This window comes from Tachysurus vachellii, chromosome 9, assembly GCF_030014155.1.
Source record: "Tachysurus vachellii isolate PV-2020 chromosome 9, HZAU_Pvac_v1, whole genome shotgun sequence".
NCBI classification, from domain to species: Eukaryota; Metazoa; Chordata; class Actinopteri; order Siluriformes; family Bagridae; genus Tachysurus; species Tachysurus vachellii.
The window spans coordinates 20,530,364-20,672,938 of record NC_083468.1 but is presented as its reverse complement, the minus strand read 5'-3'; the positions used below and the strand labels follow the sequence as shown (position 1 = coordinate 20,672,938).

Below are 142,575 nucleotides of genomic sequence, written 5' to 3'. Positions count from 1 at the left end.
CGTCTGCAATGTTTGTAATTTAAGAGCATTTGTTTTAAGCATTAAACTTCTGAACTTGTGCTCTTTCAAGTGATGCAATTATATTTTTTCCTATAACGGTTGTTTTCCATTTCGTGCATGTGTGTGTGTGCATGTGTGTGTGTGCATGTGTGTGTGTGCATGTGTGTGTGTGCATGTGTGTGTGTGCATGTGTGTGTGTGCATGTGTGTGTGTGCATGTGTGTGTGTGCATGTGTGTGTGTGCATGTGTGCGTGTGCGCGTGTGTATGTGCGTGTGTGTGTGTGTTGCTACATCTAACAAAATGTAGCATTCTGCTTAAACATCCTTTCATCCATCTCCGTTTCCACCAGATGCAGTAAAAAAAACAAAACCAAATAAAGTTTGTGCCCTTTAAAGCTTTTTCTTGGTAATTGCTGTCTTCTTTTGAAACTGATCTCACTGAAAGATATGAAAGACATGACTCACCGTTTTCCTCAGGCACAGCGAACCTACATGATATTTGCGTAATGCCAACATACACACTTTCTGTCAGCCTTTCTTGAAAAAGACTTGAAAGCTTTTCCTCCTGAGGTGCTCGCCTGAAGCCGTTCTGTCACGGACGGAAGAGTTTTCAGAAGGATCCGATCAGAATGTAACATTAAATGCAGAAAAATGCCACAGTAAAGGGAAGAGACTGATATTAAACTTGCCACTTGCATTGCCACAGACATCAACTGTAATCAACAATCTGAAAACTCAGCTGCCCAAAAATGTCCTTTAATCAGTACACACAAACACACACACAAACACACACACAAACACACACACAAACAAACAAACACACACATTTATATACGTCTTGTTGTCCAAAACTCGTACAGCATCTTGGTAATAATCCAAATATGTGTTCTGGTTGAGACAGAGGAGATGAAGCGACCCTTTTGTTCAGCACAGATCCATTAGGAGGACATTCTCAAACACTGGCACACATCCATGTGAACTGTTTTTTATATTCCCACTTTGGCCTACGTTAGCTTTTGTTAGGGTTTGTTTTTTTTTTTTTTTTTGGCCACGGTTAGCTGACACGACCGGAAAGCTTTCAATTCACTATATTTTTTACTTTCCAATGAAGTACATTTTGTCTGTTTTCTGCTCCTCGTCCATAACGAAGCTGAATTTCTCATTGAACATAATGTATGAGTGACATTTCTGTTATGGGATTAATTGTGGTCAAAACATCACATTAAAATCGCATTTGTTTCACGGCGCCGTTGGGTTTGTTAACTGATCTGCAGAATAAATCAGTAAACCTTACAGGATGCAAAGTTTTCTCATCCCCCTCCCTCGTATTCACTGCGAGCACCGAGCGTAGCCGTAGCACCACATGACCGTGAACACGCACCTGAAGCACTGCGTGTACAGAAGAAAAAGACGCACCGTGACATTGAAAATCTGCAAGTGAACAAATTCCACACCCAAAACCACATCAGATAATACGATGAAGTGAATGCCATTTTAGTAGAGCGAAAAAAAATCTTTTGCAAAAGGAAAAAAAGATGAGACGCAATTTTGCAAAATCAAGCTACTCTGTGATGTTTTGGAGAAGGAGCTTGCGATTTATTTTTTTTTCTAAAATCGCAGCAGATTTTATTCAGACCAGGTTCAAGACGTGTCGTGTGACATCATCAAAACACCTATTCAGCCAAAGATCACATCGGTTCAACTGCATCAAACCTGCGTCAAACAAGAGTACGGCTATTATAATAACTAATAACTTATCCGTTACCCGTAAAGACGCATAAAAAGAAGAATCTTGTGCTGGAAATTTCATTTATTTAAGTAGCTTTCCACAAGAAAAAAGCACAAAACTCAGGAAGTTGCACCGCAAAAAAAAATTTGCAGCAGAATTAGACATTTTTTTTAGCTTCATCAATAATAATAATAAAAAGAAATCTGAAATGTGCAGGGACTGAATAAAGCTCATAATCACATGTGGTTTGAATTCATTTCATTTCTCTGCAGTAGACGGACAAAAGTGTATAAACTTAAAACCATTTAATTAGAACTACATTTTGGTTTGTCCACACCGTGATCTCTAAACCCATACGTTCAGTCTGTGGTGTGCAGTTGGTCTGGAACAGAAAGCAAAAGCATTAATAAAGAAGACTCAGCTGATCATGTGGCACATGGACTACCTCAGCTTCCTCACGCTCCATCATATGAGAGCAGCTGGAATTCCTTTCACAGCAGGAGGAGTTGTGTTTTTTTATTGTTCAACACTAATTTTAACTGTTTTTTTTTTTTTTTTCCCAGAAAGTGTATAACGACAATATGTGTATAAACACAATATCAGAGTTATACGGTCACGTCACCCAGCCTGAGTGTCCACGCCATCAGATTAGCATCTCCAGGGGATCAACAACACACACATTCATAGAAAAAAATGAAAATATCCCTTTTTTTTTTTTTTTAACATTTATTTTTCTTCTTCCCCTCTTTTCTTTTTCCCAGCGGAGCACCAAATGTTTGTCCACCAAATATATTCGGGCAGAAATTTCGATATTTAATATGGTGTTTATTGATATTAGAAGCGTTTGATATTGGAGCAACCGTAAGATGTGGCTTTAAGAGTGGCCATAGTGTTGAAACAGCGCTTTGTGACCTTTTTTTTTTTTTTTTTCATTTTAGAGTTTCATGTCACCTAAACGTTTTGCAGTGGTTCAGTACTTATGGCTTGAGTTTTCAGCTCTGCATTTCCTGAAATGTTGCTTTTAGTTAATCACTGTACATAAGAGCATAGTAAGTACATAAGAAGTTACAATAGATGTCAATAATTCTACACAAGACCTTTGTTTGTGGAGTTAATAACGATTTATACTCCGAATGTGGGACAATCGTTAGTTTCAGAGTAACGAGGGTTGAGTTATCATTACTCACTGTTAACCAGTTGCCATATACTTGTGTCAAAGCCCAGGCGTTTCTCACGGACTGCTGACGGACGTTCGGTTATCTTCAATTACTTTGTAAACTGACTATTAGGACGTGAGCGTTTAGTGAAAGTGGAGTGAATTTGAGTGAACTGTTAGAACTGGATTTTTCATCTGTTTTATGTAGTGTCTGAATTTACAAATTTGCTTAATATTATAAAAATAAAATTGATTAGTGTGTGTATATGTGTGTGTCTGTATATGTCTGTATATGTGTTTGTATATGTGAGTGTGTGTATATGTGATGTGTGTGTCTGTGTATATGTGTATGTATGTGTATATGTGTTTGTGTGTGTATGTGTGTGTATATGTGTTTGTGTGTGGGTGTGTGCTTGTGTGTGTGTGTGTGTGTGTGTGTGTCTGTTCCAGTATCTCATGACGTTTAGCTCATTGCGCCTCCTCAGTAATTCACATAATTACAGGACTTGGAAACAGAATAGTTTGTATTTTCTTCTTTTGCAGGCTTTACTTTTTCTCCTCAGAATTTTGCTTACATTTGGGGAGAAACATAATTACAGGAATCATGTGTATGGATCTGTTTAATTCGTAGATTTAGTTTAAGTTCTAGTCAACCACATTAAGGCTAGTTATCCATCTAGATGGAACATCAGCACATTAATCCATTAACCAGACCGTAATGCATCACGCTGTACACGATCTGTGTTACGATGCACAGCTTTGCTAACACTTTTAACATCTACACACGTTATTTAACCCTGAAACTATTAAGTAATCGTGGAAAAATTGTACAATTTGAAACCATCCATAAATAAGTTTTAACATTGGTTTCTAACTGTTAATAAACGTTATTGTGATACGGTGATATTTCTTTATAAAGGTGACGTTTCTCTGTGTTGTTCCTGATTGTATGAGGACGAGTCATGTGAATTTAACGTGGTGATTTTCTCCTGACGCTCAAACCGTGTTGTTGATGTTTTTCTCGTCATTAGAGTGAGTACTTTGTAACTCTATAGCTGACATTAGTTTGCCATCACTTTCTTTCTTTCTTTCTTTCTTTCTTTCTGCGACTGCTGTGTTTGAGGATGTAATTAAGGATCTTAATGGAAATATCTGACATAGTGTTATAAAGTAAAATTGTCACATTTATGTCAAAAGTAGTCTTGAGTCTTGTTTTGTTCGAGGTGTCTGTGTGTAAAACGAATTGTCATTATACCGCCTTTATCGTGGTAAATCTGTAATATTTGATTGATTTGATGTCATTCAGAATCATTAAAATCACTCTAGCTGCTGTAAGAAGTCTGTTGACTAGCAATAAACTAGCCAAAACCCACAAATATGTATATAGCATGTGTTTCAGTTTACAGTTTATATATCTGAGGTGACAGTCTGCTCCAGTCTGTTATTTAGCAGTGTATTGAATGCAGGTAAACGTGTGCTAGCCGTCTCTGTCCGTCACCGCTGGAAGCTCCGCCCTTTTCCTCTTACCGCACATTAGTATTTGTTCATTTTCAGAAATATCGTCCTGTCTTGATGCTCTTGCTTGAATAATAAGGCTTTGTATGTTGGCATGCATGGAGAATGTTTTGTTTATAATCGGGAAATAAAATCTGACACTGTTTAACTTCCCTGATGTTACATAAGTTATATAAATATTATAATGCAGGTTTGGTAAAATAATAATAATAATAATAATGATAAAGGCACATTTAATCTTATTCTGTCAATCTTTTGTGATTTTTTTTTTTCTCTTCCAAATACTGATTCGGTAATAAATTGTAACATAATACGATAAATAATTATAAATCATTGGCGATTTTAACGTCAGTAAGCGGAAGAAACTGGTTTAAAATGCTGGTGCAAGTGGAAGTGCACGACTTTTGTAAAGAACAGCGCATGTCTGCGATTTCTCTGCACACCCTCTTAGAAATTGCATTACGCAAGACTTTTATTTTCTACAACAGGAAGAAGGAAATCGTGCATGTGCATTTGCTAACACAGACGAGCAGCAGCTTCCCCTCACCTCGTGTCGGACGATCAGCCTAAAACCCCCACAGACTTTTGTTCTCTACAGTTTTGTACCTTAGACACATGATCTGTGAAAGGTCTGGACCGAAACCGTGCCTCTTCTGATCCATGCCGAGATTACACATTAGTCCTGTTCAGGGTTTGCAGGATTGCACGCTGTGATGAACATGTGAGAAGTTACACACAGTAACAAAACGTTTGTGATAAACTGGGGAAAATCTGTGTGAATTTAATACACAGTTGGTCTTGATAACCATTTCAGATGTATGATTTTTTGTTGCGTCTGTGTCACGTTATCATGTCTAAACCACGCATTGTGTCCTCGTTTAGAGTTTAGTACGAGGCGAGAACGTTCCCGGGTGGATCTTAGAGAGGCTTAGAGAAGGACGAGAGCAGAAACCTGGAGGCAATAATACACAGTCTGCTGCAAACAAGTTTATTGTTTGCAAAAAAAATTGTGTTGTTACTTTGAAGCTCTTTATTTAGAGGTTATGGGATTCACATATGTGAATTATTTTGATTGAAACATTTGAACCGATCTTTTATCAGTATCTGGATGGAGTTATGTTCCTGAAATGAACAAGACTGCTCATTTCAGCTCATTTTTGAGGAACTGAGGAAGGAAGTCAGTTTTTTTTTTTTTTTTTTTGCTTTAATCAGATTTATACCAGGGTCAAACAGGACAGGATATCTTGACTCCATCAGTAACTATTTCACTTTACTTCTGGACTCCCGTCATGTTTATCACACATAAACACTGCAGACCGTTTTAGAGACTTATTCATCTTCAGGATGGAGGTTAGGGCTGAACACACAAGATGCTTTGTGTCATATTTTGGTCTGTAGGATGGAGTCATTCTGGATTTTTTTTTTTTCATTCCCAGTCCTGATCATTACAGTAGTTTTTTTGATCAGCAAGACATCAGGACACGAGTGCACATAGTGATGTCCATGAATGTTTTCAATTGTTGTATATATTATATTTTCAATCGTCTCAGTCTTTAGTCTCTGCAGCATATTTCCCTCCTGAAGTGCTTTTCCATCTCTGTTTTATCTTTCTTTTAAGTTGTACTCTTCATTTGTCTGTCATTTATTTTCGAGTGAGCGCACAAAGTTTTGCTTCCAATTTGAAATATTTATCCAAAAGCAGAAAATGTGAGATTTGTTTCATACCCACTTCGTTATTCATGTGAAGCACACTGACGATTGTGTACCGAACTTTTCTGTTGTTTCTCACAGTTAAATTAAGATACGCTTGTGGCTCTTAAACCTGTACGGTTCACTAAATGCTAAGACCTGAGCTGTTGCCTAATTTATACTTCAGTTTGCCCTGAAGTGGTTCTGCTTCTAAACAGAGCTGAGCTCAGATCTCAGATCAGTGTTCAGTGCCGATGGATCCGTGTACATGAAGGTGATCAACACTGATGACTCTGTAGCTTACAGCTTTACAGATATACTGTAGGTTTTTTTATTTAGTTATTATCAACAACTATATTTGAATGAAGCAAAAGACCAGGTTTTACTTCAGTGCAAAAAAAGAATAACGTCAAGCGATGAAAGATGTAAAGGAGAAGCTACATTTCCACCGCAGATGAACACGGAACTTCATGTGCTTTGTTTTAAAATGTTATTTATCCCCAGAATTCTGTAGATACATGAGTGGTCAGTGTGTAGATCCGGTCTGATTTGCGTTTCGTCTTACACCGACAACAGAAAGTTCGCACGGCCCCCAAAAATCCAAAACGTGTCGCGCAAATTATGTAGCAGATCCGTATTCGTGAAATAAAGGCCGGATCTCTCGGCCACGTCGTCTGTCGTTTGAACCGCACCAGCCCTCGTACCTCGGTGCATCCATCAAGCATAAATCAAGCTTCCTGTTCAGTGACTGCAACTCTCTCAAATCTGTACGACAAACAAAACAAAGTCCGCTGTGGAATAGAGTTTCATATATATATATTTATATATACACATATACATGATATAAATTCAGTTCTGAGTGAATACAAATTGATTAAGTTTGCTCAGTTAATGACAGAAAAACGTCCAGAAACAAAGGTTTGTACTTACATACAGCACACTTAAAGATTTCATTATATATTTAGTGAAAAACAACTTTTTAAATGCTGGCGTTCTTTTCAGTTTTGTAATGTTAACGTTCGTCCTGCTAGTGTTCAGAAAGAGCTGTGTTTAGTGTGCACTGTGAGGATTAGGCTTTCTAACACCGGCGTTAAGCAAACAGGTCATGTTTGAGATAACACACGGATGGATTTATTCTTTCCGCATTCTATTAAAGTGTTTATGACCTGCTAGCGAAGCTGATTATTAGGTATCGTGAATGTCATGAACGTCTCTGTTCCGTTTCAACTCTTCCATTAACACCGAAATGCATTCGGTGGATTTGGTCGATTTGGAACCTGTAAAAAAAATTGCAGCTAACAGCAGCTAAGATATCAATATTTGATATTATTGTTATTAAGACAACAAATATAAAAACATATTGAAAATAGAATGTAAATAATATATCTTAGATCATCATCTATAGCCTCTGTTATGAATTTACACTGACTACAATTTTTCTTTTTTTTTTTATTTTATTTTTCTTTGTCTCGGCTGCTCATATCTTCGCTCATTTGATGCCCAGGTTTTACCTTTCGCTGCCACCAAGCTTATTTCAGTTGTATTAGATGGAGCTCAAACTATCAAAACAAATTAGATGAAGACCACAAGCAGATGATGGAAGTCAGCACTTCAGTTTTTGTGGTTGGGGTTAAAAAGGAAACGACATAAGCAGAGAGCAAATTCTGACGTCATTCCTATCGAATCTATTTCTACTAGTCTCAAATTGTCCAACGGAAACGAGCAAAAATAAATAAATAAATAAACAAATGCATTTCTGTATTACTCGTGGCACCAGCACCACTGATTGATGTTGCTTTTTAAATCTGCTGGAAAGTGGAAGTTGCACACAAACCACATTGTTAGCCGATTTTACCGTCCGATATATTTACTAACATGCACACGCCATCGCACCGAACAGCGTTTCTGATCCGTGTGTAAAACTGAGCTGCGAGCAAAGTGCTGCTACTAGCATTTCTCCGAAGTTGTTTACATTGCCGGGGAGGCACCTTTTTCAATCGTTACTCAGTCTGATACTCCCACACACTTCTGATCAGACTTTTGTAGCATTGTTGGGTTGTCATTAAGTTGACGTTAACCTTTCACCAGAAGATCGATCTACGGTACTAAGAAGGTTTGTTGCCAGGGGTTTTAAAGGTTACTCGAATGGAATTCTGATGTATAAACGTTTACAAGACTGAAAAGTTGCGATCTAGTACGCTGTATTTGCTTTGACCTGTACCGAAACAAAAACATGCCGTTTTTCAACAACCACAAACATGCAGCTTAAACACTCAGCACCAGCTATGATAAGTTTTATGCACAACTTTTTGCAGGTGGTACATGCATCACATCGAGGCTCATAATGACTCGTCTGCCCTATGTTTCTACTTCTCTTTAAGTGTACAGAGGTTTTTTTTTTTTTTTTAATGGCCCTCAAAGGTTCGCCTGCAACATCAGGTTTTATTGAACCTGCTCGCTCTCACTAGGGCCCCCTCTCACCATTCCTGCTCATTACGGTGTGTACTTTGCCTCCTCTGGCCTCCGCGCTTTACTTTAGGTGTGCATCAGATGCAAGGCGTCAGCTAATCCGAGTAAGTTAATTCAGAGCCCTGTTCAGTGGCTAGACAACCTTTTGACAGCGGTCTCGTATGGCAGTAATTCTGCATTGTCAGATTTGCATTTCATTTGCATTTACATCAAAAGTGTGTTGCGTTGTTGACTCATACTGTTTGGAGCTGCTTGTGTACTTTATCTTTCATCAAGGTCCTGGATGCAGTTCCTAATATATATGAGATGAGAAATTCTTTGGAAACCAGCATAGCTCTTTCATGATATCTGCTCGGGTGCTTCTGCTTACGTATCTTGAACCTGTGGATATTTTCTTATATAAAATAGGAAATTTGCAACAGAAAGCAAATCTAAAGCTGTCCATCATTTCCAGAGAACGGAACCAAATATACCGACGTTCAATCCCTACTCCAACATCTTTTTCCATCTGGATCTCCCTGGTAACAACAACAAAAAAAAAACATATGTCTCTTTTTCATCTTTGTTTCCATGGCAACATGGCAGTGTGACGACAAGAGCTGTTCAGCTCCTCTTTAAGGAAGAATTGCAGCATGAAAACGAGGCTGAATATGATGAACCAGAGGGATACAAGGAGCTTCAGGAGGAGGAGGAGAGTGCAGTAAGAGAGGGAGATGGCCACAGATCGAAGTGAGAGCTAAAGCAGAGTTACCACGGCGAGCTGCCGCTCAGGATACTGTCACTATGACAACCTGGCCAAGAGGTTCAGAGCCATGCTGTACACTCACTCCCATGTTCATGTATTGACGTTTTATTTCCCCTTTTTTTTTCAAAGAACATTCTGCTTCTGCAATTGAATTTTTTTTTTCCCTCTTCTTCTCGGTTCTGTTCTCACACACACGTGTCAGAGGTGCACGTTTAACCCCAGCACAGCGGGAGGAGGCCGGGCAGGAACAACAGCCACTGGCTCGATCATCTAGAAGAAGACTTGTAAATAAAAGACAGTTTATTTCTGTTAGGAAAGGAGAGAAATCGTATATTTGTTCGAAACACACACCGAGCGAGAGAGAGAGAGAGAGAGAGATGCAGAATGAGTCAAAGAAAAGGAACAGCTTGTTTGCTATGTTGAACTGGGTGGCTGACACAAATACAGGAACTGCAGTTTGGTGAGTCTTTAGGGAGGGCAGTGCAAATCAAGTAATAGCCTTGTTTGTTCAACATCAGGGGGAGGCCGTGTTTAATAACGGAAGAGCCTGTAGCCGAGCTATAGAGGTGGGAGGGAGGCTAATAAAGGAAGAGCTCCAGTGTTCTGTTGTAGAGAGATGGAGACCGGGAACAGCCTGTTGACATTTGAAGCCATGTGACCACAAGCACTACAGGCAGGAGCTAGTGAAGCTGAAAAAACGAGATGCAGCGGCCTGGATGATGCAAAACGAGAACAAAAACTTTTTACAGTCATTCTGAGATCAGTCAACGCGCCAGATAAAGTGAAACAAACAAAACACAAAGGAGATGTTTGGAATGGGTGACTGGAGTGTCAGCAATGAAAGATGTTTAAGGTCTAGCAATTAGAGATATTCAGATCTCTTCTGTTTCTGTACACTTCCCCGAAAATCTCTGAAAACCCGTGTGATCACTTTGTGATCGACTCAAGTAGAGATTGCTGGCCAAAGCACAATAGGTCTGAAAACTTCTCATATTATTTGGATTATAACACTGCAGTATAACAAAACTGCACCGTTTGTGAGCTTATTTCATATTTTAGTGTCTTTAGCATTTAAAATGTTCCCTCGGGAAAGGGCTTGTTTATATTTAATTATAAAGGAAGATAAATTTGCTTTAAATGTCATTTGAAGTAAATAATAAAGTGTGTAATAACGTGGTGCATCTGCTTCACTGTGTTGTATGATTTTTGCAGGAGTTTTGAAATGTTTTTTTTTTTTCCCCTCTCCCGCGTCTCTCTAGCCCACAGGTTACATGGAGGCGGCTCTGTCCTACAGCACTATAGAGGACCTGCAGCTGTTGTCTTGGGACAATGCCCCCAAATACTGTGTCCAGCTCAGCATCCCCGGAGGGACCGTCCTCCTGCAGGTACGGCTTTCTCCAGCCAAGAAACTCCTAAGGACTGCGTTTTGTGTTTCACAGCACCTGCATATGTTCTCTGGGTTTTAGTACAGTGTCGAAATATAACCAGAAAAAAAGCTGCGTTTTAGACTTAGTTTTATTCCAGATGTTTCATTTCTTTATTTTTAGTTGGGGGGAAAAAAGAAAGCTGTTTATATTCACATTCTTCTCACTGAGAGACACGCATCTAAACAATTCCATGACACTCACACTCGTATACAAATTGTGTGTGTGTGTGTGTGTGTGTGTGTGTGTGCGTGCGCCAGGCTGCCAACAGCTATCTACGGGACCAGTGGTTTCACTCTCTACAATGGAAGGTAAGGTTACTGATATTAAGTATTTATGCAGGCTTGAAACAAACATCATGCATTAACACTTTGCTTAACATCCCATAAACCTCAGCTTTGTTGTTGGATATTATAGACACAACGTGTGTGCGCTTGGTGTTTTGATGATCGATCCTTAAAATCTATACATAGCAAAATGTTTGAAGAATATTTACAGTTAATGCCAACACATTGTTATACTTTGGCAAGCTTAACTTGAAATATTCTGCACGGAGAGTCATCCAGGCTCAATCCGGCTGTCGTCTCCAGGGATGCCCCGATAAATATCCATATTTGGGGTAAAGCCGTGCTTAAGAAAGCATTTTCAGTTTAAAGAAAAAATACGGAGTTAAAATAACGCTATAAAATTATATTTAGCATCTCTTTTGTTTTGCTCATGAGGGTTTCTAATACTTCTGGAGTTAAGTGTATTTATAAACTTGAAAATGAGTCTACATGAAACTAAATGTTAATATGTGTAAAAGAAAAATAAATAAATAAAAATTCCAACCCCTTTTCATCCCATCAACAGAAAAAGATTTACAAGTACCGCAAGGTGCTGAACAATCCTAGCCGCTGGGACGTCGTCCTGAAGGAGATCCGAGCTCTGGTGGACATGGCGCTTACCTCTCCACTGCAGGACGAATCTATCCATCAAGCCCCGCTTCATATCATCTCCACCCTTCTCGCTGAGGTAACACACTCACACACATACACAAGAAGGTATTTTTGCACAGAACTTAGTCATTTCTTATCGTCGTTTAAGAACACACTTTTAAACACGTTAGCGCATGACTGTGACGTCTGTTAACATCATCTCCAAAATCAAACCTACCAGAAACGATACGTGCTACACAATAAGTCATGCTAGATCTTAAGTGATGGAAGTTAAAATCAGTGAACTGGAATCAAGTTTTAATTTTCAATAAATGCTGCAGTATGTCACGATTTTAATGTCTTTCGGCTTCAGCTTCTTCTTTCTACTTTGTGTTTTTTCTCATATACAGAGTAGTTTGTGTTGCCTTATATTCGATTCTAGACAGAAATAAAAATATAAAGACCAATGCCCTTTAGATTTACAAATAGCTCTAAATAAATCAATCATTTTTTTTTTCTCTCAAAATAATTTATTTTGAGTTTTATTTTTTAATTGTTGTTGTGTGCAACACGTAGCAAACGACCGCATTGCGTTTGTTATTCAAACACCTTCTGTAATGTAAACCTGGTATTGCATAAGCCTATACAACTGGTTGATCATTAATCCTTTCCACATTTCCACAAAACATTTCCACAGATTTTTTTTTTTTTTGGTGCGTTTGATCGCTCACCAAAACATGCACAAGGTTTTTTGTTGTTGTTCTTGTTGTTTTTTTTCTTTCTTCCTGCCTGCTAGGATTTCTCTGTTAGTCATGTTGATACTTATGTGATTTTATTTATTTATTTCTTTTTGTATGTGTTTTGTACATATAATACAATACAATACGAGTGCAGGATATTTAATTTGTTTGGAAACGAGGCTTGTTGAGTGCTCCAAGGCTTTAAGAGGGAAGTGAAAGGCCAGAGGATTCTGAGTAATCTGTTCATGTCACTTCCTTCTCAGAACACCAACCTCAGTGCCCAGGACCATGAGAGCATCATTGTGGTGAGTGGGTTTGCTGAGTTATATTTAGTCTCTGCTCTTAGAACTGGGATGTTTTTGAACTGTAAACGTAGCACGGAGTCGTCTTGGATTGAAATCCAACAGAGGAGTTATTATGTCTTAAACCCACGTGAAATGAGCTTTAAATAAAATATGACTTTAAATGAGCTGTAATGGCATTAAGCACATTCTTTATTAGATGCTGTATAATGGGGTGTGTGTGTGTGTGTGCGCGTGCTCTCAATAATGCTGCTGTTATCTCCCTGTAGGCAATTGCTCCCCTGCTGGAAAATAACCACCCTCCCCCTGACCTGTGTGAATTCTTCTGCAAGGTAACATCCGGGTTCACCGCCACAACCACTAACCAGGGCAGGAAACACTGAAACAGCTGATTGACAGCACACATACTTGGTTCTAAGGAAGTTATTTGGCTAGCTTATGTGTGAAAGTTTCACTCATTGGTGACTACACTGTGAATCACAAGTACAGCATGAGTGTGCAGTGGACGGTTAGTGTCAGCTAAGTGGCTCTCAGCATTCAGTACCGTTTCTTTCCACAGCACTGTCGCGAACGTCCACGCTCCATGGTGGTCATTGAAGTGTTCACTCCAGTGGTCCAAAGAATTCTCAAACACAACATGGTGAGTGCATGTGTGATGGCCAGAGCACTTACATGTGCATGCAGACCGCCGCTGTTTGATTTAGTAACTGTTTTTGTCTCTCTAGGACTTTGGGAAGTGTCCCAGACTGCGTCTCTTTACTCAGGAGTATATTCTGGCTCTGAATGAACTTAACGCAGGCATGGAGGTGGTCAAGAAGTTTATTCACAGGTCAGTATTGTTACTTGTGAATGTCTGCAAAAATGATTGTATTGAATAAACATGCACTATGAATTAATCAGCTTTCTTTCCTCTTACACAATCACTGCCATAACATTTTTTTGTGCTCTGAACATCCAAATGATTTGTATTTCATAACAAACTGCTTAATGGCGATAAAGCATCCTTTAGCATCGCTGTGGGGAAAGCGAAAGAGCTTTCAGCAGAGAAGCTTTGCTAGTTATTAACCTCCACGTTTAAAATATAGATTACAGAAAAATCCCATAATTCCCAATCAGGCATGTTTTGTGTTTATTAAAAGGAATGATGTATCTTCTTCTTACATCTCTATCCATGATGCAATCTTTATGTTTGTAAAGGGTGCCAGTAATTTTGGTCTGTACACATAGAGACTTTCCTATCACATGTATGTTTACACACTCCTGCACACCCTGTTAGGTGTCGTATTGATGGCCGGTTGTGTGCTGGGTGTGGCTGAGTCATGTCCTGGACCTTGCATTTATACTCATGTGTTTTTTTCTTTTTTCAGCATGCATGGCCCCACTGGACAGTGTCCTCACCCTCGGGTTCTCCCCAACCTGGTGGCAGTGTGCCTAGCTGCTATTTACTCTTGCTATGAGGAGTTTATTAACAGGTGAGTCTTGAATGAGCTGAACTCTGAACGTTTCCCTTAAAATGTCCAACTCTTTTTAGGTCTGTGTTTTAAACTGCACTAAAAGCTGGCGGTGTTTAATGCATACAGTCGCTTTTTACGTTTCAGTCCTGTCTATATTTGTGTGTAGATTGTGTGTGTTATTTTCAGTCTTGCCTTTAATAATTACATCATCTCTCTGAGTCCTTGGGCCCTCTTAGGCATGCCTTGTATTATGCTCAGATTTTCCACGGACTATTAGTCACCTTTCCGTCCCGAGGGGAAAAAAGATGTCCCAACTCGCACCTTTGTTGTTCCCTTACCTCCTTTGCCTAATTTGTCTCTTCGAAGAGTTTCCATTTTCTACTGTGTATTTGACGTTCTTTGTTTGTTTTAGATATGTACATGTAGAAGTGTTTATGAAGCCCTAATACATTACTGTTAAAATCAGATTTAAATGTTGCATGCAGTTCTTTATACCAAAGTGCATTTAAAGCAAGGCTCTAGTTTACTCAGCTGAAAGTATGCCTGCAGTTATTGTTACAGGTTGAGACTTTATAAAACTCAATACAGTTTGTTTATTTGTATGTTACGTCATGTAAATTGAGACCATAGTGTCATCTCTGTTATTTTCCGCTTTGTTTTCTCTCCGCCTTCCTCTTAGTCGTGATAACTCTCCTAGTCTAAAGGAGATAAGGAACGGTTGCCAACAACAGACCGAGCGGAAGCCCCCGATGCCCCTACGGTTGATGCGCCCCGATCCTCCGACAGCCCTTTCACCACCTCCACCCTCCATCGTCAACTCCAGCGAGATCCTGGTGGAACTGGAGCGCAACAACAACACTGCCAACACTGCGCTGCGTAAGGCGCCCGCAGGGGGTGACAGTGAACCCAGCCTTATCGAGTGCTTGCTGGTGAGCCCAGCCGTCAGCGCTCTGTCCATTCAGCTCCCAGCCCAGGCTGACCGAGTGCTGGCCTGCTTTGCACTCATCCTGAAGATGCTGTAAGTGTTTGAGCTCTGGCTTATGAATTCTGCGTGTCTGTAAGCGTGTGTGTTGAGCGGAAAGCATGTGAATATGTGTGAAAGAGTGCATTACAAAGTACACTCGTTGTATGGCAGGAATTTAAGCAAGCTGTAAGAAATAGTTTTTCCACACAATTGGACGAGAAACCTGAAGCCTGCGGTTTGGTTAAATAACTGGGCAAAACTGTGGAACATATTATGATCCTGCAGCCTGGCAGTGTTTGAGTCCCAGCACCACTGCTCAGGTTTCGTCTCTTAATTTTTACATCCTGATCCCATAACAAACATAAGACTTTGATTTCCTCCTTTCTTGTTTTTCCTACGTCAAACACTAATCTGGTGCTTCCCCTGGCCTGTTCTCTGCAGCTCAGACTATGACGACTGGAGACCAGCGCTTGCTAGCTTGCTGCAGCCCATCCCATTCCCTAAAGAGTAAGTGCGCTCCCTTTTTTTTCCTTTTCCCTCCTAACCCTCAACCTTCTCTATTTCCTTTATTATCCCTCCACTCTAGATTCATTGAAGTACTAGAGAATATTTCATTTATTTTCAATGCCTGCATCCGGAGATGTGTGTATTGTTGGGTACAGCGGGTCTCATCGGGGTCAAGGAGCCAGGGAGTCTGTGACGTTGCTGAGCCGTAACTGGGCTCTGCAGGGGGACAGTGTGTGCTGGGTCTACGGAGCCCACAGCACCTGAGAGCTCAGTGTAATTGGCCATGTCGTCTGGGGACTCATTATGTGTCTCATACAGAGCCCTGCTGATGACACAAGTGGGGAGCTCACCTGCGCTTACATGTTAATCTGAGCCTTCAGACCTCATTAAGAAAAAGGCAACAACAGGCAGACATCCCAGAGCTCACGGCAAAAACATGAAACGTGCAAGCACACACACACACACACACACGCATGCATGCATGCATGGATATGCTCACAGATTGACTGTTATGTGTTTTTCTTTCTCTCTCTCTCTCTCTCTCTCTCAGGGCCCTTGCTCATGCCAAATTTACAAAGTAAGTGACATCAGTAGTATGTCAGAAATAAAGTGTTATATCAGTAATAAAGCATGTTAGCTTTAATTTCAGGTACGGCCTGGAAGATAAAGTTAAATAATAGTCTTTGTTAAATTGCTCACATAGTTATAATCAACATAATAGACGAGCACATGATTATATATACCGCTGCAGTGCGGGTTAAGAATATTAATAAGGGGCATGTCAATACAAACTGACATTAGTGATCTGTTCTCCTCTCTTTGAGTATAGAGTATAGCAAAGTAAACCTTTTTAACAATTCATATATACACGTATTGTATGATTAGAGATCGTAATGTTACTACTGTTACACATATATACATTCTTTAGTCATTATTTTTGCAAGCGTATGGAGTGATAACTAGTTCATGTCCAAGCTCAAAACACCTGTACAAAACGTTTAATCCGAGTAAACATTACCGGATATTTTGGCAGAGACTAGAAACTGTCTGCATATCAAATTATCCGTGTATCACACAAGCCTAACGTCTTTGCAGAGAGCTGAAATATGTTATTCAGAGGTTTGCCGAGGACCCCAGACAGGAGGTGAGTTTACCGGCCTCCTAAAATGCCTGACACGTCCCGTTTTAATCACATTTAATTGCTGGTGTAATCGTTCCATTATCTATTCTTTTCTGTGAAGAGTATTTTTTTAAAACAGAGGTACAGTTAATCCGGTAGCCCGGCATCTACGATACTAAAGGTCTGTGCGTTTTACAGGTGCACTCCTGTTTACTCAGCGTGCGTTCTGGAAAAGACGGCTGGTTTCAGCTCTACAGTCCAGGAGGTGTAGCCTGTGATGATGACGGAGAGCTGTTTGCTAGCATGGTGTGTGTATATGTATTCTGTGTGTGTATGAGGGTCAGAGAGAGAGAGAGAGAGAGAGAGAGAGAGAGAGAGATACTCTCATCTGTTGCGTTTGTAGTACATCTGTGTTAATAGCTGACACCTTGATGCCATCGCAGGTTCACATCCTCATGGGTTCTTGCTACAAGACGAAGAAATTCCTTCTTTCTCTGGCAGAAAACAAACTGGGACCCTGCATGTTGCTGGCACTGCGAGGGAACCAGACCATGGTGGAGGTGACTGTGCACGCTTGGAGCAAAAAAAAAAAATTGAAACTGTGTTCAAACGTACAGCAAGTTCTCATGTGCATGTTTCTATGTGTGGAACAGATCCTGTGCCTGATGCTGGAATATAACATTATAGAGAATAAGGACACTCAGCTACAGATCATCTCTACCCTGGAGAGCACGCAGGTCGGCCTGCGCATGTACGAGCAGCTGTGTGACAGGCAGAGAGAGCTTAAAGAGCTGGTGTGTACACATACGCAAACACACATTCGCATGAAGGTTTTACGGAAACCGATATTATCACAGCACATCACAGTCTGGTCAGGCTCTGTTTCCGCGGAATATGCAAAGTCACATATTGCTATGGTTGGGTTAGTGCAGCGCTCTCATTTCCAGACCTTTCAGTGACCCATTTAAATGTCCCACATTCTGATCTCACACACACCACCTGCTGGTGACACAGAAAATTCAGAAAGCCTGAAATGTCTCCTTTTATTTCCCTTTTACTTTTATAGCAAAGAAAAGGAGGGCCCACTCGACTCACTCTTCCATCCAAGTCCACGGTTAGTGTTTTATTTGTACATTAATTGTGTATCAGTTAATTAACAGTGTATCAGTTAAACATCCCCTCAAGCATGAAGTGATTTCTAACAACAAAATATCATTTCAGATGGTATGATAGATTTCAGTAATGCAAGTAGTACAGCATAAATTCAGATTTTTTTTTGCATTTAATTTCAAATTTTTAATTGTTTTGGTGTATTAATATGACACAATGGCAATCAGCAGCCAGGCAGCCAGCCAATCGCACTCACGTCACATCTGACTGTGCTGTGTCTCTTGTGCAGGACGCTGATCTCGCCCGCCTGCTGAGCTCTGGCTCCTTTGGGAACCTGGAAAACTTGAGTCTGGCCTTCACCAACGTCACCAGTGCCTGCGCCGAGCAGCTCATCAAGTTGCCCTCCCTCAAACAGCTCAACCTGTGGTCCACTCAGGTAAACCTAGAAAACTGTGTGCTCAGATAAAATAACCAAAAGCCTGTTTATCCCTTCGAATAGTAAATAAACCATTCTGTCACACTGGTTAAGCTAGTCTAAAGCCTTATTTTGCATTTGACTGCATTTCAGTTTTGCACGGATAGTTGCTGTAATTCCGGTGTTTATTAGCAACCATGTTTTCTCTTTTCGCTCCTGAGAATATATTCATTTAAAAGACCTCAGTTTTTGACTGGCGGTACAGATATTATATTATTTCCAACAATTATATGACAGATTCTTCGAACGATTCAAAATGTCAGTCGGATGAGTCGTAGCACTTCTTGTCTTTCGGATCCCGTTAGAGGAATAAAGAGCAGAAAAATCAGTCATGAGAGTGTGAGCCTGAGTACTTTTCCACTGTGCAACTGTGGGTGTCACCCAGAAGACGCGTCCAGTTCCTCTCAAAGTTTCTTCCTCTTGTCGTCTCAGGGCATTATTCTTGCCACCGTTACATCTTACTTACTCATTAAGCATTTAAAGCTACATTCAGCTGATTTGTCTCAGTGTCCATTGTGAAATGTACTGTGCATTAAACCGATCCTGAAATCTCAAATGTGATTGTAGTAACAGCTTACAAAGTATAAAACATCACTTTGTGCACTTCTAATATCATATGCATTAAGTGCTCTGTAAAGAAACAAACATATTAGCAGTAATACAGAAACTTTTATTTTTTGTCCTGAGATTCGTAGGCATCTCCAGTTAAATGAATTTTAGCATGGGGCCGATATCCAAATACTTTATTACAGATACCATTTAAACGGGGCTCTAGTTATTAGCTCACCTGTATTTGTCTTAAATTGATTCATTTATCTGTGCTCTAATAATTGATCAGCTAAATTTTAACTGTTAGTTTGGAGACGCTGGGCTGCGACTGCTTTCAGAGCACCTGGCCTGCCTGCAGGTCCTCAACCTGTGTGAGACACCAGTCACTGATGCTGGTCTGCTAGCCCTCAGCTGTGAGTACACACACACACACACACACACACACACACACACACCCCATTGTCTCATTATGTTTGCATAGATATTTTACTGACATACGCTTATTAATGGTAATGCCTATATGCAAATTAAACCTTAACCATAGTAACCAATAGCAAACCTTTGGTTTCCTTTTGAAGTTTTTCTAATAAAATGCAGTTTTATTATTTAATATAAATACAGTTTTCCTCATAGGGACCAAACAGATTTCTCCACAAGGTCAATAATTTATTTTGACCTAATTTACTGTCTACCCTTAAATTTATTGTCTACCCTAAACGCTCATTTCCAGGCGATGTCCGAAACGATACTGAATTGAATTCTTTTTGAATTCACGTACGTTAAAATGATGCTGCAATATGTTTTACATGAGAGTTATTTTCCACCCTGTGTAGTGCGCATATATAACGAACAGAAAGCCTGTGCCTGTGTATCGAGAGGATAACGTAAAAATATTCTTATGTGGAAACCAGAACCCAGTTATTACATGAAATGAGTTTACAGATGAATTGCAACTGCCAAAAAAAAAAACACACTACGGGTAAATACATAAGAGCAAATGCTAAGAAATTATTTATTATACTTAAAAAACTTGTTGTTTTTTTTTCTTCTGTGGTCTGTGCAATATGAACACAATAATGAAATAATAATAAACTGCGAATGCTTGTTGTCAGCTAAGTAATATCTAGATGCGTTTGCAGGAATTAAACTTCCCAAAGATTTTAGTAACTCAATAAAAGCACCACTATACCTGGTGAATGCCTCTGAAAATTCTAAGGTGTCTGAACATCCATAAGTGTCATGTATGTGTAGGCAACTTCTCCATGCATGGTGTTTCCATCCAAGCTCCATCAACATTTTGGTTGATGCAGAACAGTGAATTCCAAATTAGGGAACATAATGAAGTGACCGGTGATGTTTTAATGTAGTTACAGCAGTGGAAATCACATCTTCAGAGATATTGTGTATATATATATACAGTATGGAGTCCTTGTAGTTATTGGCTTGTTGGATCAAATGGGTTTAATCCAAGCCAGTGTGGGGGGGGGAAAACAAGTTGGATTCTAAATCAAGTCAGTTTGGAAAGTTCAAGCATAGAAAGATTTATGGCTTTAGGACAAAAAAATATTGTGTACATTTAAATAATGCCCATTAACTAAACCTGTTCCAAGGGGTTTGTGTGGATTGTGTTCTAATTGGACCTCTGATGTGGAAGTAAAATAAACTAACATGTTTCTTACTGAACAGCGATGAAGAGCCTGTGCAGTCTGAATATGAACAGCACTAAACTCACCGCAGACACCTACGAGGACCTAAAGGTACCATATTAACCCTCTGAAAATGCAATGAATTCCTCTAGAAAGTCCCCAGAAAAATATTATCTTCACATTTATCTGTCCTCCACCGAACAGGCCAAGCTCCCCAACCTGAAGGAGGTGGATGTCCGCTACACAGAGGCCTGGTAAACCTAATCAGCATCCCCACCCCCTCTTCCCCCCGATTCTCAAGGAAGCTCTGGCATCATGGAAGCGTAAGGATTTGCTGACATCATCAAGACACCAAGCCTTTAACATCATCGCAGTCACTAACGTGCAGACGAGGACTGTCTTTATAGGAACATTATTCAACACCAAGGACCTTCTGTTGACATGAGCCCAGCATTTGTGCAGTTCACCGTCATCAAAACGCAGAAAGAACTTTCTTTGTAGCCACATTAAAAGCGCAAGAATATTTATAGTGACATCATTAAATGGAAAGGAGGCCCACTCTATTTATATCACATATGAAGACTTTAGGTCTTTCTCTCTTTTTCGACGGTCTTTCCCGATTTCGACAGTCCACCCAATCAGACCCAATCACCCAATCAGATTGGTCAGATTTTTGATTGGCCACCCAATCAGCTGCTTCTCTTTAAAAGTGTGTCTGACCAAAACACCACCCGTTTTCTTTTCCCCAGAGCAGAGACTTAAAAGCTCAGAAGTCGACTCTCCTGCCTTTGCCCCTTTCTCTTTATTTCTCTCCCACTTTCACCATAGGGAGACATTTCCCCGGAGGTGAACCCTGACTGGCGAGAGCCACATTCCAGTATAGTTTTGATGTCGCCTCCCTGCGGGGGGAAAAAAACTGTCCCTTTGTGCCGGGTCCCCTCGGTTCTGATTCTGCCATTTTTCTATCCTTCATCACAACTTGACGCTGTTGCCTCTGATGTAGAAAGGTGGTAGCCTGAGTGTCCACTACTGTATACACTCATTTTAACCTCTCTGTCACTCTTTCTCTCTCTCTTTGTCTCTCTTTCTCTCTCTCTTTGTCTCTTTTTCTCTCTCTCAAAAATTTTTATCAACTTGAATGAGCATATTTTTCCACACATCTCCGCTTTCATAAATTGTGTGTTTATACAGTATAAAGTATATATATCGATCTCTATATTCCCTTTTGACATTTTAACAATTTCAGGAGCTTGGTTGTACAACCTACTAGACGGAAAAATTTTATCTTTTTTCACTTTGTTTTGTTTGTTGATTTCTCTGGTGTCGTCGTACAAAGTACAAAGTTTGTTCTTGCACCCGTATTTAAGTCAGCGGTCGCTTGGAAGGTAGTATGGGACTTCTCAATATTTACGAAGCCTCTCTCTTCTCTGTTTGGGCCCTAGCTTTTCCTCACAATCCAACTTTCCTTGACAAATATTTTCAATCCAGTTTGTTAAATCAAATCAGCCAAGATGGTGCCTACAGGACATTTTCTATGAAGAGTGCACCACTTAAGAAGTGGCAACGTCATGATCGCTGGATGCAATCTGTGTAAATATCTCCAGTAAAATTTCATCAGCTTCAGTGAAATGTTTGATTTCCTATAGCGCTTGTTTTACAATGCAGGATTATCACACATGACCACCTACGACACGTCATGCACATTTATAAGAAATCAAACACCAAGCCATAATTTGTAAAACAGACAAATGTTGTTCCTGTTCTTTATTTTTTGCCACTTAACATTCTCCAAAGGTTTTACTGTTACTGGTCACCGAGTCAGGTAAACGTTTGAAGAGATCACAGAGCATGTTGTTGGTTTGTGCAACAAAATCTCTTTTGTAAACATTCATATCGAATATGCAAACGTTCCCCTAGGTGGCAGACCAGCTGGTTATAGTTGGCAACCTAAATGAACTCTTTTCTTTAAACCCAATACTAGATCTGGACTCCAGCACCCTCAGAAACTGCATCAGACATCAGACTGCTTGGCTCTACTCTACTCTTCTCTCCCTGCATTTTAGCACAGACACATCACGCTCTGATTAGCTACTCCGGTCCGTTTGACCAATCTCTGATTGGACGGTCTATTTTGTCATTGTTCTGATTGGTCCAGTGGAGGAACCTGAACTGTGCAGGAGCTTTAAAGCGAGCGCGGAGATTGACGCCATGCACTGAGAGTTTAACAATGCGTGTATGGTGGATGGTAGCGACACAGAGGTCCATCGTGTTCTACCATCTCAGGTCCTGAAAGAGACGCTGCGTGGTTGCATCATGTATAATGTACATACAAGTGTATATAATTTCCCTCATCCACTCTCTGTCTGTCTTATAATTCTTTAGTCGTTTCTTTCTTTCATCTTATTTGAGAGACTGCTGTTGCCTATATTTTCAGGATGTGTGTGTATGTGTGTGTGAGATCAGCTTTTCTTCTGTTTATTTCCTCCCCAGACCAAGTGCACTGTAATAATCTTCAAAAAGACAAAAAAAAAACAAAACTTTTAATTGTTTTTGTCACTTTAGTCCATATTTTGTTGCAATGAAATGGTTTTGAAATTTTTTTTATTATTATTTTATTTTTTTCCCATTTTGCTGCATGTACATGTTGCATTAGCAGATGTTTTCATTTTGTAATTTCATTTCGATTTGCTTAAACCAGATCAGCGACAGGAAGAAGGTGTGTGTGTGTTATTACAGACCAAGAACTTCAACAGAGTGCTATATGCAGCGGAAATGTAATTAGTTGCCGTTATAACTGAGAAGCCAATACGCTGTATGAGAGCGTGAACTGAACAATGTAATGGTTAGAATCCAGTGAATCGGCTCAGTAAATACAAAATTCTGCCGGAACGGTTCTGCTGTGTAAAGTGGACCACATCTGAGTGAGCGAGATCTACATATCGTGATGAGATTCCCAACCATTTGGTTGTTGGACGCATAAAAAAAAAAAGGTTCATGTTTCAGTTTCATTTTTTTTTGTTGTTGTATTTAAAAAGTAGGGTCAAGTCTTTCTGTTGTCACTCAATGCTTTCATTGGTTTGTCTCCTGTCACTACCCCTCGAACTCATTCATTTTTTTCTGCAATTTCTATAAAAAACAAAAAAAAAAAGCTTTCTCTCATTTTGAATTGTGACTGAGTCTTAATGTGGTGATGAATGGGAGGTCTACCACTGCAGTCCCCTCCTGGGTGCAGTCATGTACAGAAATTTCCCATAATTCCTGGAGTTTTTTGCAGATCGAACTGCTGCCTTTATTTTCCTCCTGTGTGTGTTTTAACTGCTTTTACAGCTGGGTCGCTGCTGCTGCTGCTCTGTGGCTGTTGTAATGACAATACAAGACCTTGAACAGGAAAATAAGTCAGCTACGATGTGAAATCATTTCAATCAGAATAAACTGTCTGTGAATATGTTTCAAATGCAAAGCCGTGTTCGTTATTGCACCGTGTCGCACAGCACAATAAACTGACTCCAACTGCAAGCAGAAATGGTGACAACGATTTAAACACTAAAATCCTCTAAATAGATTCTTAAGCATGAAATTCTTAATCCTGAACTCTACTGAAATCAGAGACTTGAAATATTACTACAATTTAGTAATTATTAGAATTCATTTATATTCCTGACATTCAAAATCGTTTTTATTTTAGTCTTCACATTCGGCTTCTTTATTCAGAGGTGTTTGATTTTAGATGTAATAATAGCAGTTCTACTGTATATGCAGTTTGGTAAAAAAAAAAAAAAAATTTTTTTTAAATAATACTATTAATACTATTTTTTTTTTACCAATCAAATAACAGAAGCCTTAATAAATGAATCTGAATTTGTGAACACCAAAAAAAAACCTAAAGATGTTTAAGTATTGAATGTCATTCTATGAACACTGAAATAAACATTCATAACAATAACTCCGGTAACTGCTTTATAACGATCTCTTATTCACACAAAAACACAGTTTAAAGTCGCCAGTCCTCTTACTGGCATGTTTTTTTTTTTTGTTTGTTTTTTTCCTTTTGCCTGTGGGAAGAAGCCCACATGGAAAACATCTACAGAAAATCTGCAGACAATGACGCGAGCTCAGGATTGTACCAAAGACCCTGGATAATAACTTGTATCTCTATCTTTACTTTTATATTCAAACTGTACGATCCAAAGTCTTTTCCTGTAAACACCAGACATCAAGATTTATCCAAAGTTCCTTCTTTAGCTTAGTTTTCTTTTATTATTTCATTAATAACAACTGGCAGTAAATGAACAATAAATGTTTATTACACTGCAAACAAATATGAATTTTAGTTTGAGTAACAGAGTTCAGATAAACTGCTTTTCTTCATGTAAAAGCTCTCAGTCTTCACAGTTCCAGCTCTTCAGGATAAACCGTTTTCTTCTGATGTCAATAATCACTGTTGGATCGTCTCTTCTGCCAGCGTTCTCACCCCCGAACTTTCCACAGCGGAAAGCAAAACTATCACAACTCCCTGCTTTTATCTGCCTGTTCTGTGAGTTTCAGCAGTACAGCAGCTGAGCCAGGGAGAAGAAGACGTATAAATAGAAGGCGTGTGTAGGGATGGAAGGTAGGGGACGAGTTGAACGCTTCTTCACGAGTAGAACTTGCTGTTGTTGATCTTCTTCTCTTTCATCCTGTAAGAGGGCAAACCAGTGTTTTTTTGAGGATTGTATACACACACACACACACACACACACACCTTCTTTCAAAACTCAACTGAATGCTGCATTTGAAAAAAATTCCTACATTTACACAAAATATGTCACTTCCTAAGACTGAGAGAGAATTAGTTTAATCTTTATACTCCATCAGGCTTCTCCATCCTTCGGAGAGACTCGTTAATCTCTTGCTTATTTAGCTAGCTTGCTAATCTACTCTCAGGTTTGTTTCGTTTCAGCAGGGGTGTGTCGTATCTCAAATATAAGGTGAAGGAAAATAGAAACAAAACGATCCTGACAGTCAGAATCACTCTGACTTCCTGTTTCAGAAGGAAATATGTCATACGGAAGCAAATCACAGCTAAGAAGCCATTTCACAGGGACTGGAAGGCTCCGTGCTGCTGATATGCTGCCGAACGCCAGTGCCTCAGGTTAGAGACATGTCCATGTCCAAGTTCAGCACGTTATCTAAGTGGTAGCTCATTGGCTATGGTGTATGACTGCTGACTGGAAGGTTGTGACCACTAAGCTGCCACCACTGGGTATAAAGGTCAACGGCTTAGTTGTATAAATGAAATAAATGTACATTGCTTTGTAAAAGTGTGTATTCCTGGTGTTCTGTCATTTAAGTATGTTAAGTTAACAAGCTAGGCCATGATGCTAGTGTGAGCTCACTGAGCTTATTGGCACTCACTTCTGCCTGCATGCTTCGTTGATCTCCTGGAGCCGATTTTCATTAAGCGTGAACTCTTGCATGAGGTCGTTCTGTTGAATCGTAGGTGCTGTGCGCTGAAGGCCGGAGTGTGTGTCGTATAAGAAAAGCTCGTTGCAAAGCTCAGCCTGTCTTTTTCGCAGCTGGCTGGAGGAGGAGTACAGCTCTTCTTCTGCTTTCTGATAAACAATCATTCACCAGAACATTTTGAAAATGAAATAAAATGACAAATGGTGATGGGTAATTCTATTCATATAATTAAATCATTCAAATTCTGTTCACTCGTGTGTGTAGTGTAGCGTCTTCGTCTGTGTGAAAAGGGAAATTCTCAGACATATGCGTAGGCGAGCTAAAAGACTGTGGTTTCCTCTTACCTCTACCTGCTGAATGTCCACATACACCAGAAGAGAAGCAAGCTCCAGGTTCTCACTGTAGCCGTTCTTCAGAGGAACTGAGCGATATCCTGATGGGGAGAGACACAAACACACACCGCTCCTGATCACCTCAAAATGTTAGAACATCTCAGCATATGTGACATGGAGCGATGGATGTGAGGATGTCCAGTGGGATGTCTGCTTCCCAAAATGATCTCTCTTGTAAAGCTCCCAACTAATACTCGTATTAATTTAGATCACACACCAGAACTCCACTGTTAGGATGTCAATCCAATTCAGTGAATTGATTAATTGCAAGTAGAACATGCCCACAAGTTATTTAGAAATCAGGGTTGCCAGATTGGATTGGCTGCTTTATTCGTATTAAAACCTAAGCCATCTCAAGACGTCTAAACTGCGATCTTTGCTATTCTACATCAATGAACTAGCATATGGGTGCAGTATTCTTTTTTCCCCAGTAATAAAACAATCGAATAATAAATTACAATTGAGGGTCATGCATTAAATAGAAACTGACATTGTTTTTTCTTCCATTGTTCTGCGTTAACTGATTATCATTCTAAACTTTAAAGATCTCTGAATCTTTAACTGATGTGAGCATATTAAATAGATTAATTTTACATAATGAACACATCAGATTATGTTTGATTATATTAAACTTCCATTTAACAGAATAAAACGTACTTGCTAAATGCTATCATAAGGAACACTGCTATCAATTACTCAAATTGCCTTTTGTTTACTAGAAAGTTTTGACATAACCCAGACAATCATGACGGGATATTCCATAAAATCACTGAAAGTCAGTGTCAAGAACAAAAACAAAGTAGTTTATGGAACTAGCCATTTCACGTCTATGGGTATTTGCATCATCTTCTACAGTTTCAATTCTTTTATGGTATTTTATGGATTTCTCCTGAGTGTCGTACCTGAGCGAATTCCCATGACAGGGTAGGTAGCCTGAGCAAGAAAATTGGGATCTGAGAACATGTCCTCCTCAAACACCACAAAGCGCAGGAAGCTCAGCTTTGGTTCGTAGACAGTGAAGGTGACGGTCTCTGCATCCTGCCGGTGAGGTCCGAGCCACACAGGGTTCAACCCGTTATCATCTAAAAACACACACACACACAGACCGTCACAAAGGCTTGGGCTTTTAAAATAAATCTTTAAGGAAATGTTACGCTCAACTACTGCCACTCATCCACCCCTATTTCTTACGGCAGACTGTGGTCTTGAACTTGGAGGTGTCGTCAGTTTGGCCACACAGCTCGATCTCCACAAAGGGGTTGGAGATACTGCGGCCTATCTTAGGCAGATGTCTGGCTGCTAAAACCTACAAAAAAATGTACACATTACTTAACATTACTGAGGTTCTCGAAGATGATTTTGTGATTCTATTCAAATCTGATTAGTGTAACAACGACGGTTGTCTAGCAACTCCTTCGTTCTAGCTATAAAAAAGTTTTACGTGAGGAGATATTTACTTGGCATCATTTTGTTTTTAAAAAGAGTCACAGAATGTCAGAAACTACATTTCTTTGTCATGTTAATGTCAGATGATGTTTATATCTGCTACACCGACAATGGGAGCTAAATTCTTCAACATTAAATGTGACTCTGGATAAAAAATATGACGTGGTGTTCTTTTTCAGATAACAACATATATCTTATTTAATGTGGTGTATAATAACCTATTTATTCAAAATGTATTGAACACTGAAACAGATCATGCACTTTAACATAGGTATCACTAATAATGCCACTATTTTATGACTACATATGATTTTTTTAATAATATAATAGAATAGAATATAGTTGAAAAGATAAGCAGAGGCTGTGGAGGAAGGCAAATGTGTAAAAGTGATGATAATATAATAATAGAACTGTCATAAAGCACATAAAGCATAGTCCTACCCTGACAGAGAGAGTGAATTTGACCGTGTTTTTCTCCTGCTGAGGGTCGTAGGTGTCTGCACGCATGAGCTCGGGCTGTAGGACATATCCTGTGCCTCCGTTCAGACTAAAGAGGGCGGTGTTTAGCTGAGTACATTTATCTGAACAAAAAGGAGACTAGTTTTTAACACCAGATCCCAGCTTTCGTATACATTCTCTCAAACATAATAAACATCCATCAGCCTTAGGAGTAGAATTGAACAATGTTATAAATTCAAAGACTAATTCCAAATATTTGACTACCCGAAAACTCTAAACAACACGTCACATTTCAGAAATGTGCTCGGTGCTTTTCCGATTTCACCCACCAGCAGTTTGGAAGTTGAGTGCTACCATTTGGCAGCCGCACATCCACATAAAATAGGGGTCGTAGTTGGAGGAATCCACCCGCTGGCCTTTGGGGTAGATGCGGCTCAGGGCTTTGCGGTTATACATCAGGAATTCCCTCGACCTGCTCTTGCTGGGAACCTTATTCTCCACAAAGGAGCGGACCTCTTTATAGCTGAAATTGTCTGATAGGTGGCACAGAGACACAAATGAGGTGAGTTTCCATGTTTCATGAAGTCTGCTGTCACTTTCGATAAAATGAGTGAGAAACTGAAATATACCTAAACGATCCTTGTCTTTGCTGCGAGGCTGACAATACACCACCAGATCAGACATTTCTTTGGCCACATCACCTCTGATCTCCACCTTCTCCTGCTGCTTTTGCTGTATGAAGGAAAAATGGCTGCATTCTAACAATTCTTTAGCAGATTTTAGTAAGATGTGTAATTAGGAATGTGTGGGATAACATTAGTGTTCTTACCTCAAACTCACGGGTTCCCTCTCTCTGAGTGATGTCCCAGGCCACCTTGTACCATTCAAACAGCTCTTCTGTGGTCTCGGTGGCCAAGTGAAACGGCATTGTGCTTTCTTTACAGTCCTTATTCTGCAGCGTCACCACCACAGGCCTGCCGTGTTGAGCAGAACGCACTGAGAACACACCGAAATGTGATATCAAATTAGTGTGACATACAACAGTATGAATGTACTTAAGCAAGTTACAGTTGAGTACAGGCATTTACATCCTGTAGAGTCTGAAAAAAGCCTCCAAATATTACCAAAGGTTACAGAAATTAACCCAGAGGTTATCTTTATAATGGAGATAAATAACTACAAGGGGAAAAACAGAAAAGAAAAAAAAACAAGCGACAGACCTTAAAGAGTCATGACACAAGAAAAGTGAACGTTTACATTATTCAGGAATTTCATTCAGATACAACATTTGCAGTCAAATGCCAAATGCAAACTGAACATTTTATTTATTTCTTGTCTCTTTTCTCTTCTCATTTCATTTCTACAAACATTAGAGCAACTCTTACCAACGGTGCACTTGGAAATATCCACCACACCTTTACACAAGTCACCCAGTGGATTATCTTCGTCAGACTGAAAAAGAAGCCGATTTGTTTATGAAATAAGAATGTAAATGACTTTACATACTGACATGTACAATGGAATCACACAGAGCCTTTTATACAGTATGGATGAGACAGGTCTCTCTTACAAGGTCTTTTTGTTGAGCAGCGGCAGAGTCTGTGACCTCTTCGACGTAGTTTGATGGGAAGTAGAACTGAGCTTTCCCACCATAATCACCTTTCCACCTGCATCAGAGAGAACCAGAGAGTTTTAAGAACTACTAGATTGTGCATTATCAGAACTTTTAATGAGCATCTACATCTAAAGCAATAAGGCCAATAATACACGACATTAGCCATTAGCATAGCATACCTAGCATAAATACGCTCATTTACTCGCAATGAAAGATTCGTTTTCGTTCCCCAAATTTTTGTTGACTCTCTGCAGTAGGTGCGATTGCACCTTATGGGCATCTTTTTTCAACACTGCGTATATTTATACACCTATAAATACACAGCATTTATCAATCTCACTATCTGATTTTACCTAGAAGAGTACGAGTTCCGTTTTGCAGTTTCTTTCTTCCTGATTCTATCTTGGCTATCTTTTTCTTTGCAACTCTTACCTCTGGCTTGCTCACCAGGGACCTGTATTTCTGTAAGATCGCAATTTCTGTAAAGCTATGACACTGGGTACTGTCTACTCGCAAATAGAAATAAAGTGAATTATCCCTCATTACAGAAAAATCTGGATTGTCTCACCATCCACTGCTCTCTTTGGTCACGTTGTGGATCAGAGCTCCCTTGCAGAAGCTGAGCTCGTCCTGCCGCATGGCCCGGTAATCGTAGAGAGCTTTCACCGTGCTCTGAGGCTGCAGGGAAACATATCATCACAAGATCAGGAGCTGTCACAAAACAAGCTGGATATATTTCGAGATATATAGATATACAAACCTTCAGCACTTTTTCTGAAAGGTTCTCGAATGAAAACACTGAATCACCCTTTGACATATCAAACATGAATCTGCAAGATCGTAGAGTGCAGTGCGACATAGCTGAAGGAGAGCGAATAATCTAAATACGCTCAGGCATGACACTGCTGTATTAGCCGTTGCATGTTTCCTCTTCGCTAAAGATCCATTTCCTATCTGAGAGACTGTGATAGCAAACAAGTACTGTAGCGTTCCATCTTAGGCTACTTCTAATAATGTAACATGGGGCTTCACTGGACTTCCAAATGTGTGTGTGCTGCATGACACGTACCATAGCTGCTTCGATTTCGTTGGCCTCCACATACTGCTTGCTGTCATAAATTGAAGCAGATTTGTCCGTCTGCAAAATAAAAAAATAAAACCATTTACAAATTAGAAAAACACTGTTTTTATTATTAGTAGTAGTAATAATAATAGAGCTGCACCGATATCATATTTTTCAGATTGAGATGTTTTCTGACACTCGTTGATACCGATACTGATAATAAAATGAACAACATACTTAGTATTAATTGATCAGGAAACATTTATTTAGCTTTGTTTATATTATTTGCTGCTATGTTCTGCTAGAAAAGAACTTCTAAAGTTATCACTTTAAATTGTATCATTATTTGTGTGCACATTGTGGACAACATGAGCACACAGAGGAAAATGTCCACGCTCGGGGATAATGCTCTGCTTGTTCAAATCGGTCACCTTTTTCCATTTTACTAGAGCCATTATTTAAAACCTACAAGTTGTAGTATGTTAATAAGATGCTCTAGAAGCTGCCCTTTATATTTCACAGGTTGCATGCTGCTTTGCTTTGACTGCCATCATTAATTGAGTAACACAACCAGATCGCTGTCAGTTCTGTCACATCTTTTCAGTATGGTACACAGTGCCACACTGTATTAAATGTTAGTATTGAAGCATTTTTGAGTATGAGTAAATAATAACAGTATCAGACTAATACCTAATACCGTAGCTATACCGAGGCAGCCCTTAGTGAAGCATCAAATCAAGTGAAGAGTCAAACCAAGAAGCTTTTATTGTACAAAGTGAAATGAAAGTACGTTCCTTTAGGACCCTGGTGCTACTTTAAGACGCAAAGCTATATAAGACAACACAGAACTAAGGGCTAAAAAGAAGAACATCATATATACAATAAAGTGCATGTATGTAACCTTGTGCTATACTTATCTTGTTATCTTATTGTGTAAGTGAGGTTTTAAAACATGACAATGAGCATGAACCATGAACATGACTGACCATGCTAAAGCGCTCCACTAGCTCTGGTGTGACTGGGTAGCGCAGTTTGGTCTTGCGGTAAAGAGGCTTCTTGCGGTAGTAGTTGACCAGCTCTACCAGACTCTCAAATTCGCTAGAGGAACCCAACACATACATGGATCCTTCTTTGTGGATACGACAATGCTTCACCATGCCTTCACCTCTGTAAGACCACAGAAACCCAACAGTAATATTAACAGTCAGCTCACATGTTACAGGTGTAAAAATAAGCATGTTTTTTTTTGCGTTAACGCAAACTAAATCTGTGACCCGCAACATTATCTCGTCTGTTATTGGGTCTAGCTTTTACCAACTGCGGATTCTCTCCAAAATTAAACACTTTCTTACCCCTAAGACTCTAGAAATGGCTGTTCATGCGTTTACAACTTCTCGCCTTAGACAACTGTAACTCTTTATATTGCGGTTTTGTTATACATAATTTACATAATTTGTTTTTATTATGATTTTATCATGTGTCTCTTATTTTTACATTTTTACATTGGTCCCTTGTGTACGGCTCAAGCGTAGAGGAGAGCGTGCCTTTTCTGTGGCTGGTCCTAGACTATGGAACTCTCTGCCATTAGAGATTAAGACGGCACCCTCCATTTCTAGTTTTAAGTCCATGCTAAAGACTCACCTATTTTCTCTAGCCTTCTCATGATTGCCCAGGGGCTTATGTTTGTTTATATTTTATGGTTTATATTTATATCACTTTCTTTTAAACTGGTTATTTTATTTTGTCTACTTTTTTTAATAATTCTTATTTTAGCTTTTTGAACTCTATTTTTATTGTGCATGTGTGTATTTTTAAGTGTATGTGTAATGTCAAACGCACTGTGAAGCACTTTGGTCAGCCGTGTGGCTGTTTGTAAATGTGCTATATAAATAAAGTTGAACTTGAACTTGAACATTATGATCGATTCCTTGATGGAGTGATGATAAGGAGGAAAAGTGAGTGAGAGTCAAAAGAAGACTTAAAGCTTTAGGAGCACCTGAAGGTGATGGCGTAAGAATCTGGCTCCTCCCTCTGTCTTATGAGGAAGGCTCCGTCTCGAGGGATCCTCAGGAGATTGTCTTCTGCCTCACCTCGACTCATGTTACTGTAAAACCACCTGCACAGGAGACAAGCACAGTGTTATTAAGACGCTGCCTTTACAGTGAACGTACCTCAAATCATACATGCAGTGATAAGTGAGATGTGTGTACAAATGTGAACCTGTGAGATTTTAGACACAATGCAAAAGATTAAAGTGAGTTATTCTGATAAACTGATTTAAAATTGCACTTTTAAAGGTGGGGTTTTGTTCTGAGACTTTTGAAGAAACACTGCACTGCGTCCATACAAAGTACAGCAATGTGTGTGAAATTGTGTATTGTGTAGTTTAAAGGTTTTCTCCTGTATTTTTAGCTCAACGCTATTTTCAGTTTAGTCTGTGTGAAGCACAGCTGGTTTACGGTACGAGCTAAGCGAGGATGAGACCCCACAGCCTAAGCATACAGTTCAACACGGCAAAAGTACTTATTTGTCCTAAACCTTATCTCCGAGTGTGTGTTGCTTTTTTTATAACCCATATGTGGTTTGAAGCAGATTTACAAAAACATTCTGAAACTCGTATAAAGTATAAATATCAAATATCATATAAGTACAAATATCAAACATTAAACATGTCCTTGGCTGATTCACTAGATTTGAGGACAGGACTATGTTTCATTTAAGGCCAAACTATTCTAGACTTTTTCGTATTGGTGTCTGTAGGAATCACTGACCCTTCGTGAAGGTGCATGTTGGGCCGTGGCACAAAGTCAGTGAGGCGCAAGTTGAAGTCATGGCAACGGAGCGGGTTATCTCTGTAGTGCTGGATCAGAACATACACGCTGGGGAAGTGCAGGTTCTCTGTCAGAAAGTATGCAATATGGTTCCCATCCGAGGACGAACGGATCCGACAGTGCTGTACTCTCCCGCTACGCCTACGCAACACACAAACACAAATGAAACGAATGACAAACATTTATATTGGACCTAATACAACAAAATTCATAAAAGATTTATAGAACTATGCGTAAGTGACCAAATGGATGACTATGGGTGTGTTTGTGGAATACGGTTTTACATGTAGAACATACATGTTTTTGGATTCAAAAATCCAAAAAAAAACAGACAAAAAAATCCAAAAATTTTGGATTCAAAAACAGTTTTACCGAGCTTGTCGGACGTACCAGAAGGACAACGTAAAGTCAGTAACAAAGGTGTCACTTTCTCGTACGAGAAAAGTTCCATCTCTGCCCCCAGACTCAATACAGAATTCCTGCAGCAGTCTCTCAGCGCTCTGCCTGCCCTCAGCCAGACGCCCGTGGAACCAAGGCTCCGACCGGTGCAAATCCACACTGTTAACAGACTGACCATAAGAGCAGAGGACAGAGCAGCAAATCAGTACCCGCTTAGCTAAAGCGTAAAAGTCAATTAATTCACAGGCTATATTCTGCCATTAAATTGTAATGTTCTTCAAAACAATGAGCATCACATCCTGAATTACCTTCAAACTCTCTTCATCTGGCTCATTCTCCTCTGCATAGTACAATTTGTTTCTGGAGATCACAGAGTAGTGCTTATACCATGTCTAAGAAATAAATAAATAAATAAATAAATAAAAGAGTACACGCATTTTTTATACACATTAAAATGTGTCTTACTATTCAGAAATTTTCTCATTGCTTTAAATTGTTCCTGTTTTTCTGATATTACAAGAACACATGAAAAGAAAAAAAAAACAAAGGGAAATAATTCACAACATACGACAGATTTCAACATAGGCCGTGTTTTAAAAAAGACCCCAGACTGAGAGCCAACATGGTGTGTCTGCAAAAACCCAAATGTGTTGTGTGGTCAGAGGAGCTTTTGCACCATCTACATGTTTCCTGCATAAAAGGAAATCCCCTGTGTTAGATTATTTATCCTTAGGGGCTATTTCGCAGCTGGTAAGTTAGGTAGTGAAAATAGATACCATCATTAATTGTACTTTGCACCAGAATATTTCAGCCATACACCTCGATGCCTCTACCAGGACAGATTTGGATAGAGATAATAACATTCAGGTATGGAAACATAAATCTATGTGCATCTATTATCCATTTTTCGAGTGATCTATATTATCCTGTATGACGTGCTTTCGTTCAGTTGGAGTAAATTTAACATTGTATACAAATTTAAGGTAAAGCCATTAAGGTGGTATGAAGGAAACTTTGGAGCACCTCGTCAATAGGGTCCCAGATGAACAGTTCTCCCTGCTTTTCTCCTCTGGACAGATCTTTCCTTCCAAAGGTCTCACCAATATTCAGCTTTTTATGCTGTTTTAAAGAAGAAGCAGATAAGCACATGTTAACCCTGTCTATCACAAGCCAGCAGCCTATAACCACAGCTTTGTTCTACCAGCTTATAACTACACTGTATTTCCTGTGTCAGTATACTGTACCTGTCAGCAGCTGAAAGCAAAGTGCAGCAAATCTAGTTTTCAATGCAGATTTTGTATCTATTTATACTGTACAATGGAAATGATGATTTATTTTTTTTTTTTTTACAATGTATGATATTAACATCCTGCTTTCTTCGCATGCTGATGCCTAAAATATTTTAATGGTGTCATGGGGATTTCTATCTGTTTGGAGCTTTAAAAAGAATTAAAAGAGAATAACAACTTTGGAAAATGGAAATCTAAATTAGTGATCAGTCAATAACAAAAACTACAATGCAAATATGATTTCCAAAGACAATCTTTATTATAGTCATTATGGATATTAATATATTTTTTAATTGTGTTGATTGAGAAAAATCATATTCAAATATTGATATTTAAAGTTTCAATTGAAATACAATTTAATACAATTCCGCTATTTTAAAACGACATTAAAAGTGACTGATCAGAAGCATTTAAATCTCTCTCTCTCTCTCTCTCTCTCTCTCTCTCTCTCTCACACACACACACGCACACACTCATGCACACGCACACATGCACACAGCAGGTTTTCAGGTGGAGTCTCAGTTATTTCGCCTTATATATTATTATTATTTACTTTTCACATTGACCGGGAACCTAAATAATACTATCTTCTGTTTTCCTGCTAAAATCCAGCATACTCTAATATGAGCTGAATGACACAATGAGTACCTTGATGATGATTTTGCCCTTGAGCTGGGTGGGTGAGGGCAGTTGCTCTGCTTCCAGCTCCACAGGTTCGGTGAGCAGCTTGTCTTGGAACACTTCTCTGAAATACTGCGCCATCATTTTCTGCTGCTTCACATCACAGTGCTCTTCTATGGACAGCACAACGGGATACCTAACCAAAGTCATATCCAACATTAACACCATTCCCATGCATGCCTTGATCCTATTGATAACAATTATTTAGATTAAGATAAACAGGGTGATGTGAAATAACTCAGAATGCTGTGAAGACGTGAAGAAATCTAGAGCGTTTTTTTTTTTTTTTGTGGATTTTTAGTGAAACCCTGTAATAAGCACTAAAGTGTTGACACAACTTGAGTGGACTTGGACAAACTAGCATCATACCACAAATAACCAGAAAGATACAGCATAAGGAAGAGATAATATCATATCATTGATCCTGTCTGCTGCCCCTACTGTACATCTCTCATAAATAAAACCTCCATAGAGCAAGCATGGGGTAGAGTGATTCCTGCCCCTATATAAACCTCGGTTAGAACTTGCTACACTTTCTATTCTAGATTTCTATAAAGAAACCAAATCAATGCAACATCAGCTTATATCTGGGTGAGAAATCTACTGTAACTTACTCAGATGTTACAAAGGCATGTTCGTTGATAGCCTTCACCACGTCTTTAAACTTAATCTTGGTGGTTCTTGTCCATCCATGGTAAATAATGGGCTCATCTGGCCCATTCCAGCAGTCCACTGTATTACAGCAAAAATAGTTAGTACTGCAGACTGCTAAATCAACATATATTCTTCCAAACTATAGGAAATGATATTAAAGCAGTTACTTTTCAAAGTACAAAGTAGAAAACCTCTTTTTACATTTTACACTTAGATATTTTAATTTACTGTGCTGTGCTTTAATATGATATAAAGGTTCGTTCCTCCTGCTTACGACTATTTTCGGAGGATTGTTACGTTATTCTCAGAAACATTCCTGATCTCATAAAAAAAGGTAAAGTGGTTGGTGCTTATTCTGATGTTTTGTACAAATTAAATAGTGAGTCGCGGTATGAATATTAACCGTGTTCATGACCCTAACCATTGCATCGCTTCATTTCACATAGATCAAGCAGAAGGTATTTTTTTATTTAAAAGAGTCCATTTTAATAGGTGGTGTATTTGTGGATAACTCAGACTAACCGTTATAGTCATAACTAGTTTGGTTAGCTCTTCACTAATTTACTTCACTAAACACTAGTTTATAAAATACCTGATTTCTTTAATAGCATGAATAACCTGCCAAAGAATATTCTTCCCCATACTCCTTTAACTACTTTAGTAGAACTATAAGAGTAGCTAGAATATAAAAGCTAACATAATAAAGATGTATTATTGTCACTAACACTCAATGCATCGGCAGCCCAGTCTCAAGCACCGCACGTAGGCCTCTGTAGAAGACTCGCTGCGTAGCTGGTCACCAGTCAGATAGCTGTAAAAAAAATAACAATAATAATAAATAAATAAATAAATAAAAATAACACAAATGGCACTCACAGAAAGTATGACATAAAAAGCAAGTCACTGTGCGAATGTTGCTGTGTGAAGACAGCTCACGTGTTGTGAGACGAGTTGATCCAGTAGTGAGACAGAGGGTTGTTCATTTCCAAGCTAGACAATTCAGAGAACTTCTCGTCCCAAATGGAGTTCTCTTTAGAGAACAGAAAGCTGAGGAACTACAAAAAATGATTACAAAAAATAAAGCTAAGAAGTACAAGTTCATGAGAACGTACTACATTAGTGTTAATAACCTTGAAGATATTTACCTCTCCGACTGTGAACTCTGGATCGTTGGTCTTTCTCATGGTGTCATCAATAAAAGTGGTCATTAGCTCTCGCACCTGGTTAATGTTGTTAGCCCAAGTTTCCTGCATAACAATCATCACAATCAAAGTAAATGAATTAAATGCACAGCAAATCAAGAGATTTTTTAAAGACCATAGTTATTACAGGTTATTACACTCGATTTATGCTATAGTTTACTCTGCTTTAAATAACCCTGTAATATTCAGCTGAAAGGTGACAAGATTTGAATAGTAAACCAATAGATTTTTTTTTTTAATGAAATTCAATGCTAACCCTAGCCGGTTTGTTTCCTGTCACATTTTCACAGGGTGCAAGAGGGACACAGAAAACGAATTATCATCACCTGTACTGTACCTTGTCCTTTCCTGACTCATAAACAAAACAATCATAGAGCCAGCATAGGGCTGAGAGATTCCTGCCCCAATGAGCCTCTATTACTGCTGTTGTAGTTCCTATTTTTGACCACTAAGAGCAATAACTATATGGAGCTACATGGGGTAGTAAGTATTCTGCCCCACCATCACACGTCTATAAAAAAGACCAAATTAATGTATAGATTTGCATCTGTCAAATAGCAACAATAAAGTAATTCATTATCTCAAAAGAGCTCATTAGGATTTAAGTGGAATTTAAAACATATAGCATTGTGAATGAAGACTTGATAAGCATTTATATAACGATCATTATCATTTCTATAATTTATATCATCACGTCAATGAAGAGATTTAAACATTGTTGAACTGCGTCTAGACAAAAACAGTATTCTTACTTTTTGCTGACAGAGAAGGAATCGCTGGAAGTCATATAAGAGAACCGCAGAGGAATCTGGTCTATCTGTATTACTACAAATACAAATACAGAATTCTCATTAAAACCAAAGATAACACAATTAGGCTAATATGTAAGCAACACACATGTTGTTATGATGTTTTGGTGAGGAAAACTAAATGTACATCTCACCCCATGATGAAGGCACAAGACTCTCTTTTAAACTCATCCAATATCTAAGAAAAACACATGCTTCAGATCAACACATAAACGTGCAGGGTTTAAAGTGAACGACTTGCAAATCAAACGGCTTACTCACCGTCTTCTGGTTTTCAAACATTAACTCATTATAGAACTTGTGAAACTGCTCAAAGTCAAGGACGTCTTTCTTCCCTCCAACAGCCTGGAAAAACCATGCAGTTATTCAGGAGTTTTATATATTTTGGAAAGTTGGCATCATTGGCATTCTGAGATGCTCCAAGGGTTTAATATTAATGTAAACGGTGGCTGTATTAGTACCGTGAATCTGTCCTTCAGATATCGTCCTCCAGGTATTTTAATGTTGCTCTGATTCAACAGAGACTTGGCTTCCTTCTGTGTCATGCTGTGGAATAAGACAGCATTTCCTCAGTGGACATGTTCACATGGTAATCATATGATAAGTGTGCAATTAAGCAGAAGTCCATTACCTGTTTTTCTTGGTCTGATCAACAGAGTACATCTGCTTCCGTAGCCAACTTCACAGGAGAGAAACTCACAGTCAGTGTGTGAACAGATGCAGTGTGAGAGAGCATTTTCACTTAATGTACTACTGACTAGTGTTAATTTCGTCACCTATTTTTAATTTAGTCTTAGTCTTAGTCTTGTGCCAAATGTCCTTGTTAGTTTTAGTCATATTTAGTCATTCACATATCTTTTTTTGTTAGTCAAGTTTTAGTCGACTAAATGTCTCGTCATTTTAGTCTAGTTTTAGTCAAAAGAAAACTCAAGGTATCAGTCAAGTTTTAGTCGACTAAAAGTCTTTTAATTTTAGTCTAGTTTTAGTCAAAAATTGTAGTGTTTTTTAAAATAACACATTATTACTGAGATTATTACTGCTAAACATTTCAGTAAAAAAAAGTGTTTCACATATGTTTCACTCGAACTTGACGGCACATCACATTTTTTACTTTATTGATACTGCTTTTAATCGTAATGCAAAGACCGGTCATTGGGACATAAGCTGTCATGTACAATAAAAGAGCCTGCGCAGCGACAGGAAATATAATTTAACACAAAAAGCCTGCCTAGACCAGGGGTGGACTTGCGCTCAGGAATTTTTTTTTTGAGCGGCGTGTGGACGAATTCTTTCTACGCACACACTAAACAGCGCAAAGCCGCGAACTCGTTCTGAATATTTTAAAGGCGTAACAGCTGATGAAAAAGCAGAGACAATTGTAGACGAAAATTAAGAGAGATTTTATCTTAGTTTTTATTTTATACAAAACATTTTCGTCTCGTTTTTTTTCGTCAACAATAATGCATGTTAATTTAGTCTTAGTCAGCGTTTTTGGACAGTGGTGCAGTCTTGTCATCGTCATGAAAAAAAAAAGGTTGTTGACGAACATATTTCGTCTCGTCTCGTCTGACAAAAAATAACACTACTACTCACTGTAGAATATCTGTCACGGTCTACAACTTTTTTAACCTCATTCTATCACAACCATTAGCAGACTACGTGACCAACACTGACATGAAATGACCTGATTTGTAGACTACATTCTGCCATGAAACTCTACTGATATGGCAGTGAAATGGCAGTGGGTCTGATTCAGGTGCTGTGGTTAGAAACTGATACTGATAAAGGCCCTAGAGCTGAGTTAACCATCCAAAGTGCTGGCACGTGTCATCAATTGGCAGAAATGTGACCAAACAAAAGACTTCACCTTTCGCAGAAACCTACAACTTTAGCAGAAGCAATTAATGTGTAAAAAAAAAAAAAAACGGACTGATTTCAGTTTCCTAATCATGAACTTGTGTGGCTGCTGTAGCAGATGTTCTGTTGCAGCCTGTTTACTGTACTGTATGTAGGCTCATTTATGTAATTTTCACACATTTATGTAAATGATTTATCTGCGGGAAGCTCATTGGACCAGAGAATACGTACAGAGGGAGCGAGAGATGTTTTAGATTTCATTTACACTTTCTGGGATCATCAGTGAAGTCATGACATGAAAGTCAACAATAAAATAATGAAAGAAGAATGGACAGAGAAGTATGCATTCATTTTTCTCACTTTAAAATCAGAACAAACATCTGTTCCATTTGAGGTGCGAAATGGGCAAAAGAAATAAATAAACATTTAGCATTTTGCATTGGGACATAACATAATAATGTTGACAGGCTGCCAGATACAGTATGAAGCGTGACAATTCATTAACATGGAATTTAGGAATATTGATCTGAAGTTTGTTCAGGTACAATCAAAACTAATAATGAGATGTAAATAAAAACTTTAAATTGTGTTATTTATAGCAAGGAACTAATCACTAATGTTAAGAATTTAAGAATAAAAAAAGAATTACTTAGCTGAATATCTCTGGATTTAGGGGTTTATGGTTTAGAGAGAGTTAAACAAGTTACGATTGTAATATAAATTGTAATAATGATAGAAAATTTAACACGATAAAAGAAACATACTTAACATCTCAAGGAGAACTTAATGAATTAATACAGTTTAAAGGGGTTGAGCTGAAAACAAAGAAAAAAGAAAGAAGGGAGCTATTGTTTCTGTACATCTGATAATAAAGCATGGTAAATATGTCAGTGAGTTACATAGAGTAATACAGTTAAATGCTAAAGTTGCTGATGTATTTGATAAAAAATACCAGCACCACAACAACTGAGCTGCCTCTAACCTGTCAGTAGCGATGCTGTGCGGAAAATCCTGACCACTCAAAATAGGTCTGGTTAGTGTTACCTTTCTATAATTTGCGGTGTAGAAGCTCGCAGTGTCTCTTCTCTAAGCAGCTCCAGTCCTCGAAGCCATTTCTCTGCATCTTCTACGGAGTCCACTACAAAACCACGCGTATAATCATTCAGATTCATTACAATTCTTTATAATTACTGATTTGAAATGAAATGTAAATGTGCTTGAATTTTATTGCATATAAATATTATTTCAAATAAAGCAAGAACATTTAGATAAAGACATCATTGATATCTGGAGATTATTCACACAGCCATGCATTTAGGCCATGAAGACTCACTCACCACCCAGGCTAAGGGTATTAAGGACAAACTGGGAACCGTAGAAAATTGTGAAGCACGTGTTGTCTCCATGTTTGTCCTTGTTGTCTTTCAATCTTTCAAAGTCCTTGGAGTTTTTTCCTGGACGTATCTCACGAATCTCTGCTAGGTCCACTACAAAACGTCAACGCAGATTTGACAAAGGGTTAAAAAATGTATCCAAATAAAAATGTTTGTAATGTCTCCTCTTAGCTAGAAATTCCTCATTCAAATTAAAAATAAAGGCTTGTACTTATATAAAAAAAAAAAAAAAAAAAAAAAAAAAAAAAAACGACACCTAGAGAGGATGATGGTGAAAGAAGATTTTTGATAACAGATGTGTCAGAAGGCTGTGTACTTCAGCTCATACTACACTGAAATTCGCTTTACAGCACAGTCATTCAACTTAACACAAAAAGAATGCAAAATAAAGAGACAACAACACTTTTCTAAGGTAAAAAGTCACATAATTCATTCATTTTCTTTTCTTTTTAGCTATAGCTGTTGTTGCATATATGTTTATTTAAAAAAAAAAATAATACAAAATTAAAAAAAAAAACTTGAACAATGTTTTAGACTCATGGTATCTTAAGTACGTAACCACCTAGTGAACCAGAGTTAATGTATCTAATGATAGAGACTTAAGCACTTCTGTACATCGCCCTGGATAAGGGTTCTGCCAAATGCTGTAAACGTAAATGTAAATGTCTACAGAATAAATAAAAGGCTTTGGTTTGCTCTGTGCTTTAACACACATTTCTGTTCTGCATTTTGTAGCCTTCTTTTCCTGAAAGTGAACTACTCTGAATATGGCAGCAAATGTATTTTTGTATGATCTTAATTGGGTCCAGTTCTATTGAAATCCAAGATAAGTTACTCACACACTCCATCTATTTTGCCAGCAATGCGCGTCCACGCCACCTGCCTGGTCTCCATAATGACCTGGACACTTAGCCTCTCCATTTTCTGCCTGTACACGGTCATTATGATGCCACTCTCGAGGTAGCGTTTTATCAGACTTTTCTGATACTCCATCAGGTCTCCTTGTCGCCCTGACATCTTGGCTTCAGTCACAAAAACTGTTATACAAATATACACACATAGACACACACACACAGATGCATGAGTTCTGTAAATAAACATATAGGACATACACTAACCATGCATTGCTTGTTTTGCAGCTTAGAAACTGATGACACAAAAACTGGGCAATCTAAAATATCTGACACAGCAACACTTAGGGTATGCTACTAAGAAAAAAAAGGAATGTTACATACGCTTTGCATGTATTGTCTTAGCACGTCCATTTGTGTGATTTTGGTCTTTGTGGCTTGTGAGACTGACTGAAAGGTGATGTATACCACAGACAGAGACAATGTGAAAAAAGTATACCAGCAGCAGATTGCTAGCTCTCTGTGGGTTTAATTAAACAGTATGCTTTTCTTTACTGTAAAAGTAATGCACGTGTTTTTCTAAATGCTTATGTAAAGCAGGTGGGAAAGTTGGTCCATACAACACTCCATGTTTGCATTGCAAATGAAAGACAACAGCAAACTGTGAGGATCAAGCCAGTTGAGAGAATAGAGACATTCAGCTTTAGTAAAGCATTAATCCAGCAAACTCAAACACTGCAGCGCTACAAAAAGCTCTTCTTGTTAGAGACACTGAGAGAGAGAGAGAGAGAGAGAGAGAGAGAGAGAGAGAGAGAGAGAGAGAGAGAGAGAGAGAGAGAGAGAGACAGAGACAGAGCAAGACTGAGTGTGCAATAAAGTGAGAGAAAAAATGTGTGTTAAGAAATAACTTCGCATACAGTTAAGTGCAAAGGTTTTCAACACCCCTCCCCAGTTTTTTATCTACTGACAAAAGTATTACGAGAATTTACAAATGAAATGAAATGTGGGTGGATCCAACAACAAGACAACAATCCAAAACACAAGACGAAAGTGATCAAAAAACTGACAATATGCAATGAACGTAAACTCGTACAACAGATATCAGGTAAAACTCTTTCACGGTGTGTCAGGATCCAAACGTTGCTTAAAACATACAAAAGACCGGTGGGTGATTTGTTTTTCAATCAATATAATAAATAAAAGCTGAATACATTGTTTAATTCTTTTAGTTACTGTTTGTGAATCCGTGTAACATGTATGAATCCTTATACAGCAAATGCTACTTAATCATTGTTTGCCTTCATTTTTTCCCATGTGTCTTGTGTAAAACGAAGTATACTTTTACACTAATACAATTAATACACGCAAGCCAGTGTTATCAGTGAAGGAGGAAATCAATTAAAACAGAAGGAAAGGACCTGCTCAAGCTCTAAGTTAATCCCTTAAACTCACTCTACCTACGTAGCATCAGAGACACTTTTTCATTATTCTCTTATGGCTACATTTTGACTGACTAATTTGTAGTAGTTGCCTGTTAATACACTTGAATAATATATTAAAACACTGAAGAATCAGCCATAAGCTTAAGGAGTTATGTTATCAGTAATAACTTTTTGTTAAATCCCAGGCATTTCCCCTACTCTATAGGCGACACTATTTCGAGCAGTATATCAGAGGTTCTCGATTTTTTTTTTTTTTTTTTTGCAGACAGGAACTTCTTCAACTGTAACTTGAAATAAATTGCACAAACCATTGAAACACCCTTTAAAAATGAATAGTAAGACAACTTAAATCTTCTGGTTGCTTCCACCTAGCTCCAGAGTCCTAGTTCGATCCTGAGTTCAGGAAACCGATTGGGATACTTGGAGTTTCAAAGCGTGTTGTCCACAAACTGGTAGGTGGCTTAGCTGAACTAAACCCTAAGTGTGATTGAATGTGTTGCCCTGTGATGCTGCCCTGTGATGGACACGCATCCCATCAGGGTTTGTCTCTGCTTCGTACCCAGTGTTTCCGGGGATAGATTCTGAATCCACTACAACCCTGACTGGAATAATGCATGTATGGAAAAGCGAGTGCTTTGAGTCATTTGACATGGGATTCAAGTAGATATAATTTGTAATCAGTTCTTAGTTATAAAGGTAAAGTTTAAGTCGTTAAGTAGTTTTGATTCCCGCTTTGGTAAAAAAAAAATCCCCTTGGCTATGCTTCACTGACCTCACTAAAAACCACAGCCACATATAGCTAACACAGGAGCTATGTGGGATACTTCCAGTAAAACAAAAACTACACAATACTAAAAAAAAAAGATCAGCACACACATAACAGTACATATGTGCGAATAAATGTGTTCGGTCTTGTAAAGTGTAATATGGTGTAATAAGTGTAATACACCATAATATGGTGACCATATTATAAGAAAACACAGCAAAATCTAATATCAGAGGCAAATTGTGCTTGTGTTTACGTGCTTAATGGTCGGTTATGGTAATGACAAGTGTATTATGGGTCCAAATGTCATTTTGTTTGGGATGTCCAAAACAAAATTTGAGTTAGGAATACCTTGCGTTAACCTGAGATCCAATCTGCTGTGTCAAGGACCTGGGCGGTGTTAGATCTAGAATAGAGGAGATTTCATGGTACAATCTTAATCTATCTTCAGTAACCAGTAAGTCAGTAACCACTTACAAGAATGCATTAAAAGATGAAAACCAATAGAATTACCTCCAGATATGGAAAACATCCCATGCAAATCGTTCACATTGTCCTTTAACCTATTAACATGATCCTGTACGTCGTGTACAGTCCTAACCTTGTGATGACACCATGGTATTTACAGCATTGAAAAGAAGCATTTAAGATCTCTGTGAATCTGTTATCTGTCTCAGATAACAGTGTCAGGTCATGAACCGCTTATAACACCATGTTATAACACACAACTCTCCTATCTACTTCCTATCTGACCCTAAAGCGTCTTAAAGCACCTTTTTTTCAACTCTATATCATATCCAGTCACATTTTCATACCCAGCGACCTTTTTTTTATTTTTCTTCCCCTTTTTTTTGGCAGTAACTTCATTCCACTTTAACGCAATTAATCAATTAAAAACTTACCCGCGTCCAAAGGAAAATAGTGGTCACGTTCGAAGTTCAGTCTTTTTTCTTTTCTCTCAACGCTCAAATTCACATTTTAAATTCAGGAAGAAGTCACAAAATTTGGTTAAAACACTAAAAGCTTTTCCTATCAGCTTTACTTGACCAGGGGTTCTCAGTTCCTCTATTCTCTAAACACAAGGAAGTAAGCCTTATAAGCTGCGTCCATGAGCCTGTACTACTGCACTAACTAGTGTGTCAAAACACAGCTGCAACAAAGTGAACTGTCCTTAAGTTGTGACACGCTATTAAGCACGGTAGTGTGTGTGGCTTGGGACGTGACCAATAACCTTAATAAGAAGACACGGAAGTGGAGATGATATCGATGCAAATAAACCCCCCCCCCCTTGATGAGGGCAAAAGAGACACGTAGGGGTTATAAATTCTAGGGTTTATGTTGTACCGTAACAAAAAAAACTATCAAATCTTTCACAGTCAAATCTCTAAGTTAAAAGTCAGACGCTATTGAGCCGTGATTGTTTGTAAATGGAGATGAAAATGAAAGCACCTGCATCTGTTGTGAATAACAGCCCCTGAGGGTGCAGTTTAAAATGTCTAATAAAAATATTAGGATATTGCTATGAGGATGAATACACAAGATGACAACGTAGAAAATAAAATACTCAGAGAAAAAATAATGTAAATGTGTTGGCAGGAAGATGACCGAGAGCGCGCATGTAAATACCAATATTTGCATATCTAACGTCACTTTTCCCTAATTTGCATATGGTGCAAAGTTAAAGTATTTTACATGAGAGAAGCCTATGAATAAACTTTTCAAAAATGTATGTGTATATATATATATATTTAATATATATTTATATATAAAAGGTTTGTTAACGTTGGAAAGTGAAAGAGCCCTTTTGGTGACATAAGGAAATTGGCTCTGAGCTTAATTCTAGAGAACTGAACACAGTTTGTCTTGTAATTAAAGATTAACTCACTGGCAAAAGATTGAGGTGAAAGTAAAGAAGAAAAAAAAGAAAGAATGCTTGAACATTTCCTCCTGTGTGTGACTGGAAACTGTGACATTCAAATGTGGGTGGTGACATTTTACAACAGTGAAAGATGAATCACATACAAACCAATACAAAAAAAAAACAACACCTCATTGTAGAGGTTTTGTCGACTGTACGTAACGCAGAATTCCTTCAAGAATCAACAAACTGTTTTTGTTCTTCAGGAATAAAACACTGCAAGAACGCGACACTGAAACGCACAAATTGGTCTTTAAAAACCAATTTATCCGGAAAGGGCCGGTGTGGGTGCAGGTTTTCATTCCAACCCGAACAGAAGCCACACCAGAGTCTACTAAAAGCCAAGAACAACTGATTAAACAGGTGGAATCAGGTGTGGCTTCTGCTTGGTTGGAATGAAAACCTGCACCCACACTGGCCCTTTCCAGATAAGACTGGACACCGCTGCTTTAAACGAAAGGTCCACACTGAATGGATACACAGAATGTTTTCATTGTGTGTTCCAATAATAGGTTTATGGTAGCTTACCATACTGGCATGACAGGTAGACACTGCATGTGCAGGTAAAAAGCATTTCTATGAGAAAAAAAGCATTTTCTAGGAGAAAAAAATCTCTATGTGAAATTTAAGGGTTAAAAGTCAGTTCAGTGTCACTTTGATGTTATAGATCCCGAAAACAAATCAAGAGCTTCATCTTTTTTCCCGCAACATGAAATAGGAAATTAAGCTAAACAGTGGCAACAGCAAATACATGAAGACTTGAACTGTGTTATTGTGGTTATAAAAGAAAGCATTGAACAAAGAGAAAAACAGACCACAGTTATCGATAAATGAAGGTAAATTTCATCTAAGACCTGGATGCTGTTGAGGGTCTCAGGATAATGATAAAGAATACAGTACATATAATTCAGAGTGTTTCTTTCTTTTACATTAATCATTAACTTAATTCATTGACGTCTTGTTAATTAATTCTAGGCTTCATACTGTGATATTTTCTGCATTTTCATCATATTAGATGGAATCCAGCTCCATTGCTTTAGGAATCAACACAACAGATTCAACAATATCTATATATTTTGCTACATATAATACATCTTGTTTTAGTTGCTTGCTATACAACCATCAACATCACATAAATTATAGACACATTTTCATCCCCCAATATGTCCAACTAAAAGCAGCACCAGTCTTTTGTTTGTATTGAATAAATCCATCCATACTCTCTCATCCATCATCTTCTTCTTCTGGCTCTCGTAGGCCTTGGCTATGCAGGGTTTTCCCTGTCATCTCCATTATAGCCTGAATCTCAGGATCTACATCCAGAATACTCTTCTTAGTCTCCTGCTTTAAAGAGAACAGGGAATCTTACATATCAACAGATTTTCACAATAAAATTCACAAATTTTAGTCAACATTCAGTAACTATGGATGGACATAGTGACCACAGTATGCCTATGATTGATTATATAAGATATAAAACACTGTGGGACAAGTTGTTATAGGAAAATAATTAATGAGAAGGTGGCTTGAGGCTTCTACCCTGTTATTTTCCTATAACAACACATCCTGGACACATCCTGTTTTATTCCTCATAAACAACAGTAGTGTTTTAAGATAAAAACGTCTGACTTTTTATTCAAATGCATTATATGTTGAGTCTGCAAAAAAGTTCCTGTTATACTTTTTATCATTTCAGCAGTTCTCCTTTTTTTCTCCACTTAAGTTAATACAGGAAAAAATTATGTTATGTTGCTGTGAAACGTTAATGTTCAGAAGGCTTTGCTGTTTCAGAGCTTCACCTCTGACAAATCGCTGATGCGGGTGACTCTGTCCAAAAATGCTAAAAGTACATTTTCTCTGCCCAGAAAACTTGTTAAAAAACAAATCCACTTGTTAGGATGTTTTAGGTGGTTTAGGCTGCCACACAAATCCACATGTAAGTTGTCACAATAAAAATGGCGACGTATAATGAAGATAAACCTGTGATCTTACCTTGTAGCTGCCACTATTGTCAGAGCTACTGTTATAGGAAATAAATCAATACCATCTGACCAATCAGATTAGAGTGCATTATGGCATAAGAATAAATAATAGTGGAAGACAAAATTTGTGATAACTAAAATATGAGCCATTGGGCATCCTAATTTACAGAAATAACAAATAAATCATTTTTAATGATAACACTATAGGCATGTCATGAGCCTCCTGGTGGTCAAATGGCAGGATTCTGTGCTCTCACTGCTGTGGCTCAGGTTCGATTCCCAGGCAGGAAGCTAACCCAACTACCGAAGGGTTAACTCTCTGTGCCAGTCCCAAGCGCAGAAGAAATGGGAGTGTTGAGAAAGAAAAGAAGAGAGACAACAACAAACAACAAAAGAAAAAGAACAACAACAACTGTAGGCATGTCACCTACCTGTTCCTGTTCCCCAGGGGGCACACCAACTCCCCACACCTCTACTGTGTCCACTGTAAAGTCTTCTTCCTCAGAGAGTTGAGGACTACCGTAGGTGGTGCAGCGTGGACGAGCCCGACTGTGACCACGGCCAAAATTGCTGTCTAGCCACAAACCGAAATACCCATGCTGTCCACCCATACCCTATAATCAGACAGCAAAATTGCCATTGCTTTTGAAGGTGTAGTCAGTAATTTTCTTCGAGGACACCATGCTCCCAAAAATACTCCTAGACTAGAAACTCTGAAATCTTCTGAATCTACAAGCAACATAACTGAAGAGAGATCTCAATCATTTTAAAGTCATCTGTTTTAATTTTTTTTTAAACAGGGACAAAAAATTTTCCTCCATGCAAATATATTTTGTATTGTTGGAGGAGAACTTAAAGAGCGTCTCATTAAAGTGATATATAGTCTCACCAGACCATTGGGCATGGTTTGCTGGCCTTGGTTCAGGTACATGTAGTGCTGGTTATAACCAGTACATGTGAACACTCGCATAGATGGCGACACAGAAAACAGGAAGCACCTGGAATCACCTAGAAATAAAGGAAATGAGAATGATAATTAAGAAAAAGAATAACCTGGAACATCTATGAAGTCAATAAACACAGAGTCAATATGAGCCTGTTGGCTCTCTTCCTGCCACTTACCCTGAAACTGAGGTTTGAGCTCCCAGCTATGAGATGCAAAGCCTCCAAATATGTGGCCCTTGGTGTCTTTCACCAGTAACACAGTGGAGCCCTGGCTTTTACAATTTCCAACCAGACGAGTAAAACTTTCACCATGTCTGTTGGTGGAAAACAGCAGCCTCCAGTGGGCAGTGTGTCCTGCAGGCAGCTGAGAAGTCAGAAACATAAGAAGTGGAATATCCAATACAGAGCGCAGCTCAGTCCAGGGAGCGTTTAGACACTGGGGCAGCAGAGTGGGAGGTGGGAACGAGGTCAATCCTACATTAAGACCATCGGCAATCAGGAGCTCCAGGTATGTGGACACACCTGATACACGTAATAGCCAGTCCTCGATACAAGTGACATCACACATGTCCTGATCTACAGGAAAGAAAAGAAGAATCAATCAGGTCAAACTTAACAATGTCTATTTAGTCAATAACTCATTTATTAAATATTCATATTTATTATAAAGGCATGATCCCAGTAAATCCTGTAGGTCTAAAAAAATAGAAAATAAAATACAGCCTATACAAATCTATCTATTGCTAATGCCAGCTATAAACCTACTTTTAATCTATAAAGAGTGTTAATATTTACACACAATTTAAAAATAACATAATTAAATATAAATCAGAAAAACATAAATAAGAAAAATGCTATCACTAACCTGAGGATTTTAACTCAGAGCTCAACTGCTCAGCCAAAAGCTTCACCCCCTGATCACCATGACCCATACGATCTGGTCTCCAGCCTCGCAGACGTCCCTTATGTGTGAGAATCTGAACTACAGCTGATACCAAGTCCTCTAAAAACTGTAGATGACATCAAACAGAAACCATAAATGTCCCTGCAAATGTCTTTATATCATAAAGAAAATACTATGCTCCTTAATGCTATTATATATTAGAAATTATATCACAATCACTATTAATAAACACTTAAGGCTACATATATTTTATATATTTGAAATTGTTTGGCCCACAAAACAGCCAAATGTGCGTTTTCTTTTTTTTTACTTTGAAGAATGAAGGTTTACTTCATGATGTTAGAGTCTAAACAGCCTAAAGCACCAAGCTGTTTTCATATTATATAATGGCAACAATAATGTGGTTCAACACAAAACACACAGCTTTCCCAAATGTCTTCACAAATTCTCCAAAAAAACCACAAAGGAAAATGAGCCACATAAGAAAAGGGGTACAATATTTTGGAGCTCTGGCCTATACACATACTCACTTCTCTTATCTGATTGGTCATAACCATTGCTTTGGTCCCGTGTGCCATTGCCATGACAAGTGGTGCTCTCTCTTCTGCTGTCCCCCGAAGAACATCTGCCAGGAAGATCACCAGCTGCTCTCGACTTACCCCACCACCAGGTGGCACTGGCACACCAGGGTCCACACTGCAAATTCCCTCATAGACTCTTAAAATCATTGGGTCCGAAGCCATTTTACCCATGGTTATCTTAAAAAAAAAGGAGGGACATTTGTACAGCATGTAATGTAAACCATTTGACCACTCGGCACATTTCCTAAAAGCTGCTTAATTACAGTTCACACTGATTAATTGGACACACGTGATATGCATCACTGTGAGCATGCTGTGTATATGTATCTCTGTCAGCATGCTGTGTATATGTATCACAGTGTACATGTATCGCTGTGTATATGTATCTCTGTGTATATGTATCTCTGTGTACATGTATCTCTGTGTATATGTATCTCTGTGTACATGTATCTCTGTGAGAATAATGTGTATATGTATCTCTGTGTATATATATATATATCACTGTGTACAGTATATGTATCTCTGTGTATATGTATCACTGTCAGCATGTTGTGTATATGTGTCTCTGTGTGTATATATATATATATATATCACTGTGTATATGTATCTCTGTGTATATGTATCACTCACTGCCAGCATGCAGTGCATACTGTATGTATCACTGTGTATATGTATCTCTGTGTATATGTATCTCTGTGTATATGTATCTCTGTCAGCATGCTGTGTATATGTATCTCTGTGTATATGTATCACTGTGTATATGTATCACTGTGTATATGTATCACTGTGTATATGTATCACTGTCAGCATGCTGTGTATATGTATCACTGTGTATATGTATCACTGTGTATATGTATCACTGTCAGCATGCTGTGTATATGTATCACTGTGTATATGTATCACTGTCAGCATGCTGTGTATATGTATCTCTGTGTATATGTATCACTGTGTATATGTATCACTGTGTATATGTATCACTGTCAGCATGCTGTGTATATGTATCACTGTGTATATGTATCACTGTGTATATGTATCTCTGTCAGCATGCTGTGTATATGTATCTCTGTGTACATGTATCTCTGTGTATATGTATCTCTGTCAGCATGCTGTGTATATGTATCTCTGTGTATATGTATCACTGTGTATATGTATCACTGTGTATATATATCTCTGTCAGCATGCTGAGTATATGTATCTCTGTGTATATGTATCTCTGTGTATATGTATCACTGTGTATATGTATCACTGTGTATATGTATCACTGTGTATATGTATCACTGTCAGCATGCTGTGTATATGTATCACTGTGTATATGTATCACTGTCAGCATGCTGTGTATATGTATCACTGTCAGCATGCTGTGTATATGTATCACTGTCAGCATGCTGTGTATATGTATCACTGTGTATATGTATCACTGTCAGCATGCTGTGTATATGTATCACTGTCTGCATGCTGTGTATATGTATCACTGTGTATATGTATCACTGTCAGCATGCTGTGTATATGTATCTCTGTGTATATGTATCTCTGTGAGCATTCTGTGTATATGTATCACTGTGTATATGTATCACTCTCAGCATTCTGTGTATATGTATCACTGTGTATATGTATCACTCTCAGCATTCTGTGTATATGTATCACTGTCAGCATGCTGTGTATATGTATCACTGTGTATATGTATCACTGTCAGCATGCTGTGTATATGTATCACTGTGTATATGTATCACTGTGTATATGTATCACTGTCAGCATGCTGTGTATATGTATCACTGTGTATATGTATCACTGTGTATATGTATCACTGTCAGCATGCTGTGTATATGTATCACTGTGTATATGTATCACTGTGTATATGTATCACTGTCAGCATGCTGTGTATATGTATCACTGTGTATATGTATCACTGTGTATATGTATCACTGTCAGCATGCTGTGTATATGTATCACTGTGTATATGTATCACTGTGTATATGTATCACTGTGTATATGTATCACTGTCAGCATGCTGTGTATATGTATCACTGTGTATATGTATCTCTATACAGCACTGGGAGGAGCTGCAGGTGCAGATGTCATTATTCCAACCTTGAGCGTGTCTATGTGTAAAACATTCACTTTCCCAGTAGGTACAGACGAGCTGCTGGTGCTCTGAAGTCTGTCATAGACTTCCTCAATAACAGGTCGCTCATCAGGACGGAAACGGTCCAGACGTTTGTGCACTACAGCACTTTCTGTGTTCCCCATCATCGATCTGAAGGGCAAAAGATGCACAAATTCAGCTCCAGCATGATTATGATAAATGGAGATCAAATGCTCGAATATTATTGTTAAATTGCCATAAAAGGCTTATACCTGTAAAGGCTAACCGGTTATCGATGAATAATGTGTTCACATTTCAGTGCTACATGTAAACAGAGTTTTTCACTTCCTGACTCCCATGTACGTCATTTTCGGTTGTCGTTTAAGACAAACTGTGATTGGATAAAAAGGGTCCAATTATTTACCTGCTTGCTGTGCTGCCCTATTATGATTGGTCCTTTCTGTTTTGCTTCGTGGAAGTGATTCATTCAGCGTTTTCCAAACATTTTTAAAATGTTTGCTTTAATTGTTTTATCCAGTCTGAGTAAACTGTCCTACTGTCAGTATAAATGTTTACACAATTTAATACATTTAAGTGCTATCACTAAGGAAATTCCATCATTATATAGAGTATAATAGAATAATATAATATAATATAATATAATATAATATAATATAATATAATATAATATAAGGGGGGCACGGTGGCTTAGTGGTTAGCACGTTCGCCTCACACCTCCAGGGTTGGAGGTTCGATTCCCACCTCCACCTTGTGTGTGTGGAGTTTGCATGTTCTCCTCGTGCCTCGGGGGTTTCCTCCGGGTACTCCGGTTTCCTCCCCCGGTCCAAAGACATGCATGGTAGGTTGATTGGCATCTCTGGAAAATTGTCCGTAGTGTGTGATTGCGTGGGTGAATGAGAGTGTGTGTGTGTGCCCTGTGATGGGTTGGCACTCCGTCCAGGGTGTATCCTGCCTTGATGCCCGATGACGCCTGAGATAGGCACAGGCTCCCTGTGACCCGAGGTAGTTCGGATAAGTGGTAGAAGATGAATGAATGAATAATATAATATAATACAATACAATAAAATACAATATAATATAATATCGAGGGTTTGCAGTGTATACTTAAATAAATAATTCATTTTAGATATAATTTTTAGTTATTATAAATTCTCTAATATTTCTTTAATTTGTTACATGCACCGTTATATACATTATACAACTTTCAGTTGAATGAAACCCGGTCTACTCCTCCTTAGACATATAAATAAACTAAATGTAAGAAACTAAGAACGGAAAGAAGAAGTATTTAATTTTAATAATAATAATAATAATAATAATAATAATAATAATAATAATAATAATAATTTGTGCATTTCTGTTACGTGTAATAACAGTACAGATAATAAACTGTCAAAAGGATATTTATAAATGATATACAATTATAATATAAATTATAAACAATGGCGTTCACAAGTGTCCCCCCCCCCCCATGTAATTTATGTGTAATTCTTCATCTCCACCAAAAGAGGGCAGTGGTGTACAACTGGGCCGTGGTGCGCCCTGTCGAGTTTGCAGAGCTATTCCTCAAACCAGCAGGCGATGAAAAAGCGCCTTTTAAGGGCATAAGATATGGTAGAGAGCTGGGCGTGATGATGGGCTGAGCTTAGCACTGTGACAACCTACAGGCAGAACACGTGGGCAGTATGAGCTCAATAGGTTTCTGCACAAAGTTTAATGGTTAATTTACATTTACATTTACATTTACAGCATTTAGCAGACGCCCTTATCCAGAGCGACGTACATTTTTATACAACTGAGCAATTGAGGGTTAAGGGCCTTGCTCAGGGGCCCAGCAGTGGACATAGGAATCGAACTCACAACCTTCCGATTGGTAGCCCAACACCTTAACCACTAGGCTACAACATCCAATTTTCAATTAAATAGAAAATAAGTAATAAAATGCATTAATTACAGACTTGTTAATAATACTGATTAGTAGTGGTAGTGCCACACCCTAACACCCATAACACGCATAATACACCCATAATACACCCATAACACCCATAATACACCCATAATACACCCATAACACCCATAATACACCCATAATACACCCATATAACAACCATAATACACCCATAACACACCCATAACGCCCATAATATACCCATAACACCCATAATACACCCATAACACCCATAATACACCCATAACACCTATAATATACCCATAACACCCATAATACACCCATAACACCCATAATATACCCATAATACACCCATAACACCCATAATACACCCATAATACACCCATAACACCCATAACACCCATAATACACCCATAACGCCTATAATATACCCATAACACCCATAACACCCATAACACCCATAATACACCCATAACACCCACAGTAAACCCATAACACCCATAATACACCCATAACACCCACAGTAACCCATAACACCCATAATACACCCATAACATCAGATGATGATGACAGGGAGTAAAGAGGACTGATCCAGAACTTTGTGAACTGGTGCCAACGGAGCTGCCTACAGTTAAATGCGGGGAAAACATGGTGGTGGATTTCCGTAGGCACAAACCAACTTAATTACCCCCAGTGAACATTCAGGGAAAGGACTTCGTGAGAGTGGACTATTACAAATACCTGGGTGTTCATCTGAACAGCAAACTGGACTGGACATACAATACTGAGGCAATCTACAAGAAAGGGCAGAGCAGACTCTTTCTGCTGAGGAGACTATGGTCTTTAGGAGTGCAGGGAGAGCTACTGAAGACCTTTTTTGACTCTGTGGTGGCCTCAGCCATGTTCTATGGTGTGGTATGCTGGTGCTCTCATCTCTACTGCAGAAAGGAAGAGACTGGACAAGCTGATCAGGAAGGCCAGCTCAGTCCTGTGGATTTCTCTGGACCACTGTACAGGAGGTGGGAGAAAGGAGGATGGTAGCAAAACTATCATCATTGCTGAAGAACGACTCTCACCCCCTGTATGAAACGCTTTCAGCTCAGAGCAGCTCCATCAGTTACATCCTGTTACATCCTGTGTCTGATGGAGCGATACAGATGCTCTTTTCTCCCTGCTGCTATTAGACTTTACAATCAGAGCTTTACAACACACTGTTATTACTGTTTCACTGCAATAATAAACAATATCAGTATTTTAATCATGTGCAATAACAGAAATTTTTAAAAATGTGCAATATTACCTATGTGCAATATGTCTTCAGTGTAACTACTACTCTTTTTATACATTTTTGTTTTAGTATATACTGTATATTATATTATGTCTTTATTCTTTATTCTTTTTATATATTTTTGCTGCTGTAACAAAGAAATTTCCCCATTGTGGGATGTATAAAGGTATATCTTATCTTATCTTATCTTATCTTATCTTATCTTATCTTATCTTATCTTATCTTATCTTATCTTAACACCCATAACACCCATAACACACCCTAATACTACTGCTACTACTATTACTACTACTACTAATAATAATAATAATAATAATAATAATAATAATAATAACAATAATAATAATAATAGCATAAAATAAAAATAATAATAATAATAATAATAATACACCCTAATACTACTACTAATAATATAATACCATAATAAAATAAAATAAATAATAATACCATAATAAAACAAAATTAATAATAATAATAATAATAATCATCATAATCATAATCATAATAATAATAATAATAATAATAATAATAATAATAATAATAATAATACACCCTAATACCCATACTAATGCTAACTCTTTTGTTAGAACTAAAACTCATAATACTCTCTGAAGCTCTTCTGAAGACTTCAGCTGGACATCCTTTGCATATCATGATTAGTTCTTCATCCAGTCCTGTTAGGATTCCCTGCTGGCATGTCATGTAACTGCAGCAGTCTGTCTGGGGAGGGCTGTGGCCAGGTCTCAGCAGGTCTACACCTGCTGTGACAAACTAGCTGACACAGAGCTATTTATATTCTGCTCCAGTCTTTGCAAACATCTCATAATAATCTCATTGTAATTACAAATTCATAGTGCTGTTGGATTCTTGTAAGCTTTCTTGGGAGAAGATTTTCTTTAACATTTAGAGCAGAGGTCTCCGGTGTCAGTACTTTGTAACAGTAACCTTCAAAAAAGTGCCGTTTGCAACTTTCAGTTTATTTAGCAATGTGACAAGTAGCTTGTAGGTTTCTTTTTGCATTATTAACTTAAAGAGAGGAAAAAAGAGAAGCTGGTGTGGGAGTAGCAGCAATAACATAAGTGATAACAGGAACTAACAGGTTTCATGGATGTTCTGAAGCATTAATGGTATTTATAAATAGATTAAAAATTGTGAGACTTTAATGTGTCATTTTTTAATAAAGATAAATTGTTATAGGTTTGTGAGGCATAAGAAGAATAAAAGACATATTTTTATTATATATATATATATATATATATATATATATATATATATATATATATATATATATATATATTTTTTATTAAATATATGTTTATATATTATATATATAATCAGTATAAAATGCACTTTCTTTGAAGGTTTTATTACTTTTTTTTAGTTAAAAGCATTAAACAGAGTATTAGACTGGTGAATTATATACATTTACAATTATACTTACATTTTCTTTACACCTAACTGTAAATATTATATATAAAAGCCCCAGCAGACGTATTGCGCCACGCTGAGTGCAGTGTTGCATGCAAAGCATTTCAACCACAAAGAGGTGCAAGCTTTTCTGTTTCATTTTGGGTGAACTGCTTTAGTTTGCATCTTACCTACCATCTATGACCTTGTACACCTCATAACGAAACACGTACAGTACACTGAGTTCTTTGTCAAAGATAAATAAAATATATTGGCCTTAGGTTTGTAGATATATAAGTCTGAGCCTTATGCAGTGGTTTACAATGCAGCGAGACAGAAAGTGTTGCACTGGGCATCACACTGATAGATTTAACTAGAGATAAGTCACTTCTATTCACACTTAACCTCACAGTCCATATTCACCCTGCCACAGATAGCAAAGCTCAGTCAGCATATTATGAAACTTAGATCATACATTATATTATAGATATCCATGTCCAACCATGATAATGTCCTACTTTTAATCCCTTTTTCATTAGATATCCTTTAACATTTATGTTTCTCAGCATAGTTCTTAATCTATTCCTACTTCCTTGTTCCTTCTTTCATATGCCCTAGTGCACTAACATTACTACATTATATTGTTACCAGTGCATTAACCTTTAACATATTGATGTGAAAGTCATACATTAACCTGTTAAAGTAAGTTACTGCCAGGGCGTAATATGTCTTGACAGAGTGGTTAGGTTTTTTCTACACTGACCCTTCATTTCTCTTTTCAGGCATGTGTCATACAAGCACAGGCAGAACACAGTGTAGCAACATTTCAGCTGTGCACATGCACACAAACTCATAAAACACTCTTTATAGAATAGACAAATCTGGCAGTAACTACACACACCAGCAGCAAGGTGCAAGTTGAGACACGAGAGTAGTTGCGTTTTCTTCACTTCTTCTTTTCCTCTTGCTCCGTCTGGCACCTTCACTTCACTGCCGTATATGGTAAAGGGTTTTTATCATGCCAAAGGTACAGGAAATGACGAACGACCTACGTCTACCTATTCATTCAAGTAGAACCCACATCACTCAAAAATACCACCAAACTAATTACATATGCAGATTCATGCACAGGTGCCAGCACGCACAGGCTACACATGAGACAACTGTGGGTATACAGATCTTCCGTCTGCTGTTTTGTCAGCGGATGTAACGGTATTGACCAATCAGCAGATGTGACTGTATGATGCAGAATATCCACTTCAGCTTTAAACAGGAAACGTCCCCACTTTTAACACACATAGCTGCACATTCTCTGTCTGTATGAATGATATGCTCTGTGTTGTGTAATGCCTGTTTAAAAACGTATTTTTCTATATGTTTTTAAAGCTCCGAGTCATACTTTCTCTGTCTGAGTGCATATTTTGACTCACAGAGTAGTTATGTTGAGTATGACTGTAGCATAACTAATGTGCCAAAGTCTCGAGCTCATTGCTGAACTTCAGAAGCCATAGTTAAACCATTTGCCTTGCAAACCTTTCTGAGGTAATATGATCTGTTTACATCTTAGCAAATATACAGGATACTCAAAGCCAATTTACTAGATAATTCTGGAAATTACATTGCTTAAGGTTATGTTTCCCAAGAGTGGATGTCCATGACTATATGAGTCATACTCACTACAACGCCCAAAGACTGGCTTGTTGAAATACTGAACCTAGACCAAAATCAAGTTAGAGGACTTGCGTTACAGTTAGCATCTTTAAATGTGCTAAGAACAAAATACAGACTGTAGTATCTCTATGTAGTCTCGCTTACACGTCGATACCTTTTGTCTAAATTCGGGGTTCATTTTCTTTGTACATGTGCTTACTGTGACTCACTAATCAAGCCATACAAAACTGAAGGAAAGAACTTTAAGACATATATAAATTATCTATAATATTGTTTCAGAAGCTGATGCAAAAATAGTTATATTTACATTACACAATGCTCATCAAATAGACTGAACCCTAGAGGGTCCTTTAAAAATGACCTTTTTAAATGATATTTGCGACCTTTCGTGTGAAAGCATGTCTCGTGTTTTATTAATATGCTAAAACCGAAGGTAGAATCAATAAACGAATAGCTGTTTTATGAAGCTCATTGATCCGTACACGCAAGAGTTATAGCTTAATTTAAAGGAGGCAACTGCGTAAAAATGTGTGTGGTGACATTTAAAAGGGAACTTAATATATATCTATATCTCTATAGGTCAAAGTTGATTTATGTCAGGTCAGTGATTAGTTTGTTCTTCATGACCCTGTACCAATTCCTTATGACTTAAACAATCCCTTGCTAGGGGTTGCCACAAAAAGCAAGTTGACCAATTGACATGACTAGAATGTATTAATATTTATTTAGAGTTACTTTGAAGGTATCAGGTACACTTGAACATTATTTGCTACAGACAGAAACTGGGACCTAGTGGCTGAAGGAGGTTGTTGGATTGAGTTTTGGCAGCAGTTCCTTGGTGATGACGAAGCCTCGGCACCGATTTGGAGATTTGTGGCTCAGCTCATTAGCTGCTGACAAAAGCAGCTCTGTGCCATAGCTTGAGTATCACACAGGAGCATTGAGAAATGATCCCATTCACTCTTGCATTCTCTCCCTATTCACTCAGCCTTAAAGGGTTCCACTTGCTCGCCTCCACAACCCTCCCCCTTCATCCTACCCTAAACGCTCAACCAAAAGGCCCAACCAAATCAACTCTGACTTTGCCTCTGAGACCAAGATGTCCCATAGCCCAGCTAAGCTAGCAATGCTATCCATAGATCGACTTGTGTCCTGAGCATATAAGGGCATGTTTTAAACAGCTTGCTGCTGGCCAAGCCATACTACATGTAAATGTATGTGTTTGGATGCATGCAAATCCCCCACTGACACTATGAATGGAGAATTGCCAGTTTCAATAACAAGTACATGGCAACAGTAGCCTTGTGTGGGATCTCAGGCAATGTCACAGTGGTCATTTAAATCTCCTCCCACGAACTCGTCTCTACATGTCAGATTCTTTTTTTTAATTCACAAACACTGAAATGAGTCAGGAGCTACTCACGCTCAGCTTTAAATCTGCAGTGACACAATTACTAGGATAACAGATTACTAGAATAACAGTGTACACACACACAAAATAGCAGAACATAATTCCAGAAATGTGTGTGGGCTATGAAATATTTGAGAGGCCCCTGGAATGCAGGAAGGATCTGAGGAGAATAGCTAGCAGGGGGCTTCCTTGTGACTCTTATTGTAAACAAGATGCTAAGCAATCTTTCGAAATATGCTCGCAGACACACACACAGACACACAGACACACACACACACACACACACACACACACACACACACACACACAAACAAGGATCAACAAAACCTAACAGCAACACTCGTGAAAAGCCATGGAGCTGTTTGGACATGCACCAGTCTGGAATATATGCTATGACGCAGCAAGACTAGCCCAAGGTTGTGTGTGGAACTGTTGAATCAGTACACAGCTTGAGAAACTGTGGCAAGAGACTAATCAATCCCCAGTAGTCATTAATCGCATTAATGTTGTCCCGGCAGACACAGAGGAACACCTGTCCCACCCCTAAACACAAGTGTGTCTCATGTACACTACACAGTTACTCACACTCATTCACCTTCCTGATAAAATTAGGCAAACGTCATCTTCAGCAATGTATACACTTGTGGGCTGTTTTTTTTTTGTTCTTTTTTACCCTCAAAGACAGAGAACTATTGCTAAAGCCTTTCCGGGCTGCTCTGTTTTGACGTTTTCCAGCCAGTTCACACAATCCAAACACTGAACAAATACATAACATTGTATGGGAAAAAGAGTAAAATGCTTGTCTTCATGTCATCGCCTACTCCATTCTTTTGTTCTCTCTTGTCTATACAGAGTGTCTTAAAAACAGCCTACAAGAGGCTTATAGATTGGAAATGAAGTAATTATGCAGTCAAGTTCACATCTGTTAGACCAAATGGTTGATGGGCCATGCAAAGAGCAAAAAGGGGAGGTGGGGGAGGAGTGAAAAAAAATCAGACCGTGATTAAAAAAGGGAGCTAGTGGATAGAGGGATAGAGGAAAGGGGAGGGGTGGATATTGACAGGCGTTGAAGCAGAGCAGCTTGGCTCAAGCCTGTGATTGGCTAGTAGTCTGGCAGCACTGTTGACCATGATGACCCATGAGACTCCCCTAAAGTCCCCAGGGCAGTTAATGTGGAGTGGAATCGCACTGTGAAGAGCAGCTTGCATTACATAAGCCAGATTTTCGACCACAACAGGCTCACAATCAGCCTATCCAAAAGACACCAGAGACATCACTCAAGCCAGTTAACAGTTCAGATAACAGTGCAAATAATTGTGATACAACACATTTTTGAAAAAAAAAAAATCTTTTATTTTGAAATGATTCATAGAGTTTGTGCACATGACATGTTTTCTTTCTTTGTTGACATCTTCCAGTTTGAAACAAAAAATTGCTGCATAATATTTTGAATGACTACAAATTAAGAAAAACTGAATTAATTTCAATTTAAATGACTAAAAGAAAGGCTACACCAGAGAAATTACTGCTCCACAGTCAGGCTGAGCAACAACACCACAGCCTGCACATTGAATCTGCTAGCAGGTAAATAAGGTGTCTGAAATCCCAAAAATCACCTGGAGCAGAGTGAGTCACAGTGCAGCGTCTGCAAACATACAGACTCGTACACGTTTAGACAAACGCATACATCAAGTGATGCACCTCTCTCCATGGGAGATTAAGGCCGTAAACACAGTGGTCTGTATTTAGATATGGAATAACAATGACAAAAACAATGTGGAAGAAACCCAGGAGTTGAATGAAACTTCATTGTTCAAGAATGTTACTTTGTCAGGTCCAATCAAGAACAAAAAGATCCTCTTTGACTCAAACTCCAGTTATAGATGTTATACTAAACACAAAAAACAAGGTCTGCACTCAAGATGAGTGTGAGATGATGCACAGTACAGCAGATAAACCAATCATGACCACATTGGAAGAAGGACAGAAACGTGTGCTCGTGCGCTTGCGTGTGTGTGTGTGTGTGTGTGCGTGTGTATGTGTGTGTGTGTGTGTGAGTAGGTGTTTAAGGAGGGTGTGAGATGAAAAGTTTACCCTACTCTTTCACCCAGTTTTGATGACATCCCCCCATCCCATTCCTATCTGCTAGAATCTATTCTGCCTGAGCATCATAGTTGGCACCACCAGCCTTCTTCAGCTCGTTTCGGATGTAGTCTTCTTCCAGCTCCCGAATATCGCTCACCATGAACTCTTTAGCAAAATTCTGCATAGAGAATAGAAGGTCATGTCGATTTTCACAGAAGACCTGATACATCTTAGTGATTATCATTAAGTTAAACAAACCGCTAAGTACAGTAAAAACTGATCTGAGACGCACCTGACAGACGTCTTTCACCAGCGTTTTGTCCGTGCTGATCTTAGCCCTCTGAAGTCCACTCACATTCTCCCCGATCCAGGTGATGAGGGTGAATTTAGCCCGTTTGCTCATGGCATCTCCTGTTGTGATCCTCACAAAACCAAACAGACGGGAGTCGTCTGGAACAGACAGCAGACATTAAGAAATGGGACTATTCACTTGGTTGGAATATTTGAATAGGGATAGTGTCTCCTTATTTATGACCCTGAAATATAAAGAGCAGAAGAATGTCCTGGAGGAGGAGCCACAGGTGAAACTGATAAGAAATCTTGTGTAAACAAAGGAAGAGGCAAAGGAACAGTTTATATCTTAGAAATGTAACAAGTGTGAACACGTACACACTGCTGTCTGACAAATCCCAGATATGCATCCAATTCTATCAAGGGTGAGACTAGTATTCATGTCAAGGGACTGAAATGAAGAGAGGAATTAGGACTAAACTCTATATTCTTGGCCCTAATAAGGCTAACCTTTTTTTTTGTGTGTGTGCTTTTTTAGGAAGTACTAAGTCAGTTTCTTGATTTTTAAGGATTTCTGGACCACAATTTTCATCAGAGCAGCTTTTGACCCAGATCTGATTTGATCAATGTATTACTGGCTAGCATATTTCCTAATAGTACAATATTTTTTGAAAATTTGTATAATAATAAGGTATAACAGAATCAGCATCACATTGCCTGACCTTGGGTAAGATTTTCCCCTGCAATGGCATTGCAGTGGCTCTGAAAAAAAGGGCTTGCACTTTTCAAACAAAGTTAAAAACACAAATTCGAATTTGTTTGTGCTAGAGCACAGCGCTACGTCAGCTGATGTCACTACACATACACTCTGCCTTACTGAAGACAGCCAATGTCCATTTGAGCAATCTGTAAATTAGAAATTGATGTTTACTGTGTGAAATGTTGATATTTAATTGATCAATTTAACTTTTAAAAAACAAGTGCACCCTTTTTTCTGCCTTTCTAGGAGTTACTAGGAGAAAAGCAGACTCTCTAGAACTACTAAAGGTTTGATCTAGAGACGTACTATAATACTTCCCTGTCAAAGCTATCTAAAGAATATCTAATATATCATACTGACACAGGGCCTGTAACAGCTAGTGTTACTACCTCAGGTTAAATTCCTACAAATATGCTGAAATAAAGAATAAGCATGTTCAAGTCTTATCAGCTTGTCATTAATGATTGTTCCTGTTATGAGTCATTCTGATGAGAAAATAAGAAAATTACACCGGCAACACAGCCCACTGTGGTATATCAGATATTAAGCAATGTTGTTCGTTAACTGGATTTAATGTATAAATTATTTAAAGTATAATAGTAATCATCATCACTGGTGTTCTTCCATGATAGCCAAGTTATTAACCTGAAAACATGAGAATAATTTGCACTGTAGTCATGCTGCAAAAAGGAATCAGGTCCAGGAAGCGACATATAAACCAATAACTAATCTGGATAATCATTAATAATAACTATAATAAAATGAAAGACGTGAAAGTATTTCCTAGAATGATTTTTCTCTGATTATCTTTGTCCTTATTTAGAGCTTTCCCACTTTTACTTCCTTTTGAAATGCCACATTTTTGTAGTGCTCTTCCTTTTCAAGGTCCAGTCAGCTTAAATGCTGACATTGCACAAGCCAAAACTTAAACCAACTCTGCAACTATGTTGATGCAGCAAAAAGAGAAATATAGTGGTTTAAAAACCTTCTTAGTTCCCCATAATGCTCAGTGTCTAAAGGTGGGAATGATAGTCACATGACTTATAAACCTCTAATAGTTCATGCACAAAATGGAATCTAAGATTGAACCAGAAACAAAATCAGCACACGTAGCCCAGATCAACTCATGACACTGCAGATAATCAAAATTTTTAACTTTCTTAACTTATCAAGTCAAAGGTCTAAAAACTAAACATCCAGCTCAGCAACTAATCAACAGCAATCTATAAGACTATTACCCACCCCCCAGGCTGACTGTCTTTCCCCACTTTAAGTGAAAGTTTAACTAAACAAATCAGTGTTTGAAATCCAGTTTTGATACTGAGTCATTGGGACCATCAGATGGTCCACATTATTTGTTTTGTTCCAGCTCACAGTCCTCCTGATCCATGTGTTCCTCATTATTCGGATATATCTGAACAAAACAATGGATGGAAATTCCCTAAGACTGGGATCGGAATTCCAGCAATAATGTATTTAAAGTATGTAAATGACCAGAATGGACCGGTCATTGTATAAATTAAGGAAATCTAATGGGGCCAGGGTGATATGCAGCACCTGCACATTACTGCAAGTCTCTTTATAGAGAAACACACCACACCCTAATCCACATCAGCATAGCAATGAGGAGTGACATTGTTATCCAAATCCCACTTGGCTCCATTTCAGTTAATCAGTGCCCTGATACACACAGGGTCCATCAGCCATTATTTCATACCTTAAACTGCACTGATATAACAGTAAATTATTTATTCTAGGCAGTACAATGTAGTCATGAGAGATTTTAGATACATGAGGAATATAAGCTTTTATTTTTCTTCAGTTTCTTTTCCAGTTTCTTTTACGTTTACAGTAACAGCTGGCTTTTGTAATAATTGATAGGCTAGATATCCATATAAGGTAACCTGTAGTGAACCGATTCACTTCCGTGTAGTCAGCACTCTACACAAAACTCATGTGATATCCATTCAGGAAAGCAAAGTCAATAACACAGAAAATAATAAAATAAAATAAAATAAAGCAATCACAAATGATGCAGTTTTATGTAGTTTCAGTTCGCTTCATAACTAGGAACAGAATGAAATGAAAACAGGAAAAATAAAAATAAAACAAGCAACATTCATCAGTTCAGATGAGTTTTAGCTACAACACTATAGGACCAAATCTTAGAATAAATACTCAAACTAACATTAACTGAACCATAGCTTACCTGTACATTGGCTTTTGAATTCTTCATAATCCGTCCCATGTCCTGCTGGCACAATTGTTGCCCCATCATACTTAAAGGCTGCCCTTAGTTCAAGAAACGGAAGCAACACATGTAAATACACAAACCAGAAGCAAAAATATCTGACAAAATATCAGCTTTATCTCTAACTAGTGCAGCAAAATACTTAACAGCAAACACTTAATACAGAGTTGCTGAATAAACACCTCCAGTGTTTATATGAGCCTTGGCACAAATGAATACTTAGAGGGAATTATGTAGCACAGAGTGAGTCTTAACCAACCCTGGGTTTAGGTGTGAACACAATTATGCTTTCATAGATTTTAATGATCAGGCTATGTGAGGTGAAGGATTTAATTGTGAAATGTCAGTTTGGTAAATGTCTTCTGTTACTCTCAGAAACAAACAGGCACTTTTTCTGGTTACAAGGTTGGCACCATTAAGGGTGCATGGTTTGTACCATGTGTTTTATCCTTTCCATAGGAAAGTGCATGGGATGTATCTTTAATTGGCTTTTGGAATAGTGGTTTCCAATTCCTTTTACAATAGGTAAAAGAAACATGTTAAAGGTACCAACAATGGCCGATTAATGATCCCACTCCAGGTAGAATGTGCTGCGCGAGAGAATATTCTAATGAATGAATGAATGAATGAATGAATGAATGAATGATGTGGCTTACCAGCTTATATCTGTGTTATCATCCCGGACCAGGTTGTACGCGTCCCTGCAAGCATCTTTGTCGATCCGTGTTGCCATTTTCTTGCTTTTAAAAAAAGTAAGGAAGGAAAAAAACAAGCTATAATAGAAGGAAAGTCTTGAGGGAACGGCTGGGTAAAATCCAGGACAGGTTGATGCGTCAGGAGGGGAGACAGGACAGGAGAGACGATGCTGGCAGTGTTGCGCTATGGGGATTCTCCTCTATCTCAGCAGCACACTCCTCTCTCTACACCACTCATTTCCTACTGGCTCTTCCTGGGCGTTGGTGATCTTTGTCAGTCATGCTGGTGTCGAAATGGATGTGTTTCCGTGTGCAGCAGGACTCACCTCCTCCTAATGGCCAACTAAGGGATTTAGAAGAATGAAAATCCACCCATTGTGTCAGATCTGTGTGCTACTGCGCCATCGTGTGGATCGCATGGCTCGGTTCATCCATTCATCTGAAAACAATACAGATCTGCAGTCAGGCAGCTTGGTGATGAACAATGGGGCTTTTAAACCGGTGCGTAAAACGTTCAGACTATACGCTTTACGCGGAGACGCACCAAAAATATTCGTTCAGTCGTTTAGTCGTCATTATTAAACGTTTGAAGGTAGATCCTGGTGTGATATGTCTTATAAAAAAACGTACAAACCACACACACACAAGCACTCACACACACACACACATACACACACATCTGCCTTGAAGCTGCAGAGAGAAGCAGTGCCTTGACTGCAAATACTAGAATCTTGTCATAATGCAGCAATGCCTTTGCCTCGCCAGCAAACCCCCTAAATCTTAAATCTTTTCTTTCTTTCTTTCTTTCTTTCTTTCTTTCTTTCTTTCTTTCTTTCTTTCTTTCTTTCTTTCTTTCTTTCTTTCTTAATTTTAGTACAATACCAATATCAGAATTCTGGCTATCAGCCAATACCTGATTCTGATCCTAACCTGACATCTTCTTATTCCTTGAGAGACTGTCTACAAGCTTTTTTTGTAGAGATTCGTGACACATCAGAGACACAATGGCAGCATGACCATATGGTATTTCTTATGTCCCACCTCTATTGTTGTGACACATCAAATGATGCAATAGCTAAATCTTTGACATGCTTATTAACTGCTTGCTAATCTTCTAAAATGACTCTACATACATGCATCATTAAAGGTAAACACATTTGAGGGTGAATTTATGGATATGGAGTTTTTATGGAATATTTTATGATTAACATTGTTTCTAAACTGGTGAATATGTCAGTTGAAAATTATTCTAATTCTGATTGAATTTCTGGTCAGTTTGACTTATACATTGACAAACAAAAGGCTGAAAATTGAACTTAAGCATGCAACACCCAGCCCCAGAGTCTCAAATTGTACTACAGCTCTCTGGGATGAACAAAAAGGGCTAAAAAGTTGTTTCAGGTCATTTGGACAAACTGTCCATGTTGTGTAAGAGCTCTTTACATCCCCTGACCTCTGATCTTATTATCCTACACCCAATGTGCATTCATCATTGATAGAGTCAGTACTCATGAAAGACTGTGACTTTTGATCACATCAAACAAAGCAACTGTTATCAGTAATGATCAATAATCATCAACAGAGAGTTTAATCATGAAGATAGTTTTCTTTATCTTGATGAACTTAGGTAACTTATTCAAGATGAACGGTTTGTATTGATCAAATAGGCCTTTTGTGATGAATTACATGTTAGCTCTGTTATTAAATCAGCTGAATGCTGTGGGTGAGAGGAACTGACAAGGAATAATAATAATAATAATAATAATAATAATAATAATAATAACTAAAACTTTAATCTTATATATATATATATATATATATATATAAAATATATATAAAAAATATATAAATATTAAAGTTTTATATATATATATATATATATATATATATATAAAATCATTATATATAAAAAGAAATAAATAATAAAAATATATAAAATATAAAAATAAATAAATAAATTTCTGGATATTTTTAAATTTCTGTCGACCCTGGATATTTATTTATTTGTTTGTTTGTTTGTTTAATTTATTTATTTACTTGAGCCGTGTTAAATCTCTTAATTATAAACATGAAATAATAAGTCATTGTCTAAAACCTGATCTTCTTTTTTAAACCTTGACCTTTTGATTAACATTTCGATTTAGAATGAATTCTGACAGACAACCATGATGGAATCATTCATCACAATTAAATCCAATTTAATTCGTGCTCAAAAACCAGGTTCTAAAACTAGGATTAAATCACACCTTGAAGGTATTTACAACGATTTTAAAACCGATTTATTAGGTACAAATGTAAAAGAGGGATACATTTTTAACGCTTCTTGTCTTTTATTTTGAAAAATAAGAGCTGAATGATGCCTGTAGGTCGTTGCTGAGGACTTCACGTTTCCTCGAGTTGTACGCAATAGAAATTGTTTGGAGACACTTAGATAGCCATTTGATAACATTGATTTTCACAGGAACAGGACGATGGAATGATGAAGTGATTCCTTCTTCTCACAGCTAACTGTCATCATTTCTGCTCAGAGAAACATGCAGCACTGCTCATCTCCAGGTCTCTATTCAGGCTAGCCTTTGTACTCCTTAGACTGGGGTTCAATTCAATATGGCCCTCTGTCCAAAATAAAGTTCACTACATAGTGTGCGAAAGGAATTGTTTATGTCTAATGTAGTGAATTAGTGTAGGGAGCAGGCAGAGATTTGGGATTCAGGCTCTTGGTCTGATGGTTTATTGATTAACCATTTAAACAGCTATTCTGGCTTGTCTTTAGATGTTACAGTGAGTAGTGGAAATAGTAAAGACACTTTTCTTATTGGGCATTATGACTTGTTGTATATACAGGATGTGTACACATGAAGTTTGAAAGTGTTTTGTAATTGTTGGCATATTTTTGGACATAGTATTAGAGGAAGGAGATGAAATGGAGGGTGTTAAGGAGAAGCACAATCGACTTTCTCGACCACACAGGATCAGCGAGAATTCAAAGGTATGTTTGATATTCATAATGCGCTCATAAGTGGTTTCACTCACTCTCACTCACCCATCTTCTACCGCTTATCCGAACTACCTCGGGTCACGGGGAGCCTGTGCCTATCTCAGGCGTCATCGGGCATCGAGGCAGGATACACCCTGGACGGAGTGCCAACCCATCGCAGGGCACACACACACTCTCATTCACTCACGCAATCACACACTACGGACAATTTTCCAGAGATACCAATCAACCTACCATGCATGTCTTTGGACCGGAGGAGGAAACCGGAGTACCCGGAGGAAACCCCCGAGGCACGGGGAGAACATGCAAACTCCACACACACAAAGCGGAGGCGGGAATCGAACCCCCAACTCTGGAGGTGTGAGGCGAACGTGCTAACCTAAGTGGTTTCATATGCTGTAAAATAGTGTATGACCAATTCTGTTGTTTTTTTTTTTCTCTTTTGCCAGGTGTATCGATGGGCTGACCAAGCCGTTTACCTTCTACAGGGTTTAAATGAGCAGCGAGAATGTGGTCAGTTGTGTGATGTGGTCTTGGTGGCGAATGGGCAGCGGGTTCACGCCCACCGTGCCCTGCTCGCCGTCTCCAGCCCGTACTTCCAGGCCATGTTCACCCTTGGTATGAGAGAGGAGCGGCAAGATGAGGTGGAGCTTGTAGGTGCCTCGTATGTGGGGGTTAAGGCGGTTGTGGACTTCCTCTATAGTGGCGAGTTGTCCTTGGATGGTGGAAACGTTGACTACGTGCTGGAGACGGCTCACATGCTGCAGGTTTGGCAGGCTGTCGATTTCTGTTGTCAGTATCTGGAGAAAGAGGTCAATGAGGACAACTATCTGTACCTTCAGGACCTGGCGATGCTTTACAGTTTGGAGCGTCTGGACACCTTCATAGACCGCTTTGTTCTGGAGCGATTCAGCACTCTCTCCTTCATGCCAAAGTTCTTGAAAGATGTGGGATTATCCAAACTCCGTTCTTACTTAGCCAGTGAAGATGTGCAGCATGAGAGTGAGCAGACCCTCCTTCAGGTGGCCCTCCAGTGGCTCAGCCAAAAGCCTGAGCGCTTGCCATTTGCCCACGAGCTCCTTTGCCATGTCCGCTTGGCCCTGATTGCACCTGTGGAGTTGGCGGAGCATGTCCTGCCTGCTGTACGCTCTTTAATGCCACCGGATTCAGGCTGCCAAGCTCTGGTGGAGGAAGCACTTGGTTACCATGCTCATGTCAGTGCTCAGCCTGTACTACAGACTGCACAGTCAGCCCTGAGAGGAGGAGTGGAGCGCTTGTTGCTGGTTGGAGGAGAGGTGTATGAGCGTGGTGAAGAGCTTAGCACTGATGTGAACTGGCTAGATGAAGAAGCAGGAGTGTGGGTTGTAGAGACACAGCTACCCGCTCAGAGGAGCCACCACTGTGTTGCAGTTCTGGGAGGATTCATTTTTATCGCTGGGGGGAGTTCGTCACGGGATAACTGGGGAGACGCTGCAAGTAACATACTCTACCGATATGACCCACGTAACAACACATGGTTCAAGGTAAATAGTTTTACCAATTATTAAGGTGTGGTAGACCTTCTCAATTTTTATATTAATTTTCTGAACGCTCACGGTTGAATACAGGCTTTAATAAAAAAAAAAAAAAAACAGGGCTCTGTAAACAAGATAAATACAAATGAAGTAGACCACCAACATCCAATTAATCAGGACAAGGAAGAGTCTCTGTTTTCATGTCAACTCAGAACTTTCCCCTATCATTAAGGGGTTCTAGTTTATGCTTTGTGTGGATGTGGTGGTGGTGTGTTTTGGGTGACTTTGATTTTGAAGTTATTTCTGTTGACTATAACAGATAATTAAAGAGAGGGCATTAACATTATTCATGAAACTTGCTGTAACTTGTAGTGTAAGCTTGTAAGCCACAACTTATCGTAGTGTCTAGCTATAGCATGGTGCCGTTGTTCCTAAATCTTGCCACTTCTCTTGCTGCAGGGTGCCAACATGAACCAACGGCGAGTTGATTTCTATCTCGGAACCATGGGAGATTGTGTGATTGCTGTCGGGGGACGCAATGAAAGTGGCGCACTATCATCTGTTGAGGTCTATCATCCTGTGGAGGATTACTGGACCTATGTAGCTGGGCTTCCAAGGTGTTACGTCTTTTTTTTATTGCAAACTTAGGCTTACTAAATAGAAGAGAATTACAGACATAGTTTGTTTGCCACTGTTATACTTTTGTACAAGTCTAATTCCAATTTTGATGACTCCTTCCTTTAGGTTAACTTATGGCCATGCTGGCACAACACACAAAGGTGTAGTGTACATCTCAGGAGGCCATGACTATCAGATCGGACCTTATCGACGTGACATGCTCAGTTATGACCCGGGTGCCGGGGGCGCATGGGTAGAGAGGCAGGCTATGCCTCTTGCTCGTGGCTGGCACTGCATGGCATCGCTGCATGACCGAATCTATGTAATTGGTGGCAGTGATGACCGTGAGGACAGCATGGAGCGTTTTGATGTGCTAGAAGTAGAAGCCTTTGACCCACACACTGAGCAGTGGAGCAGGGTCGCCCCACTGTGCTACCCAAACAGCGAAGCAGCTGTTGCTGTATGGGATGGAAAGATCTACGTTATGGGAGGCTATACCTGGGAGCACATGGACTTCTCAGAAAACACTCAGGTGTTCAATCCAGAGAAGGGCCAGTGGGTGATGGGACCCAACCTACCAAGGTACATTGCTGGAGCCTCTGCGTGTGTGTGTACAGTCCGAGCTCGAAAGTCCTGCAGCACTGAGCAGAACAGGACAGGAGGGAAAGAGAAAGACAAGCAAAACACAAGTCAAGGACAAGACAGATGAATGGAAGTGCAAAAAAAAAATGGTTCAGTAATGTGCCCTGATGGGGCAGTTATTCTCCCAACATGCAGGTAACAGCACCAAGGGTGCAGGCCCTTATCAGACACCAGTACTTGCTTATGGAAGCCGGAATTGGACTGACTAAGTTTGGAATTGCTGATTACTAAAGGTTGATGTTACAGATGCTTCTTCGGTCTTTTATTATTCAGGGTGATTCTATGTGTAGGAATAATCTGCAGTGTCACTCAGTTTTGTGCTGAAGCGGTTTGCTCCATGGCTTGGTTATGTGAAATGTTTGCATTTGCATTTCTCAATAATAACAGATTATCATGAGCAATCACTTTCATTATTAGATGAAAACATTCAGAATGTGGCATTGGTTTATTGGTTCTCTTTGAGGCTCAGTTTAGCACAGTGTGTGTTACAATCACAGTCAAGTTTGGCACTAACACTCTTGATTGAGTATTTTAAATCAGACGATTTGTTGTAGTCGAAATGCATTTGTTTAAAATTTTCATCTGATCAGAAGAAAGATGAAACACGTCTCTCTTTCTCATGCATACAGGATTAATGACATTTCACTTAAAAGGGTAGTAAGGATGAGATTCCAACCTGTGGGGCAAAAGAAATAGATTGTTAACAAGTTAACATGTATTTGTTTTTGGCTGCTCTTTTAAAGCTGTTGTTTGATGAGACGTGTGAGTGAGACGAGTGTTTTCTCTTACTCTTCTATAATGCAGGCCTTCCAGCCACGATTCAGAGACTTGAGTGCCCTCATATCCTCCAAGTCCAGGCAGAAATCAAAGATCTGCAAATATACACCAGGACATTATTATAGACATTATGGAAATGTCTCCATTTTAAAATACTTCTTCTCTGGACCAGCCTGCAGGTCACTTGTGCACAAATAAAACTGAAGTGTAAGGGGCTTTTTACACCCGGTCACTTCATGTGTTTTCTCTGATCTGATAGCTATCTGATTTGTTAAAACTGTTCCATTTACATTAGGCCACATAAATGCGTCTCGGCGAATCGGACATCAATCCGATCTTTCCACTCCTGCCCAAAATGCAAATATATTTTACCTCATTTCTGGGGTAATTGAAATGGAACACACTTTGGTGTATGCGGTTTTCAGAATGCAATCAAAAAGAAGACGAAAAAACTTGTTACGACGGTTATGCTACAAAAAACAGCATTTACATTTATTTGTTTCTGGCGCGATGCACGACTCGTGAGTCACTTGCGAGTGACGTACTTCCATTTGGGAGGAGTATAGCGCTGACGTATGTGGCTTGAACAACCACATTCATTTACACCTGTCCAGTTTCATCTGAAACGCGTCCCAGACCACCTCCTGAAGTGGTTTGAACCATCGGATTTATATCCGTCTCGAAAACGTTTCGGAGGGCATTTACACCTGGTCTTTTTACGATCGGATAGCTATCGGATCACAGAAAACGCATGATGGACATAACCAGGTGTAAAAACCCACTAAGTTGGTTAAGTTCCAACTTTGTATACTAACACTGAATCCAAAACTGGGTCCCAGATTTCCTAATCTCCTCCTCCTACAAACATTAGTGTTCCCACGCAAATTCAGGAGATTTTGTGCTGGAAAAATAATTAAACAAATTGATTTGCCTAGTCAGGAACTGACTCCCAATTCAGGAAAGAATTATAACTAGTAAGTTAAAGTAAAATGTGATTGTTTTTAAAACTATATTCCCTAAGCTAATGGTCTGAATGATAATCCTCCAGGTAATCATACTGTATACAGCCAGTGGCCTATAACTACATATTTCATATTGACCCTTTGACCATTTTTATTTCTCTTGACGTTGTCCTTTTAATACATGCAGTTTAAGAAATATGGGGAAATCATTATTTTCAGTTGCATTCATCAACGGGTACATGAAAATACATCATTAACACTGCTTCATTAACACTCGTATTCCAATCCATTTGGCATTAATAAATACAGAGAATATGTAGGCTGAATTTGGAGGGATGGATTACCTTTGTGTTCTCCAGAATATGGTTGGATTTAACGCTCTTTGGAATCACTGCAATATTCTGTTCAATGTGATACCTCAGCAAAATCTGCAGTATATCCAAGATTCAAGATTTTTAATGCCATATGCACATACAAAGAAATCATGTATCTGTTGTAGCTTTGTGAGCGAGGATGTATGACCTGTGCCGGAGTCCGTCTGTGTTTTGCAGCGATTTCCCTAACCACAGGGTCCTCTAGAAGCTTTTCAGGATCTTTGTCTCCTCTAAGACTGCAAAATTGAGAGAAATTTAGATTACTTCAGAACCAGGAGAATAAATCTAACATAAATATGATCATTCTTTTTTTAGCAATTCATATCCAATGACTAAACCAAATTACTGATGAGTCAATATGAACTCACAACTCTTTGCTTCTTCCTGGTGACCCAAAGGGACTGTAGGCTGTGAGCGCAATGTTTTTCGCTTTACAATATTCAATAAGATCAGACTGTACAAAGTAAGGATGAAGCTCTACCTGAAGATAAAAAGATTCTGCATGCAATTATCACTCAAGCTGGCTAATCCACCATTATCACAGTTATTCTATGCATAATTATTTCAGTTATTAACCTATTTGTCTAAATGGATTTAACCTAAAATTGAGTTTAATCAGTAAATCATAAAACGTGGATCTGGTCATCTTTTCGAATGTTACCTGATTGACAGCTGGTGGGATTTTAGCCACAGACAGCAGCCTTTCTAGTTGTTGGATTGAGAAGTTGGACACACCAATACTTTTTACTTTCCCAGAGGCCTTGAGCGCTTCCATCCCCTGCCGTGTACAGTACATACAAACAGTAAAGCTACACTAAATCTCAAAAACCTTGTGGTATGTGTTTTCTTAGAGCCTAGCATTCTTTCCTTACCTTCCACACGTCCACATAATCAATGTCTGAGGTGAGCATCTTTCCATCCTTCATTGGAAAAAGCTCGTTATCAACTTTCTATGGAAAAGAAAATAACAGAATTAGTGGCTGGTATTGAAGATGAAAACATGATAGTGATAATATTTGATTCTTTCATTAACCAGCAATGAATATAATGCGTGTACGAGTAGATGATCGTTTGTATCAGATTTGATGGTAAAACTGTGTGGCTTCCATTTATCAGTGCTCATAATCTTAAGAACACAATTTCTGCAGTAAAGCCCGGTGGTGGTAGCACCAAGCTGTGAGTTACCCTATTGCCCTCCTTAGCCGGTTACTGATTTTTCTGTTGGATGGCCTCTTCTCGGCAGTGTCCTTTTTGTGCCTTATTCTTCCCATTGCTTTATAATGAATTCAATTGTGTTCTGCTGGAACTTCATAGTAACAGTAATAATACTTTTGAAATGCCATAATTTCTTTGACTGAATATAGTTTTATTATAACCTGTAGTCCCACAGGAAAGTGCACCAGATACAGGTCCAGGTACTCGAGTTGCAGGTCACTGATGGATTTATTCAGACACAGAGGGATGTCCTTAGGGGCATGATGAGTTCCCCACAACTGCAGAAATCAAACCATTAGTTTGTCTACTGAGGTTAGGCAATTATGCACAATTAGTACACAAGAATGGCTCAAGGAGATACCAAGTAGCAACAAGTATTTATGCCACATCAGCATGCAGGGTTGTGTTGAAGGTGGTTGTGCTATGTGATGATTTCTCAAACAATTATCTGTTTTATTCACTCCAGAGTATTCGTTTACAGCAGCTACAGAAGATTTAGCTTGCACACACTCACCTTACTCACAATGAACATGTCCTGGCGCTTTATGATGCCCTGTTGCATTTTGGAATGGATTGCCTTGCCCAGCTCCACCTCATTATCATAACTGTAAGCTGTGTCCAGGTGACGATAACCAGCAGCTATAGCCGTCTCTGCTGCACCTTGACACAGTTCTTCACTTGTTTTCTGTTGACCATGTAATAAAACAGTAACGAACTGCCAGTTTCACTATACATGCTGATAAGAAATATGTCTTATATTACACACTCCTATCAAGAGGTTTTTTTTAAAACTCTAATTTGGGGTCAAAGGTTGTTTTTACAGGAGTCACTCCCGTTGTTTTCATAAATCACACCAGAGACACCCTGCTAGAAAACAGGTTCACCAAAGGTTCTGTAGAGATTTCAGGCTTTTTATCTTCTTAAAGAAATTCTACTTGCAATCCACTCTAACAGAGAATCCCTCTGTTGTATGGCACATTTATGGGTTTCTTTAGAGGGCTAAAATATCTTTAAATAATGAATTTAGGTTTCACTAGTGAAAAAATACCTTCTTACTTTTCTCTCCCTTGTTCTTATGTTATGCCTCTAACAGAGTATATGGAGTGTTTCTACAGTACTACAGTCCAGCCTACTGTTCTGACTCTAACAACATTTAATCACTTTAACAACCTTTGAATGATTTCCTGTAATAAACACTGAATTGTTTACTATGAGCACCTTATTGTGTCTTCCTTTACAGTATCCTTATCATTTAGTACTAATATGACACACATTTTTGTAACAATCTGAAAACAATGGTAATTGAAAATCCCTATCAAACTACTGTATACTATAAACTACTATCACAGACCAGGAGCAACACATTAAAAGTAATTAGTGCCATCCTTAAGTGCAATTAAACTACCATCAGTACATCTCAGGAGGGCCAATATATTATATTAAACTACCATCTTACACTTCTAGAAAAACATGAAAAAATCCAATAGGGAAAGCATATTCTATTATTTATGTATCATCACTGACAGGAATCTTCTTTAATTTCTAATAATATTTTTACAGCATGGTTACAGAGTCTGATCCTCCTTTATTTTACTCATGATAAACTAAAAAAGTTCTAAGATTGCGTTGTCCATCCAACCGCATAGAAAACAGAGGAAGTAATCTTGAACACTCAGCTATCTCCATGTCATCCGGTGTGCAACTACCTAAGATAAATACGACATAGCCAGCTGTCTTATTGAAAGTTAGTTTCATTGTTGTAAAATGAGATAAATCAACACCGTGGTTTTTATTTTGCAAGGCCTGCTCACACTTATTTAGTAATAGGTGCAGTTTTTTCCATGCAACATAAATGTTACTGAATCTCTCAAATTTAGCTGCCTCATTTTTATCCTGAATTATTTAATGTTGATTCATTGAGGTCCACAAATTTTCGGAATCAGAGCATGAGTCAGGATTTGGTTAAATCCTGCATAAGCAATTCCATAGCAGTTACAAAGATCATCTATGTACTTCAATGTAATAATTGTAACTATGTATAAGACCTCCTTTCTGCATGTACATTAGAGAAATGTAATGTGTATGTTTACCTTTCCCTTCCATGTCCCCAAGCCCAGCAGTGGCATCCAGTTGCCATCATTTAGCTCAATCTTCCTGGGTTGTTCACTAGCTTCTTCCATGTGGGAATAATTTGAATAAGAAGTGAATAAGTTGCTTTGTCCTGCAGTTTGTTCAAGCTAATTTATTTTCTGTTTTCCACTCTACCGCGTTTTTGCTTTCCTTCTCTCCTTTCCACTGCTGTTTGCCACTTACTTTATCTAGACAGTTAATCATTCAACTCTCTCTCTCTCCCTGTCTGTGTGTGTGTTTACCACTTTACCACTATTGTGCATGTATGCACTTCAGCCTGTTGGCAAAACTGAGGAAAGTGACCTTAACAGTTGCACCCATGTGACACTCTCCCATTTCCTCTGGAACAGTGTGAAAATCAGGAAGTGAACTTATTCCCTTTTCTGGGTTTATTCTGTAAAATAAAGCCTCTCGCTCTCTCTCTCTCTCGTCTCTGCCTCGTTTTACAGTGCGTGTTAATGTTTACTGTGTAGATGACAATATGAAGCGGAGCTATCCATCTGGCCATGAAAAGAGAAAAAAAAAACAAAATGAGAGTGAAATGCAAGAACAGCCATCAGGTAAACCTGTGTTCACTTCAAGTTTGATGTCAGCAAGAGCAAATTTCAGTAAAGTTAAGTTGATGTGATTCTGTCTCTAGTCTCTATCTGACTAGTTAAATTAGCTGTGCAGTGCTACCAGTGCAAGTGTGAATGTGTGGCAAAGGGTTTACATGGCTCACGGGTCAGGTAGGAGGGCCCCTTAGCAGAATTTTGCTTAGGGCCCCAGGGAGGTCAGGATCGGCTCTGGTGGCTATGGTGATAATCAACTCAAAACACCTGCAAAGGTTTCCTGAGCCATCAATTATATAAATAATTATGAATTATTTTTTAATAATTGTCTTTATTTATACCACACAAGAGAAAATAAAAAAAGAAATTCATAAATTGTTAATATTTATGTCTGAGCATCATAAATCTTATAATGCCGTATAAACTGATAATAAGTGAATCTCAAGGTACGATTTTACTATTACATGTTCAAGTTCATTCTCACAAGTGATTGCAGCATGGTGATCAATTGATTAGTTTACAGATGAGACTTTGGAGCTAAAGCACCTTTAGGAAGAAATTTTAAGTTTTAAGTTTTAAATTTTTAATTTTAAGATTTTAAGTACTATTAATTCTGTATAAGGGCGAAACACTATTAAAAAGCTGGTGTGGTCAGATAGGCAGAAGGGTTTAGATTACCAGGTTGTTTTCCCTGTCTACAACACATTTTTTAAAAACACAAATTTTTAGATTATGCATTATAAAAAAAGTTGGCAGTGCTAGAATTTGCAATACAGACTATCGCATATATTTTGTGGTGAAAACACAGAAACGTACAAAAAAAATCAGTAGCCAAATGTTTAATTAACAATTTAATAGCAAACTGGGTTTGCTTCTATAGTCTTACTGTCCAGAATGGCTGGGACTATTCCCTACCTGGACACTAGGGGGACATTCTGGCAGTTGTCCTGTCTTGTGCCATTTGCTTTTGTTTTTGTTTTGTGTCTCACCTGTCTTTGCCCTGACCTATCCTTAATCCGTTCCCGCCTCTGTACACCTGTTCCTTGTGTTTAAATGATTGTTCTCTTTATTTTTACCAGTTGTATTGTGTCTGTTTTTAGATGAGCCCTTGTCTCTTGTTTCTTGTCCTTGGCTTGCTGTCTTTGGTTTGTTGTTGTTTCTGTGTTTTTTTTAAAAGGACGTGGCTTGGCTCCCCCCCGGGTCGGCTGTGAACGTGGCTTGGCTGCCTCCACTCGGCTGTGGACGTGGCTCGGCTGCCCCCGCTAGGCTGTGGACGTTGCTCGGCTGCCCCCACTCGGCTAAGGACGTGGCTCAGCTGCCCCCACTCGGCTGTGGACGTGGCTCAGCTGTGGATGTGACTCGGCTGTGGACGTGGCTCAGCTGCCCCCGCTCATCTGTGGATGTTGGGCAGCTATCCCCGCTCGGCTGTGGATGTGGCTCGGCTGTGGATGTGGCTCAGTTGTGGATGTGGCTCGGCTGTGGACGTGGCTCAGCTGCCCCCGCTCATCTGTGGATGTTGGACAGCTATCCCCGCTCCGCTGTGGATGTGGCTCAGTTGTGGATGTGGCTCGGCTGTGGACGTGGCTCAGCTGCCCCCGCTTGGCTGTGGACATTGCTCAGCTATTCCCGCTCAGCTGTGGACATGGCTTAGCTGTGGATGTGGCTCAGTTGTGGACGTGGCTCGGCTACCCCCGCTCGGCTGTGGACGTGGCTCAGCTGCCCCCGCTCAGCTGTGGATGTTGGTCAGCTATCCCTGCTCGGCTGTGGATGTGGCTCGGCTGTGGATGTGACTCGGCTGTGGACGTGGCTCAGCTGCTCCCGCTCAGCTGTGGAGGTGGCTCGGCTCCCCCCAGCCTTTCATTATTTTTTTCCCTTAATAAAACCCTTTTAAGTTATCCCTGCATATGGGCCTGTATTTTATCCAGGAAGACCCCCCGTCCCTGATACTTACTGTCAAATAAGTGACATTACTGTACATAAGATATATTTTCAGTTAATTTTTGGTAAAATGCTGGCAGCTGTGGTTGTCTGAGATGTAGTTTTACACAGTATTGTTGTACTCTATAAACAGAATTATTGTACTCTTATTTATCTTACCGTGAAATAAATATTATCTGCAAAGTAACACCAATAAAAATCCAGGTTTGTGTGTGGTTATTTTTTTTTTATTTCTTTTAAAAGAAGAAAGCAGAGGAAAAATGAAGAGGCCTTTTAAGTCTGATACCTGCCTCTTTGTCAAACCTGTGAGAGTGAGAAAATAATCACTACACATGTTACTCTAATGTTGTAAAGATCTTCCTAATTTATCTCATACAACTTAAATCTCATACAATAGAGATGTGAATAGAGGTTTTTCATCTCTTTAAAAAACATGGCACCATACAAAAAAACTTCACAGGCACCATGTTAATATTATATCAAATATAATAAAATCAAAGATACTGAAGATGTCATGCTGAGAGTTTAATGGTAGACGTATTCTGATAACCTAAACATCAGTTCTCCACACACACACACACACACACACACACACACGCTCCATTTCCCCTTTCAGCTCTATTACTGCTAAGTATCTAAAAGCTTTTTCTGTGTTTTGTTTTTAAAGTACACAGACTGAAATTTTCTTTCTTTGTGTAGTTCTTAGATCAGACAGCAGAGAGCAGCAGAGTTCTATAATGTTAGAAAGGTTCCATCATTCCAACTTACTACCCTACATCAGTCAAACCCTACATTATTAACAAGTGGCAAAAACAAATACAATAGTGCTAAGTAATATTTATCCTAAGGCATGAGAGTATAAATAGAGTATCAGGAGCAACTGGGGGAACATCTAAAACCCCACATAGACACTAACCACAGCTCAGGACTGAACCCCAGATCCTGGGGCAGTGAGGTGCTGACACTATTGTGCTTGCTGATTCACTGTGCTGCACAGTGTGAGCAAAAGTTATTGTAGTTAATAAATATTTATTTCTGTTTGGAACTGCATATATGGTATAATCTATGACTAAGCAGGGGTGTGTGTGAGTGTGTGTGTGTGTGTGTGTGTGTGTGTGTTTGGGGGGGGGGGGGGGTCTTAACTGTTAGAAACCAGGTTTTTGAGGAGAAAAAAATCACAATATTGTGTTAACGTTATTCTTAAGACATCACTTATTATCAGTTTTCTTCATTATTATATTTATTTTGCTCATTCTCATAAGGCTTTGCCATTTCTGCAGTGTAGGTTAGCTTTAACAAAACCCAAGACTTCTTTATATATTTAAGATATTGATTTGGGGTTAAATAACAAAAATGTAATGAATGACAATAAATAGTTCAGTAACAATTTATACATTTTGTGTCCATAGTTATTTAGACTTCATTTAGATCACAGTGCTCTAACATTTATGGTAAGATTTTATTTACTGTAAATGACTGTTACTATTTAATACTGAAAAATCATATAAAGGATATACAAGAGGATAAAAAAATGTGTTTAACTCTTTTTTATACAATGGTGGGGTTACAAATATGTTTTACAGAGATCTCAAAGATACCTCGGAATCTCTGACATCATTGAGGGTTTAAAGACAAGTGTTTGCGCTCATCAATCTGTTCAGAGAATTTCATGTTATGCAGGATAAAGGGTTTGTTGTATGAAAGTTAAGATCCAACAACAGCACTCATAGCTTCCAGTCAGTTTGTAATGCAATGGTGAGACATGGGCTTCTCTAAAACAAACCAGGATCATGTACATACACAAAAGAAACTACTACATTCTCCAAGTGATACGTGCAAGATTTACATAAGAAAGTTTGATTGTCCATATAAAATGCACAGAATAGATGCCAAGTATATATAATAGTAATGGGGTCGCATGGCCTAAGCTCATCTCCATCTTGCTGTAATAAAAAGACATTAATAAAATGGTTGCATCCACATCAGATTTCTTTTAACAAATGGTTTAAGGTGGATAATTTTGGACATTTGTGCAAACAAGCTCAACAATACCATCAGTTAGTACAGAATAGAATGAAATATCGCTGATGATGTGATTACTCAAACTAAAGCGCTGTCTAGTGACTATTTTTGTGAATTTGAGGTAATATTTTAAAGCCTGACTTATAGGTAACACATCATCAACATTGAGTGAGAAATACAGCCTAATAAGCTATAATGAATGAGAATGCAGTGGATTATTTGGTCTATCATTGGACCGATGTTATGCCATTGACTTCAGAATCTAGACTAAGCTAATACTGTATTTATATTTGGTTTTCAAAGTAGGGCATTGTGGCAATAAAAAAGAGAACTCAGGAATATGCTTTCATGCTATAATGTCATTTCTCAGCTCTAATAGTTTATTGTTAAACTTTTGATAAATATTCAGCCTTATCCCAACCATATCATATATCATGACCAGTCATCACTAGTGCATGGAGTATTTGTTTTTCTCAGTCCTCATTAATCCTCATTCAAACCAATTGAAGTGGATTTCACTGTCTACTACATGTTCCCTTTTGTAGCTTGTTCATGGAGCATGGTCCAGGTCATTGCTGTCTTGGCTACGAGGTCTGTAATGGTGTGCACAGAATTCCCTGATCCTTTCGCATGCTTCCACCATCATTTCCTCAGGAACTGTCACCACAATCTGGAAAAGGTTTGGGTATTCAAATGCCTGAAGATGAAAGTATGATTGCTGTATAAAAAAAAAAAACATATATAACCAAAAGAATAAGAGAAAAATCACTTTCTAATACTTTATGAGTGTTATTTCTAAATCTTTTGCAGAGTTTTATCCAAGCAATGCCATTTGCTATTTAGCTGCCTCATTTTTAGCCTGTCACATTCTCTTGGCATGGAAGTGATCAGTCTTTGCCACTGCTGAGGTGGTATGGAAGCCCAGGTTTCTTTGACAATGGCTCATCTGCATTTTTTGGTCTCTTGCTTCTTATTTTCTTCTTGACAATACCAGATTCTCTATGGGGTTCAGGTCTGGTGAGTTTGCTGGTCAGACAAGTACACTAACACCATGGTCATTTAACCAACTTTTGGTGCTTTTGGCAGTGTGGGCAGGTGCCAAATCCTGATAAAAAATGAAAAAGCTGGTCAGCAGAAGGAAGCATGAAGTGCTCTAAAATCTCTTGGTAAACGAGTGCAGTAACTTTGTTTTTCAAAATAACACAGTGGACCAACACCAGCAGATGACATGGCATGCCAAATCATCACAGACTGTGGAAACTTAACACTGGACTACAAGCAACTTGGGTTATGAGCTTCTCCACCCTTCCTCCAGACTCTAGGACCTTGGTTTCCAAATGAAATACAAAACGTGCTCTCATCTGAAAATAGTATACTACAAATGCACCTCCTACTGATGTATTGCCAAGCCTTTGCAAGGGCTTTTTCAGATCTTTGTGTGGGAAGGTTTCTAATTTTAACAAATGATATGGTCTGACTGTAGTATGCATCACCCCAAAAGACAAAAAAAAGTCACTTTATGGTCATTATTTTCATAAATATAATTGATTGATTATTAGTTATACAAAGATTACAATTGTTGTTATTTTTCTTGTTAAGAACAACTTCTTTTTTAACACTTTTGCAAGCCTTCATGCCAAATTAGAAGAATGTTATTTTATAGTGTTAGGAGAGTTTTGTGCATCATTAAATCATTTGTTGTGTTTTTTGTTTTTTTTTTGTTTTTTGTTTGTTTTTTTACAGTATCTTGCAGTCAATTAATAAATGAAATATATATTGTATCTATGAATCAAACTTAAATACATCACTGTCATAGTAATGATGTATAATCAATTTTAATCAATTCTATTGATTTTTAATAATATATTTATTTAATTTACTGTAGATTACAGAGAATTCATTCATTCATCCAACACTGGTAACCACTTGAGTAGTTTTTTAATTAATTGTTCGTTTATGTATTTCTTGCTGTTGAAGAACATATTTATTGATTTTAATAGAGATTAAAATCAAATTAATATTTACCCCTTATATTGACATTTCTGCAAAAGAAAAACCTATATTTCAAATGCTTATTTATGGTCATGTATAATGCTGCATAAAAAGTAGATTATATTAAGAAATATATATGAAATATTTTTAAATTAAATAACAAGATTAATCAGATGATAATAAGGAGGTTATTTCTGTGAGTGGAACTAATCATCTTTGTCATTTTTATTACCCGGCCCACTTTAATGGTTGCACTGCAGCAATGCACTGCTCACGTGTATATTCAACTACCGGTTGATGTGTTGTTAGTAGGTTTATTATGATTCTATAGACTAGATTTTGGCAGAGATATGGAGTTACTGAAGGAGGACTTTGGGGACATGTCTCCCCAACAGCTCTCAGCTGCAGTAGACACAGTGGAGGTAAGCAGGCATTAAACTCCACTGCAGCTTGCATCATTATGTTAGCCTGGATGCTAACATGTGTGTGATCCCAAACCCCTGTACTCTATATCTGCAGTCTGTATAGACTTTAATACACTGTGCAAACCACTGTATTTATTGTTCCGTATGTACAGTATTCACTGTATAATACACTGTGTAAACTAACGTGTGTGATCCCAAACCCCTGTATATCTGCACTCTGTACACTAAAGCATGCAAAGACTTTAATACACTGTGTAAACCACTGTGCACAACACTACATGGGCTTTGTCAGTATAAACGAGATAAAAAGAGTTTTTTGTTTGGATGTTGTGAATTTGTTTGTGTTTAAGAAAAAGTTGCACTCTTTTTTTTTTATTTTTTTATTTATTTATTTTTTTTATTTTTTATTTATTTTTTTTTTTTTTAGGAAAAATGGAAGTTGCTTCCAGCCTTTTTGAAGGTAAGCACCATGTCCAGTGACTAATATTAATATCCAATACCAAACTAAGAATGAAATAACACCAGTATTGTCTTCTTAGAGACTGTTTTGTTTTCATTTCATTCAGGTTAAAGGCTTGGTGAAACAGCACATTGACTCTTTTAACTACTTTATCAATGTGGAGGTAAGGAGATTTTAGATGTATGTTACTTGTTTCGAGAAATGAGTGTTTTTTTTTAACATAATCTGCTGTTACGTTTCAGATAAAAAAGATCATGAAAGCCAACGAGAAGATTACAAGTGATGCGGATCCAATGTGGTATCTAAAGTAAGTATCTAAAGTATTTAAAGTACTTTTTCTGTTTTGTATTTTTGTTTAAATAGAACACTTTTATATAAGGTACATTGTTGTATTTCTTTAATAGGTACCTCAATATCTATGTTGGGATGCCTGATGTGGAAGAGACCTTTAATGTCACCAGACCTGTGACTCCACATGAGGTAATAAATTAATTTAATGATCATCTGTCCTGGTGGTCAGTTCATAATCTGGGTGTATTTTTTAATGGTCCTCCAGGTTTCTAGACCTGATTTTAAAGAACACTGAGTTAAGATTATTCTGTAGCTCTCCCATATTTCCTGAACAAATCTGTTAGAAAAATATCCATAGAATTGCAAATATTTGACTTCTTTTTGCACATAATCTTAATCATAATCTATTTTCCACCTCCTGAACATGTAGTTATCTTCACTTTGTCTAATTTTGAGTACAGTGACTTGTATGTGAACGAGGGATGGGCAACAGAAGCACAGATTCAGTCTCATTTCTCTTTGTCTTTACCTTTCAGTGTCGACTGAGAGACATGACGTACTCTGCCCCTATTACAGTGGACATCGAGTACACCAGAGGCAGTCAGAGGATCATCCGTAATGCTTTACCTATAGGAAGGTACTCAGATCTACTCAGACATCACATCACATCCATACTGAAAACAATAGCACATCATGAGGGGTTTTATCTCTCTTAAACCAGAACAATTTGCTAAAGAAAACATGTTGTGTAATAAATTATTACACAACATGTTATTTTTTGCCTTAACTGCCAGTCCATCAGCAGCCTTACTTTTTTTTTTCCCCTTGCTTTTTAAAATGAATAATAAACACTTGTTACAGAGAAACTGCAACTCTCTCACTGTCAGATTTTAAAGTGCTAAGTTTACATCTGACCGAGAATCTTTGCAGTGGGTTTCGGTTATTTCACATTTTTTGAAAACAACTTCACCATATCATCAGTGGTTTAAATCTTTATATGTGGAACCCCTCCACAGAATAGACTATAAAAACGATGAGATTTTGATTCAAATTAAAATAGATGGATATCTAGTGATCACCAGCTTCTGTCCAATCCGAATCAAGACTTTAGCAGTGATGTAAGACTCATTATGATGTGGTTTCTTTTTCCTTTCAGGATGCCGATTATGTTGCGCAGTTCCAACTGCGTGCTGACCGGCAAGACACCCATGGAGTTCTCTAAACTGAACGAGTGTCCCCTAGATCCAGGTAGATCCTCTGCCAAATCTGTGAAAGAAATCAGGATGTAATTAGAGGAACTGTGTTTTATTCCTTTGAGTATCTCTCTGTGCAGGTGGATACTTCATTGTGAAAGGTCAGGAGAAAGTCATTCTCATCCAGGAGCAGCTGTCCAAGAACCGCATCATTGTGGAGCAAGACCGCAAAGGGGCGGTGGGAGCTTCAGTGACCAGGTGCTGCAGTCACGTTCTCGCTGTTTTCCACCATTTAGCGCGTGAATAACTTCTCACACATCTTTTTTTTTCTTTCTGGATTTTAGTTCCACCCACGAGAAGAAGAGTAGAACCAACATGATCGTCAAGCAAGGGCGTTTTTACTTAAAACACAACACGCTCTCAGAGGACGCTCCCATCGGCATCATCTTCAAAGTGAGAATGCTGAAAGCAAAGAATTTAGAATGAAATAAGAACATGTAGTGTAGAGTCAGAAGAGCTAGGGGAACCTTATGTTGGGATTTTGGGCTTAACCAGTAACCAGCAGATGGTGCAATATAACGAAAAAGAAATTCGGTGGTAGTGGAATATAGGAAAAAGTAAAGTATGCAGTCCGAGAGCACATTTATTCGATTTTAATCATTTATTTCTTAGAAAAATTCAAATGCATTCATTTCTAGACCTGGATAAGTATAGACATTAGGAAATGTATTCAGAAAAAAAGTAAATATGTTACGTCAAAAAAACCAAAACGCTTAAAATTCTACAGCTGTAATTTTCAGCACTAATACATCTTTTTTAACCCTAGAAAAGAGTTTAAAAAATAATATAATGTGGGTTTTATTAAGAAAAGTAAACAAAAATGTATAGAAAGTTTGTCTGGCTGGCTTAAAAGTTCAAAAGCCTAAAGCCTGCAAGACAGAAAAATGTAGTATTGTATAGTTTCAGGGCTGAATAATATCACTAGCTGACATAACAGTACATTGCGTACAGGTGTTTAGAATGTTAGATTCAGGGTATCAGGTCTTATTATTGTATTTAATCTGAACCAAAGTGCCTCCCATAGTTCTTTCTCTACAGGAATCACTTTGCTTCAGACTTCCTCCAAATACACAGATACGACTGCAGCTAGCTAAATTAGCTGTCGAGCATATATTTGTTCTGTACTCGTGCATCCTGAGTAAATTCCTTCAGGCTTTTTTTTTCTCCTTGGAGGCTTTGACAAACGATGCAGTCCTATACGCAGTGTGTGTAAGCCCAGTCCTGTTCCCACAGTTGCCTATTAGCATAAGTAAATGTCGGAGAGGCCTAAAATTCGCTCGTCACTTCTGAAACACCTCTGATGTGTCACATACAGATGTTTGCCTGTGACGTGCACATTGTCTCAGCGAGTTTAAGATGCAGGGATTGTTTGTATATATTTATTCACCACTGCTTTCCTGAACGCTTTCAGGCCATGGGTGTGGAGAGCGATCAGGAGATAGTTCAGATGATTGGAACAGAGGAGCACGTCATGGCTGCATTTGCCCCCAGTTTGGAAGAGTGCCAGAAGGCTCAGGTTTTCACCCAGACGCAGGTACACCACGGCTATGCATACTGTAGCACCAAAGATGCACGTTAAAGCAAACCGTTAAAAAGATACTGCCATCATGTCATTTAAATGCTTTAAAGTTTGTGTTCTGCTGCAAGGAGAAGGAATTGAAGCACAGCGTTTCGTCGCACTGCTTCAATTCTGTACACGCTGCTTTGGTTTGGTTTTACATTAAACAAATTAGACAAAAAAACCCATCACCCTGACCTATTGAATAACTGAATGTCTTGTACAAATTGCCCTTCATGCACCATATTTAACATGAATTATCATTGCTGTATTTAACAATATTAACTCTGTTTGTTTCTCACAGCTTACATAACAATACAGTTTTTTGTAATTCTTTATTAAATCCTTACTGAGCCACTGCGATACAACACATCTATGTCTTATGTACGTTATTGAGTACTGAGGTCCAATTTGTGCAGCAAAGACACCTTTTTTTTTTTTTTTTGCTCCAATCCCCAACAATAGGTTAGTAAGAAGCATATCTGCATCCTAGCAACCTGTCTGAGCATGCCCACGTGCCTGTTTGTGCACCGCTACTATTGTGTGTGTCACATCAGGACTCTAATGAGCCTTATGTGCATGCGACAATTGACCCAGGCAAACTTCAGATAAGATGTATTAGAGCAAAATCATTAAAGGCTTCTAATAAGAGGGGAGGGTAGATGTTTTTACACTGTTTGACCACTAGAGGCAACAGCTGTCAGCTAATGATGGGTGCAGAGACTGACTTTTGGTCTTAAACGTACTTAACTGTTAAATGTAGTTAATAAAGCATAAACCGATTGAGCTGGGCTGTCGTAGGACAATGATGAGAAATCGGAAAGTGCGACAGGGCATAAAGTTTATTTATTGTTGTGTTATTGTTTATTACTTAGACTAAGACATGTCATACTTTAAAAAACAAACAAACAAAAAAAATATTTACAGTTTTAATTAATGTTATTGAAAGACCATGAAAAAATTTCAGTCCTGTTATTATTATGTAATCAAGTTATAGCTGTTATAAGTAGCTGCTTCCTCACCAGAAGCTCCTTTTACTAGAAGTTCTCTTGTAGAAAGAAGAAAAATCTAAGTAGCTGCAAATACTGCTAACACTTAATGCACTTAATAGATTTCTAAAGATTATATATATATATATATATATATATATATATATATATATATATATATATATATATATGTATATATATATATATGTATATGTGTGTGTGTGTATATGTGTGTATATATATATATATATATATATATATATATATATATATATATATAAATATATATATATATATATATATATATATATATATATATATATATATATATATCAGTTTATTTATATATATATATATATATATATAAAGTGTTAAGTTTTTTTAAGTTTAAGTATTAAATGTTAGCAGTATTTGCAGCTACTTAGATTTTTCTTCTTTCTACAAGAGAACTTCTAGTAAAAGGAGCTTCTGGTGAGGAAGCAGCTACTTATAACAGCTATAACTTGATATAGCTTGATACACAGATTTCAAAAGATTATATTATATATAAATATAATCTTTTGAAATCTGTGTATGTGGAGCTTCTTTAAAGTTCCTGTGAAAGTTGTTACTATAAAAACTAACATATTGGAACAAGAGCATTAATATAAAGCTAAGTAAGAGCTGCATAAAAGATTTTTGCAGATTTAACGGTGCAGATTCAGCGAGGCTTCAGCTGGTTCAACAGTTACAGCTTCACGATTGTTCGCTCGGCCAGAGTGGGTGGTCTGGGGGGGAATACACATTTGACCTTTAACCTTTGTGGTCGAATAAGCAGTACCAAGCTCAGGTGTGTGCGTCAGATGAGCGATTGTGCATCCGATCACTAACACGTATTTAGCGAGTAGGTGAACCTTGAGCTATCCTGTGTGTTCACTGATATAAAGTTTTTTTTACTTGACTTGAAAGTAACAAGTGTGTGTGTGTGTGTAATCGGAAATCCTTCTGCTGAAACAAACCACCTCCAGCTTCTAAAGCATCTGTGACTGTGTTTTCTTTATCTTAGGCTCTGAAGTACATAGGAAACAAAGTACGGCGTCAACGCATGTGGGGTGGACCGAAGAAAACCAAGATGGAGGAAGCCAGAGAGCTGCTCGCTTCCACCATTCTCACCCACGTACCTGTGAGTCTCTGTCTTTAAAACTTAGGCTTTTATTCTCAAGCTTTTTTCTTTTCATTGATCATGACCTTGTTAAATTTCTCATATGTAAATTTTGTGTGATGGTTTATTTAGTAGCGTGGCCTTTTCTTTTTTTTTTTCCAGGTAAAGGAGTTTAACTTCAGAGCGAAATGCATTTATCTGGCTGTCATGGTGCGCAGGGTGATTCTTGCTCAAGGCAACAACAAAGTTGACGATCGCGATTACTATGGAAACAAGCGTCTCGAGTTGGCCGGGCAGGTATGGATGATGGATGTAATGCAAAAATGCGCACACATGCCTCTGAAGCAGTCTGAGTGAGAGGAGATTGATGACTACAGATTCTAGAGTCTACAAATAGGTTGTATACAATGTCTGCTCCTATAAGCAGCCCCTCCTCCCTGTTCGGCCTTATTCACGCCGCCCCTAATTTAATTAAGGCTGACTGACAGCTTTTTAATGCTTTTTGCTTCAACCTGAGAGCATGGTTGTGCCACATTTTGTGGCTGAGTTTGAGATAAGCATGTACTGTGAATATTATGCTTTTTTTCCTTTTTTTTTTTTTTTTTAAACTCTTCCTTGTTTGAGAGCTTCTCTCCTCAGTGTGCTGTCTTTACCATCTTACTTATCTTCATAATGGGGCCTTTTTCTAGATTACAATGTTTTCCGGATCTTTCAGATTTCCAGCCTTTGACTCCGGCTTCTCTTTCTCTCTTTTCCACACATCGCCGCTCCTGTGTGAAACTGAACTCAGACCTGCATGCCTGGCTTCCTCCCAATCCTTCATCTTCCTCTTTGTGTCTGCCCTCCTTGTCTTTTATTAATACCTTCATTATTTGCCCCGCCGCTTTGTTTGTCTCCTCTGTGTTTTGCCCACCCCGTTTCCCAGCTCGCCTGCTTTTGTTGACGGCGAGATATGCAGCAGAGCAGAGGCAGCACCCAAATCCCAGCCCAGCCAAGCTCAGGCCTTTCTGGCTTTTATTATTATTTAGCGCAGCCGTGACAAAAGAATGGCTGCCTTGACGGGAGCGATTGAGCTAATCCACAAGCCCGGCTCTGATAATGTAATTACCGCAGTCTTAAGTCCTTTAATTTCCCCCAACCAACCCTCTCTAGGGGTGAACTGTGTGTGTGTGAGGCTAGTGAGCAAAGCAAGCCCTTTCAGCAGAGCTTACACACACTCCCAACACTGTCAATCTCTTCATTCCTCAATTATGATTCATTGACATTCAACTAATTGGCTCTGCTGTGCTGCAGAAGCTTAATTTCTTTATTAATTTCAGTGCGGTCTGCTTGTTTTGATGTATGCTAATATTACTGAATGGAGGCAAGCTGCTATTGGAGAGTCTCAGTGAGGATGAGAGAGCCCCGGGCGAAAGGCCAGGTCAGCCTTATCAGAACACGAGCACACCTGGTTATTACATGCTGCAGCACCCAGAGGGTGATGAGACCGAATGAGATATTGTAGGAGCCAGATGGAGTTAATAAAGTTGGTTGTTTTTTGGAAGTGGCACTCGGGAATCAGAACAACAAAGAGACGTGAAGTAGAGGAGCGTTGACAGGAATTAATGAATAGAAGGAGGTTTGAATGCTCAAAGCACACTGAATTGTTTGATGCTCTAATCGAAAGATTCCAGCTTAGTGCAGCATTGTTGTGCTTTACTCCCTGTTTTAGTCACTCTGACCTGTCAGTTTTAGACCTCTAGAGTGCTGTGGAACTGCTGTGGAACTTGTTGAAATCATGTATTGTTTGATCTTTCCTTCAGCTTCTGTCTCTGCTGTTTGAGGATCTATTTAAGAAATTTAACTCTGAGCTGAAGAAGATCGCTGACCAGATCATACCCAAGCAGAGAGCGGCCCAGTTCGACGTGGTGAAACACATGCGGCAAGACCAGATCACAAACGGCATGGTTAACGCCATCTCTACCGTGAGTTTCTGACATAAACAAAGCTGGAAATGAGCAGTCTGAGATGGTACAGTTGCGAAGTTTTATATCAAGAGCTGGATCTCAAATGACTTTAAGTGATGCTGACGGTTCCACCCTTTCTGCTACGTACTGCAGGTTGTATATACAGGGCATATAAGTAAACTGTTAACCTGGAAGCTGTGATGGCATAAAGTCAGAAAGCTCTGATACTGCAATGTCCCCACATACACACTAAACTCAAGGGTTTCTACTACAGTGATAACAGCCTTTATCTCTTAATGTCTTGATGGCTCTTTGTGAACCTATTTTTAGTTTCCTATTCCTAATGACCGTTTGTTCTGCGTGTTAGATACCTTCACACCTCACTCTGTCTCTCTGTGTGCTGTCCTCAGGGGAACTGGTCTCTGAAGAGGTTTAAGATGGACAGGCAAGGAGTGACGCAGGTGCTGTCGCGTCTCTCGTTCATCTCAGCCTTGGGTATGATGACGCGCATTTCCTCTCAGTTTGAGAAGACTAGGAAGGTGAGCGGACCGCGCTCCCTGCAGCCCTCACAGTGGGGAATGCTTTGTCCTTCAGATACTCCTGAAGGAGAGGTCAGTACATGTCTATATAAAAATGAGTAGAAACTTTTGTTAATCTAATGCATAAGAACAGGAGCACTCTGCACTTATCCTTCATGATCAGGGCTTTACATTGGAATATTTTCTCAATAAAAAAAAAAAGTAGAATTTGTGTTTACAATTTTTATTAAATATCTTGATCCTAACACCTACTGAACACTTTATTAGGAACAACTGTGTGCTTTCTTATTCTTGGAATTATCAAAGAACCAAAAAAAAAAAGCAGAAAACCAAAAACAGAAAAAATCATTTTTCTGATGCCACAGTCACTATTGGACAATTGAATGAATGAACGGATCGGTGTTAAAAAAAACAACTGTAAAAGCGATCAGTAAATGTATATTTCTTAAACATACATTTATTTGATCAATGACCTGATCACAATTTATATAAGGTCTGTTTAAATGTATTCGAGAAATGAAGACCAGCAGTGTTCCATTTCTCAGACTTGTAACCACACACACTCCCTGTTGTACTCAATGAATAGTAAACTGAATAGTTTATGGCAATATTCTGTAAAAATTGTTACAAATAATAAGAAAATCTACTACATAAAGATGATCCAAAATTGAATAGCTATTTGAAGCCTATTCTTATTTATTTATTTGTTTGTTTGTTTGTTTGTTTGTTTATTTATTTTGTTTTTGCCTCAGCCTTGTGCCGAGATTTTAAATGCACGTATTGAATGTTTGTGATTCAGGCTTGTGGTCTGGTGAAGAATCTGGCTCTGATGACGCACATCACCACCGACATGGAGGATGGACCCATTATTAAGCTAGCCTTTAACCTGGGAGTGGAGGACGTCAATCTGCTGTGTGGCGAGGAGCTGTCCTACCCCAGTGTTTTCCTTGTTTTCCTGAATGGTAACACCTATTCTCTCACATGCAGAAGCATCATCTGATCTTTATTTATTTACAAAAAAAGTTATTTTAGGAATTTTTTTAAAAGCACATTCACGTTTTTGACCTTTTAAGAACGATTTCTTATAAGGTATATAAGCATAGCATTTGATTAATTCCAAACAAACGTATTACTAACCAACATGTCAGCTGAGATACCACATAAAACCTCATGTGTGCTTGTACAGGTAACATCTTAGGAGTGATTCGAGACCATCACAAGCTCATCAACACATTCAGGCTGATGAGAAGAGCCGGTTTCATTAACGAGTTTGTGTCCATCTCCACCAATGTGACCGACCGCTGTGTGTATATCTCCTCTGACGGGGGGCGCCTCTGCAGGTACAGAACCTCAGCGTCCTTGCTGAACATTTCAGGTTGTTTAAAGTATGGATGCTGAACTCTCTCTGTTTTGTGCTCCAAATATTTTTGGCTGTCTTCAGGTTTAAGAAGAATTTTTTTTGTTGTTTTGGTTTTTGTGCACAGGACAGGAAATATTAATCCTGCTTGAACAGTTATTTTTGCTAATAGTTACCTTGTGGTCGGTTTGGTTTCCCAAAATGTCTGTGTTTTTATTTATTTTTTTGTAGAATGTCATATCAAAATCAAAATGAACGATAAAGACAGTCAGTCATATCCTTTGTTTAACCTGATAGAGAAATTATTTCTGGTATTCGTGCTGCAGTACTAAACGTGCCATCGTTTCAACGTCATCCTCTGTGGCACAGTTGTGATTTAGTGTAACATGAGTGTCTTGCTTTATTTCTGGTGTTGAGCCTGTTTCTCAGATAATAGTGAAAGCTTCATTCAGCGCTGATTGTGTTGTTGTGTTGTGCTTTGTCAGACCTTACATAATCGTGAAGAACGGGCAGCCGGCTGTGAAGAACAAACACATCGAGGAGCTGTCTCAGGGCTACAGGTGCACTTCAGTGGGATCAATAGTTGAAACACTCATTGATTTTGAAAAGAGGCTCGAACAAGCCTTCTTTCTGTTTTTTCTTTTTGTCTTCACATTTTAATAAAGCTGCGTTTGGCAGACATTTGTGTATTCAGGTTGCTTTATCTACCCTGTTATTTATTGGTTAAATAAACACACCTCCTTTATTTCCCTACAGGAGCTTTGAGGACTTTCTTCATGAAGGTCTGGTGGAGTATCTGGATGTGAATGAGGAGAATGACTGCAGCATTGCTCTGTATGAACACATGATCAGCAAGTAGGTTTTATTATAAAGTGGTTTACTTTTATTTATAATGTGGTTCACTTTGTTTAGAAAAAAAGTGGTGGTAGCGTCAACGTTTCAATCAAGAATCAATTTTAATTATTTAATTTACCTAATATGAGATAAAAGGTTTCACTGCATACAAGGCGAAGGCTATTTTGAGCCAAAGACGACAGTGTAAGCCATTTTCACCACCTGGTTGTATTTGTGCAGATGCATGAAAACAAAGGAGATCAGATTAACTGTATACATGCACTGAATACATAGTTGATAACAGTCTTTTATTATTGTCATGTCTGACATTTTAGATAACCTGGCAAATGCAGGTGGCAGCCAATTGTTTACATGAACACTAAAAATTCCAGTGTATGTCTATTGGTGTGTTTCAGGGACACTTCTCATTTGGAAATTGAGCCGTTCACTCTGCTGGGGGTTTGTGCTGGATTGATTCCTTATCCGCATCATAACCAGTCCCCCAGGAATACCTATCAGTGTGCTATGGGCAAGCAGGCCATGGGTAAGAGCTGTGTTTCCAACCTCATCATTTTTACAACTAAATAACCGTGTATGGTATACACAGACTCACATGCACACACTCTAAGGCATATTCATGTTCACGGTGGCATTCACACGCTTAGACACACTAAAGTAAGTGTGGATGTTTGTGTACATCAAACATCTCCTGCCAGCGTGTGTGTGTGTGTGTGGGGCAGGGAAAAGGGCTGCTACACATGGTCTCCCCAAGTGTCATTAGCCATTCATTGTGTCTTGCTCAGTGTGTGTAGAGGGTTAGTGTGCTCAGCTGCACCAGAGAGCGAGAGAGAATACACACCGCTCCCTGGTTACCAGAACTACTCCTGCCCCCCTTGGTCTTTACAAAACCAATGAGACTTCAGCTACGTTTGGCCCGATATCCTCGCCCTTGTCTCTTGTGGGTTTTTTGCGGATGGCCCCCATACATGTGCAAATCTCTCTGTGTGGCCCCGGACCTATTTTCACACACTGTGTGCTTGTACCCTGATTGTGAAGTAATAGCATCTGACAAATGTCAAGGCCTCAAGGGACGGCCGCTATTCTTTCATAACTTTGCCCGGGTGGATTAAGGAGACGGTCCTCTGTCAGACCGCATCATGCTGGAACGCTGCAGCTAAAGATACTGTCACTTTAAATGCACTCACATCCACCAGCCTGAAGTTAGTTAAGCATGAAGAGGTTATTTAGGGGAGTTTTAAGGGATGCAGATTTAGCCTAGTCTTAAATTTGAATCATTGTGTATGAAGAATTCATTCATTTTTATTTTATTTTATAACGCCTGTGCATTTTTTTTATTTTTTTTTTTTGTAATTTCCGAGAAGTAGTAAATGAGAGACTTTTATTTTTTTTAGCTTGTTTTCCCACTCATTTGTAGGGCTATAGAAGGTGATCATACCAACCTGCTAATACTAGATATTTTCCACCAGACACATTATCAGCTCACATCTTTGTCTCTTGTCTGCCTATTTACTGAGAAGCGTTTCTATTTTCTGCAGGCACTATTGGCTATAACCAGAGGAATCGTATAGACACACTGATGTACCTGCTAGCTTATCCACAGAGGCCCATGGTAAAGACCAAGACCATTGAACTGATCGACTTTGAGAAGCTACCTGCAGGTCAGAACGCTACAGTGGCCGTGATGAGCTACAGCGGTTATGATATAGAGGACGCTTTGGTACTAAATAAGGCCTCTCTCGACAGAGGTAAGTGCAAATCAAAAACATGACAACATTTAATAATGATTACATCATTATGTGCCCAAATATTATCTCACAAATAGTCAGACAACCAGCTGTATGAACACACACTGAAAAATACTGTTAAGATATATTCTCTTGTTGTTTAACCTCAAAGGTGTGTATATATTTTGATTTAACTTTTATGTATGTTTTACCTAAAAAGGTGCATGTATTTACTCTAAAAAGTAATTATGGGCCATTTATGTATGTTAAATCATGTTAAATGTGCATGACACAAGGTTAGAACATTTATGTTAAAGTGTAAAAGAGTACCACCCCAGTGACAGGACACGGTACGGTACAGTTAGAGAACAGTTACAGTATGAAGCGTTTTTCAACCGGACATTTATCTATTACTAATGGAGCTTGAGTGTGAAATCCAGGACCAAGAATTTCAGAATGTATTGCGGTGTTAAGTAACATCTTTTACTTTAAACCCTCTGATAATACAAGTCCAAAGGCAGTCAGTAGACTTTATACACTGGACTGATTTAATCAAAGGAATTAAAATAAAAATTTAGCTGGTGCTTAAATGTACTGAGCTAAAAGGAAAGGGTGGTTGTGGGTTCATCCTCCTGATGGCTTGTGGGGAAAAAAAGCTCCTCCTTAGTTTGTGGAGACACTCGCTGGACCACGGCCATCAAAACAGTTCTTACATGAGGCGTGTTGGATCCTTGATGGAGGTTATTGCCCTGGTGCTGCAGGGCTTTGATTCTCCCAGTAAGGATGCTCTGTATGAATCACGTTATAATAGTAATATAACAATATAATTTGATCCCAGCCACTTTAAATACCAAACATCTAACAATTATTAGAGAATAACCTTTTCCATATTCAACCATACTTGAAATGCTTTTTCTTCCTTCATCTCAGGTTTTGGCAGGTGTCTTGTATACAAGAACGCAAAGTGCACGCTAAGACGTTATACTAATCAGACCTTTGACAAGGTCATGGGTCCCATGCTGGATGCAGAAACACGGAAGCCCATTTGGAGACACAGCATCCTGGACGCCGATGGCATTTGCTCCCCTGGTGAGCACAGGAGAGATTTATGTCATTAGAGCATAGCACAGAGGGAGCAAATGAGCATGCACATTAATGAGTATACGCCACTTAACAGTATACATACAATAAGATATAATTTATATCCCGAAATTAGATAGGATAGAAAATAGGGTTTAGAAATAGAATAAGATTTATATCCACAGTGAGATCTTTGTGTGCTGTGTACCAGGGGAGCGAGTGGAGAATAAGCAGGTTCTGGTGAATAAGTCCATGCCCACAGTCACCCAGACACCACTGGAGGGCAGTACCCAGCCAGGCCAGCCACAATACAGAGATGTGCCAATCACGTGAGTTTGTTTACCCCACACACAGTATAATTAGTGATGGTCACACTTATACTGCCAATAAACTATGAGGTGAGACTCATAGAAAAAAAATTTTTTTGTATTTGTTCTGGGTCTTTCCACCTCCAAAAAATGCAGGTAGTGACCTAATATTTACCCCTAGGTGTGTACAAATGTGTCTGCACAGGTACCCAATATGATCTGCATCTGATCCAGGATATATTTTCGGCCCAAGAGCCAGTGTTCATGTGATGCTCTCTTTTGTACTATTTTAAGGACATGACCGCTGACTTTGACATTCCTGTACACACAGGTACAAGGGCTCAACAGATTCGTATATCGAAAAGGTGATGATGTCTTCAAACGCCGAGGACGCATTTCTGATCAAGATCCTGCTCCGGCAAACACGTCGGCCTGAGATAGGAGACAAGTTCAGCAGTAGGCACGGGCAGAAAGGTAGACCAGCGTTCACAGCTCTCTCTTGCTTTGGGTACAGTAGATGATTCTAAAAACATGTATTTGGTTGTAAGACCTAGCCAGAATTTCACTGCCAGTTAGTCACATACAAGATAATGTGAGTTCTCTGTGTGTGCAATCTCAACGTACAAGGGTCTTTTTTTTTTATTTTTTTTATTTCCCTGCCTAGTCTCAACATGTATTCAGATTCAGGGTCCTGCTCTCCACCTTCTTTTTTGAAGGCTGTTTTTCAATTAATTAGCCCTTTGTCCCAAAGCAGCGTATGCAAATTTATTACAGCCGTGTTGCTCCTGGGAAAAAAGTGTTTACAGGCCCCATTGTTTCCACGCACCTCTGCTGAGAGCCCAGGCCACGATGATGGTTTAATCAGCACACTAACTGGCGCCATGCATAATTCACTCATTTCATTAACCAAGGTTGTCCTTGGGCACTCATCACGGCCCATGAGAGTGATCAGAGGTCAGGGAGGGGTTAGCTGCAAACAGCCCGGGATGCTATTTACTGCTCTTTTTACCGAGCCTTTTGGTATTTAAAGGAGTGGCACAGAGCTGCTAGACTGGGCTAACACAGGACAGTTATTGTTTGAAAGGGTCAGTGCGGTTCTCTTGAAGGCCTTTTCTGTGGTTTTGGCTTCCAGTCCGTTGTTTTGGTATAATTGAATGTGTTTTAGGAATGCGTTTAAGCATAATCTCCCAAGTGCTGCTGAAAAGCTTAGAGGCTATAAACTTTACTTGTTGGGATCCTTAAATTAATTGTTTTGAAGAATAGAATTGTCTGAAAGTGCAAGTGAAGGACAGTCTGAGATGATATAGCGATCTAATCCACTACTATAGACCACCTTTTTACGTTGGCCAAATGTTTGAGAGTCCATGGGGTTTATTTCCAGACATGGAAAATAGATGTTCTGTTATTAAAATAAGACTAAATAAGATTTTCACAAGGAAAGGATGAGAACCATGGATTAAATAAAAAAAAAAAAAGTTTTTGTTTTTGAGGCAGTAATTTAGTTAGTAGTACTTAGCAATTTCTTAGATTTTCCTTCTGGTTTCATTTTAATAGTAAATGTAAACATGAATTTAATTTCACTCATCATCCAATATTCTGTCTAAAAAAATGATTATATTACATTTCTTTTAGAGCTTTAACCCGTTTTCTTTTTTTTTTATAGGCCAGATAATTAGGAATTTAGAATTAAAAGAGAAGCAGGATTACAGTTGCAGGATTAAATATTTAAACAAATTATGTATTTGGAGGAAAAAAGTTGGCAGCTATACTGGTACCAAGAGCCAACCGAGGATATCCCACAGTGCACTGGTGCCAGTTCTAGTAGGCAAGTTTCACCGGGGTTTTGTCTTTTTTACTATTTACTTACATCCCCCTTCACCGATCCTGCTTACTCTGACTGGTCTCATAAGCTCTGGTCAACAGAGCAAAATTGGTTAATTATTCACCAGTGACCCAAACACACAGACATAAACACACACTCTCGCTGAGCCGTGTTGGTAGGGCCTATTGTGTGAGCTGCCAGTCTGAGGCTGTATGGGGTGTGATGGAGGGCCGTGGACTCTTAATGCTCACCACCTTTTCTCTGCTGATTTCATGCCTCTTTCATCATTCACTCGCTCACCAAATAAACAACAGTGAATATGATGAGTGACTCTTTTTTTTTTTTACATTTTTATATCGTTTTAATCACTTTTTTTAATGCTTTACTAATTCTACTCTAGTTTTATTACATGTTTATTTTTGTGTACATAGTTTAGATTTTTCAGTGTGAAGGTAAGCCTCTGTGTTGTACTTTATCCTGACACATTGGATACTTAATCAAACCTAGATAAACAGGGTTATAATGTCCAATAGTCAAGGAATAAAATGAGCTGTGTTGTTGAAGTAAAGTAAGTAAGAAAGAAGATACTCAACAGTGCAGTGTGATCCATTACCACCCCAAAGTTTGATTAGTTTCCTGCAACAGCTTATTATGAAGTGTGTTATCGTCCTTGAGAAAAGTTCATGTTCTGACACTTGTGTCCTCTCCTGCCTCTTTCTGTTTCTTTTAGTTAATAACCAAAAAATGCATTTGTTGCTAGAAAGAAAGAACAAAGTGCTGACACCTGAGCGTTCCAGATAGGCTCGCTAAACCTCTTAAAGAAAAATTCGCCATATAAATAATTGCATGTTTATAGAGCTACCAACATACAGGCTCCGCAGATTTAGCTGTCGCTATAGAAACTACGACGTATTTAATCAGGCGCATTTGTAACCTCCGGTTTGAACTATAGCCAGCACTTCTGTCAGAGCCTTGCTGTTAGAAAACGAATAAACACTGTCACTTATTAGATTTCTTAATTCAGAAACACTGTGGTAAACGTATATTTATTTTTAACCCAGCTATCGTCATTCTGAATAAAACATCAGCAGGAAAATTCTCTGCTGCTTCACTGTGAATAGATTTAGCTTTCTGATTGTAGTGCATAACGTACTCAGGGTTAATGACCTCAACATCATGACTAGATATCTTCAGGCTTGTCCTCACTTTACACACGGACGTATTCCATTCCGCTCACGGACTGGTCCTGCCTTTGTGTGTGGCACAGCAAGGGGAAGTTACAGAAGTTTAATCCCTCTCTCACTGTCTGCCCGAGCACCTCTCCTCACTTCCTGCTCCTGCCCACTCTCTTTTTACAACTTGCAAATGGCCCAATAATGTGTTTGCTCCACACTCTTCTGTCCCTCAGAGCAAACATTTGCGCTCACACTCGGAGCTGTGCACCACTTCTCTAGCCCACCTTGTGAATGGCTAATGCCCCTGTTTCGCCTTTTCTCTAAAGTCAGCAGACCTGATCACTATCATATGCAGATATCCACACAGCATACGTTTCTTTTTCAGCAGTCTGTTAGTAAGAAACTGATGGTTGAAATGCAGGATAAACTTTTTTTTTTTTTTTAAAGCGTTGCAGTACTTGCACGTAGCAGATGGTGTAACTCTAGATTTTGGGTTGTTGTGTATGGGACTGCATTTGAGATGAAAAAGATTATGCTATTTTATTCTTCATAAACGTCAAAAAACGAATGCAAAAAAAATATAGTTTATACAGCCCATCGTAGCAGGTATGATTTAATATTTAATTTAATCTTATCACTTAGAATATATTATGTTGTTCCCTCACTAATAAAACCCTTTTGATCACTAACCCTTTTGAAAAACCTCCATCCTTTATCTGTGTCAAATAACCTAGTTACATCTTTGAGGGTCACAATACAGCAAACTCCTTGACAAATGCTATATAAAAATCTCCTCATATCAACAGTTATACACTTTCAATCCGCCTACTTTTTATGCGGATCATCCATCATGCGATTACCTGAATATAAACACAAACATCATGGAATGTCGATTTGCTTTTCAACCCCAACTGTTCCAAGCTGCTCTGTTAAGGAATATCAGTAATAATCAGATTTGAAAATAATAGTTATATAGCTGTACAATGCCTTTACATGCATTTATATTTAACATTGTTTATATTGTTTGATTTTGTTCTGACAAACCACACAGCTAGCACTTTAGTTGTAGGGCAAAAGGAAAATGATAAAACATGAAGACATTCCTGAATATTTGCATTGGTTTGGTACTGACAAATATTACATAACAAAAATAATATATGTAGATCCTTTGAAATAATCATAAAAGTGAACCAGGTACCATTTCCACAATAACCGAAGCCTTTGATCACTGTTTAAACACCTTGCATAATTTACATCTGCGTTTTTGATGTTTTCAACGTTGTACATTTTTCCCACCACAGGTGTGTGTGGATTGATCGTCCCTCAGGAGGACATGCCGTTCTGCGACTCGGGGATATGTCCAGACATCATCATGAACCCACATGGATACCCCTCCAGAATGACTGTAAGCCCCATCCAGTGGAAATGAATCAATCAATGTTAATTGAATTCCACTGGAGTTCATGCTGAAGTACATGTAATAAGTATTGCTACAATTACGTTTGTTCATTTAGTCGATTCTTGAGTGAAAATGCAGCTGAGAACCAGACCAATGACAGCTTAGCAGCAAGAGTTGAACATTCTCAAGCCCTTAGATTTAATTAGAAAGTGCCCACTGCTCATGTGCTGATGGTGTGGAGCAACAAAGTTTTAAGCAAAAAAGGTCTTTTTTTTTTTTTTTTTTAATTCTCTTCCCTATTTTTTATAGAACTTCTATTTATAAAAATATTTTGTTCCTAAACCATTAACCATAAACCTTTTTTCAACCTTAAATATTCTATGCACTAAAGTTTTGAATTGCCATGCAGTGATTTTTTTTTTTTTGCATTTTGCAACATGCATTTTTATTTTTTTAATTTGATTTAAGTATGATTTTCAAAGAAATTCAGTTTAAGTCATTTAGCACAAGTGTGTTTTTTTTGGGGGTTATTTTCCAACACACAATTTGAAGTGTGTGTTTGGGTGCACCCAGCAGGCTCTCAGATGGATACTGGTGTAAGTAGAAGAAAAGGATTCACCCTTTCAGCATCAGGAGGTCAAAGGCCATTCAGCCCTTTTTGTGCAAAGGCACCGGTGCAGTGGACCGTGACCATGTCCGTGATGTCACATTCTCCAGCTGCAAAAGCTCTGACGTCATGCACAGTTTTAATATCCGTGTTTAAATTCGCAGCATAACTGCAACAGGTTAATTCCCAGCTTACAACTAGTGTATAAGAGTGAGCTGCTTAAAGCATGGAGGTGTTTATCTTATTTGCATCATGTTTACTGCGCTAGGTCGGGAAGCTGATCGAGCTATTGGCTGGAAAAGCAGGTGTGCTGGACGGGCGTTTTCACTATGGCACAGCATTCGGGGGCAGTAAAGTGAAGGATGTGTGTGAGGATCTTATTCGCTATGGATACAACTACCAGGGCAAAGATTTCGTCACATCCGGCATTACAGGGTAACAACATCATTTAGATTTCAAATTGCTTTATCGTATTTTCAGAATGATGCATTTTAATAGCTTAGACAGATACATAATGTGTGTTTAATGTCCTATTAAAACACAGTGTGCTTTACTATAGAACCATGAAAATGTCATCACATTGCCATCCATTGAATGCTGTTCCATAATTAAACTTCATTATTTGGATTACTAACATGCCTATATACTCCTTGTGTTTACACAGCGAACCTCTGGAAGCCTACATCTACTTTGGTCCAGTATACTACCAGAAACTAAAGCACATGGTGTTGGATAAGATGCACGCGAGAGCACGAGGCCCGCGAGCAGTGCTCACCAGGTATAATCATAACTGCTTTAGGATGGCCACTAAATTCACTGTAAAGTTATGATCATTTTTAAGTCATTGAGTACTATTCCCCTAGAGATATTTTTCTGATCTCCATTGCAAAATTAACTAAATTAGTTAGCCTTTTTTCTCAGAATACCAACAGAATCGAACAGGGGGATTTGAAAGCAAATTTAAAAATAAATGCAAGCTAGAGACATCACAGCAGTTGGTATGATTGTGCCTACAGGATTCCAGGTTCAATCGTAGCTCAGGTTATTGTGTGCATGAAGTTTTCCATATTCTCCATCTGGGTTCCATGGTTTCCTCCTGACACCCAAAAAATGCCAGTCCGCAGTTTTGTCGAGGCTAAAGTGTGCCCCCTACACCCACTTGGGAGCTCTGTACAAATTTGTGTCTTAGCATTTGCTGAAAACAGGGTTCCATTGGTCAGTCAGTTGATATGTTTACTATTAACAGAAGTGTCCTATGAAAAAGGATCCTGTAGAGAACTCTGTGAATGATTATTACTGCCTTGTAGTAGTTGCCTTATAGTAGGCATAACATGACAGTACACACGTGTCCATGGTGTCCACAGACAGCCTACAGAAGGTCGTTCCCGGGACGGAGGTCTGCGTCTGGGGGAGATGGAGAGGGACTGTCTGATTGGCTACGGGGCCAGCATGCTGCTGCTAGAGCGCCTCATGATCTCCAGTGATGCTTTTGAAGTGGACGTGTGTGACCAGTGTGGGCTGCTGGGATACTCTGGATGGTCAGCACTAAATCCATTTTGTTGTGTACAGAATATCCAGATTTTAGGCTTTGTATTCACTCCTGTTTCTTTGTGTGCCGCAGGTGCCACTATTGTAAGTCCTCGTGCCACGTCTCATCTCTGCGCATTCCCTACGCCTGCAAGCTGCTCTTCCAGGAACTACAGTCTATGAACATCGTGCCTCGCCTGAGACTGGCACGCTACAACGACTGAGCTTGCTCACTGATGCTGCTAATACTCAGGCCAAAAAAACACTGGACTGTCAAAGTCCATGTAGATTCATGTGCTGATGTAGATTCATATCTCAGTTTGCATATTTATGACATGCTGTTGCTGAGGCTTCTGTTGCATGTTTGACATTTTGAAAACCATCATTGGTTACATTGAGCCTAAATAAGACATTTGACACATTAAGAGAAAATCTCTGCATTAATATACAGAGGATGTAATATAGCTTGTATATCACAATATTCCCAAATGTTGGAAAAATTAGTTTGCGTGTAGAAAAAGTGCCTACTTCAAGCTTCCTTTTTTTTTTTCCCCAATGAAGAAGAATTCATTGAAATGCCTGGTTCATTCATTTGTGCTCTTATAAAGTAATGTATTTTCTGTATGGTTATGTAAGTAATAAATCATTCTTTAAGTTATTTAGAAATATTGTGATGTTTCATAAATTTATTATCGTCACTGCTTTATTATTGGACCAGTAACCAGAGAGCGACGTGGAAATAGATGTGACTCTAATAACACTAAAATGGTTGAAATAGGATTATAAAAGTCATAAAAATCAAATGTTTGCAGAATTCCTTGTTGGTCAGATTTGACATTAATTACAATTGTCAAACTACTTTTAATTCCTTTCTGACAAAAATGCATGATACAGTAAAATGATAAATAGCTGCATGAAATAAAAGAATAAATACTATGCTATGATTTGACATTTTCACCATATTAAAGTAGCAAAGATCAGATCTCTTTGCTGTTTGCATAAATCAATGGTCCCAGAGCGGCACTCCCCAGCACACCCACCCGATTTAACCTCTGCTAGGGATGAAGGGTCAGTGAAACAGGAAGTGTTTATCCCAGCTGGCCTGATGGTAAGGATGGAGGTGAAAGTATTGTGTCCTTGATTAAGTGCTAATGTGACAACACTGACAAGGGAAAAGTGCTTGTTGGCCACCTTCCTCCTCTGATGCTTTTTACACTAATAAAACGTCCAGCATTCAAAGCTTGCCGCCACCCACTAAGCCGTTCTGGAAGCTTTTGATTGGGAGAATGCTGTAGAAAGGGCACTGACAGTGACTCGCTGATAAAAGTTGGAGGGAGGTGGGGTGTGCTGTTGTCTCTTTTAGGAGACTGCACCTGCCCTAACTAATGAGGACTTAATGAGAGACTGCGTGTAATAAAACAGAAAGAGGATGTCTTTTGAGGAGGAGAACAGAAGCTCCTCCTAACATCTTACCATCTTTGACCGTGTACAACATGAAAACATGGAATTAATGAGGCACTCACAAGTGATCCTTAAGTCTGATGCATTCAGCTTGTATCCCATTTCCTATCTGCATGACATGTTGTAAGATCTGGCAGCCACTGGGGGAATAGAAACATTTAGAAGTTGTTTAATATGTTCTTTACCTGCCCTGCTCTCTCTTTTGCTTTTTAAGGAGCAACAAGTAGCCACACAGTTATAATGTAACCCCAGTAAACCATACTTGAGCCCACGGAGTGCTGGAGAGTCTTCCTCCTCTATCCACCATGTGGGGAGCAGTTCAGCAATAATCCCCCTTTCTCTTGCTCACTCTCTCTCTCCTTCTATCTCCCCCCTGTGGTTCCATTCATATTCTAATCACAGCTTTCCCCTCTGCAGTTCGCAGGCACTCCATCAGAGCCTCCCTGCCTCAGGCTCTACACTTTTACTTCCCCCTTTTGTGGCCAACGCTCTCCTCCCAGCACACTAAAATAAGGTTGGTACAAGGAGAGAGTGAGAGAGACAGAAGGGGAGGGGGTCAACCAATGCTGTTTGCGAAAGAGCGGATTTGACAAAATTCTTCAACTTTCTTTTTTTCACTTTTCAAGATTTGGTGCCATTTTGTTTTGTTTTTTTGTATTAGTGAAATATACCAATGCTCGATTAGAAAAGTGGCAAGAATATTTCAAACTTTATAAATCTGCCTAAATTTTTAAAATGAACTGTTACAATGCAGTTTGTTAGCTTGCTTCATGAAATACCATTTGGATTTACCAGAGAAGATGCAGACATCAAGAAAGTTCTGTAATGGGCCAAAAAGTGGCCCTTGGATCAAGAACTTTAAAACGGAGACAGTGGGGGCAGTGCGTGTATGTGTGTGTAGGGAGGGGGTATGAAAACGTATTAAATGCTATAATGGGAGACGGGGAGGCCACAGTGCTGGGATTGCGTAGATCTAAGCCTCTTTTTTTCTGGGGAGGGAGCTTTTCTTATTCAAAACAGCCCCACAAAAGACTTCCAGTGAGCCTTGCCACATCCCCATCTGACTCGAAGCCATTCATCAGCCTGCCGAGCCTATCAATGACATGTCCCCCATCAGGGCTCCTATAAAATCAGCCCCTTTCCCATGAAACATCAGCAAACATTTTGACGGCTCTGGCTTTTCCCCCCTCTGGATTTCTGGAGTCTCTGACCCCCAATCCCCCCCCACCGCTCCAACCCTCACCCCCGCCACCTCTCCTCCACTATCACCACCACCTTCACCACCATCTTCTCTCTCTCTGTTACTCTCTCTCTCTGTAGCCAGCACATCGTATGCGTCTCAGTGACAGGCAGTGCTCTCGGAGATTCGGAGGGAGCTGAGGAGGGGGAGTCCTGCTCGAAGCCATTTTCTCACAGGAGCCCTGGGGACATTGGATGGGAAGAGGATGCACTGTGGGCTGCTCGAAGAGCCTGATATGGAATCCACAGGTTGGTTCTTGCTGCGCTGCTCCTGGCTTTTTGGATGCTTGGGAGCCTGTGCAGTTTTGGGACTCAAGACTTGGAAATGTCTTATTGTGTCTTATTGGCAAACCTTATTGTAGAGAAAGTTTTTTTTTTCTCTCTGTCTCTCTTTTTTTTTTTTTTTTTTTTTTTTTTTTTTAAATATTTAATACTTCAGTATCCTTCAGCAGGACAGCCGTGGTGGCCTAAAATAATTAGAGATAAACAACTTGGAGGGCTATTTTATTCTCTTTCATTGCTGCAGAGGATGCATGCTCTAGTCATGCAAACAATTTACTTTTCAACTTTTGAATCCTATTGAACTTTCTGAGCAGCGTTTGGGTCACTTGGAATTTAAATGCGTTATTTTTGGTTTGTGCTTCTAATTTTCACAAGCGGTTTGGAGTTATTTTTATGGTGAATGAGTTTAAAAGTGGCTGCTTCTTGAGGCCCAGATCTGCACCTGCTGTACGCACCGAGCTGCATTTAATTTCTTCTTTTTTTAAAAGTAGCTTAAGGTGAAATACATTCTTACAGAAGTGTATTGAAGTGTACTTTTATTTAATAGTGCTGTTGTATGTGTTACTGGAAACAGTAGGCTAATTTTTTTCTAAATCTAAGATGCCCACAGTTTACTTGTTTATAATAAAGTGCATATTAGGCCTAAATCTTATTAACTGAATATTCATTAGAATAGCAATCTAAGTACAATATTCTATTTATTTAAAAATAAACAGAACATCCTTTCTCTTGTGGATGTTCTCGGTGATGTTCAGTGCCACACAAGAAACGATCTTTGATCCGTCTCTCGCCTTTAGATTGGATTTAATCCAATTATTTAGACCTGCTAAAGCTGCGCACAGAACAAATCATTCAATTACAAGAATCTAGGATAAACCTTACGATAACTTTTAACAATAACGTTTCTGTTTTTAACCCGGTAAATTATGACCGGGTTTAGTATATAATTAAGAGAACACATTTCTGAGAAGACCTATTTTGTTGTGATCCAATTAAAAACCCATTAGGCCCAACTGCTTTTCGGCACGTTGCAAATATTTTATAGGGATCATAAAATACATATATATATTTATGTATTTTTTTTTTTTTTACATATATTTACATTTTTATGCCTGTTTACATTTTCAACCCTTCACGATTTAACAAAATTATCTTATTATATGTTTATAAAGGTCATCTTATACTGCAACATGCAATTTCTATTTGTATTTTCTATACTATTAAATGTGAACTGATAGCGTCTCAATACCAGTGACATATACCCCAGCCACGTTGTTATTTTAAATGATTTTGTATACATGTTAAATAATTGCAATTCCACTTGTGTGCATGTTAAATAATTCCAATTCCAATTGTGTGCATGTTAAAAAATTGCAATTCCATTTGTGTGCATGTTAAATAACTACAATTCCAATTGTGTGCATGTTAAAAAATTGCAATTCCATTTGTGTGCATGTTAAATAATTGCAATTCCATTTGTGTGCATGTTAAATAATTGCAATTCCATTTGTGTGCATGTTAAATAATTGCAATTCCATTTGTGTGCATGTTAAATAATTGCAATTGCACTGAAAGTTTAGAGAAAGTTTCTCCTGCAAGTCAGCTTTAAACACTTCTGATGTGTCGAGTCCTTGCCGACGCGCATCCTTAGCAACCGCTGCTATGGTGATAGTAGTCACTACCCATGCCGGAAACAGTACAGACCTCTGGTTATGTCCAGAAGGAGGCTGTTGCAGTATTTAGTATAGTATTTAATATATGTATGAATAAGTATTTAGTGTGGTATTATGGCGGTTACAACATGCAGAACAGAAACAGCCCCAAAATCAGCAAGAGCCTCTGCCCATGCGCGCGTTACTTTTGCACACCTATAAATGACTATTTCTGAGCATAAAAGAACCTGTCAGAATATGCTACCAAAATAGTTTTATGCTTATATTTTCTGACAAGGAAATTTAGTCTGCACCTTCAAAATAGGCTACGTATAGATTCCCGAGAGATGCTTTTTTCCCCTAGTAAAGTCACAGTAAAATAAAGAATAGAGAAAGAACAGCACAAAATACTATAAATGCTCACTATGGCAGGATAGTTTGATAAATCATGACAAATCTATAGAACATGCGTTCATGTGAAAATCTAAATCGATGAAAGACACCAATTTCTCTCTTTATCCTTTATTAAAATAAACTTGCATTAACAGTTAATCCTCCAGATTAAATTGAGCATAAATCTAGCTATAACAGATATTACTTTTTTCCCCCACAGACTTTCACAAACTAGAAAAAAAAATTTAAACTATTGTGTTTTACATCAAATTATTATTATTTTTTTGCATCCAACTCATTGAACACCTGTTGCTTTATGCAGCTCCTGTACTAGAAAAAATTCCTCGTATGTGAAAACATACTTGGCAATAAAGACCTTTCTAATTCTGATTCTGATTCTGATTCTTATGACAGTGGAAAAAAAGCAGGCCTTGGAAATTGGAAAACCATTTATCTTCTCTTTGCTGAATATTAGTTACTTAGCTAAATAGCTGTATAGTTTAAAAAAACATTTCCACTTGTGCATTTTTACAGAAAGCTGGATTGAAAGGTGCCTGAATGAAAGCGAGAGCAAACCCTATTCCAGCCACACGTCCCTAGGGAATATGTCCACAGACGAAAGTAAGTCATGTCACTTATATACAATAAGTTATTATACCCTAAGATTTGTTTTTCTTCTTTAGAACAAGTGATTTTAGTTTAGAACCGTAATTTAACATCATGTTTTGTTTTATTTTTATAATCTGTCAAAGATGAAGAGAAGGAAAACAACCGGGCATCTAAACGCCATTCAACACCTGCAACTTTACAATGGTAAGATTGAAGCTACTCAGTTTTATTGAACACCATTTGTTTCTTTTATGTCATTTTATGCACTGGACAATGAATATTTGGCTGGTTCAATATTAAGCATGTTGCTTCATGAGACAGAAAAAGCTTCATTCACAACAAAAAGCCCAAGGTTAATTTTTATAAGCACAGCTGGACATAAGTGTTCACTGTAACATGTTTTGCAGCACTGTAGCTCTTGGTGAATTTATTTTGATTACATTCTGGTTCAAAGATTGACGTAGATGTGCAAATGACACAATTTATACAGTATTTAAAATTGTTAAGAATTGTTTATACAGTATTCAGAATTGTTATTCAGTGTAGCGTCAACTCTTTCTGTCAAGATATTTTGTGTTTGGGCTTTTAAATTTATATATATATATATATATATATATATATATATATATATATATATATATATATATATATATATATATATAATGTCGCACACCTACTCTATTAATTGCTATAAATGTAGGAGCTCCTGGTTTGTTCAGTCACCAAGTTTTCTTCTCTATTTGCTGTTTGTAATATAATTGTGACAGCTATACAAACCTCATAAGCTATAATTGACATATTTGTGACATAAAAGTCCAGAATTAAATTATAGAACTGAGAAATAATATATAGAATTATAGAAATAATCTTATGTTATAAAACAGTTATTGAGAAATGAATTGGTTTTATGATGCATGAAGCTGAATAGCTGATTAATAATATTCATATGAATTTTAGTAAGTTTCTACTCATGATTTAAAAATATGCATAATATGACCTTCGTGAGGTACGAAACGAAATCGATTCTATTAATTGTAACTGAATTCTTTTTTGTAGTTATTTTGTTACAAAAATATACAGGTGATATATTTAAAATAATACTCCTACTAATAGTAATTATTATATAATATTTATATAAATATAATTTTAGATAGATATTATATATAAGTTAACAATATTTTGAATAACAGCTGTACATGGTTTGCCATACAAATGTGCCAACAGCCTAATTTATTCCACTGTTTTATTTATTGTTTAGATTCAAAGTCAACAACTTTTCATCTGTTTTATAGTCAGTGATGTTTTATTGTACTAGCTTTGGCTTTCAAGCAAAAATTGCCAGACTTTCTGAAAAAAGTTGGATTTAATAATTAAGATCGAATTACTTATCATTAAACATTTAATTCATGTCAAAATGATTAGAAAGAGAGAAGAGAGTGCGTATTGACTTTATCTTACTGACTTTAGCTAATACAAGCTTGGTTTTAATTGCTTCACTGCAATGTCAGGATCTCTGAAATGTTTCTAAGAAATGTTATACAGTAGAATTTTCAAAAACAGTGTGTTGATAAGATGGTTTTCACCAGGTTGGAGGAGAACTACGAGATTGCTGAGGGTGTGTGTGTCCCTCGCAGTGCACTTTACATGCACTACCTAGACTTCTGTGAGAAGCATGGCACACAGCCTGTCAATGCTGCTAGTTTTGGGAAGGTAAGTTCTCACAAACTAGTTCTTCTGAGAATTATAGCTGAATTGTGTCAGGATTATCGCTTATTTCAAAGACACGTAAAATACTGGTATCAGTTTCAGACGCTAAATGCATTTAGATGGTCTTAATATGTTATAATCGTACAAGTATATTACAAGGTGAGTTTGAAGCTTTTAATATGCAAGGTGAGAGTTAAGAGCCTTGCTCAAGCCCTTCTAGACACTTGTGCAAAACCACAAACCTTCAGTAGAATAATAGAATATCACTGTCACTGACTTTTTCTGGAAAACTAACAATCTAAACCTATAGACATGCTTCCCCTTGTTCCCACAATCTGTCCGAGCACCTCTTTACGCCGGCACCACCTGACATCCCTGCCCTGTTCCACAGCTCCTGCCCGAGGATATTGAAAAAGAGAGGGGGTCTGGATTAATGTGTAATTAAAGGAAATTTGGAAGGGTGAGATGTTGCGGAATGTTAGATCAGTGGCTGAAGCAGCGTGGGGTGTCCTTTAGGAAGGCTTCATTGATTCAGGACAAAAAAGAGAGAGAGAGCTGGGGCTGCCTCCCTGTCTGCTCATTTATCAAGCCGAGCCTGACAGAAACTTCACAGCTTGGCCTCTTTTTTCATCCCACACAATGGAGAGCTCCACTGTTTGCTAAAGTTTCTGCACCGGGAGCTGGACCAAGGAGCCAATCTCATGGACAAAAACAGAACAGAGAGACAGACACTCAGAGAGAGACATAGGAAAAGGGGGAAAAAGATGGAAAGAAGAGCTGTTGGATATGAATTTTGTGAATGTGACAATTGGCAAGAACTTCAGTGGTCAAACGGAGAGCCAGTCTTTTATACACTGCAACCTCTCCTCCTTTCATGTTGGACATGTCCAGTAAATTTAAATAAACTGTCTAACTTGTAAGCAGTTTGCAAATGTGAAGGAAGAGCAATGTGTGATCTGTTTCAAATGCTTTCATGTGCCCTGTTCTTATAGATAATAAGGCAGCAGTTCCCTCAGTTAACGACACGAAGGCTGGGAACCAGGGGCCAGTCAAAGTAAGTTTTAGGAGACTGACACTGTCTGTGCCTTTTTTCCTTCTATTATGTGATCATTTTGGTTATTTCTCTGAAGTACTTCTCTAATTCCACTGTTGTATCAATGTATTTATTATAGATAACATTGGATATAATTAAATGTCAATTACTAGCTGGGTCTGCAAAACTCTCTGGGTCTAACTGGGTCTGCAAATCTCTCTCTCTCTCTCTCTCTCTCTCTCTTTCAGGTACCACTACTATGGCCTAGCGGTGAAGGAGAGCTCACAGTACTACGATGTGATGTACTCCAAGAAGGGTGGCGCCTGGGTAAATGAGACGGGCAAGAAAGAGGTTACCAAGCAGACAGTGGCGTATTCACCCCGCTCCAAACTGGGCACTCTGCTGCCAGAATTTCCAAATGTCAAAGACCTAAATCTGCCTGCCATTCTGCCAGAACAGAAGGTAAATAGAGCACTAAAAAACCCAGTGACTATCTTCTTCTTTAGCCAGCCGACCCACCCCCATCTCTTCTCATACATCCACCCCTCCTGCTTCTCCTTTCATCTGCCCCCTGCACCTTTCCTGGGTCTGGATTTAAACAAGGACCCAGAGGATTTATATGCTGGGTCCTAGCGAACTCTTAATCTTTCAAGTAGATAATAAGATCTCACACACAACAAAGTACAGACTCTAGCTGTCCTGCTTTAAAAAAAAGGGAGCTGTAATTTGAAATGGTTTACGGCTTGCTGATCTCCAAAGCCACTTTTTATACACCACATTTGACAAAAATTTGTGGACGCAAGTATTTTATGTGGCATTTATTTTGTTGGAACCTTTAGAGCATGTTTTAAGGAGGAATGAGAGGTCATAATGATGTGCGAATTGTCAGAAATGTAGAATGAATCCATTTCATTTCATGTCATTGACAATAAATCTCATTTAAATGATCTCATTTATTCCCAGGTTTCAACATTTATCATGATGTACAGAACTCACTGCCAGAGAATACTAGACACCGTTATACGAGCCAATTTCGATGAGGTTGAGTATCTCCTCAAAATTGTTTTTTTTTCTGAATGTCTGGGTTATAAAACTTAACACCCGTTGTGTTTAAAATGTTTAAGATGTGTTCCCTACTGTGTGTATGTGGATATAGGTCCAGAGCTTCCTGTTGCATTTTTGGCAAGGCATGCCTCCACACATGCTGCCTGTTTTGGGCTCATCCACTGTAGTAAACATCGTAGGGGTTTGTGACTCCATCTTATACAAAGCCATTTCAGGGGTCCTCATGCCCACAGTCCTACAGGCCCTGCCTGATAGGTAAGTGCTTGCTAGCCCTATCATGCTAGTAGATATTTAAAAAGAACAAGATTGCATTAAGTCTTATTACTGTTTTCATTTGTTAACTCGAAGTCTTCTGAAGTTCCCAGTTTAGTTCTTTTGTTGAAACCTTATCCTGATGTTTATAATCAGCGATAATTTCCAAACCAATTTAAGAGCACGTAACGATCAGGTGAAAAGATGACAATAAGGCTTGTGTATAAATACCTCGTAACTTACTTCAGTGGAATTGCAGATGATGCAGATTATAAAACGCATTTTCTGCTTTTTATCTTTGCACCATTCTGTGCAATCGTTATTGACTGTTGCACTTGAAATTCCCAGGATAATAGAAGTTCCTGAAATATTTAAACCAGCTCTTTTAGCAACAATAGCAACATTCATGCGACTTTCCTCATTTATTATTGTTTTCCATAAATGTATTAGATTATAAAGGTATGTGTAAGCGAAGCATCAAATTCCATGTTTAAGATATGGACAGAAAAGAAGCAAATAGTCCATGTGAAGAGTCCTCACACATTTTTAATCAGTACTTAGACACATTTTCTTTTTATTCATCTCCATTTCCCTCCAAATGAAATATATCCGCCATATTTATGTACATAATTAGCGTGACAAGTATTTCTTTTTTTAATTCTCTGTTGTAATGGTCCATGCAGCCTGACTCAGGTCATCAGGAAATTTGCTAAGCAGCTTGATGAGTGGTTGAGGGTGGCTCTGCACGATCTGCCTGAGAACCTGCGTAACATCAAGTTTGAATGTAAGTTTAGTTTTAGCCACGTTTATATTGAGTATTAACAGTTGACGTATCTCAAGGCAGTGTGTAAGAAATGTTTAATTTTACATTTTTCAGTGTCAAGAAGATTCTCACAGATCCTCAAGCGGCAAACGTCATTAAATCATCTTTGTCAGGTGAGTCTATATTCCTTCGCCTCCAGAAATATCATGCATCTTTTAATGCGTCCCTGTTTTCTTATATAACATGTCGTTTACTATGTGCACAAATTACAGTTTGTCCAAAAAACAAATTCCATGATGTTAAATAGAAAATGTGGTGTGCCTAGTGTAATATCCAAAAAGAACCAAAAGAAAAGAAGCAAAAGAAATAAGTTGTACAATAACCCTCTCTGTCTCCAGACTTGATCAGAAGAAGCCAGTGTGTGACATTCTGAGTTATACAAGGAAGATCTGGGTGGGTGTGAGCAAGTGCTGAGGGGTTAAATCTATTAAATACATACTGGTGGATCCAAATGCTGATGATCAGAGGATATGAATGGGGTTACGGTTATGAAAGCAGAAAGATGGGGCAAATTCATTTCATTTAGGAGTTTTTTTTTACTATTAGTATTTTAACATACATTTGAATTGATTTGAAATGTAACAGTGAAGGAGATGTAAGTAAGGGGGTATAAATTCTTGAACTGAACTGAAACGTTTTCGCACTTCTTGACCTGCAGGCGTCACGGACCGTCATCCACAGTGCAGATATCACCTTTCAGATGCTGGAGGACTGGAGAAATGTAGATCTGAACAGCATCACTAAGCAGACACTTTACACAATGGAGGACTCGCGGGAGGAGCAGAGACGACTCATAATCCAATGTGAGTGACTGAAGAAACATCTCATAGACAGATTAATAAAACCCTGTTGGAGAGGAAAGTGGAGGAGCTTGTCTTTAATTCTAATAAATTGTAGAAAGTATTCTTCAGTTAAAATATACAATACAAAGGGTTGGGGCTAAATGTTCTTAACCTTTAGTAAGAACATTAGGTTTTGGTCCTTTTCCAGCTACTCTGACTTGACTCATGAATCATCTCTGCTGCAAATGTAAAACTTTACTAGAAACCGAAGTTGATGTGAATGTATAAGTAGCGATTAACGGTGAATTGTTAATATCTGTATTGTTCCCCTGGCAAGATTTTTCTGTTCAATCTGATGTCACTCAATAGCTATAGTATGTATCCAGAGTTGAATCATTCCCACGGTCATGAGTGGCAGTGTTTAATCACAGCCACTGAGAGGTTAACCGAGCTTACCCTCACACTTTAACACCCAGGGAGAATCTCAGACTCATTTCGGTGGCAAGCCACAAATGACGATGAGATCAAAGTTCGGAAACTGGCTCTTGCCATTGCATCACTGTACAGAATAGTATTAAGCGGCATAATTCATTCATTCATTCATTCATTCATTCATTCATTCATTCATTCATTCATTCATTTATGCCAGACTTTTTTTGTTTTTTTGTTTTAGGAATAACATGAAGTGACATAAAGATCACATTTCTATGATAAGTAAATTCACACGGTGTAAACTGCATGCATTTCTGCTTTGCTCTTGGTCAAACTGCTTTGGGCTATGAATCGTTGTGGTCTAATAATTAAAGCATTAACATAGTAAGCATAAATCAGAAGTTCTATTATATTTAATCCTTTAATTAGCCAGGAGGGTCCTATTGAGATACAAGACCTCTGATTCCAAGGAATCCTGATCAATGTTCCATACATTTAGTCTCATTTGTCCTGTTTTTCCTCCTCCAGTGTATCAGGAGTTTGACCGGCTGCTAGAGGACCAGTCCCCTATTGAAGCGTATATCGAGTGGCTGGACTCTATGGTGGACAGATGTGTTGTTCGGGTCAGTTCAGAGTCTTTTCCCTGGGCAGAAACTTTATTATATCGAGATTGCCTATTCACAAATCACACTCAGATAATGATTCTTTATGCTTAAAATTTATTGAGAAATATAAAAACAACAGATTGTTAACATTTCTATATTTTCTCTGCTTTTTCCCTGAAAGTGAATTTAAGATTTAAGTTTTTCCTAAATATAATTTGGGAATTAAATACAATTCTGGTGCCCATCTTAACAGCAATACTCCTGAAATGTAAAGCATCCGTGAAAATGCCGACCCCATTATGACATGCTTATGTTGGGCCATTTGTGCTGCAATTCCCCAACTTAATGATGTCTTCATGGCCCCTTTTGCACCCATTATATTGCAGATATTGGGTTGTAAATATTTGGTCGCCTTGGGAACGTCCACTACCCAGAAGACAATAGTTGAATGGGAAGGCGTTTCCCCAAGGGAAAATCAAATAGTTGACTTGTTGACATGTTTTTCGTTCCTGTGGGGTTAGACCCCTGCATGGACGTTAAAGTTAAGGCCCTTGTGCTCCTCCTGCAAAGCCTTTCTCATGATAATATTCCTTTAGGTGGCAGGGAAGAGACCTGGGTCCCTGAAGAAGGTTGCTCAGCAGTTTCTTCTCATGTGGTCCTGTTTTGGGACAAGAGTGATCCGGGACATGACTCTGCACAGCGCCCCCAGCTTCGGTGAGTCTGCAAGAGCCATGATATCCTATTATAGTCACATAAGTTTGCAACCCCCATGTAATAGATATTTGAATGCCAGAACATCATGTGCTTGTCTCAGAACTCTTATTCACAATACACAACTCTCCTATAGCTGTATACTGTAATTTATATTCCCACTATCTGGTCTAATGCAAAATAGAATGGTGCTTTTTTGTGTCTCGTAATTTAATTTTATCTTAGGGAGTTTTTCTTGTCACTGTATTCTCTGTCTTGTTCATTGAATCTAAATCTACATCTAGATTTGTTTAAAGCTGCATTGTGGCAGTGCTTCTAGTTGAAAGCACTACACAAGTAAAATTTAGATTTGAATTTAGACTATGTCAAAACAAATTAAAGTCTTCACTTTCTTATGACCTGAGGTCTATTCCTCCGTATTTGTTGTCAAATGATTTCTCACCATCCAAATCCCAAAGCTTTGCGCCAACATGGCTACCGTACTAACTCTTGGCTAACAGCAGTTCCGTGTCTATAGCAAAGTAGCTGAAAGAAGGACTATAAGAAGAGGGCAAAACCCCCCCTCCTCTTCAGCTCTGTCTGTGAATCTCAAAGACACAGCTGGTTGCAGTGTTTTGATAATGCAGCTCTTGGTACAAAACAGCTAATTAACAAAGGCTAACCCCCTCCGCAAGTGTTTCCTTCTGCTTCCCATTTTATGAGTGGGCAGTATTTGCGCCTGGTGCTCTGAATAGCCACGGGGTTTATAACGCACACACTGACTGGACTTACTAGTACAATGTGGGGATTGTGTCATGCTCTTTTAAAAATGTTTTCCCCCTTTTGTTATGAGTGAGGGCTTTTACATTATATTCGCACCAACAACTCCAAAAAGTGTGTTATTTATGCCTAATCTGTAATCATAGTTTGTAATCTGGATTCATTAGAGGGTCTAATAAAAGCCTAACCAAGCGTAGTTTGATAACAGTAGCTTAGCTTCTGAAATTTAGAGCTAAGAAAAAAGCTGTGTATAAGAACATAACAGGGTACACTGTGATTAAGTGGATATTCCTTTGTCCTGTATGTGCAGGCTCTTTCCATCTGATTCACCTGATGTTTGATGACTATGTGCTATACCTGCTGGAGTCACTGCACTGCCAGGAAAGAGCCAATGAGCTCATGAGGGCCATGAAGGGAGAAGGAACAACGGGTGAGTCCCGAGGATATAGGCTGTCAGTTATTGCGCTGTATATTCCAATACAGCATTATTGAAACACAAGTTTTTTGATTGGCCAGAAACATAAGAATGGCAAATTAACATAACTCAAGCTGTATGTAAGGCATGCACCATATAACTAATATATTTTAAATAGATGTACAGACAAAACCAATATAGATCAGTCAAAAACTGCTTTACTGTTAGAAGAAGTGACGATAGTCATTTTAAAATGGTGGACAGTTTTATACACTGTTCTACTATCGCTACTACTATTTTTTTGTTTTGCTATTAACTGTGACAATATGTTTGTTTTACTATGACCCCTCTAAAGATGATTCTTTTGGTTGGTGTATATAAGGAGGAGTTTTATTTTTGCTGTATTATTAAAAATTACAAAATTAAATAAAATAAATTAAAAATTGGTGGACAAATCAGTACCTCGGGCAACCAGGACAAGCAGATTACACATCTGAGGTATTAGCTGTTTAAATTTTAAGTATCAAGCATTAAGAAAAAGTCCCACTCTTTTTATGGGACTCGTGATATTGATTCAATGAATGATGACATTACAATATTATTATAAAATTGTGATGCCCATAAGGAATAGCAGTACACCTGCTTGTTCATGCAACTATTTAGTCTATTTAGTCTGACTAACTAGCCAGTCAGCCAATCGTGACAGCTTCCTCACAGCCACAGGTTTCTGTTTCTTGACAGGTGTACCTGATGTTGTCTTCTGCTGTTGCAGTATATCCACCTCAGAATTCAGCTTATTGCCTGCTTATTGATGCTTTTCTGCTCAGCATGGTTGTAAAGAGTGTTTATTTAAGTTACCGTAGCCTTTCTTTCAGTCATTATGGACATTCTCCTTAGTCCTTTCTCACATTAAAGCATTTCCTTTCACAGAACTGATACTCATTGTTTTTTTTGTTTTTGTTTTTCTGTTTTTCATTACCAAATGTTGTGCATGAAAACCCCAGCAAATCATCAGTTTTCAATACTTACTGAAAACAACAAGTGCTCTGTATCTGCATGATTTTATGTGTTGCACTACTGTGACATGATGGGCTGATTGGATAGTTACATAAATGACCTAGCATTGCTATTAGACTAGTGAGTAAGTGTAGGTTAATTTAATGAGGTTTCTATTATTGTTTTTCTGCAGCAGACAGTAGTGAAGATATGGTGCTAACTGAGAGCACCTCAGTGTCACCTGAACCCTACTCTCCTGCAAAGTCGGTGCCCTCGGTGGGAGCTGTAGCCACCAGCACCCCAACTTCAGCTCAATCCCCAGAATACAACAGTGTGTCTGTTACCTCAGGTATATAAGCATTCAAAGAAAGCCAGTTAATATTTAATCATGATGACCAGTGTCAAAGGTTTCTTCTATCATTTATGTAATTTAAATGAGGTCCAAGGAAGAAACGTATGTTTGTATATGTGTGTATTATACTAGGAGCTCTTCAGTCATATACATGGTCCCTTACATACACAGTGACCACGTCAGGAGGCAATCCCCCCGATGGAGGATCCCAGCTGTCCTGCATGCGTAGCAGTGCCCCGGTGCACCCTACCTCATCAGCACACCGGATGCAAGTCTACCCCTACAGAGACGAGCATGGGTGAGCTCATTACAAGAGATACTGCAGAACGGTTCCAATAATCCTGATTTTATGGGCTAATGGTTTTTCCCTGCTTTTTCCCTCAGATACACGGGCAGCTATAACTACAGCAGCTACACGAACCAGCATCATCATGCCATCCAGAGCCAGTATCCAAGCCTGCCCCATGACGCAGCCCTCCCCACCCCGCTGCACTATTCCTCTTACCACCGATCTTCTGCACAGGTTAGCTGTTTGCTAAGACTCTACTCTATGAAACAGTAGACAGTATGAAAGTTCCCTCTAATAACTGCAGTCTTAACCTCTGCTGAGTTTAGGCTTTGTTTAGTACAATATGCATCTTTATACAACTATAATGACTTCCACTGTTTCATAATAGTTGTGTATTCTCATTCATTGAAATGGAAATGGTAATGAAAGTGTATTCCAATCCTGCCTGTTTAATAGCACCTTACAAGACCTGTTTCTCAGACAACAATGCTAATATGAATAAGAATGGTGAATGACACACTGTTCATTAGCATGTGAAATGCTGAACTGTGTGTAATACAGAGAGGTCTGTAGTAATGGATCACTTAGCCTGTGGATGAACTCGCTGTCATTTCGGTCAAATGTAATGCATTGTATTTTTTTTCAGGAATGTTTTGGAGCACACATTTAGAAAGAAAGTCTTTCCTTAATTTGGACTTACCGCAAATAATTCTATATGTTCTTCACCACCCTAATTAAAACATGTGCATCCAAATATAAATAAATGATTAGAGCCTTGTATTTTGTGTTTATCAAACTGAAAGTGGCTGGCAATGGTTAACTCTAGCTCTAGATTTAAAAAAAAAGGAAAGGAAAGAGATTGCTATCTTGATGGCATCGTATATTGTAAGCCCGAAGCAGACTTAATAGTAACAGTAATTTCCTGTCAAGAGATCTTTGACCCAGCCTCAGTGTTACCGAAGCAGCCGGGGGTGAATCCCTCTCTCCACAGCGGATACAGACACTGACAGGTGGCCTGGTCACAGCTCTGACACCCCCCCACTCAACACCCCTCTACCCAGCACTCAATAGCTGTCTCACAGATCCTCCGCCAGCGAGCGGCAAATCAGACCGAGCATGCCTTTATTAAAATATTGTTATTCAATGGCCTCTTTTCTCTGCACGAACAAGAGGTCACTAAGGCTCATATCTTGGTCTCTGACCCTGACTGACTTTCTTTTTCCATGCTGCAGTACTTCATAATGGTATTGACTGTGAACTGTTTCTATTTAGAGAGAAGACCGATTTTTATTTCCACTTTTCCTCTGTGTGTTTAAAACAGGCACAATGTCTGATCTTTGTCTGAGTGGATGCACTCAGTAGAGAGTGATTTAGATGACACAAACGGAACACTGTGCTGGTTTGAAGACAGAAAGGATGTTTGGGAAGCACACATGTTGACATGTATGATATGATTTTGTTTATGATCACTTGAGTTACCAATAGCAACAAAAATTTGATATAGAGCCCCGAAAATGCGTCTCTGCTGAAACACTATTTCCTTTAGCTCAGTTGCATACGTTGTGTGTATTGTTTTTCCAAATAAACAGGATATAACGTGTAAGGAAAAAATACTACAGGATGTGCTATTGTTGCAAAAAATATTAAAAGAGTAATTACATTCTTTTCATTTGCATAATTAGTAGCTAAATCTGCAACATCTGCAAAACAAGTTAGTTCCTGTTATCAAATATTCATCTATAAAAAGTCCTCGTTCTCCAGCTTCTCTTTGAATTTCTCTCTTTTGAAGTTAATATGAAAAAAAGGAGACTCACTACCCTGAAGACTTCCCCATGTTAGGGATGGGATTACCTCTGATAGAAGCCCCAACACAGCAGACTCCTTTCAACAATTCTACATATATACATTTCTCATCGAAACTCTCCATATCCGTGAATTAAAACATCTATAATAATTTGTTTATGTGGAGCATCTGACATATACGTCCATGTGTAGTTTGTTACTGTAGAGACAATAACATTAATAACATTACAACAAGCACATTAATAATATAAACCTTGAAAATACAATCTGAGCTACTGTTGTTCAAAGCATTTGATGATCTAGTAAGATCAGCCATAATCAAGCATTTCATTAATTATTATGTACTAGCTATTAATACTGCTTAAATATCTCTTTATTTATCAAACTGATATACCATTTAGTGAGTCCTGCTTGTGAGTACATAAATTGTTATGTTATATTACAGATGAAACCTTCTCTTGTCTAACTTGTTCTCTTGGCTAGGTATCATCAAATACAACAGACTGAAAAATGCTCACAGTGACAATATAGCAATCATAAGCATTCGGGAAAGACATCAAACATGTGTCTTTGGTTTTGGAATTTTTCGTGATCTTTTAAAATGCAGTTACATGACTGCAGTACGCACAAACACACTGACCGTTCTTCCTTCTATTTCTTTAGTACTCATTGAACAGCCCGATGTCCCGCATGGAGCCTTGTCTAATGGGTGGTACTCCTCGGCTACATGCGACCCCGGTGACCCCCCGCTGGCCAGATGTTCCTTCAGCCAACAGCTACTCCAGCACTCCTATGCACTCAACACGCTATGCCTCTACAGGGGATATGTACTCCTCATTGACACCACGCAGAAACTCTGAATATGAGCATGCACAACATTTTCCTGGCTTTGCCTATATTAGTGGAGAAGCTACTACAGGGTGGGCCAAATAGCCAACTTTTTGTCCATTCAGAAATATCTGCAGAGATGTGGAGAGTGAATCAGCACATGTATGGAGAAAGGAAGGGATCCAGCAAAGCCAAGGAACAACCAGCATCATACACCCAACATATGTGTCAGTGGAGGACTGGAAAGTATACAAGAGCTGCACAAACTCACTTTCTCAACAAGCAGAAATATTGTGACGTGATGACAGTGCAGATCTAGCCTAAGCGTGCCTTTTAATTATCTTTAAATTCCTGATTTTCATTCCTTCTCCAAATTCCTGGACTGTGGCCTAGATTAATTCTGAAAGTATGCATCTAACATGCCTCTGTTCTGCTGCTTGACGTCAAAGCAGCTCTTTAACAACACTAAAGATTTTATTATCTCATTGCATATTTGGATTAGCGCTTCTGCTGACTGCTTTCCTGAGTTTCATGGCTCATGTTTTACAGTAAACTAATAACTCCATTAAACGCCTTTTGGCCCATTGCCATGATACTGACGTCAAAGGAAGGGAGTTTACTGCAGACCTGAATATCATCTGTCATCTAATTGCTGATTGTATATGTAAATGTGGGGTTCTGACGATTTCACAGTGAAGTGTTTTAGATGCTGTGCGTCAGCATTTTGTGCTGTTCTTTGTATTACAGATTACTGTCACTGTGGGAGAGCGTAACTCTAAACATTTTCTTTAGTAACATGGCGTCCTTTGGCTTTGTTTATATAAATATGTTTGTATTGTAAATTGCATTTTTTTTTTTTTTTTTTTTTTTTTTTTAGAAAAGTGTTAACTTAGGTTTGTGTGTTTTTAAATGCACTCAAAGGTACAGTGGACCTATTACCCTATGGGTAGAAATAAATAAGGAAAGAATATCAAAATGTAACATTTATTATCTTTAGCCACTTTCTCTTGTAAATAAAAGCACTCAATAACGTCTGTGGTGACAGCTGTTACCGTGTAAATGATATATGTGGAATTATTTGTTGCCACATAAACAATGTTTAAAACCCACTATCAAGCGTGATTATTTGCCTATTTAAATGAGAAGTATTACCCGACTTGTATTTCACATATGCTTTTGAGATGGTTCCTTAAATTGTGATCTAAATGCCATTTTTGTCAGAGGAGTGGCTGATAATACTAGTTCAGTTTATGTAACTGCTAAATTCTTTAAACCAAAATGCTCTATATTTCTTTCCAGAGTAGCTTGCCACGAGTCATTCTAGTGTATCATTTTGACAGAATTCCCTTCTGTCTCTTGTTTCTGATGAGAAATGTCCCAGACCTTTTCACCTTCTTTGAATAGCCTCCCCTACTCCTGTTCACTCAGATATGGGCTCAAGTGCAGAACCAATACAGACACATCATCGAAAAGGAGATTGTGTAGGGGTCAGTAGCATTACAGATGAACAAACTATTATTTTAAGCACTCTTTCTTTCTAAAGGAGTTCTGCTTCGAATGTTTTCCAGACTCAAAACCCACTTTTGCAGAAATTTACAAGGATGGTTCTCCTAAAAGTACAAACCGATGAACCACTCTTTCATTCCTCTTACATGCATACATGAAAACATAGTAATACATACTATGAAAGTTGAAACTCACTGTCTTGTCAATCTTTTCATTTATGGACACATACTGTAGGTCAAGACATTAAAAACATTGCAATTGCACAGATACATATCTTAAAAATACAATTTTAAAAATAAATCCTGTTTGTGCAGAAGGGAAAACTAACAGAAATAAAGTGTATTCTATAATCTTTGTCAACAGTCTGCCTTACTTGAACACCACTTTCTAGAGACCGTGGCTATGGACAAACCCCAGAGGTGGGGAATAACAAAGTACTCTGTAACTGTAAAAAGTCTGTAAAAGTATTTGTAATCTGCATGTGCTGTTGTTTCTTTCACTTAATCATTTTTATTTTAACATTTTTAAAGAGAAGTTTATACTCTACATTTTTTCTACATTACATCACTACAACTCTTTATAAGCATATCCCTGTCCCCTTTCTTAGGAACACTTGTTGACCTGCACATTTGTGCAATTATGTCATATGTGTCATATGCTAGTAGCATCATAATACAGAAAGTATGATAACAGATACTGTGATACCGGATACCAGTATATGATACCAGATAGGCTGGTTTGAGTATTACAGAAGCTGGTTTTCCAAAGGTTACCCAGAATCATACAAAATATTTTAATAATCTGTTAGTGATAGAGGCCAGAAAGTCTATAATAACTCAAATACGCCTCTTTTGTATTTTACTGAATCAAGCAATAAGCATCTCAGAAAATACATCACGTCAAACCTTAAGGAGGATAGGCTACTACAGTAGAAGACCACATCGGCTTCCACTCCTGTTACCTGAGAACAAGCAAATGAAGCTACAGTTGAATCAATGCTAGACCCTAGAGGTCTTGAGTCTGTGCCCACTGTAGCCTGCATGATTTTATGTGTTATGCTGCAGCATTTTAAAATGACCTAATCTACTTTGACAAACAGGTTAAAAAAACAAATATTACAACAGAGAGAATAAGACCTAATACCTCACTGCTCCCGGATGGAAAAACACAGGTCCAGCTGTTCATACTGGTAATAAAACAGTTTCAGTTCTTTAAGAAAATAACATGACAGTAAAGCTGTTATAAAATTTCAAACATTTATTGAAAAATTAACTCAATTAAAAAGCTGGAAAAATAATTGACCAGCTGTCAAAAATGGTCTAGCAATTTGGACCAGTGGTTTGGATTTTCAGCAGGACTATCACTATAAACGTTACACTGTTATGTATATAAAATGTCATTGTGACATATTTTTTATTAAGGAGCTATAACATTCAACTAGTCAGTATAGTTTGTCATCATTAGGAATATGGCATATTTTCCTGCGTTGATGGTAAAAGAGGCACAATTTGTCATCTGTGCATCTTTTTCTTTTGTGAATCATTCTTGTGCTTTCACTTTTCTAAGTGATTCTGGTTAAACTAGTTAGGGTAACTGGAGTGAATAAGAAGCTGTACTTCAGCCATGTTATTTATTTATTTACATTATGACTAAAGAATTCTGGGTATTTTTATTATCTTTGTCAAAAGAGCTATTTCTAGCATCCAAAATATAAAAAAGCCTGAAAGAAAAAATATTTTGAAGCTATATTCTTTATTTAACATATAGTTATTTCAATATATTATGCTATTATTTCAATTTGTTGTATACATTTGTTGTATTAATCTATCAACCAATAACAATTTATTATCTGAGTATGATCTTATAGCAATAACTTAAAACCCCATAATAATCCGACATGAAGTGCTATGATTTGTACGCTTGTGTACGTTGTTATGCCGGAAGTCACGTGACTCTTTCTGACGCGACGGTTTGCAATGAAAACTTGGGGTTTGAGGAGACAAAACCAAAACATCCGCTGCTGCCAGTGTAGGACTTCAGACACTGTTCTGTAAATTAAGGTTGTCAGCATCCAGCCATGGATCTGAGTAGAATTCTGATGCATATTGAAAACGGGAACGATGAGGAAATTGAAAAGCGATTGCAGGAATACAACGCAGAGGTAAGTTTCATACAGCTAGCTATCAGTAGTAGCTTAGCTAGCAAGCTGCTAGCATGATACTACTGATAGCTAACTGTATGACAGTACTGACTCAGGGTTACTAAACTCATTACTCATCTGTGCATATATATATATATATATATATATATATATATATATATATATATATATATATATATATTATTTCATCTTTGTACTATCCTTAGCCGAAATGTAAAGTATAATTAAAGTATATGGAGTAATGCTACACACTTAGCTTTACCATGTTAGCTTGCTGTTATCAAATCAAATTAAATTTTATTTGTCACATACACATACATACAGGGTACGACATGCAGTGAAATGCTTTTTGCATCTGTCCGGGATTTAAGCATAAAAGGAATGCAATTTAGGATAAAAATAAAATAAAGCAAAACCAAAAGGGGATAGATAAAGAAAAATAGTATAAACTATATATAAAATATGAAAATATATGTGGAAAAATAATGTATATACGTATAATTAATTATACATAAATGGGTATGTTTTTTAAAGATTGTCCTTAAAGTGTCTGTGTGCAGTATGGTGTGTAAATAGTGTATAAAGTGGCACTGTGCTGTGCAAGTCCAAAGTTAAAGTGTCAGTGCAATAAAAAGGTGTGCATAAACAGTGAAGATGGAGAGAGAGAGAGGTCCAGTACTAGATCCTAGGTGTTTCCTGGTTGTTTTTTGTCAACCAGGCATTGGTTGTTGTTCTAGCTCATCGGTTCTCAAAATAAGGGTTCCTAATTTTATTTACAATTTTTATAATGCTGGGAATAACCTACCATTACATTATAAAAATTATTATTTTTATTATTATTATTATTATTTATTGTGAGTGGTCTCTTGAATTGCTGACAGCTTGATGTTAGTTTTTTGTTGTTTTTTTTAGTAAGTTTTTAAGTGGAAAGTTATGGAATAAAAGGTTATATGGCTTCAACAAAGAGAGAAAATATTACTGTTTGTGATTAAGTAGTGTTTATGAATTTTGTTGTTGTTGGTGTTGTTTTATTTTACTTTAAAGGAATCCATTTCTGGTTTTAATAACTTTGAGACACATTTGTACAAATAGTCCAGTTCAGCTTACAGATTCAGTCTGTTTGTATCTATCATTTGTATGTTACTTTTTTGGTTTGAAAGGCTAATCTTAAGTTAAAATCATTTTAAAGTTCAATTTGTTGCATGTAGCTTGCTGTCTGTCCTGTTCACCTTTTTAGTATCAGAACACACCCGAACTCTAATAAAGTGCTTATTGCGCTTGTGTATTGTTTGCCGTTTTATACAAGAATATAGTTACTGACTGCTACAATCTGACAATCGAAAATTGATCTCATTTGCAGTTACAGCTAAGGCCCTTTACTTATTGTTCGGTTCCTGACTAGAGGTCACATCTTTAAAAACCCAACAATGCTTTGCCAAAGGATCAGGAGGTGAAGCGGCTGGTGTTGCGGTGCAGTCAGAACAGCCTAGAGCTAAACACCCTCAATCAAAATTGTGTTGTTGATAGAAGACTTTAGGAAAGACCCCTCAACACTACTCCCCCTCACAATATCCAACAGCCTGGTTTCATCTGTGGAGGCCTTCAAGTTTCTTGGCACTACCATTTCCCAAGACCTGAAATGGGAGAGCAACATAAACTCCATCATCAAAAAGGCCCAGCAGAGGATGTACTTTCTACGTCAATTGAAGACGTTTGGTCTGCCACAGGAGGTGTTGATGCTGTTCTACACTGCAGTCATTGAATCTGTCCTGTGCACATCCATCACCATCTGGTTTGATGCAGCAACAAAACAGGACAGGAACAGACTGCAACGCACAGTAAAAACAGCAGAAAAAATAATTGGTGCCCCCCTGCCCACTCCCCAGGACTTGTACGATACAAGAACCAGAAACCGGGAAGGAAAAATCACTACTGACCCTTCGCACCCTGGACAAAACCTCTTTCAGCTTCTCCCGTCTGGCAGGCACTATAGAACTTTGTTTACCAAAACTGCCAGACACAGGAACAGTTTCTTTCCCCAGGCCCCTTATCACCCTGATTAACAACTCACCATAATTATATTCCCTGCTTTATATCAACAAGTACTGCAGTATTATCAGAACTGCTGCATATTGCACAAAAGCATATTACACAATATTGTCTATTTGCACTATCATGCACTTCTCACACTTTATGTACATAGTCATATATCCTGTATTCATATTTAATACTCACACTGTCTATATTGTATCCTCTGCATTTTCTTGTATAGTCTGTATTATCTTTTCTTGTATAGTATAGTGTTATTTATGTCTGTACTTTTGAGAGTCACAAACAGCTGGAATTCCTTGTGTGTGTCAACACACTTGGCCAATAAACCTGATTCTGATTCTGATTCTGATGCCAGAGCTGTAATCGGTCTATCAACTGAACTGAAATTATACACGACCAATAGTCTAAAGTCAGTGATTTTTTTTTTATTTTTAAAAATTTGTAAAAAATTTTCATTTTTTAAATGAAATGACACATTCGCATTTTACCTCAGTTTTAAGGTGACTACTGATTGAAGATGTGGATAGTGTGCTGTATGATTTTATGCTTTATGATTATTTATTATATATTTATTCTAAGTTATTTTTATGCAAAATGTGTGCGATTTTTTTCCGATTGAGTGGTCACCACATCTTGATCATCAACGGCCTCGGTGTGTTTCTCAGTCATGTGACTTAACCGTACATAATGTCAATTAGATGAGAATCCGTACTCTGGTATTTCATGTTGCTTTTGTTTTCTTTCAGAACTCTAAGACTTTTGCCTTTGACTGCAAACAAGAGGAGGCTCGAATAGTAAGTATATGAGTGATGTCATGTCCTGCATTGTAATCTAATGAAAAAAGGATGTTTTCTCATGGCCAGATTGTTGAGTGAAATTCATTTAGGTTTTTTAATTGGTTTTATAACTGACAAATTTAAGCAGACCATAAAAAAAAAAAACAGGACACGTTGGCTGAGGGTTGGAAATGTGAGTTTTTCCATATGGAAATGCTAGAACACAATTAATGAATAATTAAACATTAATCATTAAAAAAAAATGAGTATTTGTGCTGCACAGGCGGCATGGTGTTGCAGCAGGTTTTGTTACTGCCTTATAGGTCCAGGGTGTGTGACTTGATCCTGGGCTTAGGTTACTCTCTCTGTGGATTTGAACATGTTTTCTGCATATCTGTGTGCGTTTTCTCTCAGTTCTTTGGTTTTAGTCCACATTCCACATGTCAGTGGATGGATTATATGGCCTCTAAATTGTGTGATCACAACAAAGACCAACTAAGCTTGTTTTTAAAAAAGCTAGTCATGTAAATGTGTCACTATTCCACTGTTTGTCTGTGTTTCTCCCCTGCAGAAGCTGTGTCAGGGCATCCTCACAGTGCTCAGGCAGCCTGTGCGGCCCCAGTGTCAGAGCACCTGTCTGGAGACCATGCGCATCCTGTCTCGTGATAAGCGTGTCCTTGGGCCTGTTGCCACCCACGACGGCATTGTCACTCTTGCGCGGCTGGCATGCGTCCCACTGCCTGATGTCGATGTGGAACCTCTGGAGAAATCGCTCTCAGCGGCTGAGGAGCGGGTAGTGGTGGAGGCACTCAAGTGCATGTGTAACGTGGTGTTTAACAGCGTGGCAGCGCAGCAGGTGGGTGCAGACGTGCAGTTGGCACAGGGTTTGTGTGCCCGTCTGCGCAAGCTGACCGTCTCTAAACATGACGTGGAGCTCTTCTCTCTCCGTTTGCTCTTTCTGCTTTCTGCCCTGAGGCCAGACGTCCGGAGAGCTCTGCACGAGGAATCAGACGCGGTGGAGCTGCTCATTGGTGTACTCGAGCGCACCTTGGAAGTGTGCTGGGCGGGGCAATACGAGGTCACATGTCCTGACTCTCAGGCCCCACCCCTTTCTTTAGAGAGGAGTGAGCGGACAATGGAGACACTCAAAGTTCTGTTCAACTTAACTATGGCTAACTCCAGTGATGAGGTGAGAAGCCTGTAGGAGCCCCTTCTTCAACTCTCCTGGAAATTGTAAATTATTATTTTTTTTTTTAAGTAAAGCTTATTGGTAATGCAACTTTTTTTTTATTTCTCCAGACAAAATCATAGTCTGCTAGTTAACCAGTAGTAAATTTACCTTGTGTCTTTTGGACAGTCAGTGTCTTTTTTTTTTTGTTCTGATATGGAAATCTATTCATGTGACAGCAGCACAATGCAGAACATCATGCAGACGCAGGTTAGGAGCTTTAGTTAATGTTCACAAACAAATGAAATGGGACAAACCAGACACTTTGACCATGGAACAGTTGTTGGTGTCCGACAGCCTGTTTTAATGTATTTCATAAACCCTTACAGAATGGTGTTGTAAACAAACATCCAGTAAACAGTAGTGCTACAGATGGAGAGGCCTTGATGATGGGAGAATGACAGGTTTGGTGATGACAGGAAGGGAATGGTAGCTCAAATAACCACTGGTATGTCTGAAAGCTGACAACTAAACTGCAGTAGACCAAATGAACCTTAATGTAATTATTAATTGCATAAACAGGCAGAGGAGAAAGTGTTCCCATTAAAGTGGCTAGTGAATAAAATACCAGCCAAAGTGTTTCCAAGAGCTCCGGAACACCAAATTTAATTGGTGGACACATTAAATATTTTTAAATCCATATTTAATACAACACAGTTCTTTATACAAACAAATTATACAATTATATAGAATGTAATTTGTTTGCTTAACAATGCATTTATTCCTCATTAAAGCGATGATGTGGGGGAAATGTACTGGTTGTACAGGTTGTTGTGCAGATGTGAAAAGAGATTTTCAGGCCCTTTTTCAGTCACACGCTTGATTTACAGTTTTCCTCTCTGCTTGTTATTTGGCTAACAAATATATCGATGTCATTCTTCTCAAATGAGTGTTACATGTAGGTGTAAAACAGTAGTCTATTAAAATAAACTATGCTTATTAGGTCAATTTTCAGGGCAAATATTTTCATGTATCATATTTACTGTTAAATAGCTCAGCACTTTTAGCCTGAAAAGGTGGATTCTGCTTTATACATGCCCGCTCCATACATGCTTCATATCTTCAACAGCATTAGATTGTCTGGGTATAATTACAGAAAACACTTCTGTACTAGGTGCTTTTTTTCTGTATTTATTGGGGACATGCGTCTGTGGTGTTTGGAGAATTTCAAATTTAATTTGTCAGATACACAACACAACATGAAATGCTTTCGGACTGTCCGTGTCTCAAAAGTAGGATTTATTTAAAAAAAAGAATAAAATTGCTACAATAGAAATATAAATAAAATTATCTTTAAAGGCAAAGGGGAAAAAATATACAGAAAATAGAAAATCTATATATGAATATGGCTTGGTGGCAGAGCAGAACTTCTCTGGTATTGTGTTGCTGCTTCATCAGTAATTAAGCAGAACAACAAAAAAAACCTAGCATATTACGTACATACACAGACTACCGAATGTGCAAATTTTGGTTATTTTTAGAGAAATATATCTGGTGGCCAAGCATTTTGCATCCCCAGTGCAAAACTTTACAACCGTGCATTACTTTAGGACCAGTTTATATATTTATATTTACGTAGTTAGCTCACTCTGTGCTTGTGTCTTTTTTCAACAGCACAATGATCACCATCTGAGACGTATCACAGCCATAATGAGGCATGTTCTGATGCTGAGGGCTCAAACCGAGGAGAAAACCGAAGACGTGCACAGGTAGGTTCTTCTGAAGTCCTTACCTCTCACACATATCCCCATTCCTGTGTTTGCATGTTAAGGTGAATTATAATAAGAACATTCTAATTAGACTCAGTAACCAGATGTGAAACACTGGTTAGGTGAGTGTATATGTTTTACATAGGGTTAATAGTGCTATATCAAGGAGTCAAGTCAAGAAGCTTTTATTGTCATTTCAACCATATATCTTGACATATATACTGTAGCTGTTGCAGTACACAGTGAACTGAGACAATGTTTCTCCAGGACCAGGGTGCTGCATAAAACAAAGACAGAGCTATAAGTAAGTCCTAAACTATAGTAAGTAAGTCCTAGATACATAAAGTGCATCTGTGCAACCTGGACAGTGCAGGACAAAAGACAGTGCAAGACAAAAAAAATACAAAAGAAAATGTGAGACAAGACAAAAAAAAAAAATACAAGACAATAAACAGACACAGCGCTGACCAGTGTAAATACTGCATGTTTAAACATTATTGCTTGTGAAGAAATATTAGAATGAACACAGTATTATAGCAGCGGTTACATGAGATATTGTAAAGTATTGATATATCAGTTTTTGAAATCTTTATCAAAATGGGTGTGTATGCTTTTACACGAATGAATTTCAGTTCACTTAAAGAGTGCAGCAGTAAGTGTGCGTGAAGGGGTGTCATTTTTCAGTGATTAATGGTGTCCCTCTTTGCCCTGCATAGACAAGCTAGTGCATTCTGATTCCCTGCACCCTGTTTGTGTGGGTTTGACTCATTGTGTGCCCAATAGCTCAGTCGCCAGTCTTTTCACACCTCTGGAATGTCTTGCTTTCTTGACACAAACACAATGCATTCTAGCACTCTCTGGCCTCGCTGACTATATTCTGTGCCTTTTTAAAGCCAGATTGAATGTGCTAAAGCAGACTTGAGCACTAGTAGCTGGGCTTTTGTTATTCAAATAAGATCAGGAGTTGACTTTACCCCGGGCCTTTTCCGGCTTTGCAAAATGCCCAGACATGTACATTCTAGACTGCAGTGTTAGCATGACATGTTAGTGTCTGTAAGATGGCTTGCATGTACGTTTAAGCAGTTTGTAAAGAGGTTTGTAAATATTTATTCAGTCTGTTTGTCTCTACTGGCACGGTTTACAGCGAGTCAGTACAGATGAATTATAAGGAGATGACAGCAAGCCAGAAAAAGTACAAATCACTGAAGCAAACCTTTTTGTAAACCTTTTTGTTATTACAGGGTGAGGAGGTATTACTTCTTAATGGCAGTATTTATAAACTTATAACAATATCTTCAAAACGTATTGACACCCTTAATAAAACTAAATAAGCTGGATTAAACACTTTTTAAAAAATATATATAAATAATGTATTCTTTGTGATTACTGACATCCCAATAGTGTATATTCAGGGAGGAATAAAAAAAAAAAAAAACACAGAACTCGCTTTGACTAAAAACTTTCTATACATTTTGCAGCTTTAACATTTAGAACGATTCCATTTCTTCTAGGTCTTTGTTTTGATTATCGGTCACTGGCATTCATAATGGTGATATTTGGCTTTGCATTAATTATGGAGCTGACTGTTTGCAAGTATAATCACTTTTACAGTACTGTAATAGTAATCATCAATTATTCTGTCCATTAATCTCTAACAGTAATGCCATAAATCTTCTGAGCAACCTTCCCGTATCCTGCTTAGATGTCCTGATCGATGTGCCTGTACAGGGAGGACTTGAGAAATATGGTGGAAAGAACATGGATGTTTTGCAAGTGCTTCTCGACTTCATGGAGAAAAGAATAAACAAGGTACTGAAACAGATATAAAGCTTTAGTAACAAGATTGCTCTGGGCTTTTTTTGCCCCCAAATATGCGTGTAGAATATGCAGGGTTTATACAGGGTTTGTATTTTTCTGTTTTCTCAGGGCTCAAACTACAAAGAAGGCCTGACTCCAGTGCTCAGCCTGATGACTGAAAGTTCCAGATACCACCGGGAGATTCGCAGATACCTCAAAGCTAAGGTATCGTTTGCGTTTGTAAAACCCTGCTGTCTGTTCGGCAGTCGTCCACTAGAGCGAGTTTGTACCCCATTTTCATTCTGCCTGTTCTAAATGAAAGTGTTTAATGCTCAGGTTTTACCACCTCTGAAAGATGTAAAAGTGAGACCAGAAGTGGGCAGCACAGTGCGTAACAAACTGGTGCGCCTCATGACCCACATAGACATGGGAGTGAAACAGGGAGCCGCGGAGTTTCTTTTCGTCCTCTGCAAAGAAAATGGTGAGTGTCTGTGTGTTTAAAGGCAGGGTTCCACTTTAGGACCCTGGAGGATTTTATGGTTCTTGGCCATAGCTTTAAGAACATGTTTATTTCCTGCTTTAGATTAGGTGCAATGCTGAACATGATTGCATATTATTTTGAAGCTACAGCAGGATTATGATCTCTCCCTTGGTTCTGTGCTGAGCCTTTTACATTTTTGCTTTTCTTACCATCCTGCAGTGGACAACCTTTTAAAGTACACCGGCTATGGCAATGCTGCAGGGCTGCTGGTGGCTCGGGGGCTGCTGGCAGGGGGCAGAGGAGACACTGAGTACTCTCCTGATGAGGATTCAGACACGGAGGAGTATAAATCAGCAAAACCATTGTAAGTTATCAAAACCATCATACCATACCAGTGGCAAAAGATCTAATGTGTTACAAATGTCAAATAAGGCCATGTTACATGTTATGTATCTATAATCATACATTTATGAAACAGCATTGCAGTCTCCTTCTTCTTTCTTCTTCTTCTTTCTTTCTTTCTTCTTCTTTCTTTCTTCTTCTTCCTTCTTCTTCTTCATCTTCAACTTCATGAAATTCAGCCATTATTTTTAACACAGACACAAGTTAAAAGCAGCTTCTTATAGAAATTATATTATACAGTTCGATTCCCTGATAATACACAACATGGCAAAAGGTTTGTTGACACCTGACCATCACAGTGTTCATAGTACATAAATATGTAGAAGAGCTTTTTTTTATCATTCCAATTTACCGTCACTAGAATAAAGGGGCTCAAACTTTTCCTAGTGTTTATAATGCCCCAGTGCACAAAACAAGGTCCACATGGTGCCAGTTTTTGATAGGTAGAACTGGAGAGTCCTGCTCAGGGCCCTGACCTTGACCCTACTGAACACCTTTGTGTTTATCCTAAACGCTGACCTCAGTCCTTGCCTTCTGGCTACAATGTCAGTACCTGACCTCAATAATGCCATAGAGGCTGAACTAGATCCAAGGCCTTGTAGAAAGTCTTTCAGTGTGTTTATAACACAGCAAATGGAAGTGAATCTGGAATGCAATGTTGGAAAAGTACATTTAGGTTTTATTGTCGGGTGTCCACAAACATATGGTGTATGAAGTGTATCACTGTTATAATTCGTCTTGTCTCATGAATCACTCCCCCCTGCCCCCACTTGTATCTTTTAGCATTAACCCAATCACAGGCCACATAGAGGAGCCAATGCCAAACCCAATTGATGACATGACCGAGGAACAGAAGGAGTATGAAGCTCAGAAACTTGCAAACATGATTGGCGAGTTGTCAAGGTGGGTCCCATGAGTGCTGTTGTAAATGCTAATTTTAAATTTGGGCAGATGATGCAGTTTGGAGACACTTGATGAAACTCTAGCTGAAGTAATACAGTAATACATATAAATCTCTCTCTTGCTCTCTGAGTAATCTTTATTCACGGCAAGATTTTTTTCTAGTAAAAATAATAGCAGATCAAGGACTAAGTTTCTACTTAATAATAATAGTAATGATTATTATTGTGTTTTTGTTCTTTGTAATGATTATTATAGATTTTGCTTCCTAAGTTCAGTTCAGTTTGACTTGTATTGTCTTTGAATGCTGAATTAAATGATCATTATAAATATAAATAAAAAAACATAAAAAAATACAATCAGTTGATGCAGATTCATCCCTTAAATGAACTGTGTTTTGCAACCACTGATGAAATTAATTATTTATTTATTAGTGTAGAATGCATTATATGTCTAACCATTCCAGATCTTTGCAAATGAGAGCCTTTGCACACTGAGCAAGTGCATCATATTTCTACTACTCTTCCTCTCTCATTAGAGACTTTGGTAAGAACAGACTGCCTCCATGTTGACCTTTTGGTCAATGACTGGCAGCAAAGGCTAGCGAGGCTTCAGTATGAGGAGCTGTTGCGTTGCTCTGAGCACGTTCCTTACCAACCGCTTCATTAAAGCAAGAATCTCTCGCTGCGTCTTTCTGCCTCATTTACAGCTTGCCTTCCTCTAGACTGCAGCATTCAGCAGGAGTCAATGCAAGCTGCTGTCGCACCGGTCGCCACATCAGTCCTGCTGCATTAATTACCAGCTAATTGGCACACACACAAGCTTTTGGTCCTTTGCGCTCCACATTCAAGTCTTTTTATTATTTTTTTTTTGTAAATACATATACGTGTCTTTTGTACACACTCGCTGTATTCAATAGACACAGCAAACATTATCCCAAAATAAGATCTGAACAAGGGCTCAATTAGTGTGTGTGTGTGTGTGTGTGTGTGTGTGTGTGTGTGTGTGTGTGTGTGTGTGTGTGTGTGTGTGTGTGTGTGTGTGTGTGTGTGTGTGTGTGTGTGTGTGTGTGTGTGTGTGTGTGTGTGTGTGTGTGTGTGTGATCTGTATACATGTATACTGTTTGTGAGGACCAAAGGGTCTGATAGGATGGTGTAAAATGTCTCCAAATTAAAAAAAAAAAATCTTATTTATAAGGAATAAAGCAGGCTTTAGATCCGTTTAAGATGATTACTTGACACACTAGGAGATAGACCTAGTAAATCTTAGTCGACCTTGCATTGACATGTTAAATTATACAGTGAAGAAAATTTCAAGAAAATTATTCCTTAATCAGTGTGATTTGGGCTTCTGATTTTGTAAACTGAAACATTCTTTGTGAGCTTGAGATATTGAGGTTATTATTTTTCTGTCCTTTAGCATGTTTTGATTAACTATTGTCATTGCCACATTGCATTTCTAGCTGTCTCATGTCTCACATAATCCTAGGTCGTCCCCTTATTGATGGCATTTAGACGATGAGCACTAAATTGGCTCACTGCATCGTAAAGTCACATCATTCCTTCTAAAGCTGCATTCACACATACAGTGATTTCATCGCTGCAAGTTGCCAGACGCTGTACTGTGTAGTCAACAGTAGGTGGTTGCCAGAGTAATAACATTTATCAGTGGGTGTCGCAACTAGCATTCCACTTTACAAAAGTGAATCTTTTGTAAGAAAAAAAGAAAAAATCTTTTTTCATAAACATGGAAAATAAAACATTTTCAAAGGAGTTTTGTTGTTTGTATATAAAACTCCCCAGTGTTTAGCGTCATATTCAAGATAAAGAAGAAACACTGCCCTTTCCCATAGAACACATGCACACTACTGTTTCTACTGCCGTACTGTTACTACTGAACTTTTCTCAGCTTTGTTGTGACACCGGACACGCCCATGTCTAGTCACCAACCATTATTGGAAGTCAGCAGATCTCTGTGAAAATGAATGTCCTCAATTCGCTTTGTCATTTTAAGTCACTGTGTGCGTGAACGTGGCACAAGACTATCAATCTCAGTCTCAACACAGCAAATTACAGTGCAAATCTGTCTTAAAAAAGGGCTCCGACCACTGAGATTAAGGTCCTCACAAAGATAGAGAAACATGAGGGAGGGGGGGAGAGAGAGAAAGAGATGTGGGGTGTTGAATAAGTTTGCAAACACAAGAGGACATCATTGTTGTTGTCCATCTATAGGGTGGTTGAGCCATAATGAGCAGCGTGTGCCCAAGAGAAGCAGATTCCTTCCTCGAAAGGATCCTTCTTTCTTCTTTCTCCTCACCTATTCTCTTCATTGTAGAGAAAGGAGGTGATGTGGTGAGGGCAGAGGGACAGTCACCAGTTCCCCCAGTACGGCTGCTCAGGAGACAGCTCAGTGCCTTGCAAGAATGTTCCCCCACCCTGCTACTGCTTGACTCGCTCCAATTAGCACTGACTCAGACCCACCCCTAACACGCTCACTCATACTCATCCTTCTGCTCACTACTTCATCATCTGTGGAACGATTCAGTAGGTGTGATTTTTATGGACAAGTGAGGCATCGTCCTTGTTCTTGGCAAGCAGAATCGTTGTCCAGTTCATAAATTAAACGATAGGAAATCAGCCTCAGACAGGTGCATTGTTGTGTAGCAAATTTATAGAAATAATCTGTGTCCATTTCAAATACAAAAACCAGTGGTATAAATTGCTGAACATCTTTCTTAAAAATCAATCTGCATGTTTTAAACTTTTTGTGTGAGAGCGTACACGAGCATTTGTGTATACATCAGAAACGTTTATACACTTGTGAAAAGTGCAAATTTACCACAAATTTTTGAATCACTGGAAATTAATTAGTCCATCATTTATTTGGTTCACATCCCAGAAATGAATGTCATTTAAGCTTTTTTTTTTCTTTTTTTCTTTCAAGCTTTGATTCTATAATGTTGTGATGATCTTAAGGTTTTACTTTGATTGGATAATGCTCTGATGAATCATCTTAAGCTGTGCTAGTGACACATAGTGCAGATATAATTGGATTAGCGTGAAGGAGCAGCCACAGCTTTGAAGAGATTAGAAGGAGTACTGATCCTGTAATTAAACTGCAAAGCGGGGGGAAGGTCGGGCGTGCACAGCTAAAGGGCTGGGTTCAGGGTGTGTGTTTGAAGGGCTATCTTCGGGGCCATGATTCTAAGGGCTCTTGTGTAGCCGGATGTGAAGGAAAAGAAAGATGTCCTACACATCAACAGGCCTCTTTAGAGGAAGAACCTCAATAGTATTACAATGGTTGACACAATGGGTTGCATTCAAAGAGCAGGTGGATTGTAGTGACAAATTGGTGGCTTGAAAAACCACATTCATGAGATGTGAGCGCAACAACTGCAGCAAATGATTATCCCAGCTAGCTAGCTGTTACTATTGTCTTAGTGATTGTATCCTATCAGTGTTTTGCCACATTTTGTATAGAGAATGTGTATACGGGAAATGCAACTAGAAAATATATACACGTAATTGTTCTACATCATGTGTTTTCCAGGTTTTTCATGCATTGGGCACAAACTATAATCGCTATTCATTGATTATTGGAAACCATTTGTAAGTAATAATTTACAATTCATCTGTGAAGTAAATGTCTGACTGTGTGCTTCTCTCCCTGCAGGCAGCAACTGATTCGGCCAATGGGAGTGAGGAAGGATGGCACACTAGCTCCCCTAGAGGAGACGCTACGCACATGCAGAGTTCCAGAGTGCAGTGACTCGGACTCGGATTAAGACATGCCGAGTCTACTCACTCACTCACTCACTGAACCTCCATGTAAAGAGAAATAATCTAAAACTAGTTTGTGTGCTGTTTGTGTTAGAAAGTTTTGTTTTGTGACAGTTGGCTTGTTGAGATGTTTTACATCGATGCAAACGAATGATCTAGAGCGGAGTCACAGCGTAGAATCTAACGGGCACAGACTACTTTGAGTCCAGCACAAACATGACAGTTATTTGTTGAGATTTTGTTTCTTTTGTTTTGATTTTCTTCTCAGGTTTAATGCTCTGTGACATCACCCTCGATCATAAATTCACCATTTCACCATTTCACCATTTCATCTCAGAAACCCAACCGAGAATTTGTGCTGCCCAAAGGAACACATTTTATTACGTCCTCCGGGTTCTTTACCGCTGTTCCATATGATGGAATCCGTACGTCTCAGAGCGAACTGGGAACTGTTTCCACTGTCCTATTCAGAACCTTGCTGTAATCCAATGTTTTTCTTTTTTCTGTTAGATCAGTTGGAAATGTACTTTACTTTGCTACTTTTAGTAATCATTCCTTACTTTATGCGAGGTGCACTAAACTGTCACAAATCATTTCTGTGAAACAGGGATGAAGAATATGTAGACTGTTAATATTATCTTATGTGTAAATAGGACAGCTAGCATGGGCTGCTCTTTACCACTCTGGTGTATGTGTCTTTTACAGACCGCCGGTGAGCTGTAACAGATATCAATCAGCATATTGTAGTCAAATATGAAAGACTAAAGGTGAACTTTGGCTATCTCTTATCACTAATGTGGCTTTAAGAACACAGGTACGTACAGACCAGGGTAGTCTTTATAATTTAAGCATGACTTCACTGCTTCAATATTACATTTGGACAATCTTAAGGATATCAAATCATTTTTTTGTATAAGAGAAAGTCGTAAGATTTAGTTGTTTTTTTTTTTTTTGAACTTTTAAACAAATATTTGTTCAATAGATAAATAATACTAAAGAGAATGTATCCTTATATTCAGTGTGTAAAAGAAAAAGATTAGTGTCTAAAAAGAAAAAAAGAAAGAAAGAAAAAGAAAGTGTGTCCCACATGAGCTGTAGTTCTGTTCAGAGGCGTTTATTTCTGTCTCGACAGCCTTATTTCATGAGTGAGACACCATGAGTCTATTTCCTTTGTGCTTCTTATTCGAATCTGTAGAAAACTGTACAAAACATTATACACACACACACTTAGATGGCCTTACTGTAAAAGTTCATGTTTGTATTAAAGTCCATCGTTCAGCCCCTCAAACATCAAGAAAAGTTTTAGAAAAGATTTTCTGGTATCTGTTTCTCTGGTAAAACAATTTTATTTTCAGAATAATTGTAGTTATAACAAAGCCATTTTCGTTGTAGAAGGTTCACTGATGATTTTTTGTGCATACAAGTTATAAATTAAAGCAAAAGTGACTGCGTTTGTGAATTAGATTTTTGTTCTTGGGACTTTGTTTAAATTTATGATGTTGGCTTTGTAGAAGCCAACATTCTGTTTTCCTATTTAAGCTTAGACAAAAATATATCAAGAGTAACTCCTCCTAGGGCTTTCGAGCCACATGAACCAAATTCGGATATGTTGTAGACCCTGGTCTGAAGTGTGTTGCTATTACTTTTATAAGCGAACCGAGTACCGGTACTTCCGGTACCGGTTCTCAAAGTGGCCTTTTTTTCCCATAGACTCCCATTATAAACTTTGGAGGTTTATAACTTGACACGCTTTCGAACTATCTACACCAAACTCGGCCAGCTACTTTAGGGTGATACTCTGA

The 142,575-nt window shown here is 38.5% G+C and overlaps 9 protein-coding genes across 12 annotated transcripts in view; 5 read left to right on the top strand and 4 right to left on the bottom strand.

Annotated features, from left to right (window-relative positions):
• Positions 1-23,971, top strand: part of cmip (c-Maf inducing protein) — a 27,222-nt gene extending 3,251 nt beyond the window's left edge. Inside the window, exons 2-21 of the mRNA XM_060878199.1 lie at positions 10,563-10,688; positions 10,988-11,038; positions 11,580-11,741; positions 12,648-12,689; positions 12,956-13,018; positions 13,246-13,326; positions 13,412-13,515; positions 14,054-14,158; positions 14,820-15,158; positions 15,546-15,611; positions 16,162-16,188; positions 16,707-16,755; positions 16,930-17,037; positions 17,175-17,291; positions 17,385-17,525; positions 17,798-17,845; positions 18,131-18,277; positions 19,173-19,278; positions 20,552-20,622; positions 20,716-23,971. Of these exons, the coding sequence (XP_060734182.1) occupies positions 10,563-10,688; positions 10,988-11,038; positions 11,580-11,741; positions 12,648-12,689; positions 12,956-13,018; positions 13,246-13,326; positions 13,412-13,515; positions 14,054-14,158; positions 14,820-15,158; positions 15,546-15,611; positions 16,162-16,188; positions 16,707-16,755; positions 16,930-17,037; positions 17,175-17,291; positions 17,385-17,525; positions 17,798-17,845; positions 18,131-18,277; positions 19,173-19,278; positions 20,552-20,622; positions 20,716-20,769 (2,007 nt within the window). The 3' untranslated portion in view covers positions 20,770-23,971. The remainder of the gene's footprint in view (positions 1-10,562; positions 10,689-10,987; positions 11,039-11,579; positions 11,742-12,647; positions 12,690-12,955; positions 13,019-13,245; positions 13,327-13,411; positions 13,516-14,053; positions 14,159-14,819; positions 15,159-15,545; positions 15,612-16,161; positions 16,189-16,706; positions 16,756-16,929; positions 17,038-17,174; positions 17,292-17,384; positions 17,526-17,797; positions 17,846-18,130; positions 18,278-19,172; positions 19,279-20,551; positions 20,623-20,715) is intronic.
• Positions 23,972-24,793: 822 nt separating this feature from the next.
• plcg2 (phospholipase C, gamma 2) lies at positions 24,794-46,310 on the bottom strand. Of its 2 annotated transcripts, none has more exons than XM_060878197.1 (33): positions 46,006-46,310; positions 42,884-43,081; positions 41,988-42,137; positions 41,695-41,788; positions 39,425-39,472; positions 39,255-39,339; positions 39,055-39,138; positions 38,928-38,971; positions 38,737-38,809; positions 37,928-38,029; positions 37,719-37,837; positions 37,508-37,593; positions 36,743-36,860; positions 36,096-36,264; positions 35,182-35,277; positions 34,467-34,550; positions 34,150-34,328; positions 33,700-33,900; positions 32,925-33,044; positions 31,915-32,095; positions 30,935-31,003; positions 30,434-30,543; positions 29,821-29,917; positions 29,636-29,702; positions 29,080-29,246; positions 28,880-28,982; positions 28,580-28,783; positions 28,233-28,372; positions 27,537-27,651; positions 27,248-27,427; positions 26,298-26,386; positions 25,906-26,102; positions 24,794-25,187 (listed from the first exon to the last, which is right to left on the bottom strand). In XM_060878197.1, the coding sequence occupies exons 2-33, from the start codon at positions 43,059-43,061 to the stop codon at positions 25,145-25,147; spliced, it is 3,792 nt and encodes a 1,263-aa protein (XP_060734180.1). In that variant the 5' UTR covers positions 43,062-43,081; positions 46,006-46,310; the 3' UTR covers positions 24,794-25,144. The 2 variants fall into 2 exon arrangements, with proteins under 2 accessions (XP_060734180.1, XP_060734181.1); XM_060878198.1 differs by lacking the exon at positions 46,006-46,310 and adding an exon at positions 45,455-45,496.
• Positions 46,311-48,077: 1,767 nt separating this feature from the next.
• Positions 48,078-53,890, bottom strand: meak7 (MTOR associated protein, eak-7 homolog). 2 transcript variants are annotated; one of them, XM_060878660.1, is made up of 8 exons: positions 53,789-53,890; positions 53,522-53,687; positions 51,383-51,610; positions 50,814-50,958; positions 50,126-50,524; positions 49,893-50,011; positions 49,435-49,617; positions 48,078-48,365 (listed from the first exon to the last, which is right to left on the bottom strand). In XM_060878660.1, exons 2-8 carry the CDS (start codon positions 53,681-53,683, stop codon positions 48,246-48,248), a joined length of 1,356 nt encoding a protein of 451 aa, XP_060734643.1. In that variant the 5' UTR covers positions 53,684-53,687; positions 53,789-53,890; the 3' UTR covers positions 48,078-48,245. The 2 variants fall into 2 exon arrangements, with proteins under 2 accessions (XP_060734643.1, XP_060734644.1); XM_060878661.1 differs by having other exon boundaries at positions 48,078-48,362.
• Positions 53,891-62,552: 8,662 nt separating this feature from the next.
• Positions 62,553-67,599, bottom strand: cotl1 (coactosin-like F-actin binding protein 1). The gene is made up of 4 exons (XM_060878196.1): positions 67,267-67,599; positions 66,569-66,651; positions 63,601-63,758; positions 62,553-63,486 (listed from the first exon to the last, which is right to left on the bottom strand). The coding sequence occupies exons 1-4, from the start codon at positions 67,341-67,343 to the stop codon at positions 63,376-63,378; spliced, it is 429 nt and encodes a 142-aa protein (XP_060734179.1). The 5' UTR covers positions 67,344-67,599; the 3' UTR covers positions 62,553-63,375.
• A 2,073-nt stretch (positions 67,600-69,672) lies between these two features.
• Positions 69,673-73,322, top strand: klhl36 (kelch-like family member 36). Its single transcript, XM_060878194.1, has 5 exons — positions 69,673-69,861; positions 70,209-70,294; positions 70,753-71,826; positions 72,277-72,434; positions 72,562-73,322. The coding sequence occupies exons 1-5, from the start codon at positions 69,840-69,842 to the stop codon at positions 73,142-73,144; spliced, it is 1,923 nt and encodes a 640-aa protein (XP_060734177.1). The 5' UTR covers positions 69,673-69,839; the 3' UTR covers positions 73,145-73,322.
• Positions 73,323-73,503: 181 nt separating this feature from the next.
• On the bottom strand, positions 73,504-78,821 carry zgc:56622 (uncharacterized protein LOC326033 homolog). Its single transcript, XM_060878195.1, has 10 exons — positions 78,496-78,821; positions 76,920-77,090; positions 76,567-76,683; positions 76,063-76,140; positions 75,852-75,968; positions 75,559-75,671; positions 75,339-75,426; positions 75,161-75,244; positions 73,867-73,949; positions 73,504-73,753 (listed from the first exon to the last, which is right to left on the bottom strand). Exons 1-10 carry the CDS (start codon positions 78,583-78,585, stop codon positions 73,720-73,722), a joined length of 975 nt encoding a protein of 324 aa, XP_060734178.1. The 5' UTR covers positions 78,586-78,821; the 3' UTR covers positions 73,504-73,719.
• Positions 78,822-85,301: 6,480 nt separating this feature from the next.
• On the top strand, positions 85,302-106,160 carry polr3b (polymerase (RNA) III (DNA directed) polypeptide B). Its single transcript, XM_060878191.1, has 28 exons — positions 85,302-85,460; positions 85,891-85,923; positions 86,030-86,086; positions 86,166-86,230; positions 86,328-86,403; positions 86,751-86,851; positions 87,371-87,462; positions 87,548-87,665; positions 87,752-87,860; positions 88,879-89,001; positions 91,060-91,176; positions 91,318-91,452; positions 92,958-93,119; positions 93,512-93,712; positions 94,440-94,602; positions 94,827-94,980; positions 95,483-95,557; positions 95,754-95,852; positions 96,248-96,375; positions 97,388-97,597; positions 98,507-98,665; positions 98,868-98,985; positions 99,296-99,438; positions 103,263-103,366; positions 104,236-104,402; positions 104,632-104,745; positions 105,332-105,505; positions 105,589-106,160. Exons 1-28 carry the CDS (start codon positions 85,389-85,391, stop codon positions 105,716-105,718), a joined length of 3,399 nt encoding a protein of 1,132 aa, XP_060734174.1. The 5' UTR covers positions 85,302-85,388; the 3' UTR covers positions 105,719-106,160.
• Positions 106,161-108,400: 2,240 nt separating this feature from the next.
• Positions 108,401-124,395, top strand: rfx4 (regulatory factor X, 4). 2 transcript variants are annotated; one of them, XM_060878659.1, is made up of 18 exons: positions 108,401-108,443; positions 111,056-111,142; positions 111,274-111,334; positions 112,717-112,840; positions 113,830-113,891; positions 114,119-114,332; positions 114,834-114,911; positions 115,027-115,190; positions 115,871-115,971; positions 116,065-116,123; positions 116,669-116,813; positions 117,753-117,847; positions 118,426-118,543; positions 119,610-119,729; positions 120,904-121,059; positions 121,198-121,360; positions 121,447-121,585; positions 123,818-124,395. In XM_060878659.1, exons 1-18 carry the CDS (start codon positions 108,401-108,403, stop codon positions 124,085-124,087), a joined length of 2,199 nt encoding a protein of 732 aa, XP_060734642.1. In that variant the 3' UTR covers positions 124,088-124,395. The 2 variants fall into 2 exon arrangements, with proteins under 2 accessions (XP_060734642.1, XP_060734641.1); XM_060878658.1 differs by having other exon boundaries at positions 121,195-121,360.
• Positions 124,396-127,450: 3,055 nt separating this feature from the next.
• ric8b (RIC8 guanine nucleotide exchange factor B) lies at positions 127,451-142,224 on the top strand. Its single transcript, XM_060878188.1, has 10 exons — positions 127,451-127,649; positions 130,448-130,495; positions 131,049-131,666; positions 133,320-133,414; positions 135,073-135,223; positions 135,341-135,436; positions 135,548-135,692; positions 135,912-136,056; positions 136,878-136,997; positions 140,667-142,224. The coding sequence occupies exons 1-10, from the start codon at positions 127,566-127,568 to the stop codon at positions 140,776-140,778; spliced, it is 1,614 nt and encodes a 537-aa protein (XP_060734171.1). The 5' UTR covers positions 127,451-127,565; the 3' UTR covers positions 140,779-142,224.
• The last annotated feature ends 351 nt before the right edge of the window (positions 142,225-142,575 follow it).

What these genes read in the sequence shown, in the direction of transcription:
- plcg2 (XM_060878197.1), bottom strand. Translation starts at nt 43,061, where the DNA reads ATGTCAGGGCGACAAGGAGACCTGATGGAGTATCAGAAAAGTCTGATA. An exon ending in TAATACCCTTAGCCTGGGTG is followed by an intron (nt 41,789 to 41,987) that starts GTGAGTGAGTCT and finishes GTGGTTTTGTAG; the next exon opens with TGGACTCCGTAGAAGATGCA. An exon ending in CTGCTCAACAAAAAGACCTT is followed by an intron (nt 29,703 to 29,820) that starts GTAAGAGAGACC and finishes CTTCTTTTTCAG; the next exon opens with TCTGACGAAGATAATCCACT.
- meak7 (XM_060878660.1), bottom strand. Translation starts at nt 53,683, where the DNA reads ATGATGGGGAACACAGAAAGTGCTGTAGTGCACAAACGTCTGGACCGT. An exon ending in GCTCAAACCTCAGTTTCAGG is followed by an intron (nt 50,012 to 50,125) that starts GTAAGTGGCAGG and finishes CTTTATTTCTAG; the next exon opens with GTGATTCCAGGTGCTTCCTG. An exon ending in CCCCTGGGGAACAGGAACAG is followed by an intron (nt 48,366 to 49,434) that starts GTAGGTGACATG and finishes TTCTCTTTAAAG; the next exon opens with CAGGAGACTAAGAAGAGTAT.
- cotl1 (XM_060878196.1), bottom strand. Translation starts at nt 67,343, where the DNA reads ATGGCAACACGGATCGACAAAGATGCTTGCAGGGACGCGTACAACCTG. An exon ending in GATAACACAGATATAAGCTG is followed by an intron (nt 66,652 to 67,266) that starts GTAAGCCACATC and finishes TCTTGAACTAAG; the next exon opens with GGCAGCCTTTAAGTATGATG. An exon ending in TGGTGAAAGACGTCTGTCAG is followed by an intron (nt 63,487 to 63,600) that starts GTGCGTCTCAGA and finishes TTCTCTATGCAG; the next exon opens with AATTTTGCTAAAGAGTTCAT.
- klhl36 (XM_060878194.1), top strand. Translation starts at nt 69,840, where the DNA reads ATGCAGCACTGCTCATCTCCAG. An exon ending in GCAGCACTGCTCATCTCCAG is followed by an intron (nt 69,862 to 70,208) that starts GTCTCTATTCAG and finishes TTTTGGACATAG; the next exon opens with TATTAGAGGAAGGAGATGAA. An exon ending in TATGTAGCTGGGCTTCCAAG is followed by an intron (nt 72,435 to 72,561) that starts GTGTTACGTCTT and finishes TCCTTCCTTTAG; the next exon opens with GTTAACTTATGGCCATGCTG.
- zgc:56622 (XM_060878195.1), bottom strand. Translation starts at nt 78,585, where the DNA reads ATGGAAGAAGCTAGTGAACAACCCAGGAAGATTGAGCTAAATGATGGC. An exon ending in TCCCACCAGCTGTCAATCAG is followed by an intron (nt 75,672 to 75,851) that starts GTAACATTCGAA and finishes TTTTATCTTCAG; the next exon opens with GTAGAGCTTCATCCTTACTT. An exon ending in CCAGGAAGAAGCAAAGAGTT is followed by an intron (nt 75,427 to 75,558) that starts GTGAGTTCATAT and finishes TCAATTTTGCAG; the next exon opens with TCTTAGAGGAGACAAAGATC.
- polr3b (XM_060878191.1), top strand. Translation starts at nt 85,389, where the DNA reads ATGGAGTTACTGAAGGAGGACTTTGGGGACATGTCTCCCCAACAGCTC. An exon ending in ACTACTTTATCAATGTGGAG is followed by an intron (nt 86,087 to 86,165) that starts GTAAGGAGATTT and finishes GTTACGTTTCAG; the next exon opens with ATAAAAAAGATCATGAAAGC. An exon ending in GATCCAATGTGGTATCTAAA is followed by an intron (nt 86,231 to 86,327) that starts GTAAGTATCTAA and finishes TTTCTTTAATAG; the next exon opens with GTACCTCAATATCTATGTTG.
- rfx4 (XM_060878658.1), top strand. Translation starts at nt 108,401, where the DNA reads ATGCACTGTGGGCTGCTCGAAGAGCCTGATATGGAATCCACAG. An exon ending in ATGCTGCTAGTTTTGGGAAG is followed by an intron (nt 112,841 to 113,829) that starts GTAAGTTCTCAC and finishes CTGTTCTTATAG; the next exon opens with ATAATAAGGCAGCAGTTCCC. An exon ending in CCATTCTGCCAGAACAGAAG is followed by an intron (nt 114,333 to 114,833) that starts GTAAATAGAGCA and finishes ATTTATTCCCAG; the next exon opens with GTTTCAACATTTATCATGAT.
- ric8b (XM_060878188.1), top strand. Translation starts at nt 127,566, where the DNA reads ATGGATCTGAGTAGAATTCTGATGCATATTGAAAACGGGAACGATGAG. An exon ending in GCAGATACCTCAAAGCTAAG is followed by an intron (nt 135,437 to 135,547) that starts GTATCGTTTGCG and finishes TTTAATGCTCAG; the next exon opens with GTTTTACCACCTCTGAAAGA. An exon ending in TATAAATCAGCAAAACCATT is followed by an intron (nt 136,057 to 136,877) that starts GTAAGTTATCAA and finishes TGTATCTTTTAG; the next exon opens with CATTAACCCAATCACAGGCC.